At 38.5% G+C, this 144,179-nt stretch overlaps 1 pseudogene; it reads right to left on the reverse strand.

Annotated features, from left to right (window-relative positions):
* Positions 1–2,075: 2,075 nt before the first annotated feature.
* Positions 2,076–111,996, reverse strand: LOC124972267 (ribosomal RNA-processing protein 7 homolog A-like; annotated as a pseudogene).
* Positions 111,997–144,179: the final 32,183 nt, after the last annotated feature.

Raw genomic sequence — 144,179 nt, forward strand, 5'->3', positions numbered from 1 at the left:
TAAGTGTTCAACCATAGGGGAACTTGACTAACTGGTGTTTTCCATTTCTCCCTGCACTGATATTCTGAAGGGCATGAGATTCAGTTGCAAATGGGCTGATTCCCATCCCATTTTAAGATGAGATATTGATTATATCTCTGTGCTACAGAGACCTTTCTTGTCAGCAGGATCATTGTTGTTGTTTTAGATTTTTGCCTCTTTTTATAAGACATTGTTGCAGAGTAATTAAAACTTCACATAATAGTGCACACCTGGATTCCCAGTGGCTTAGGAGGCTGAGGCAGGAGGATCACAAGTTCAAAGCCAGCCTCAGCAACTTAGGGAGACCCTAAGCAACTCAGTGAGATGCTGTCTTAAAAACAAAACTAAAAAAAAAATAAATAAATAAATAAGATAATAGAAATCACTATCCAGACCTGAATCCTAGCTCTGCAGCTCCTCAGCTTTCTGTTTCTGAGCCTTACTTAGCTTTGCATTTATAAGATAATGATGATAACCCTGCAGGAAAAGTTGATATTTTTATATATTTTTTTGACAGAATCTTATAGTTGCTCCTGGACCAGGCACAATTCAGTGGCCCATCTACCAGGTAGTTCCACACTTGCCTCCACAAATTTCTAGTACCAGTCACACCAGGCTGCAGGGTGGGGGTGGGGTTTATACTGTGATCTCAACCCCTCCTTGGGTCCCTGGGAGTACCTGGCACTTTACAGTCTCTATCCATTCAGAAACACTTGAACCTGGGCCTCTTTACTCCCTCTTGGTGTCATCACAAAAGAGCAGTTCTCCTGTGGCTAACTGGCTGGTGGATAGGAGCTGAGGCAAGGCTTTCCTGGGTGGTGTTCACCCCCAGGTGGGAGCAAGTCTGAGACCTACTTATGTACCCACCTCCTCCTTTCTTCAAGGGGACCTCACCTACATGTCAAAATCAGCCTCAATGCTGACAGTGACCTTCCTCAGTTTCGTGCTAGAGCTTTGAGACTCTGGTGGCCCAGATCCCTGTGATGGCTTCCTATTCCCCAGGGTTTAACACCTCCAGGGTGCTATAAACAGTCTGAGGCCTGTAGAGGGATGCCCCAACTACTGGGAGACAACAGGCCATGGGAGAACTTCCTCTGTGCTTATCTGGTCACAGAGGAATAGTATGACTTCCCCTGGCCACACCTCACCACACACCCCCTTCTCTAGAAGTTTCATCTTGTGGAAATCCCAAGCAATCACTTTGTCCACGTGAATGAACCCCACCATGTAGCCCATATCATTAGCTCTTTTTTACAGAACTAACATAAGCCCAGCCCAGCTGTGGCTCAGGGGCTGTGCTACAGAGACCTCATGCTCACCAGACTAGCCAGCCTCCACCTGGACTCTGAACTCCCCAGCCCCTCAACAAGACCTAATGCGGTGGGATTGAACCTCACTGGTCCCAAAAGCCAAGATGGATGGCAGAGAATCCTGTGACAGAACTTGGACAAGGGGACAAGATTCTGACTTTAATACCTGTGACTTCAAGAAGAGTATCTAGATTTGTCTGTTATCTATCTAATAACTTGCAGTGAGCTGGCAGTGGCTGAAGGAAGCAGAGGCTAGGACAGACACTGCTGGGCCTGTGGTTCAGCAGCTTCTGGAGTCCTTCCCTACAGTCAGTCTGGATGGAAAATAAAACATTCTTGCCTTCTCACTGCAGTGGAAGCTGTCCATTGCTAGCAGGGGCTACTCCACTGAGAGAAAGGGGAGAAGGGAGCAGATGGTTAAGTGGTTTCCTGAGAGGAGTGTCTCCAAGCAGGAGAGGGAAGGAGTTCCTTCCTAAGGGCTAAATCCTCCTGCAGAGCAGGCCTTGCCAGTACTGGTCCCCAGAATACTGAAGCACAGAGACCCAAGGGTGACCCTGTCCTTTACTCTCAGGCCATGTGGACTCAGAGCTGTGACTGTTTCATGAAGCAGTCCCCTGGTCTGGTACCCGCTCCCAAAAGCATAGCCTTTCAAAGATCAGCTGCAGGCCCTGCTGGCCCATGTGTTCCTTCTGGTCCCCATTCCACTGTTACTGTCTGCTCTCCATGGGCCAAAGCTAGCACAACTTAGGGTTGGAGTTGGCCTTGGGTCCACATCAGTTCCTTCCTCTGCTTGTCCTCCTTGATCTTCTTGAGCAGTTGTGCTAGGTGTTCCATCTTGGTCTTTCAGTGGTGCCAGATGGAAAAGCTGAGCAGCTCCTGGCCAGAACGCTTCTGGTTCTCTCACTCTCCAGCATCTGCATGCTGCCTGCCTTAGTCCAAGGAAACACCCTCAACCTGCCCTCCTCATCAGAGACTCCCTCTTCCTCCTTGGCTTTAGCCTCTTCCTCTGCTATCTTCTGGTCAGTTTCTATGAATGTGTCCACTCAACCCTCAGGGCTTGAGATCAGGCACCAAATCTGCATAGTCACTGATTCACTTGTGAATGTCACCCTTTGCAGGGTGACTTTCTATAGATACCAGCAAAGGGTCATTCAGGATCAAGGCAGCCAACCCTCCACTGACTTCTGGAACACTATGTATGCTACCTGGAACTGGAACCCTAGAATGGACTTGCAATGAGGAAACTTTCTTTGGCTCCTTCCCATCACTTGGCAGGGTTCAGCTTCTTTTGCAACTGCACAAAATGGATGGGGCCACAGGGGACAGTAGGGTCAACAGGCACTCCTCTGTGTGGGAAGGGGGACACACTGAAGATAAAAAATGCTTCTGGAGGGGAGAGGAAGAATAGAAGTTCAGTGGATTAGACAAAGGGGAATGAAGGGAAGGGAGGGGGATAGGAATAGGAAAGACAGTGGAATGAATCTGACATTACTTTCCTATGTTCATATATGAGTATATCACAGTGAATCTCCACATTATGTACATTCACAAGACTGGGATCCTAATTAGAACAAGATATACTCCATTTTTGCATAAATATGTCAAAATAGAGTCTACTGTCATGTACAACTAAAAAGCACCAATTTTTAAAAGGATATGTTTCTGAGGCCAGGCTTTTTCCAACTCTATATCCTCTCACAGAGGTAGTAAGAAGCCTGCTGCTTTTCTGCAAACTTGATCAGAATGGCTGAGTAGCCCCAGGAGTTGGGGTACTCCCTTCCAGGTCCTGCTCTATGCCTTCCTCCTGTGCACCACCATCTTGCCCACAGAGTATTCTATTTTATGGATCTCTGGTCTGACAGTGATTATAAACAACTTGGACCAGAGAACATACTGCCTATATTTCCATAAAACTTCTCCAACTTCCATAACTCTGTCCTGCACACAGTAGAAATTTAATATTCAATGATTTTAGTGTAGCCAACCACCATCAGATGACACAATTCCAAGTAAGCAAAGAAATGAAAAATCTATGTGGCTTCCTTGTCTCTTCACTTTCACCTTTTCTGTGGAAGGAAGTAAGAAGAAATCTCAGTGAGTTTTGTAGCTGTTATTGGAAATGAATACTAACAAAATATTAAAATGTCTTATCATTGAAGAAAATGTAGTTTGCATCAGGATTATAAAGCTGAAGATGTGGTCATTTTTGCAACCTTAAAAATCACTGTATCTAGATTCTTATTAGGATTGAAATTTAAAAAATGATAGTGTGTATGGAAAGGTCCTTGGGTAGGAGCTCTACAGTAATCTCTTACTTTGAAAGATCAAATGGTCAAGGATTACTTTGAGTCAACACTGAATGAACAACCAAAGAACAAGAGGTTTGTATTTTTTCAGTTGGAGAAATCTACCCTTAGTAAATTCCATCAGAAGGTTCTGTCTCTATTGAGTGGTGATCTTTTACAAGTGCTTTAACAAGTTATGAAAACATGAATTCTTTTGCAGTGAGAAATACAGAGAATGGCTTCCTCCAGAATATGAAAACAAGGAAGATATAAACCATATTCTTAAAAATTAAATTTTAACATTAACACATAATGAACCTTCAACAAAGTTATATTGAGGGTTGAGAATTACCTCCAGATTATGGTCAGTATCTTCTCCCTTTCCACCTTGGCTCTTTGTCCCAGCCACAATGGCCTTCTGTCTATCCTATGTCAAACACAGATCTTCCATCCTTTATTTAAAGTATAAAACAGTATCTGATTAGAAAGACATACATGTCCTTCAGCGGAAAAACTTGATATCAGAAGAAGTCATTCTCTTAAAATCAATATATAATTCAATGAAATATGAATTATAATTTCAATGGAACTTTAAATATATATATTAAAGTACATATAAGTCTATAAATACCCAAGAAAATTATTAAAGAGATAAGATTATATGCAGGAGAGTTTATCCTAGATATTAAGCATACTACAAAACCACTATAGTTAGAAGACTATAGTGCTGGTACAGAGATGTACAAATAAAGCAGTGGAGTACAACAGAGATCCCAGAAATAGATTCTGACAAATATATATTAAAATATAACATAGAATAGAGGTCACATTTGAAATAAGTAGGAAAGGAATAGTTTGTTTGATAAATGCTATTGTCACATCTGTCTATATATATTGAAAAAAATGGAATCCCTAGCTCATACCACATTCCAAACTAAATTCCAGATTGATTAAAGACTTAAATTTTAAAAATAAATAATAAAATCCATATAATGAAAGCTTCCTGATGGGCGTTAATACCACTGATCTTGTCAGCAATCTCAAAACTCCTTTACAAAACCTCACTGTCCACATCACCATGGCCACAGGAGGACACACTGTCCATCCCCTTACAGTGCCAGTCATCTCTCAAACAGTTTGGTGAGTTAATTGCAGGGGTTGCTCTCAATACAAAGTAGTCCTTCACTGTTTCTGTGTTTTAATGACGGTATTTATCTGAAGCACCTTGCTTAGGAAGATTTTACTTTCCCAGAGAAGCGATGTCCTGGAAATTTTAAGGTAAGACAGACTCCACCAGTTCCTGATTCTGTTACTACAAAACATATGATATCCTCTTTCATTGTTTCTCAAGATGTAAAACAAAATTGTTAGACTGGAAAACTTTGTGCCCTTCCTCCAGAAGAGGAAAACTTACCAACATTTGCCCAGGAGGTTAGATTAGTCCTCCTTTTTCTCTTCCCCTCTTTGTTTTAACCAATATGATGTTAGTGCACATGACACAAGCAGAGGCTTAAGATTTGTTTACATGGTTGAGTGTGTCTTTGCCATTGCCATGAGCAGCATTCTTTTGAAAAACTGCTAACCCTGTAACTTAGGTCCCAAAATGAACCACAAGGAGAAATACTCCAGCCAACTCTCAGAACAAAAGGACAACTCTCCTAGCTGACCTATAGTTCCATGAGAAAAATAAATAGCAGTATGTCACTAAGACTTTGTGATTGTTACAAAGCTATTAGTTGTCAGCTAAATACAGTTATGATGTTTAAATTAATATGCACAGATTCCAGGTATGGGAAGAGAGGCTAGGAAATCCCATAGCAAACCCCATAGCAAATCTTTCTTTTATTTATGATTCAAAATTGGAAAAGACATGCTAGCTATTTATCTATTCAACCACAATGTACCCATCCCTACCATATGACTGCTGCTTTCAATGGTAAGCAATACAAATTTGCAAATTTTTATTGAAACTAGCCCAGTAAAGAATTCAGACAACAAGCAGGACATTTTAATCCAACATGGAGAGTGCTATTATTTAAGAAACACACAGTTCCACAGGAGGATACTTTGAGAAGCACGTACTTCCAGAAGTTCTAGGGAGCCTGGTAAGTCTGAATAAGAAGTCTGAGTTGAGACCTGCAAATGAAGAGCAGTTAAGAGGTTGGCAAAGCATATGTTCTGACTAAGGGTCAGCTTTGCAGGATCCAGAGATAAAGGAATGTATAGCACATTGGAAAATTTTAAAATATCATTTTGTCTGAAGAAAAGAAATAGTGGATTAGGAGAGAGAAATGAGGGAAGGAAAAAAGAAAATAGTCCCAAATATAATTATTGCTTCTTTTTTCCTCATTTTTTTTCTGTGAAGAGCAGAACATTATGCTTTTGGTACAGGAAGCACATTTTTTTGCATGACCTTTCTTGTTTGTGCAATCTCCCCCCAAATTTCTACTCAGGTATCAGAGAGTGCTGACCTACAGCAAGAGAATGTGAAATATAAGGATATTATGCAAATAATGTAAGCAAATATTGTCTCAAAGATAATTTTCTTCAAAAATAACAATATGTAATGAAGTTTGACATACTTGAGACCTTGTAATGCCTGATTCTTGAGGAATTTACAATGTGCTGGGGAATAGAGAAGAATAAGGTGTTTACCAATGAATCTAAGGTACTGAATTTTAAATTCCAATTTAAAACTTTAATTTTATATTTTATTTTATTTGGGGGGGTACCAGCAATTGAACTCAGGGGCACTCAACCACTGAACCACATTCCCCAGCCCTATTTTATATTTTATTTAGAGACAGGGTCTTGTAAGTTGCTTAGGGTCTTGCTTTTGCTGAGCCTGGCTTTGAACTTGAAATCCTCCTGCCTTAGCCTCCTGAGCCACTGGGGTTACAAGCACACAACCCCACACTCAGCTAAATTTTACATTTTAAATACCTACAGGCCCCCAGTTATTTTTGCTTCAGCCTCTTCCCACTTATGTAGAATCTTCCCTCCACCTATTTCAACCAGCCAAATTCAAATTCTCTTCCTACTTTCCAATCTCTACAAGCAATTTTATCTAGAAAATACCCGGCATTCATTCCTACTAAATTGGAATTAGCTGATAAGTCTTAAATGGCAAGCCCTCAAGGGACATGTATATTTCAATGGAGGGGTGAGGCACTAAACTAAAATATCATTTAGGCATCAACTGAAGGGTGACAGAATGGGATCTTCCTATTCTCATTTTATCTAAGCCTTTCTGAGAGGTAGAAGGAATCTATCCTTCATTCCTTTCAGATGTATAATTGAGTCTCATTATTTACAGTAGTGATAAGTCAGCTTGAATCCTTGAATTCTCTAGTAGTGAATACTGAAGGATTACTCCTAGGGAAAACAGAGTTATATTCCTGAAAGCTTTTGGTCACAACATTTTCATCAACTAATCAATACATGACCTTATTTTATGCATGTTTCTATTTGAAGACACCTTGCTTAATATATATTGCTGATTGGTTAACACTGAACTTCTGGCCAAAAGCACTATAACTTATGTTTGAATGAAACTTATCTAACACATGTATCGACTCTGTACCACACATCACAACCTTATTATGCTTACGAACGCTAGACAACACTTTGGTCCTACGCTTGGGAGCCACTCTTAACAGCAAAATCATCCACAACAAACACACAATTGTAAAAATATGACACTAAACCAGCCATGAAAAGGACACTTGTTTATAGTCTACGAGCTGAAACAGGAAGGCTGAGTGTCACCATGTTCAACCTCAGCTGGGAGTGTATGCGTGGGTGGCTATAATTGTTCAGCCTGCCTGTGAATAGCTGAGAAAGCACGTTAGGTATTGATTTGGGGTGACAAATACATTCATGTTATTTATTTATTTATTTATTTATTTATTTATTTATTTATTTATTATTCAGGGGAAAGTACTGGTGATTAAACCCAGGGGCACTTAACCACTGAGCCACATCTCCAGCCCCTTTTACTTATTTTTTTTTTAATTTTGAGACAGGGTCTCACTAAGTTGCTTGAGGCCTCACTAAGTTGCTGAGGCTGGCTTTAAACTTGTGAATCCTCCTGACTCAGCTTCCTGAGTCATTGGGATTATAGGCGTGTATCACTGCGCCCAGCACAAATACATTTTAGAACTAGGTAAGTTTGCAAATATCGAATTTACAGATAATGAGGACTGAATACATAAGCACAACATATTGTTCACCTCTCTGTCTCATCCGTGGTTTACACAGTGAGTCAACACTCTCCAGGAATCACATAGAGCTGTCTCTGCTTCTACTAGCATGTACTGGTATTCCCTGCATCCCAGATCCTGCTAGAACATCTTGAGTAGATGCCAGTAATATAACATATTGGTCACTTTTGGAGATTGCTTGCATTTTGTTATTGTGTAAGAGTGTGTATACCCACATAAATAAGGTCTTATAGATCCATTTTACATATCAATGTGCATTCCCAAGATGCTTAAATGAATACAGCTTATTATTCAAGGGCTTGAATGTATCTTGTTCTTTATATACAGTGCTATTTTCAATCTCTTTTAGAGATGAATGACTTCTCCCCCAAGTGTAAGGCAATACCTCTTTATTCAGTCAGTATGTGCTTCAGAAATGCTGTCAAATATTGTGCTGGCTTCTTCTATTATCAACTTTTTGCGCCAGGAACTAAATTTCCAGAGTCCACTTTCCTGTATGGTTCTGAGTTAAAGTAGGCAAAATTAAGGTTGTACAAAATTTGGGAGGTGGAAGGGAAGCAGCACCATCATGCTCTGAAGGTCATAGTTGGTTAGAGGTGGTGTGACATCCATGCAGAAGTGTCAGTCACTTCCAGCTGACCCTCATTCTCCTCATCTCCACATCCAGCACTCTAGCTCCTGTTCACAAACAAAAAAACCCAGGCCCACCACCAGATACATCTCTGCAGACTTACAGAGGCAATGGCCACAAGGAGCCAACAACTTCCCATGAGAACTCTACTAGCTCCCCTTTGTGGTCTGACTGCAGCCACTGATCCTGCCAGGACCCAGGGTTCCCTTGGAAGCTCTGCCTTATTCACCAATGCCAGGGCTGCTAAGTGACCTTCTCCTGACCCTTCAGCACCCACCTCCCATTGCTTCCCCAGCTCCTTCTTCATTGATAAGATCTAATTCTCATAATAAATTTCTTCTTCCATAATTGGCATAGCGGCTCTGGTGTCATGACTCATACACAATTATTAGCTTCTGATTTCTCCTTTCAATGTCAGGCCTTACAAAGCATGTAACAGACATTCCTGTGGACAAACTAAGATACAGAGCTGGAAAAAGATCTTTGCTGCTTGCAGAGTGGTGTTACGAAACCTCATGTCCTCTAAAGAATCACCCTGAAACCAGCTCAATGCCTTCATGCTGTGATTCCTGCTTACTATGCCTTGTAAACAGACATTCCTTGTGTTTGCATTATACCTTACAACCTACAAAGTACATGTTGTAGGAACCATCAGTATAGGAAGGACCTGGAATCGGTTTCCCCAACCTGTAGATGAAGAACCTAAAAAAGGTTAAGGTCATGGAGCAGACTCAAGACTCAAACTCAAGCCTTCCAACAGACTCCATTTCACTCGGGAGACTCAAACATAAAATTGAATGTAAAATACTGAAGTAGGCACCTGATGTCAATGGCTAATACCTTGACAGCAACAAATTTTCAGTACGACAGGTTCTCCCTTGGTGATCTAATTTATACCCTACCATTAGCCATCTCCATTAAAAAGAAAAATTACAGGCACTTTCAGAAGGGCAAGTAGAACGAAATCAGGTCTCAGAGAATTTTATGGGGCTAGAAAAGACTTAAGTAATAATCTAACATAGTAGACTCCCTTTAAAAATAAGGAGAGTCTAGTCTAAGACAGCCTTGCTTCTCAAAGTATGGCCCCCAGATCAGGAACATCAGCATCCCCTGATAGTTTGTTAGAAATACAGTCTCAGGTCCTAGTGAATCAGAATTTCCAGGGGTGGGACTCAGTAATCTGTGTTTTAACAAGTCTTCCATGTGATTCTTTCAGAATCACCAAAGGTTGAGATCCACTGAGCTCAGTGATATATCCAAGTTCTCATAATTAATTTGCAATAAATCTAGCTCCAAGTTCAACACTTTTTCCATTATACCAAATTGCTAGAAAAATACCAACATTTTCTCTAACTGTTCATTCACCATTTCTTTAGGCAGGTCATAATTGAAAGTATTTATTTTGTATTGTGCCAAGATTATAACAAACAAGACTTTAATAATTTTTAGAAAATGTTTTGTCTTATAAAATCCTTTAGATGTTGATTTAAAAATAAACTGTAAGGAATTATCTCCTACAATATTAACCTATAGTTTTCTCTTTTTTTCCTACTGACTTGTTCTCAACTTATTTCTTTGGCACTGAGAAGTAGTTAAGTTTTGGTCTCTACCTTGATAAGACAAAATAAAAACAATTACCATATTGAATAATCTTAATGTTTCTGAACACAAATCCTAAGTTATTCTGCTAATCCATCTCCATAGCAAGCCTAAATTCCCAACAGCAAAAGAGCTGGACTTAGTTTATTTAAGTAACTAGCTCAATCTTCTCCAAAGTTATCCTACACAAACCCAGGACAACATCTCTCCTAGAATTTCAGACATTTCAAGAAGGCTCTTTAGGTGCTATTATTGCAAACTGTTTCAGGTGAGTGACTCTGTTCAGGTTTTTATGCTATTGCAGAGAAGGTCCACCTGCTAGGACATAGTAAAGGGAAGAGGGAGTTGTAAAATGTGCCACTGGATTGGCTTTTATTTTGAAATCTGCAGATTGTTCCTGTTGACAGTTGCTATAAAGACAACTATTAGAACAAAATTCTGTCTGCCTATAGTTGCCCTAGTGTCAGAACAAAAGACATGGTCAAAGAGTTCTTTCCAATGAGAAGTCCTATATGCCATGTGTCTCACCAGATAACTGTTCTCTGGGGACCCTTCTCTGGAGAAAAATACTTCACAAATAATATCATGAGAATACACAGAACAGGTGACAATGGCTCAAATTGAAAACAAACTTTGAAGACTCTCTCAGTGCATTTTCTTCCATCATCTTCTATTGTTTCAATGTTTGTGTCTCCCCAAAATCCATACACTGAAACTTAATCTCCAATGTTGAATTATTTAAAAGGTGGTATATAAGGGAGATGATTACTCTGTGAGGGCAGAGCCCTTATGAATGGGGTTAGTGCCCCTAAAAATGAGGTTCAGAGAGCTTGTTTGCTCCTTCTGCCATATAAGGACACAGTCAGAAGGCACCATCTTTGAAGCAGATAACAAAGATGGCTCCTTGATCTTGGACTTACCAGCTTCCAGCACGATGAGAAATAAACTTCAATTATTTATAAATTACCCAGTTAAAGATATTTTGTTATAGCAACTCAAACATACTAAGATACTCATCCCCACAGAATATCAGGGAATCATTAAATTTTAAACATTTCCATCTATTATTCATGTCTTTCTTTCAGACATCAAAGGTAGGATTTCAGCATAAACTGATTCAGTCACTTTTTCCCAAAGACTCCATAAAGCAAAACAATTTCTGTTCCCTCTCCACAATTTTTTATGGATGATTTTAAACTTTGAAAGTTTTCCAAAACAATTAGCAGTAGAATAAATACTTCTGTCAAACAAAATCTTATGGTTGAATAAACACAGCAAACAAAAATTATAAGCTAAATTTAGAAGCAGTAAAGCATATAAAAAATAAATCCTGAAACAACATCTATGTAAATTCCCATGTGAAATAGTTAAAGAAATATTCCACTAATTAGTTTTCCAACCTTGGGTAAGATAGTTATCTCCACTGGGGACAATAATATACCAACCTTACCTTTAATATTCATTATAATACAATAATAATGATTTTTGAAGTGTTCTAAAATGTAGTACAGATGTTCTGTTTACTTTTTGGCTTGTTGTCATTAGCTCAGAGAGCCATGATATTATCATTTATGTTACTTCAAAATTAAACTAGAATGTACCCATTTTCTTTGGAAGAATTAGGCCATCTCATGACACTGCAAACTATTCTTTTTTTTTTTTTTAATCTTTTTTGCTGTCAGCAAAATTGAATTTATTTCAAAAGTCATATTATTGTATTTCCACACAAGAGGATCATAGATTAATTTCTTTCACTCTATAACTAGTACTAATAAAAACATGTGGGTGCCATTTTTATCTCTTTTCATTTCACACTTATATGGAGAATCCAAAAAGATCCAAAGAGTGAACATATCATTCCTTATGAAAATGGAAAACATGATTGTAACCTTCCATGTGGTTCATGCAGCTAGTGAGTCCTCAATCTTTGGCAAGGATCTTTGGGTTATGCAAACTTGTTTTGCTCATTTGCTAGAAACCACAAGCATTGATTCATTTTGATTTTGAGTTAGAGTTAGAAGGAAGTGACCATTTCATGTAATCCTCTCATTTTAACATTGCAGGAACTGAGGGTCAAAAAAATAATAAGACTTGCCAAAAGTTACACAGCTACTTAGTGGCAGAGCCCAACTCAAGTAATCCTAAAATCCACAAGGGAAAAACCCCTTGGCAAAAGACTCTACAATTCGTCTTCTAAATTCAGCCATTCATTTTTATTCATGGCTCTTCTTCAAGTTTCATTTCAGCAATGAGAAACTTCACTTTTATTTTTAAGTTTTTGCTTAGCACTCATTTCACTGTTTATGACTTATCTGCCTATGGCTTAGGTGAGGATACTTTGCCACTGCTTGTCTAATGAATGGCAGCTCATCAGAATAAAACTCCATTTTTCTCTCTCTCTTTTTAGCAATCAATTCTTTAAATCTTCCAGAAAAATTTGGGGTCAGTTGTTAAGAGCAGATGTTTCAGGGTCAGAGAAGCCTAGACTGAAATCTCAGTTCTGTTCTTGACTTGATGATAGGATAATTCTTAAAGCTGTTGACTAAAGTTCCCTCAACATTTCCCGGTACTTCTTGACATTTTCCCTACTCAAATAGATAAATTTTGGTCAAAGGGGAAGAGATAATATAGCCAAAGAGCAAATAAAAGCTTTTGAATTGTAGAAATTTAGGTGTTGGGGCCACAGAGCCCTAGGCAGCCTTGAGAGATAGATAGCATGATAATTTAATAGTGAGATGAAAAATACTCCTAGCATCTCAAAAACCTGATGTTAAGTGGATAAAAAGCCAGAGGCAAGAGTATATACTCCACGATTCCATTGATGTGAAACTCCAAATCAGACCAAAACTGATAAATAAATACTGATAAAAATTTAAAAAATGACTGGGGCATGAAGGCATTTTCTAAGGTGACAGAAATGTTCTACATCCTAATACGGATGTGACTTAAACAACTGTAAATATTGGTCAGAACTTGAACTGTATACTTAAAATCTGTGGATTTTAATGTATGTAAATTATACCTCAATAAACAATTTTTACAGGAGACTGAAGTCAGAGGATTGCAAGTTCGAGGTCAGCCTCAGCAACTTGGTGAGTCCCTGTCTCAAAACAAAAATTTTTTTTTCTTCTCTTAAAGGGTTAGGGATGTAACTCAGTTGTAGAATGCCCCTGGGTTCTATCCCTGGTACCAAAGGAAAAAAAATTTTTTAAAAATAAAAAATGCCTCGAGACATGGATAAAGAAAGAATCAGGAAGCAAATGCAGCTTAGATGCTGGGCATGGTTGTGTCCTCCATAAGGAGGAAATGTAATGTTCTCAGCCCAGTTGTGACAGGGCAAGGGATAGGTTGCCAAGAGACCAAAGAAGATACCAGAGATGGGACAAGTGACATGAGGCTTGTTGAGAAATGCTTACAGGAAGAACCAGTGGTGATGGACTGGACAGGTGCTTCACCAGATTGTCCAGTGGTAACAGGTTGGACAGGTGCACTTTCATTTCAGGTGGTGCTTTGCTATAAAATAATACCTCCATTCTCCCATGACACTTTGTCCAGTGGAAGATGGCTGTGAGAACACTTCCCTCTCCATGGTGTTCTGCTCCACACCATTTACCACAGGGAGGAGTTTATAAGTTAGTTTGCAGAAGCAGCATCAGCTGTCGTACTATATGGCCAGCACCTAAAAGAATTTGGCATGCATGCAAAAAAGTAGCTTTCTATGGATAACACTAACTTGCCTTTATTCCCAGCATACCTGAGAGAAAGCCAGTGACCTTTGAGATAATATTATCTGGACATTCTGGCCCAGACTTGCTCTCATTGTTCCCTTAACTTGGCTAGGCTATTGGGAACAGAGGGACACTTCAGGGACACAGTGTTTAACTGTTCTCCTTTTCTCCAAGGAGAACACAGGGAACTTCTCTAAGTCTTGCACCTTTCCCTCCCTGAGGGATAATTGGAGGAAGTGGGAGGATGGAAACCACAAGACAGTTTTGGGGGGATCTAAGAAAAAAAGGGGACCTTGCCCTCCTTTCCCAGGCAAAACTGCATGTAATGGCAAGAGTCCAGAGCAAAAAAGGCTGCATGAGATGTCTGCACAGTGCTGCAAGGACAACGGAACATTTCCTTTGCAACTAAGAGCAGCTGAGACATAGCATTGAGATCTTGTCCCTTACTATGAAGTAGGGACAGGACATCCTACATGCAGCAGCCTGCATGGACCAATAACTGAAGACCAAGGAGACACAGCAGATCTCAGCAGATCTAGCAGGAATACATGATGACATGAAGGCCATATTCCCTTCTCATGAGTGCCTTCACTACCATGGAGCACCCTCCTCTGCTAAAAAAGATGCCACCTCGAGAAAAGGGAGAATCTCCAAAGTAACTGAGATTACATTTTTCACCACCACTAGAATCTGAAGCTCATAATACAAACAAAGATGTCAGTATAAAATAAAGTTGCATTTCATACACACTTTAGTTATTGAACTAGAATATGTCATCCCTATTCAAGTCATGTGATTATAGACAGGTAGCAACCTCATTTGGAAGATAGCAACAGTACTGACTGAGAAAAAAAGTGGACTTTGCCTTCCTTTCCCAGGCAAAACCCAATGGCAAGAACCCAGAACCCAGCTCTACTTTGCAAAGTGTTGTGAGGAGTTGAGCTACAACATGCAAGTGTCTGACACATAGCCATTTGTATATGCCTAATGATATTCTAGAAAAAATCCCCAGGCATTATTTGACATAACCAGAAACTCTTTTTGCTGAACTGTTTTTCTACTTTTTTTTTCATATGCTAAGGATGAAACCCAGGGCCTCATGCATGCTAGGAGAGTGCACTATCACTGAGCTACACCCCCAGCCCTACCTTCTACATATGTAGACATACCATATCTGATAGTAGGGCAAGGGCTGAGTTTCCTAGAATGAAAATAAACTAAGACACTCTTTTTTTTTTTTTTTTGTGGTGCTGGGGATCGAACCCAGGGCCTTGTGCTTACAAGGCAAGCACTCTACCGACTGAGCTATCTCCCCAGCCCCCGACACTCATTATTAATTCATCTATCCAATGTGTTGCACATTGACATGCAAACCATAGCATGGAAGTCCTTGGGAAGGATGGAGAGCATAAGTGGGATAAAGATGACCATGATGTGGATCCACAGAAAGCAACACCACCACCACCCACCCACCCAGTTTTTCACTTTAAGAGGCAGAAAATATCAGAAGAAATACAGAATACCACAATTCTAGCCTAAGCAATGACTGCCTGTGGTTTTATCAAGTGGTTTGATTCTGTTCTAGATTAATCTAAAATACATGAGAAAAATGAGCCCCATGATCTGGCACAGTCCAACCACCCACCCAGGTCCAGGGATGAATCAGAGATGACTTTATTACTCATGGTATAGATTCTTCACCACTAGCCACACATTAGAATTATTCCAATTTTGAAAAATACTATTGCCTGGGGCTCAGCTCAGTAGGTTTCAATTTAATTAGTCTGAGGTGTCATGGGCATCAGAATTGTTTTAAAAGGCTCCCTTGATGCTCTCATTGTAAAGCCAGGGTCGACCTACTTCAGGCTACATCCACACACCCAAAGACTCAGAATTTCTTCCCATCCCATAACAAATAGCATTCACAGAGCAACTTCAGACTGGGGAAAATTCATACTCCTTGATATTAATTTAATGGCCCATAATTGATGCAATGTTATAATTATAACAAGAAAGAATGTGATCTTCACTGACATATCAGAAAGCACTTGCCCTTGTTTTAGAGAGGAGAGGTCTAAGGCAAAGAGAATAGGAGAAGCTTGACTCATTCAGCTCAGTGAGTGAGTTACCGTGACTCAAACCTAGACATTTACTAATGGGATGAGTTTAAGTGCAAACTGGACTACCAGAAGCTAGAGATTATTTCTGACTTCCTGTAAGCCATTCAGTAAAACTCCCTCATATTGCCTTTTAGCCTTCCTCACCTTTGTTCATTGTTCATCTTCCCTGTGAGCTATAAGCTTCGTTAGGAGAAGAAGGAAGAGGACATCTGTCTTGTTCTATGAAAAAATGAAAGCCTTGATCTTTATTTAAAATATAATTCCAGCTGGGGACAGTGGCGCACACCTGTAATCCCAGTAACTCGGGGGGCTGAGGAAGGAGGATTGCGGGTTCAAAACCAGCCTCAGCAACTTAGCGAGGCCTTAAGCAACTTAGCCAGATCCTGTCTCAAAATTAAAAAAATAAAAAGAGCTAGAGATGTGGCTCAGTGGTTAAGTGCCCCTGGGTTCAATCCCTGGTACCAAAATAATAATAATAATAATAATTCCAAACTCAAATCCATCATATTATAAAGGATGAGTCTATTTTATTTTATTTTATTTTATTTTATTTCCTGGTGGTACCAGGGATGGAACCCAGGGTCCTGAAGAACAGTAATACTGGGAGTAAAGTTAAAAGACTAATGACTAATGTTAGGCTTGTTGATTCCATATAAAGAACAAGGGCAAAAAGTAAATGAGCAGCTACTGTTTCACTGTCAGTTGGAGGGGATAGAAACAGCAACACGATGAATGAATGCTGAGCTGTGTTCCGACTGACATTTCAATATTATGCAATTAGGCACTTCTCAGGGGAAAGAAACAAATTTTAATTGGTGTCTTAAATTTTGAAGATAACCTGTGCCTCTGAGTGGAGGATCAGTGTGTTCCCAGTGGTAGATTACATAGAATTTGATCAAACCTCCAAACAAGTCTTATTTCCAAATTCCTGTCTTCTGCATCTTGAGAGAGAGAAACACACATCCTGATAGACATGGCACATTTCTTATCACCTGCTTCACTGAGAGTGGATATTTCATAACATTGTATATGAACAGCAGAATCAATAGCTCTGGGTAAAGTTAGTACTAAGGGGATTCTTCATGACACTCAAAATTATTTTAATTGAATCTCCAAAGTCTGTGGAAAAGAAATCTAAGCTGGCAGACACTGTGGGTAAATTCTCAACTCTGGTCCTTTCTAAGTGCCAAGCTGCCAGCATGATTGATTAGGGTAGATGGTGGGAGGGAAAGTTCAGCACTAATACTTTACTTGCCCTCAACAAAACCACTGCAGAATTTCCAGAACCAGATAGAAGGAACATAAGATACGTATCTTTGCCACTAGCTGAGGGAAAATATACTGGGATTTTTTGTTGTTGTTGTTGTTGTTTGCTTGTTTTACCAGAAAAAGTACAAGTGGAACATATACTACATAGAGAATATGGAAGACTCAATATTATTAAGATCTCAATTGATCCCCAATTAATCAATATAATATTAATTAAAATTTCATCAATCATTTTCATAGAAATTGATGAGATGATTCTAAAATTTCTTTTTTCCTACATTCTTTATTGGTGCATTATAGTTGTACATGGGATTTGTTGTTACATATTTGTACATGCATATGATATACAATATAAAAATATAATTTGGCCAATGTGACTCCATAGCACTTTCTCCTGATTCTACAATTTCTAACGAAATGCATAGGATCTCAGACAAATAATGTTGAAAAGGAGCAAAATCGGAGGCCTTTCATTATGTAATTCTAAGTTATAAAAGTTATAAACTGTTATATAAAGTTATAACAGTCAAAAAACTACATTTACTTAAGCATAGACACACAAACCAATGGAACAAAATAGAGAAAATGACCCATGCCTGTGTCAGTTGACTTTGAACCAATATGCCAAGGCAATTCAAGGAGGAAAGGAAAGACTTTCAAAAAATGGTGATAGAATAACCTGACATTCAATTGGAAAACATAAACCTTGACCCTTGCCTCATGTCAGACACAAAAGTAACTCAAATGAATTATAGACCTAAATGTAAAAGCTAGAACTGTATGGTTCCTAGGAGAAAACATTTGCCAGCTCAAGGTAAGCAAAGGTTTCTTAATAAAATATTTAAAAAACACAGACTGTAATAATAAACAATCAGTAAATTACACTTCATTTCAAAAAATTGGGGGGTCTGAAGATTAAACCCAGGGATGCTTAACCACTGAGCCATATGCCCTTTCTATTTTGGAGACAGGGTCTCATGAAGTTGTTTAGGGCCTCACTAAGTTGCTCAGGCTAGTCTCAAACTTGCAATCCCTTGCCAAGTTGCTGGAATTACAGGTGTGCACCACCACATCCTATAACATCATTGAAATTTAAGTGATTTGCTCTCTAAAATAAAACATAGGAAAAAATTAAAATATTTAGAATATGTGTGTCTTACTAAGGACTTATAAACAGCATATAAATATTATATAAAGTATCTTTGGGGGTATTTGGATATGGACTATGTATTCGATTATATCTGTTTCTCAACCATATTCTCTATGTCTATTTATGTACCATATGTATATCTGTGCTTTAAACGTAAAAAGAATAAGGTTTTTTTACATGCATCCCAAAGAAAACAATGTTCATTTGTCAATGCAAGGATTATATATTTTTTTTTTAATTTTGCAAAATGGCAATCAAATCCAGTGATTGGTATATAAGGTAATATTGTTCTCTCAACTTTTCTGGGCACTTAAGGTTTCCATACTACAAAGTAAAATTCAAAGAAAGGACATGACTAGAGATAGCTTTGTGATGGGGAATGACATAGTTTAAAAAATTACTCTTTGTATTCCTCTGTGTGGTTGACATTTCAGATATGAATCAGATATCATTTATAGAAAAACGATGTTAATGTTTTAAAATATAATAATACATTTTAAGCAAACTAAGAATAGAAATTGATTTATTTTGATAATATATTTCTGCAAAAAGATAAACCTACAGAAACACATTTAATGGCAAAATGTTCAAAGTATTTCCTTTACTATCAGAAAAAACAGGATCTATCCTTATCACTTCTTTGATGTTATACTGGAGGTACTTAGCCAACATTGGAAGGCAAGGCAAAAAATTCAAAGATCCATGGGTTTAGAAAACTACTATTATTCAAAAACAATTTAAAATAATGTACAGGTTAATAATAGGATTAATGTTATTCTATTGAATATCCACTTGAGAAAATTCTTCAGCATTATCTACTAAAAACTAAAACACATAATATACCATCATCGATTTATTCTATTTTTAGAAATATAACCTAGAAAAGTCTTGTACATGTGCACTGAAGACAGTTGTGATCATAAAAATAGAGCCATGTTTGTATTAGCAATAAATAAAGGAATGAAGAAATCAATCCAAACATCTATCAGCAGTAGATTGGATACGTAAATCATAGTATGTATGTACATAAAATAGAATGCTATTCAATAGTGAGATAAATGCTCAGTCTCCTGTCTACAGACTCTAATCCTGATCCTAGACAATGTCATATTAGTGCTTGTGACAGGTCACAGAGAGGATCAAGCAAGAAGAAGAAACTGACCAACAGAACCCCAAACCTTGGAGCAAGTCAGGAAGCATACTCTGATGACAACCTCACAGACAAAAGACTACACATTTTTATTTCCCTGGGTCAACAGTGTCTCACTTTTCTAGTGTTTGAATTTATCACTATAAAATGAGTCCTAAAGAAGAAGCTTTCACATTCAATTTTGTATCAAATGCACAAAGTGTAGAGTTAGATTAAATCTCTTCTTAGTGCCCTGAGTCTTTTGATCAAAATAGAAGTGGTTCTTTTCTTCTTTCTTTGTGATACATAATAGCATATATCTTATGTTAGAATTGAAGCCAATTTTTCAATAATAATTTTTCTTTCCATTCAACCTAAATAAAAGCTCACCGTTTCAACCTTTATGGACACTGGTTCGTGTGAGGGTCACAAGCCTTCTAAAAGATTACAATCTGTTAGCATCTTCTACTTAGCCTTGACATTATTATACACCACCACACGTTTCCTTGTTTATAACATTGTGAACATTCCTCATTTAACCTAATATACTTCCCCCTGGAAGCTAAAGTTAAGACCCAGAACATCATCAAAACACCTCAAAGACACTTCTTTTTTTGATCTTAGAAAATTGGGTTGTTCTTTTATTCTTCCACATGCAACCTCTAACATGGCTTCCCTGAGTTGAAAGCAGATCACAGGCCAGCAGAAGTGACTTCACACTTACCTTTCAAGTCAATGCATGTTAGTCACCCTGGGCTGCCAAAATCAAATATCACAAAGTTGATGACTTAAACAATAGACATTTATTGGCTCATAGTTTTAGAGACTTCTTAGTCCAAGATTAAGGTGCTGGCAAATGTAGGATCTAGTAAGGGCTCTTTTATAGACTTGTAGACTCCTCATTGTGTCCTCACAAGGGAATAAGAGAGAAAGAGAGAAAGAGAGAGAGAGAGAGAGACAAAGAGAGAGAAAGAGAGAGAGAGAGAGAGACAGAGAGACAGAGAGAGAGAGACACAGAGAGAGAGAGAGAGAGGAGAAGGAGAGATAGTGTTCTGGTGTCCCCTCTTACAAAGACACTAATCCTTTGGTAGAGTGCTTGTCTAGCATGCACAAGGCCCTGGGTTCAATCCCCAGCACCACCAAAAAATATCACTAATCCTATAGGATCAGGACTGCATGTTTATGACCTCATTTAACTATAATTGCTTCCTTATTCCAAATACAGTTCCACTGACTTTTAGGGCTTCAACAATTTTGAGTGGGGGACACAATTCAGTCCATGTCACAGTGCATCTTAAAATATCTGTACTGAAGGGTCAGGATAGTTTTCTTCACTTTGTTAAGTCTCATTCTGTGGTAAACCAATACTTGTATACAAATCTAACAGAAATGCCTCCCTAGAATAATGAACTGGGGTAAAACCTAAAAACATACAAGATACAAGACTGAATTTCCCTTTTATTATTAGACTCAATAAACAAAAATCATTATGTAAGTGACTTTTTAAAAATATTTTTATTATAGTAAGATGCATATAACATAAAATTTTCCCTTCTAACCATTTCTATATGTATAATTCATTAGAAGTATGTTCATAATATTGTACAGTCCTAACTACTGTCCATTTCCAGAACTTTTCACCATCCCAAACAGGAACTCTGGACCCATTACACAATAACTTTATTCCTCCCTCCCCTACCAGTCCTTCATAATCAACATTCAACTTTCTGTCTCTGAATTTGCCTATTCTAGGTAGGTCCTACAGTATTTGTCTACTTATTCCTGGGTTCATTCATATTGTAGCTTTTTTTAAGTGAAAACATAATATATTTATTAAATACTAATGTTCAGTGAAATAAATTTCTTAATAAATTACATTTAATAAAGTTAATTTAGCTGTCTATTATTTTCTAACAAAACAATACTAAATGCTATTCAGTAATATATTTAAATTTATCTTTTGATTTTTTACAGACTGCATTTTGATTCATTATACACATGGGGTACATAATTTCATTTCTATGGATGTACACGATGTAGATTCATATCGTTCGTGTAATCATACATGTACATAGGGTAATGATGTCTGTCTCATTCCACCCTTTTTTATACCCTCCTCCCTCTCATTTCCTTCTACATATTCTAAAGTTCCCCCATGCTTCTCTCCCTACCCACCCCCGAACCACATTATATATCATTCTCCACTTATCAGGGAAAACATTCAGCCTTTGGTTTTTTGGGGATTGGCTTATTTCACTTTGCATGATAGTCTCCAATTCCATCCAGTTATTTGCAAATGCCATAATATTATTATTCTTTATGGCTGAATAATATTCCATTGTGCATATGTACCACAGTTTCTTTATCCATTCATCTATTAAAGGGCATCTAGGTTGGTTCCACAATCTAGTTATTGTGAACTGAGCTGCTATAAACATTGATGTAGCTGTGTTACTATAGTATGCTTATTTTAAGTCCTTTGGGTATAAACCAAGGAGTGAGATAACTGGGTCAAAAGGTGGATCCATTCCAAATTTTCTAAGGATTCTTCACATTGTTTTCCAGAGTGGCTTCAAAAATTTGCAACTCCACCAGCAATGTAAAAGTGTGCCTTTTCCCCCACATCCATGCCAACATCTATTATTGTGTTCTTGATAATAGCCATTCTAATTGGAGTAAGATGAAATCTTAGAGTTGTTCTAATTTGCATTTCTCTAATTACTAGAGATGTTGAACACTTTTTCATGTATTTATTAATTGCCTGTGATCTTCTTCTGTAAAGTTTTTGTCCAGTTTCTTGGCCCATTTATTGATTGGGTTCTTTGTATTTTTGGTGTAAAGTTTTGTAAGTTCTTTATAAATATTGGAGATAAGTGCTCTATCTGAAGTGCGTGTGGAAAAGATTTTCTCCCACTCTATAGGCTCTCTCTTCACATTCTTGATTGTATCCTTTGCTGAGAAAAAGCTTTTTAGTTTGAGTCCATCCCATTTATTGATTCTTGCTTTGATTTCTTGTGCTTTGGGTGTCTCGTTGAGGAAGTCTGATCCTAAGTCAACATGATGAAGATTCAGGCCTACTTTGTCTTCTATTAGTTGCAGGGTCTCTGATCTAATTCCTATGTCCTTGATCCATTTTGAGTTGAGTTTTGTGCAGGGTGAGAGATAGAAGTTTAATTTCATTTTACTGCATATGGATTTCCAGTTTTGCCAGCACCATTTGTTGAAGAGACTATTTTTTCTCCATTGTGTTTTTGGCTCCTTTGTCTAGTATGAGATGACTGTATTTATGTGGTTTTGTCTCTGTGTCTTCTATTCTGTACCATTGGTCTGCCTGTGTATTTTGGTGCCAATACCATGCGGTTTTTGTTACTATTGCTCTGTAGTATAGTTCAATGTCTGGTATTGTTTTACCACCTGTTTCACTTTTTCTACTAAGGATTTTTTAGCTATTCGAGATCTCTTGTTCTTCCAGATGAAGTTCATGATTGCTTTATCTATTTCTATGAGGAATGTCATTGGGATTTTAATTGGAATTGCGTTGAATCTGTATAGCACCTTTGGTAGAATGGCCATTTTGACAATGTTAATTCTGCCTATCCAAGAACATGGGAGATCTTTCCATCTTCTAAGGTTTTCTTCAATTTCTTTCTTTAATGTTCTGTAGTTTTTATTGTAGAGGTCTTTCACCTCTTTTGTTAGATTAATTCCCAAGTATTTGTTTTTTTGAGGCTATTGTGAATGGAGTGGTTTTCCTATTTCTCTTTCAGAGGATTCATCACTTATGAATAGAAATGCATTAGATTTATGCATATTGATTGTATATCTTGCTACTTTGTTGAATTCATTTATTAGTTCTAGTTTTCTTTTTTCTTTATCTTTTTTTTTTTTTTTTTTTTTTTTTTGCGGTGCTGGGGTTTGAACCCATGGCCTTGTGCTTACAAGACAAGACCTCTACCAACTGAGCTATCTCCCCAGCCCCTGTTCTAGAAGTTTTCTAGTGGAGTTTTTTTGGATCTTCTAAATATAGGATCATGTCATCAGCAAATAGTGACAGCTTTAGTTCTTCTTTTCCTATTTGTATCCCTTTAATTTCTTTGGTCTAATTGCTCTGGCAAGTGTTTAAAGGACAATGTTGAATAGCAGTGGTGAAAGAGGGTATCCCTGCTTGTTCCAGTTTTTAGAGGGAATGCTTTCAGTTTTTCTTCATTAAGAATGATGTTAGCCATGGGCTTAGAATAGATGGCCTTTACAATGTTGAGGTATGATCCTATTATCTTTTTTTTTCTAGTATTTTAAGCATGAAGGGGTGTTATATTTTATCAAATACTTTCTCAACATCTATTGAAATAATCATGTGATTCTTAACTTTAAGTCTATTGATATGATGAATTACACTTATTGATTTCTGGATGTTGAACGAACCTTGCATCCCTGGGATAAACACCACTTGATCATGGTGCACTATCTTTTTAATATATTTTTGTATGTGATTTTCCAGTATTTTGTTAAGGATTTTTGCATCTATGTTCATCAGGGATATTGGTCTAAAGTTTTCTTTCCTTGATGTGTCTTTGTCTGGTTTTGGTATCAGAGTGATACTAGCCTCATGGAATGAATTTGGAAGGGTTTCCTCCTTTTCTATTTCCTGAGATACTTTGAGGACTATTGGTATCAGTTCTTCTTTAAAGGTCTTGTAGAATTTGACTGAGAATCCATCTGGTCCTGGGCTTTTATTGGTTAGTAGGCTTTTGATGGCTTCTTCTATTTTGGTGCTTGAAATCGATCTGCTTAGATTGTGTACGTCTTCCTGATTCAGTTTGGGAGGATCATATATCTCTAAAAATTCATCAATGTCTTTGATATTTTCTATTTTGTTGGAGTATAGATTTTCAAAGTAGCTTCTAATTATGTTATGCATTTCAATAGTGTCTGTCATGATCTTTCCTTTTTCATCATGAATTCTAGTAATTTGAGTTGTCTCTCTCCTTATCTTCTTTAGTGTGGCTAGGGGTTTATCAATTTTGTTTACTTTTTCAAAGAACCAAATTTTTGTTTCATCAATTTTTGAATTGTTTCTCTTGTTTCAATTTCATTGATTTCAGCTCTGATTTTAATTATTTCCTATCTTCTACTATTTTTGGTGTTGATCTGTTCTTCTTTTCCTAGGGCTTTGAGATGTAATGTTAGGTCATTTAGTTGTTGACTTTTTTTTTAATGTATGAGCTCAATGCAATAAACTTTTCTCTTAGTGCTGCTTTCATAGTGTCCCAGAGATTTTGATATGTTGTGTCATTGTTCTCATTTACCTCTAAGAATGTTTTTATTTCTTCCCTGATGTCTTCTGTTATCATTGCATCATTCAATAGCATATAATTTAGTCTCCAGGTGTATGAGTAGTTTTTGTTTGTTATTTTATCATTCATTTCTAATTGCATTCTATTATGGTCTAATAGGATACAGGGTAGGATCTCTATTTTTTTTTTTTTTTGTATTTACTAATGGTTTCCTTGTGGCATAGCATATGGTCTATTTTGGAGAAGGATACATGAGCTGCTGAGAAGAAAGTATATTCACTCGATGATGGATGAAATACTCTGTAAATATTCATTAAGTCTATAGCATTGATTGTATTATTTAGTTCTACAGTTTCTTTGTTCAGTTTTTGTTTGGAGGATCTATCCAGTGGTGAGAGAGGTGTGTTAAAGTCCCCCACTATTAATGTGTTTTGGTCTATTTGATTCTTAAAATTGAGAAGGGTTTGTTTGATATACGTAGATGCTCCATTGTTTGGGGCATAAATATTTAAAATTATTATATCTTGCTGTTTTATACTTCCCTTAAGCAGTATGAAATATCCTTCTTTATCCCTTCTGACTAACTTAGGTTTGAAGTCCACTTTATCTGATATGAGGATAGCGACCCCTGCTTTTTTACTGGGTCCATGTGCATGGTATGTTTTTCCCCATGCTTTCACCTTTAGTCTGTGGATGTCTTTTTCTATGAGATGAGTCTCTCGAAGGTAGCATATTGTTGGGTCCTTCTTTTTAATCCAATCTGCTAGTCTATGTCTTTTGATTATTGAGTTTAGGCCATTGACAATCAGGGTTATTATTGTGATATGATTTGCATTCCTGGACATTTTGGCTTATTTTTGATTTTTTACTTGTCCTTTGATTGGCTTTTCCTTTAGGGTAGTTCCTCCCTTTGCTGTATTGGATTGTTGCTTTTCACTTCCTCCTCATGAAATATTCCGCTGAGAAATTTCTGTAGGGCAGGCTTTCTATTTGCAAATTCTTTTAATTTTTATTTATAGTGGAAAGATTTTATTTCATCATCAAATCTGAAGGTTAGTTTTTCTGGGTATAGGATACTTGGTTGGCATCCATGTTCTTTCAGAGCTTGAAATATACCATTCCAGGCCCTTTTGCTTTTAGAGTCTGGGTTGAGAAACCTGTTGATATCCATATTGGTTTCCCCTTATATGTAATCTGACACTTTTCTCTCACAGCCTTTAAAATCCTATCTTTATCTTGTATGTGAGGTATTTTCATTGTAATGTGTCTTGGTGTGTATCTGTTGTAATTCTGTGGACCTGGTGTTCTGTAAACCTCTTGTATTTGATTTTCCATTTCATTTTTCAGGTTTGGGAAATTTTCTGATCTTATTTCATTGAACAGGTTGTTCATGCCTTTGGTTTGTATCTCTGTGCCTTCCTCAATCCCATTAATTCTTAAATTTGGTCTTTTCATGACATTCCATAATTCTTGGAGGTTCCATTCATGATTTCTTAAAATCTTCTCAGTTGTTCAACTTTTTTTTCAAGATTAAATATTTTGTCTGCATTGTCTGAGATTCTGTCTTCCAAGAGATCTATTCTGTTGGTGATGCTTTCTATTGGTTTTCTAACTTGGTTTATCGTTTCTTTCATTTTAAGTATTTCTGTTTGGTTTCTTTTTCAGAATCTTTATCTCTTTCTTGAAGTGTCCTTTTGCTTCCTGCATTTGCTCTTGTAACTGTCTACTGGAATGGTCATGCATTGCCTGCGTTTGCTCTCTTATCTCATCTTTTGCTTCATGGATCATTGTGAGTATGCAGGTTCTAAACTCTTTTTCTGTCATTTCTACTGCCATGCTGTCATTGGATTCTATCACAATAGCATCTTGGTTTGTTAGGGACACTTTCTTCCCCTGTTTTTTCATATTGTTTCTATATATTCCCCTCTAGCAGTGAAGACCAGAGATACTGAAGTTCCCCCCTTGCAGGCTTATTGTGACCCTGCGGTTTTCCACTACCTCTCCTTTGAAGGGGAGATCAATACCAGTATTACCCAATACAGAGAAAATGCAGCCCTGAACCAGATAGCCCCTATAAAGACCTAACATTATTGTAAAGAACAGGATCAGTTCAATTACCTTACAGTATTTCTAGTTGTGAACAAGAGGATGGGGAAGGGTGTAGGATGTAAGTGAGTAAATAGAGGTACCTGTCAAAAGGCCTCCAGTCTCCTTTAGGTGTCTCAGGAAGGGAGCCACCCTTCTGATGATGATGACCATGCTCTCATGAATAATTCAAAATCCCTGTACCAGCCTCCAAAGAAACTGGGGAGCCCCCCCCCCGTGAGGGTGCACTGAGTCAGCACAGAGGCAAGTGCAGTGTCCCTCAGCAGTAGGGTGGCAGGCAGGCAAGCTCAACTACTGGCCTCCGTCCTCAGTGTGGGGTGGGCTGGGGGGCTCAGCGACAGGTCTGACCTTGGTGTGGGGGGCAGGCTCAGCCATGGCATCTGACCTTGGTGTGTGGGGGATGGGTGGGCTCATGTTGTAGCTTTTTAAATGCTTCTAAGATACTCACTTCCCATCTCTGTTCTTATTTGAGGGTAGTGTTACCTTACAGTTTTTGGGCCAATATAATCCACAGATTACTTTGAGACCACACTTTGAGTGCTGTTCATATAAGTTATTACATAACCAGAAAAATACTTTATTAGACATTATCCCCCATTTAAAATCTGGGAAGGACTGGACTTCACCAAAAAATAAAGAGTCATTCATTTAGTAGGCAAGGCCATGCTTTCAGTGTAAAAAGAGAATCTCTTCTTGTAGTTACTTGCATGAATGTATGGACTGTGGAACATGGCCCAGATCATGAGGTGATGGTCAGAAAAGTAGTGTTGATTAAAAAACACTAAAATTTTGGCGCAAGGAAAGCAGAAACCTCTCACCACAGGCAGTTATGATTTTGTCCTCGTTATAACAAAATCTTGAAGCTGCTGCCTATTGATTTGAGTTCCATCATCAAATGGACAAAATTCAAAATATATCCCATCAGCCTTCCAAATTGCCTTGAGGATCACTTCCAGAAGGTTCAGAATGGTGACCTGAGCCCACATCTGTCTCCTCCTCTTCTTAAGAGCCCCTCAGTCCTCCAGAATGGACAATTTCCAATCATTTTTTAGCCCACAATAATTCTTTCTTTCCTCCCTCTTGCTGGTCTCAGAAATATTTGCTTCTCTCCTGTTCCATCATTTCACTTCACACTAACCAAGTGACACTTTCCAGGGGTTGGGGTTGTGGCTCAGTGGTAGATCACTTTCCTAGCACATGTGAGGCCCTGGGTTTGATCTTCAGTACCACATATAAATAAATAAAAATGAGGTTCATTGAGAACTAAAAAATATTTTTAAAAAAACAAAGTGACACTTTCTGGTCTTCAAAAAATATTGAAGCAAGTAAATACTAGGACTTATTTGAAAAAATACAAGCAAAATGGAAAACATGGCTAATAAGTACATGTTCATACTGCAATAAATCATCTTGCCATATTCTCCCCTGATACTGACTTAGATCCAGTGGAGAACTTATAGGGAGGAAGAGAATGTGCCTTCTCAGAGTCTGTGCCTTCCCCTTCTTAACTGAATTCTGGAGACCTCAGATCCTGGAATTTCCTGCCCAGAGGCTTCCAACTGCTTCCAGAACCAGAGTAAGCAAGCTTCCCTAAAGACTCCCCAGCTACTGTACACTTTGCTAGGTTCAAGGGGTTGCCAAAGAATTGCTCTGAACTGGGTTACAGGGGGCTTTAAAATGTGAGCTGGACTCTCCACACATGTGCTTGGGAGTCTTCGCACAGTGTGGGACAGATCCTGAAGTGGGAAGAGCAAAAAACCACTATACTGCCCAAGTGAGGTATGGAGCCCGAGGAAAGCAAGAAGCCAAATGAAATCTGGCCTTCTGGATCATGCTGAAGGTATATCTGTCAAGTTCATGGGAAAGAAAGCACTTTACTTAACAGTTTGTTAGCTTGACTTACAGATTTTAAATTTTTAGACATATGCTACATAGGAATCCATTGTACTCTTGCTTCAGACACCACAAGTTAGCAGGATCCCATCTCCCTTAAACATCATCTCTCCTCCCCCCAATGACGACAGTTCACTTCCTCTGTCCTCTCCTTGTTTTCACCAATATGACAGGGAATGGACCAAGAAGACACAAAGTTCTGTGTTCTAAAGTCTCCTGAAATATATTTTCTCTCTATGTAACTATGTTACCAATTTGATACAGAATTAGAGCATCTATTTCCTCTTATTTTCAAGTTAGGAATTTGTTGACATTCTGAATTCATTTTATTTTTGAATATGTAAAATATCCACATGTTTTAAAAGTAGAAACTATATAAAAAGATTTATTCAGAAAAGTCTTGCTTTCTCCCTCCATTCTCTTCCCTTCCACTTCCCACTCCCTACAGGCAGCCATTTTAATAAGATTTTATTTATCCTTCCAGCATGCCTTTCTGCAAATAGAAGGAAATATGTAGTTGTGTTCTCATCTTTCACCTTGTTGCACAAATACATCCTATTGCAGCACAATTCTGCATCTTGTGCTTTGTCACAACAAAATAGCCTAAATCTACTCTACATCAGTGTCTTTCCCTGTCCATTTTTATAGCTGCATAGAACTCCATGATATGAACATACCATGGGTTATTTTTGCTAGTCCTATATCATACATGATTGGATTTCCCCCATTCTTTCACTATTATAAATAATTCTACTAGCAATAACTTTGTGCTTCTATCATTTCATAAGCATGCAATAATATCTTTTAGATAGATTCCTAGAGGAGGATTATTGAGTCAAACAGTAAATGCAATTGTAATTTCATGAAAGGTTATAAAATGCCTTCCTGTAGAAGTTATAGTTTGACTTTCCCACTAGCAATATTATGGGGCTTGTTTTCTCTCAGCCTTGTCTACAAAGGTTACTGTTAAGCTTTGACATAGTTGTCCATCTGATAGGTGAGCAATGGTTTCTCATGTATTTTAGTTTGCCTTTCAATTATTATTTGATAAACTTGGTCATCTTTTTAGATATTTAAAGCCCTATTTACATGTATTTTGCTGTATTGCTCATTTTTCTGTTTTGATCTTGGTCTTTTTCATATAGGTTTTCCAAAAGATATTAACCTTTGTTTTGTAATATAAATTGCAAAACTTTTTCCATTTCTTTCATATGTCATTTTTAAATCGTATTTTTAGCCATGCAAAAGTTTGGGTCTTTTAAAATATAGTCTAATATATAATCTAATTTTTTCTTATGTGACCTTTGGATTTTGAGTAATAATTAGAAAGACTTTTGTTACTTTAGGGTTCTAAAGGAATTCACTCATGTTTTTTTCTATTCTTTCTTTCTTTATTTTTTAAAATAATGGTAGAACTTTGAGCCAGGCATGATGGCATGCCCCTGCAATTTCAGCGACTCAGGAGGCTGATGCAGGAGGATCAAAAGTTCAAAACCAGCCTCAGCAATTTAATGAGGCCCTAAGCAACTTAGCAAGACCCTGTATCAAAATTTAAAAATAACAAAAAAGGACTGGGAGTGTTGGTCAGTGGTTAAGCACCCCTAGGTTCAAACACCAGTACCAAAAAAAAAAAAAGATGGTAGAATTTTGATCCATTTGGAGAAATTTTTGGTGTGTGGCACTGATATCAATATGGAGGGTTTTTCATCATGGTTGCCTGTACTTTGCTTAGATTTTCTATTTTAAGTATTGATGCACAAGGTCTTGACCATCCTGAGCATTTTCTCATTCTCATTAGTTACCTACAATTAACTTTGCCCATCAACTAGTCCAAAATATCCTCATGAATATTCATTTGCCACTACTTAGCTCCATTACTTCCCCCAGAGACCCCAGGTATCTCAGTTTTCCCAGGTACAACCCTTCTGTAGGTGGCCTGGTACCTGCCTTATGACACCAACAGAGCACTGAAAGTCCTACGTTTCCAAGGATAAGGGTTTTGGTCCTTGGTGTTATTTCTATTGCATATGGATATGTTTGGGGCCTGGAAACTATTTAGGGGTGTTTTGGGGTAAAAAAAATAGTAAGGCGAGGCTGCAAAATGAATAGGGTAAGCACATGATGGTGTGTTACAATTTTCCTCACTGTCCTCCTCCAACTTTCTTCTGGCCTCTCTTTTGTCTTGGCATCGTTGAATGAGGGTGATTAATCTTTCTCATCATTTGAAGGTTTTTTAAGAATTTTGAAATGTAAGTCTGACTTTTGAAGTTTTCATAGCAGACTTTTCTCTAGGGAATGTACATGAGCTGTTTCCCTAACAAAGAAAGTGTTTGCTCTCCTTGAAAATTCTTTTCGTACTGAATAATGTAGCTGTCAGTCCTGGAGTTAGTTTCTTAAAAACCTATTGCCACAAACTGTTACTTCCTGATTCTGCCTACAATCCAAGTTGTTTACTCATTAACCAGTTAGTTATATATAAACTTTGTTTGTGTGCTTTTCACTCAAGGTCAATTACCCCACAAGATCAGTCTAAATGGTCAAAAGTCAAGTTTCCTTTACCATTGTCTAGGATTTTGCCTATTTTCCTGATCTTTAATCTGATATTCTCTTTTAAATGTGGAAACTCATCATGAAATGGACAAACCTTTCCCTTGGACTGATCTTCATTTAATTAATCAAAAATGCATTGATTTTTGAAAATGATTTTTGAAATTTTAATTAGGGAGATGGACATTTGTATTGTACTTCCAGAAGGGAAGTTTTCAAAGTAGTTTTCAAAGAACTAGTGTGGGAAACCATTCCCCAGATATTCTCACTGATCATAAAATTGCTGTGCTATTCCAATGCTTTATTGCCCTGAGATATCCAAACCCTGTAGCCTAAAAACTCCTTGAGCAACAAGCACCATGTTTAATTTTGAATATGCCCTTAGGCCACAGCATGAGGAAATGTATTGCATCAACTAAAGACTTTGATAATTATAATTTGGGGATATTATTTTTCATTTCCAATGTTTCAATTAATAAATCAAAGACAACTAAATGTAGACAAATTGGTCACTACAATTATATATATATACATATATATACATATATATGTATAGATATGTACAAAATAGAAAAATGAACTAAGCCTACACATAAGTTCTGTCTTTATGAAACATGAGCAATTCATTGAAAATACTGTCTTGGTTTGGATTGTCCCTCAGAAGCAGACCAATAATCAAGGATTCTCTTATAAAGAGTTTATTTGATGGACCATCCTAGGAAATACCAGTAGTGGCATGAATACATGAAGAAAAAAAGATAGAAGTCAATAAAGTATGTTATCAAACCAGTATCACTGTGGACAACTACAACTAATCCCACTAAATTCTAGAAGACAGTACAGATTATGCTTCAAAGTTGCCCCAAGTACTTCTAGAAGCATAAGCTCTCTGGTACTTCCTTCTTCCTGTTCCATGACTGAACCAAGGATGAAGGTCAAGAGGAAACAGAAGCAGTAGCAGCAACAATGTTATCCCCTAAGTTATAGTGATAGAGTGCAGGACAAAAGAAATCCAGACTTTTTAAATGCACTACTGGGAGTCTGTAAAGGAGTTCCTGAAGAAATAATTTGCAATAATTAAAGGAGGAGATAGGGGAGAAAGAGACAGAGATGAAAATCAAAAGAAGTAACCAAAGGTTTCCACTAAAGTAGTATATTGAGCCATTAAACATTCATGACCTCCCCTGTCTCTTTGTAATTACTCTAGGATTTTCAAATAAAGAAATATAACTTCTTTAATATGATCCCCCAAATTTCAATTACCATGTTGATAAATAGGAATCAATGGATGAATAGGATATATCCCCTGCCTTATTTGAAGCATTAAATTTTTTCCTTCTCAAAACCCATTTAAGTTTTAGGGGTTTTTCCCTGAAATGATTCATACTTGGGGATTTTAACTATCCACCTTTATTGTAAACTTCAGGTTTGATGAGGGGTAGGTGTTAGGGAAAGACTAAAGTCATCCCAAAGATAAAGAGGCTGATGTAGCTGCAAATCATCTCATGGGAAAATGAATGACTAAAAATGTTTGGCTTGGAAAAGAAGAATGAATGGGAAAGCTGCTTCAAATCACATCTAAATCTGAAGTGGAGGTAAAAGCGATCTATTCCATTTTCCTCCCCTGCATCCATCAGAAGTCATTATATAGGGGTAAGAGAGCATGAGGAGAGGGATGGGGAGGAAAGAAGAGGTTAGGTGACCAAGCATTAGAATTAGAGGAGAAGTTCCTACTAACTCAAGGGAAAAATTTGTGATGAAGACCAGAGGTCCTAGTGGTGTGTGTATGGGTGGGGGCAGGGGTCATCTTAATAGGAGAGAAGCAGAGAGGAACCAGAGCTTAAAACTAGGACAAATGCTGGAAGGAACAGGAAAGCATAGCCACCTGACACTCCTCTATTCCCCAGATATGCCCTGTACTTTCTTTCTTTGCCTACATAGCAAATTGTAACTCTTTTTACAGGTTTACTTAAAATGCTACCCACTTCATGGGGTTGGTGGTAATCTTCCCTCCTCCGTGCTTCCCTCTTGCCTCTTTGATAATTTTTAGGACATTTTACTTTACTTCTCCTACAAAGACACACACATATGTGCACACATGCATGCACACAATGAACTCTCTGAGAATGAAGTCTGCCTTGATCATTCTTTCATTCTCCCAATTTCTAGTGCCATGATGCATGTGGTAATTCATCACCACATTCTCTGAACTACAAAGCACTTTCTCTACACCTTCTTTGGGATACTTTCCTAATATAAAACCAATAATAATAGCAATCATAGTAGCTCCTACTTACTGAGCACTTGCTATGAACCAAAACTAACCCAGTCACAAACCTCTTTTGTCTCTCCTTCTCATCTAGAAAACAAGGATAATGAACGTAGGAAAGCTGTGTTCAATTTATTCTACTATCTTCCTATGCTCATATATGAATACACGACCAGTGAAACTCCACATCATGTATAGCCATAAGACTGGGATCCTAATTAGAATAAGTTAAACTGCATGTATGTATAATAGGTCAAAATGCACTCTACTGTCATGTGTATCTAAAAACAATAAAAGTTTTAAACAAATAATTATATCTATTTCATGGGCATGTTATCATGGTCACACTAAGTGATGCAAATTAGAAACTAAGCATTGAGGCTGACAACCATCAAACTCTTGATAAGCTTTTAACCACATTGTCTATTTTAACTAAGCGAAGAAAATCCTCACTATTATTAGGTGAGAAGAGGTCCTGCGGGCTGAAGGAGAAATGAAATCTAGGGGATTCCTCTCCATCCCTCTCCTCATGCTCTCTCACCCCTATATAATTGTCTTACTTTTCTATCTCCTATTTTCTCTATTCTTTCTACTAAGAAAAGAGTCCATCTTCTGAGTGTACTACCTTTTGTTTAATGTTCATGTATTTTGGGTTTTCCTGTGATCTTTCTGTTATTAATTTCTCATTTAATTCCATTGTGATCTGAGAGCAGATGTTTTATGATTTCTATTTTTAACTTGTTAAATTGTGTTTTATATCCCAGAACATGGTGTATCTTGGTAAATATTCCACATGAAATTGAGAAGAATGTATACCCCGCTGTTGCTAGATGAAGTAGTCTATATGGGTCAAGTATATCCTGTTGGTCAGTGATGTTGTTGAGTTCAACTATGTCCTTACTGATTATCCACTTGTGGAACCTGTCCATTTCTGACAGAGAAGGGTTAAAATCTCCCATTAAATTCTCCTTACAGTTCGATTAGTTTTTGCCTGACATATTTTCATGCTGTGTTTTTATGTTCATACATGATACGAATTGTTACATATTCTTGAAGAATTGACCCCTTTATAATATATAATGCTCCCCTTTATTCCTGATAACTTTCCTTGCTTTGAAGTCTGTTTTGTCTAAAATTAATAAGTTAATCCTGCTTTCTTTTGATTAGTGTTAACATGGTATATATTTCTCCATTCATTTAAATCTCTATGTGTCTTTATATTTTAAATGGGTTTCTTATAGATAATATGTGTATAATATTGAGTCTTGCTTTTTGATCCACTCTGGCATTCTCTTTTAATTGGTGCATTTAAACCACTGACATTCACATTGATTATTAAAATAGTTGGATGAATATCTACCATATTGGTTACTATTTTCTAAGTGTTACTCTTGTTCTTTTTTTCCTATTTTTGTTTTCCACTCATTTTCTGCCTTTTGGAGTTTTAACTGAGCATTTTATTTTATTTTATTTTATTTTATTTGTACCTGGGGTTGAGCCTAGGGGTGTTCCACCACTGAGCCATATCCCCAGCCTTTTTTATTTTTTATTTTGAGCCAGGATCTTGCTATGTTGCCTAGAGTCTTGCTAAATTGCTGAGCCTGGCTGTGAACTTGTGATTCTCAGCCTCCTGAGTCACTGGCATTACAGGTGTGCACCACCACACCTGGCTTAATTTAGCATTTTATATAATTCCATTTTCTCTTCTTTCTGAGCATATCATTTATATTACCTTTTATAGTGGTTGCCCTAGAATTTACAATATACATTTACAATGAATCCAAGTACATTTTTCAAACAATGTTATCTACACTCCTTCACCGGTAATGAAATATCTTATAATAACAAAATAATCCTAATTCCTCCCTCCTGTCATTTGTATCATTGCTGTCATCCATTTCACTTATGTGTAAGCATACATAAGCATGCATGCATGTTATATGTGATATGTATATAAGATACATACATACAGACACATAATTGGATACCTTGTTGCTATTAGTGTTTTAAACAAATTGTTATCATTAGATTAATTAAAAATAAGAAAAATAACAATTTTCTAAATTTTATTCCTTCTTCAAAGCTCTTCCTTTCATTACATATATCCAAGTTCGTGACCTATATTATTTTCTTCTCTTAAAATTTTCTTTTAACATATCTATGGGTAACACATTTTCTCACTTTTTGTTCGTCTGAGGCAGTGTTATTTATTCTTCATTTTTAAAGGATAATTTCACAGAGTACACACTCCTTGGTTGCTGGGTTGTTGTTTTTTTTTTTTTTCTCAACACTTTAAAATATTTCACTTCACTTTAATTCTTGCTTGCATGATTTCTGAGAAGTTGGATATCATTCTTATTTTTGTTCCACTATATGCAAAACTGTCTTTTTCCCTATGAATTTGTTCAGAAAATTTTCTTTGATTTTCCATAATTTGAAAATGATATGTCCAGGTTTTTGTTTGTTGGTGTTTGGGGGATTTTGTTGTGGTTTGCTTTACTTTGATTTGTTTGATGTTTATCCTGCTTGGTGTTCTCTGGGCTTCCTGAATCTATAGTTCTATGTCTGACATTAATTTGGGGATTTTCTGTCATTATACTTAATTTCAAATATTTCTTCCATTTTTCTCTCTATATTCACCTTCTGGTATTTCCATGACATGAACATTACATCTTTTGTAGGTGTCCCACCATTTTTGGATATTCTGTTCTGGTTTTTTGTTTTGTTTTGTTTTGTTTTGTTTTGTTTTGTTTTTCCGGTCTTTGTTCTCTTTGTTTTTCAGTTTGGGCAGTTTCTATTAATATATCATCAGTTCACAGACTCTCTCCTCAGTGGTGTTTAGTCTAGTTAACCCATCAAAGGCATTCTTCATTTCTGTTAGAGTGGTTTTGATCTCTTACATTTCCTTTTGTTTCTTTCTTAGGATTTTTGTCTCTCTGTTACACTACTGATCTATATTCTTGCATGCTGTCTACTTTATCCATTAGATCCTTAGAATAATAACCATAGTTGTTTTGAATTCTTGGTTTGATATTTCTAGCATCCTTGCCATGTCTGGTTCTATGTTTCTATCACTTCAAACTATGTCTTTTGCCTTTTAGTATGCCTTGCAATTTTTTTTCTTGATAGACAAACATGGTGTGCTAGGTATAAAGAATGCCTGTAAATGGACCTTTAGTAACATATTAGTAAGGTTCGTGCAGGAGGTGTGGGGCCCATGGTCTTTTAATGAACCTATGTTTCTGGACTATGAATTTCACACTTGCTTCTCTCTCCTCAGTGGGACAAGATGGAAGATGGCTAGAGTAGACTGAAGTTAGGTATTTCCCATATCTCAGGTCAGTTAGGTTCTAATGAAAACCTCAGAAGTTAGGGTCTGGTTAAGTAGTTTTTCCTGAGGTCAAACTATGTTAGGAAAAATGGAATGATCTTAGCATAATTCAAAATGGTTCTCTTCTTCTTCCTATTCCAGAAGCATGAGGGAATTTTTCTTCAATATTTACTATAAAAAACCTGGTCAAACTCCTGGAAGTAAACCTCACAAAAGCATGACTCTTCCATGACTGGGTTCCCCTGGACTTTTTAACTCTCTGTTACATCCACACCTAGTTTCCAGCAATTGACTAATTATAGTTCAAGTTTTTCTACTCTGGCACTGGTTCCTATGGAGTTTTCTGCTCTGGTAAGTTGTGATACTCTTTATCTGCCTGTCTCTCCAACTTTGGAGACGACCGTTAGCCCTGTGACTTCTCTTCTCTTGCAGGTCTAAGAAAAAGGAGAGTTGTTGATTTTTCAATTTTGTCAATTTTGTACTTGTTGTGGATTAGAGTGGTGACTTCCAAATCCCTCCCACGCAGAACCAGAAATTGGAATGGCACTAGCTTTTTAACTGGTCATTTGCTTATTTGTTACTTACTTTGATCACAATTTAGCTGAGGGCTCATGCTATGCACTGCATATTTATGTCCCCTTGAAATTCATATGTGGAAACTCTAACCCATATTGTAACAGTATTTGAAGATGGGGCCTTTGGTCGATGACTAGGCCTTGATCTGATGGAATTAGAGCCTTGCAGGGAAAGATGTCAGGGAACTTGTTCTCATATTCATATTTTCCCTTGCTCCCTCCCTCCCTCTCTCTCTCTCTCTCTCTCCTACATAAGGACACAGCAAGAAGGCAACTTCGGTAAACCAGGAGGAGAGCCTCCACCAGAACCCAATTATTCTGGCACCCTCAGACTTCCAGTCACAGAACTGTGAGAAAACAAATGTCTTTTGTTTTTTTTTTTTTTTTGGAAGTATTGCATTTTATTTTTTATTTTTTTTTATTGTAAACAAATGGGATACATGTTTTTTCTCTGTTTGTACATGGCGTAAAGGCATACCATTTGTGTAATCATAAATTTACATAGGGTAATGTTGTTTGATTCATTCTGCCATTTTTTCCCCTCCCCCCTTCCCTCCCACCCTTCCCCTCCATCTATACAGTCCTTCCTTCCTCCATTCCTGCCTCCTCCCTAAACCCAACTCAAACCCCAACACTAACCCTTCCCACCCCCCATTATGTGTCATCATCCACTTATTAGCGATATCATTTGTCCTTTGGTTTAAGCAAGCAGTCTATGGTTTTTGTTATGACTACCTGAGAAAATTAAGACAGTATTCATCAAGGAAATGTTGTTCACTAGGCTTTTGCATGAGGAAAAGACAATTTGTTCAACAACCACTTGCTAAGCATATTAATATCAAGCACTATGCTAAGTGCTGGGGATACGGTGGTAAACAAGACAGCATCCTGCCTTCACAGATATTTCAGTGTGAAAGGGGAGATCATTTAACCATTAAGGATAAGAGGTTCATCACATACTCTATCACACACACACACAGGGAGATGGAGACAGGGAGAAACAGAGAAACAAGATGCAAGAAAGCCCTCCACTAAGTGAAATTTGGACCAAATAACTTTGGAATCTCTTTAAATTGTCCAAGAATCTAGATGTTGTTTTGCCTGAGCCACAGCTCAGGGGCCTAGTATGAAGTCCTTCAGGAGGTCTGGAAGCCTGGAACATTTGGGGGCAAAGTTTAACTGACTAAGCATCTTTCCTTGGCTCTCGCAAGGGACTGACCACCTACCTCTAATGACTTAATGAAGCTCAGAGTGAAACAGAAAAATCTATCTCTGGTTATGCTTATTTTTCCAGGTTCTGCTTCCATAAACTTACTATGCATCTTTCATTAGATTACATTTCTCATATCTTACAGCCTGCATGAAGTTTTATGTCTTTAAAGTGTTTCCTTTGTAATTGCTCAGCCCATCAGAGCCAGAGATCAATGGTTAGTAGGTAATTGGTACTGAATCACATGATCCACTGGGATAATGTGGATGATGTACCTTGCAGCCTGAAAATGCCAAAGGCCCAGATGGTGTATACTTAAAATGGCAGGAATCATGGAAAAGACAATTTCTTGTGGTATAATATAACTTGAAAATAAATCATCTGTCCGTGTAAACATAGACCAGTTTGTAGAGAGCAGGCTGTGCTTTGCTGAGTTACTCCATTACATACAGAACAGCAGTTTTCAGGCTGTGCCTAAACCATTGTTACTCCATTTTGTAAAGCAGTGGTGTGCCATAAGCTGTTCCATTTTGGTTTTAAGTACTGAGGTGAAATAACTCCATACCTTGTGTGTACAAGTAAGCAAAAACCATCTACCTGGCACAACCATGAGGCATAAACATAAATAAATTAATTGTGCTAATAACAATAGCCACCTGTGAACTTATCATATTAATCAGAAGCACCAGGATGCATGGGTATATCAAACTCATATCAGAAAACACAGGCCCACGAACTTATTGAGCACACCAGACCCCTAACTTGAAACCTATAAAAGGAGGGGTACCCCCGAGCCTGGACACAGCAGCACCAAGACCCCCATCACCTGGTCACTTGTCACAAGCCTTACCCAGTTGTTGCCACAGCAGCAAACCTCTGATCTCAGACTTTAGCAGGGTGGTTTCTCCTGCCCATGTTGACCATGTAAGTCCCACTCTAACCTGACACCGTGAAACTGCTTGTCCATCCTGACCTTGACCTAGAATAAGTTCCTGCACTTTGACATCTCTGTGCCCTAAACAAGTTCTTTGGCTGTTTTGTGATCTTATCTGATCACCTACAGTGATCCTTTGAGTTCACATCTGCTCTCTGCCTTTGTTCTCAATTCTGAACCCACCGGGGTTCAGAAAACCTTAACCCTTTCTTCACTCTTCTCTAACCTATAAATATAATTGTGTGAAGTGTGATGTTTGACTTGAGTGTGACAGATATTAGAAATTAAAATTGAAATAAATGAACCTGAGATAGCCCAGCTTATGACTACCAGATGATCCATAAGTATTCAGCAAACTACCACTGATGAAAGTGGTGTAGCCTGTGAATTTATTATCATTCAATAAATTATGACATTGAAAGACACAAATATGTTTTATCTATGTTAATGACAGCACCTTCATGACACAGTTTCTTCCTGAAATCATGAGAGTCCTCAAAAGACAAGAGTTACTGACCTCTGACTCCTGCAGAAAAGCTACACATATCAGTCCTCTGTTCAGATTACCCAGTGTCCTTCCTCGTGATGCAGAGAAGAAGCTATCATCTGGTCAATGACCTACGAGGACCCATTTGACATGTCTCATCCAGGTACTCCATGTTTTTCCCTTAGGCTCCTTCTTTTAAAGCATTCTTCCACCACATATCTGGGCAGCTCACACTCACATCTCCAGACCAGTGCTCATGTTAGTCAACTTTTTAATGCTGTGACCAAAATATGTGACACAAACAACTTGGAGAAGGAAAGGCTTATTTTGGCCCATGATTTCAGAAGTCTCAGGCCATAGTCAGTCATCTCCATTGCTCTGGGTTTGAGGGGAGGCAGAATATTAATGGTGGAAGAGTTTTTCAGAGGAAAACTGCTCTGTCATGCCATCCAGGAAGCAGAGAGAGCAACAAAGGAACTGGGAACAAGATATATCTGTGCAGGGCATGCCATCAGTGACCTCCTTCCTCCAACGAGGCCCCTCTTCCTGCAGTCTCCATCATGAGGTCAAATGCCTCACCATGTGAATAATTTTCCAAACACCACATCTCCTAACATTGCTGCACTGAGGACCAAGTCTTCAACACATAAGCCATGGGGACATTCCAGATCCAAACCATAATGGTGTTCAAATGTCTCCTTCTCAGAGAGGTATTCCTGGATATGGTTCATGCTCCCTGAAGGTTCATTGTAATTGAAAGCTTGGTCCACAGTGTGGCGATATTGGGAAGTTCTGTGGAACCTTTGGGAGGTAAGGGAGGTCCTTGGGCCATTTATTGTATTCCAATAAAACTTTATTCACAGAACAGGTGATAGACTAAATTTGACCCACCCCTGCACTAAAGAAAGAAAAGGAAAGAGCCCAGACTAAGCCCTAGAGAATATCTACCATGATAGAAGAAGACATAAATAAGTAAGATGGGCACTGTCCCCACCCCTGGGAGAGACAGGTTAACTCCATACACAGTGAGATATTTAAGTTAATTATTCACATTTCAGCATCAAGGAGATATTTAGTGAATATGCTCTTGCCAATTTACCTAGTTATCACTCATTTTTCTGGGTTTTTGTGATTACTTCATTTGGAAATATTTAATTTACTCTTCTATCCCTTGATAGTACACTTAATTGTGGGTGAGAAATTATGTAATTTTCAGAACATTTGAGTGGTGGAAGAGAAAGACAATGTGGCAGGAAGTGTCATGGCTTCCTTGCTTCTCCCACTGGAGGAATATGCCTTCAGGTCCAGCCTCAATCTTTCCAATAGAATGAACACAACAAAACTCACTTCTCTACAGTTGAGCAGAAAACACGAGATATAAGTCAAACTTATCTAGCCGTAGTCCAGGAAATTCACACTAAGAAAGCTACAGAAAATTGTGTAGGAGAGAAAAATCCACAACAGGTTTTCTGGCATGTATTCAATGGGTATTAAATGGATCAACCTCATTAGAAATCAACTGGCAATATAAGCTTCAGAAATTATGGGTAAATAGACTGATAATTTTCCACTAATTTTAATAAGAGATGTAAAATTAGAAAACAGGATCTCAGCAAAGACCCCCATGGGGAAAAATCAAATAGTGTAGGATTGAGTTTGGCTTACTATGGTCCTTGGACCAAGTCTGGCCCATTGCTTGTTTTGCAAGTTAGGTTGTATTGAAAAACAGTCACACCCCTCATGTCTCTATTATCTAAGGTTGCTTTCTCTTTACCATATCAGAGTGGAGCAGTTGTGACAGAGACACTAGTGCTCACAAAACCTATTATATTTACTACCTGGGCTTTTTCAGAAAAAGTTTCCTAGTCCCTGATATAGGACATTTAAAGAAAATCAATAGAATACTAACTACCCCCAACCAAAAAAAAAAAGAGAGAGAGAGAGAGAGAGATAGAAAAGTAAAGAACCAAGTAGGGACAATTCATATGTTTATTTATTTATTTTTATAAATGATCTTATGTAAACTATACAAACTTGTTCTGTCATTTTGGAATAAAAATAATTTCCAATTATTCCTTTTAAAGTTTTCATCAATTGTAGATTTTAAAAACCACCATCTGTTATAGACATACATGCAGGAGGTATGGATGAATGCTACCTAAGTATGGCAAGCAAGGTTAGTTTCTAAAACAAGAAACTAAGATTACCCTCCCTGATGCCTATAGAAGGGCTGCTTTAACCAAGACAATCTTAGCAAGTAGATGAAGCATGTTACAGAAGTACTAACCCACATTTGTACTTCCATTTAACTCTCTTTCTTCCATGATAAAAATCAAAAGATGTGCCTATTTCAGGAATTTGCTATTCATTAAAATGTTATTGCTTAGAAGGTGCTTTAGTTCAGAGTAACAAAATTAGATATAAAAAGATTTGCATGATATATCTTTATCACCAAGTAGGTCCATGTTCTCAATCCATAGTCATTCATTATATTCTGATATTTTCAATTATCACCCTATAGGTTTACTTATCCTGGTTAAATTGTAAGTTCCATAAAGGCTGAGACTGGGGCTCATATCTGCTTTCTTTCTTAGCATCTATCAAAAAGGATGAAATTGATTTGGTGAAGTTTTTGTTGCATAAATCCCAACTGTAAACATTTCTCAGGCATTGAACTATTTTATAACATATACACACACACAAATACACACCACACACACGTACACCACACACATACACATACACACACACCATACATAGCTTAACCCTAATTCTCAGAAATCTAGCCAAGGAAAAAGGCAAGGAGCCAGAAAATACTGGCAAAAACAATAAACCTAGGAGATTAGGCTATCCCAAGATGAGAGGGGAAAAGGATCAATTATTGCATGGGGATACAAGGGACAAAGTGTGAGAGATTGCTTAAGTATTTTTCATGTGTAAGGTAGCTAAGCTGGAGAGGACCAGCAGATCCCAAAGGTGAAGGGAGGCAGAATCAAACATAGCAAGCTTTGTAAGCAGAATAGAGAAGACAGGAGCTCCCATATTTTAAATGTCTAGTAGAAAAAGACAAATTAAGAAGGAAAAATGTTAATTGGGGCAGATAATGTAATGTTAATAGATAGTAGAGAAAGCAACCCTACTCAACCCAAAGCCATTTTCTTATTCTTCTCTAGTTGGAAGAATGATGCTTGCACTAGAGAGTACATCAGAGTTAAAAGTAAACTGGAGACAAACATGAATGAGAAGACTATGAGAAGATAATATTTGATTTTCTTTAGCTTGAACCAGTTATATCCCAGGGCTCTGGAAAAACTTGGACATGAGATTACATTGACTAAATCTGAAAAATCACAGAGTATATGAAAATGATAAAAGCATAAACATGCCAAGTGGTCCTAGTTCTTAAAAGGGTAAAGGAGAATTCTGTTTCTATAGATTAATGAGCAATTTGTAGAACAAGATGATAGAGCAGGTTATTGAAAGGACTATCTATAAGGACTAAAAGATTGAAGTGATGCACATGAGAGGGAAAGATTTGCTCATCAGGACCAGTAACATCTGACCATTTGATTCTCATTTCTCATGGGGACATGTAAGTGGTAGTAGATCAAGGAATATGATAGTCAGAGAGAACTGAAAATTAGCAAGGTAATTAACAAAGTCTGTAAAGGTATCCTTGGAGTTAGGTTGAATAAAAGTTGGATGAATTTTTAATGGTTGAACATCCTTATCTCATAGAATCTCATTGTTGGGTCAAGTCATCCTATGCAGAAGTTCCTAGTGGCTTCCAAAAGGCTCTACCCTTACCTCTGACTATTCAAACTAGTGATCATGGATATGGAAGAGAATATTGGTGGTATGCTGATTGTTACGGTTTAGATATAAGGTGTTCTCCAAAAGCTCATGTGAGACAATGCAAGAATTTTCACAGGTGAAATGATTAGATTATGAGAGTCATAACCTAATCAGTGGATTAATCCATTGATATGGGTTAACTGAGTGGTGGTAACTGTAGGCAGGTAGGGAGTGGCTGGAGGAGACAGATCACTGGAGGCATGACTTTGAGGTTTATATTTTGTCTCTGGTGAGCAGAGCTCTCTCTCTCTCTCTCTCTCTCTCTCTGTCTCTCTCTGCTTCCTGTTGCCATGTCCTGAGCTGCTTTCTTCTGCCACAATGATGTCGTTCCTCACCTCAGGTTCAGAGCTGTAGAGTCAGCCAACCATGGACTGAACCTCTGAAACTGTGAGCCAAAATACACTTGTTATCCTCAAAATTGTTCTTGTCAGGTTTTTTGGTCACAGTGACAAAAGCTAACTAACACACTCACCAAACATGTAAATAAAGGAAGTTGAATATAATAAGCAGTACACTTGGTGGCATAAGATGGATCCAAAGAAGCTTCAGAAGACTAGATTTTCAGCTGTTTCATCATATAGTCCCTATCTCTTTAACTTTTGCATTCCTCCTACCTACCTACTTAGGGCATGACACTAAGTCCCCAATGAATGTTTTATGAAAGAATGAATGAATAAGTGAGTGAATAAATGAATGATAAAAAAGTTCTAAGAGGATAAGGTGAGTTATGGAAACTGACAGTCAGTGGCCAAAATATTTTCTCTCCTTCTTATATAGAAATAGAGTTGTAGCTGTACACATGATTGTTCATCTGAACTATATTTTCCAGTCTCCCTTGCAGTTGGGTGTGGCTTTGTGACTGAGTTCTCATTCATTAAATATTGGCACACATGATGAGTTCTACTTTCAGGTATTTCTTGAGATGTCACAATAGCTCTTATATATTTCCTTTCCTTTTCCCACTGGCTGGAACTGGCACAGATGTGAAAGTGACCCAGGATCAAGAATGCAGATGAAGACATGCCCTAGGAGAATGACTGAGCTCTATGATGGAGAGGGCCATATGGTACAAAGTTTCTCTGCTATCTTGGACTGCTCACATCAGAACTGCCTTATGAAATATAAGCCACTATATGGTGGGTTTCTTTGTTATGTTTTCTCAGTCTTCATTTTAACGTGAGATTCAAGGTGAGGTTTTCCAGCTAATAAGCAGTGAAGCAAGGATAAATGTCATAAAGTGCCCTTTTGCTGAAAGAAAACCCTAATGACTGCACTAATAGAGAATAGGGGAATTCTAGTCCATGTATGAAAAGACTTAAGGATTTTTGGTTGACTAGAAGATTAATATAAGTCAATAGTATGCTGTAACTGGGGAAGGGAGTAAATACAGTTCTAGAATTGTGCCATGCTTGTCGAATGAGGACTGTGATGGCCACACTGAAGTCTTTCTGCCCTAGTCAGACCATAGATGGTACCCTTCAGTTCACAGTGTTTCTTCAACAACACTTCTCAAATACCTTATGAGAATTTTATTGTACCTTCATAGTCCATGAGTGCTAGCAAATTCAGCTAAAGTTTTTATTTCTGTCTGCATTTCTCAGGTGGACAATATCTAGGCCAGGCAATCTGAATGCTTCTAACAAAGTATAATCAGAGGAGATAAATCAGGATGGTGAACAAATTTAAAATTATATCCCATAAGGAGTATTTGTTGGACTTGAGTGGGAAGAGAATGGCTCACCACAATGAAGAGGAAACTCAGGGGGACAAAATAGTAGATGGCTGCAAATATTTGTGGAACTCTCATGAGGAAGAGGAATGAGATGTACTCTAAATGGTCCCTGATAATTCTGAACTTGAAGTGGCATGGGGAAGAAACAGTACTCCATGTAACTTTAATGTATAAAGTCTAGATTTTTTTAAAAAAATTAATAAGGGATGCCCATTTAGAGGACATTATATTAAGCAAAATGAAGCAGACTCGAAAGTCAAGGTTTATACATTTTCACTCTTATGTGGAAGCAAGAAAGAAAAAAGAAAAACAAGGTGTGGGTGGCCGGGGCAGGGTAATATCACGAAAACAGAAGTAGAGGAAGGAGACCAGGAAGAGGGAGTGTGGGAGGGACAGGAGAGATGCTGGGGAATGACATCGATCAAATTATATGATGTGCATGTGTGAATGTGTCACAATGAATCCTGCTATGTAATTATAATGGACCAATAAAAATTTAATTAAAAATAGATTTGCAGAGAAATTCTTGCTTTTATAGAGATTCACCTTAGTGTTCTTTAAATAGTAATTTGCTGTGCACATTTAAGATTTTTGATTTGCAAAACAACCTTACAGGAATACACCAAATCCCTTGGTTTCCTGGCATAGCACAGTCAGCGAGGATAATATGAGGTGAGTTTAATAAAGAAGCTATTGGAAAACGTGTGGGAGGCCATAGGGAAATCACAAGGAGTGGCAAAGTACTCTGAAGCTAGTAACAACAGGGAACCCAAGGGCCAAGGGGAAGGCAGTTGCTGGAACCTTCAGACACTGAGGGTTGAGAGTTGAGTGAAACTGGCTACTGATTGAGGGATGCAGCTTTGAATGACCCGATGACCCAACAGGAAGAAGTTGGCAGAGTAATCTTCTGAACCTTACAGAGTTCTCTTCCGGCAGTCTGCCCCAGCTTTCCATTGGTTGAGGCCAGTCAGAAACCCACAGGGCAGGAAGCACATTCATGGTATCCATGCAGGTCAGCATTTCTGTCCATAAAACAAAGCCGAAGGTGCAGAGGGTCCTGTTGCATGTCTTCACATTTTCTTCCATATCTGAGAAATACTTATGACAGAGCAGTTTCTAAAACAGGTAGTATGAATGGATCTACAATGAAAATGAAAACTCAGTGTGCTGCAAGTAAAGCTGGTGATTTTTCATCTCCCTCCATTCACATGTATGAATAATCTCTTCCTTCTTAAACACGCTTTATAGACTGATATGCTTCTAATAGGTACTAAACCTATGGTAAATCAAAAGAGGAAATTAAATCTTGTTCCTACAAAGAATGCCTATGACAATAAGATATAGATTTGATTTTCATGAAACATCAAATGATCCACTAGAAAAGTCTGAATAGATCAGAATTCAAAAACCAAATGTAGCTGCATAAAGTTAGATCCCTGGGGCGAGAGGAGATAAGACAGAGTAATACTCTTGGGTCTAAATATTTTGTTTGGGCTTTGAATTAGACAGATGTTCATTCATCCTCCTCATTTGCACAGAATGAGTGATACAGCTCATCGGCAATTTTTATTTCAACATGACTTCTTTCCATAAATATCTTCTCTCCATTAGAGTGCATGATTTTTAAAAAGGCCTTGGGCAGACTCACACCCTTTCTGCTGCTGCTGTTGCTCCCACAGCACTTTTTCTTCTCTTTCTTACAGCATTCATCATTTTGTATAGTAATTATTTAACATGTCTGACTCCCTTTGCAAGACTGTGAGCCCTCAACAGAAAGGATCATGCTTGATTCATCTTTGCCTCCCACGGTCCCAGGAGCACCTCTGTGAATACACACCCGATGAATACCTGCCAAATAAATTAATAATAAAGCAACCTTGCCTTCTGTCTTCGCTCCCTTGAGGGAAAGAATTCTCAAACTAAGAGAAAACACCATCTCTCCTGTGCATTCTCAGGAGAGTGAAGCTAGTGATTTGGGCTTTCTCTCTCTCTCTCTTTTTTTAAACTATTTTGTATTTTATTTGCATGTGTTATTTGAGGAAATATAAGATATGCTAAATTGAATCACTTAGAGTTAGGTTTAGTGATTATTTATTTATTTATCTATTAGTATTCGGGATTGAACCCAGGGGTGCTTCCCCACTGAGCCACATCCCCAGACCTTTTCATTTTTTTAATTTAGAGACAGGTCTTGCTAAGTTACTCAGGGCCTCACTAAGTTGCTGAGGCTGGCCTCAAACTTGCAATCCTCCTGCCTCAGCCTTACCAGCTACCAGGATTACAGGCATGTGCCACCACACTGTGATTACAATTGACAACCCAGAAGTTTAAAACGTGTAATACTACTGGTTTCGGTTAAGTACTGAGGAAGCAAACTGGTTGATGCTTACATCAGAAAATTCAGTTAACTGGCCTATCTAATTTCCCATCACTTAGTGACATATTATGGGTCTCTGAGTGTTCTATTAAACATGTTAGGTTGAGCTAAACTGACTCTTCATTTGCCTTCTGTATTAGTTCAGGAACTGGGTAGCTTAATACAACAGAAGTTTCTCTCTGACAGTGATAGAGTCTAGAAGGCTGAAATCAAGGAGTGATCAAGACAATACTTGCTCTGAGTGCACTAGGGAAAGTCACCAGCAATCTTTGGCCTTTCTTGGCTTGTAGATGCATCACTCCAATCTCTGCCTCTGTCATCTCATGGGGTTCCCCCTATGTGTCTCATCTCTATATTTTCTCCTCTTCCAATAAGGACATCAGTCAGATTGAATTAAGGGGTTATCCCACTCCACTATGAATCATCTCATATAATTATATCTGCAATGACACAATTTCCAAATAGAGTACAGGGAATTAGGATCTCAATATATCTTTGGGGGGATGCAATTCAACCCTCAACTCTTCCCATTGGTAGGTACCATAATTTAGTCCCAACAAACATCCATCCATCCATGGACAGAAGAAAAACATAATAATTTTTCATTTAATAATGAGTGGTTTATGGCAAGAGAAAGGTACGGCATTGGAACTGGTTCCATGCTTTCTGCATAGTGCAAGTTCTTCTGAGAGGAAGAAAAGGAAAGGGAAAGGGACAGAGAAGGAGACGTTTGGGATAAACATAAGACATTTCAATTTTATTTGTAAAAAAATTAAGGAAAATGTGCAAAATGTTAATATTTCTTGATTCTAAGTGTGCTGCATACTTATCACAAAATGTCACAAAATATGTAACCACATCTGTTTTTTGTTGTTGTTGTTGTTTGGTTGTTTATTTGTTTTGTTTTGCTTTGTTTGTACTGGGGATCAAAGCTAGGGGGTGCTTTACCACTGAGCCACATACCTAGCCCTTTTTACTTTATATTTTGAGACAAGGTCTTGCTAAATTGCTGAGACTGGTCTTGAACTTGCCATCCTCCTGCCTCAGCCTCCAGAGTGTGTGCCAGCTTCATTTTTTATTTTTAATTTTTTTTCAAAAATAAATACATAAATTGAAAACAAAAATTAAGATACTTGTTGAATAATACAGAACTGGGTACAAATGAGCTAGAAACCATTTCTTCCTCTTCCTACCTTGTAGGAAATCACATGAAGTTAATCCCAGCTCTGATTAGGATGACTTTGGTAACATTCCAGTAGCATTGTTTTCTAATCTAAATTAACTATAAAAAAAGATTATTCTATGACATGGAAAAAACACAGTTTTTAAAAAGTGAGTTGAGATGACCATATCCTACTCCCTCTAATGTTTTTGACCCTAGACTAGCAGTGGTTTTCACACTTGGACATGCATCTAGGTCACCCACAGGCCTCATTGAATAGGGATCACTGTGCCTTACCACTAACGTTTCTGGTCTGTGTATCTTTAGTTAGACCCAAGAATCTGCATTTCTAAGCTCTCAGGTGATGCCAATGCTGCTGGTCTTGGGACCTCTCTTTTTAAGAATCAGGAGGCTGAGGATCACAAGTTCAAAGCCAGCCTCAGCAACTTATAGAGGCCCTAAGCAACTTAGTGAGAACCTGTCTCAAAATAAAAGATTATAAGGGGTTGAGGAGGTGACTCAGCAGTTAAGCATCCCTGGGTTCAATCCATGGTATCAAAAGAAAAAGTAAAGAAAAGAAAAAAAAAAAGAATCACCAATCTAAAGAGAAATAAAAGAAGGAAAAAGCTTAAATGAAATCAAGGCTGATTTTAATGTGGACAATTTATAGCTGAAAAACCAAATTTTAAATCAGTGGTAGAGGTCTTTTACATAATTATTGTAGAAGAAAAATAATATTGATTTATCACAATGTTCTTTACTTGGGGTCAAATAGGACCAAGGGAAATAAAGAATCCTACACAAGATTAAGAATACCAAGTATTGGGTTTGTTTAATACAAATTCAATATATTCCTAGAAAGACGAGCATAACATGCAATACAAACAATAAAACAATGACTAGTGTCCTGGTCATCCATTTTGGTAACAAATTCAGAAAACTCCAATTTCTCATCTTGTAGCCTTGAGCCCCACTTCCTACCATAACTACTCCCACTTAATTCTACCTCATCCCCTGCCATTGACCCTGGATACCTGCCAGTCACGAGGTATCCTTACAACTCACGCCTGCCATCATTTCCAGATGTTCTCATATTTTGTGACTGGTTTCCCCAAATCCCCTACCATTATTCATATTGCTGCAATATACAAACTTTGATGATGTTTTCTGAAATGCATCTTGCTTTCAGAGATATTTCAAAGAGCCCAGTTTCACAATTGGTATTTTTGAAACTATTTGATGGGTAAACCATCTTCATAAAGTATGTTTAGGTTTTCCGTTGCAACCTAAAAGTCTTTGAAGGTGCCTTGCATAAAAATCTAAGGATTAAATAACAGAAGCCGACAATCACCTATCTTTAAAATGCCACCTTCACAAAGCTAATTTATCAGATGTCTCCAAAAGTTCTCCACAGGGAGCAAAGGAAAAACAATTCTGTCAAGTGGATCGTAGTTGTTGCTGCTTCCCCCATTCCCTATATAGCATCAAATATCACTAGAACACTAAACAAATTAAGCACTAGAAATGAGAAAGAAGTAGCAACTGCATTCATCAAAATTCCTCTGCTTCAAAAAAATAAGACTTCCCAAAAAGTCTTTTCACACCATAACCACTTGATTTCTCCTTTTCCCCTGCACATGGATTCTGGATGTTCACAGCACAACAGCATTCAACTAAAAATTACTATAGTTGAGCATTGTTCAAGATCATTTGGATAGCCCCAGGATCTAATTCAACAAAATAATTTCTCCATTAATTCAAAAACTTTCCCCTCTGATTATGGAAGGGAAGTTCAAGATTATCAGCCAAGAGCTATTATCCAACACCCCTGGGTTCCAAAACACTGCAGTTAACACATGGAAAGATAAAAGAAGGAAGTAGCAGTGGGATCTGAGTAAGCTTATTTTAAAAATGAGCTCACAATAGCTTACCAAAACATTGGCATAAGCAAATGAGAACCAATATTTCTACATAAGAAGTGTAGTAATTATATAGTATTAATCTCAATTGCCTGGAATGAGTTATTGTAGTTAATGCAGTTTTCTATTCCAAGGGAGACAAAGCAGAACGTTTTTTCTTCTTATTTTTCCAACATCATTGTTAGCACAAGGTTATAATGGGTCTTGGGGACTGGCTTACTCAACTCTGTTCCAACGTCCTTCTGTGCCTTCCTGGATTACAGAGACTTGAAAGCAACACATCAAACTCCCTTTCAGTTAGGATTGTAGATGAGATCTACATTCTACCTCACATGAATACTCCTCTAATACTTGAATTTAGAGCCAAATTAAGAGAGGTCAGGCAGGAGAAATCCATCTTGTGGGTGCAAATTATAGCTGAGGCAGTCTAGTTCCAATGCCAGCAGCAGAGGCTGGGGTTTCCTCACATAGCAGAGGTGGCTTTCCCACCACAGCAAAGGCAATGTGGCTCCTAAGCAAGCACTTTAGTAGTAGGCTTCAATTTCAGGATACAAAATCAACACTTAAAAATCACTTGTACTGATTTTAATTTCCCAAAAGGAAATTAAATATTGCTGAAAGAAATTTTAAAAGACACAAATAAATGAAAAGACATCCCATGTTCATAGATTGTAATGCTTAATATTGTTTAAATGTTCATACTACCCAATGTATTCTACAGACTTAATGCAGTCCATATCAAAATCCCAATGGCAATTTTATGCAAATAGAAAAAATGTTTAAGTTCAAATGGAACCTCAAAGGACCTTGAGTAGCCAAAGCATCTTGAGAAGGAAAAGCAAACCTGGAAGGTTTATACCTCCTAATTTCAAAACATATTACAAAGTGACAGTAATCAAAACAGTTGGTGCTAGCTTAAAGACAGAAATATAGACCAATGGAACAGAATAGAATGCCCAGAAATAAATCCATACATATGTGATCACCCTTCAATAAGGGTGTCAAGATACCCCAGGGGAAAAGGATAATCTCTTCAACAAATAATGTTGTGAGAACTAGAAGTCCAATACAAAAGCATGAAAATTAACCCTTATCTTATATTGTATTCAAAAATTAATTCAAAATTGATTAAACACCTTAAACTTAAGACCTAAAATCATAGGACTCCTAGAAGAAAACAAAGGAAGGAAGTTTCATGACATTAGAATGGGTAATAATCTCTTGGAAATGACACCAAAATGACAGACAAATGGGACTACATTAAAATTTGAAACATTTGTGCAGCAAATAATCCAAAGAGTGAAATGGCCACCTATGGAATGTGAGAAGATATTTGCAAACAATTTTTTGGATAAGGGGTTAATATCCAGAATATATAAAGTATATTCAACACCAAAAATATTTTAATAGGCAGCAAATCTGAGTAAGCATTTCTCCAAAGAAGATATACAAATGCCTAAAAATACATGAAAAATGTCCAATATCACTAATCAGGAAATGGCAAATCATAACCACAATGAGATATCACCTCCATCCATTAGGGTAGGCACTTTAAAAAAATTAAAATACATATTTGCAAGGTTGGGGAAAGTTGTAATCCTCATGTACTATTGGTGGGATTGTAAAATGGTACAGTTGCTATAGAAAACAAAATATTAAAAATAGAACTGTCATATGATTTAACAATACCATTCCTGGGTACATATCCAAAAGAACTGAAAACAGGATCTCAAAAGTATTTCCACATTCATGTCCATTACAGCATTGTCCACAGTAGTCAAGAGATGGGAGCAAACTAAATGTCCATCAACAGATGAATGGATAAATAAAATGTGGTATAGCTGGGCTAGGTGGCACACGTCTGTAATCCCAGCAACTTGGGAGGCTGAGGCAGGAGGATTGGAAGTTCAAAGCAAGCCTCAGTAACTCAGCAAGACCCTAAGCAACTTAGCAAGATCTGTCTAAAAATAAAAAATAAAATGGGCTGGGATGTATTAAGCACCTCTGGGTTAAATTCCCAGTGCCAAAAAGAAAAAGAAAGAAATAACTAAAGGAAAGGAAAGGAAAGGAAAGGAAAGGAAGGAAGGAAGGAAGGAAGGAAGGAAGGAAGGAAGGAAGGAAGGAAGGAAGGAAGGAAGGAAGGAAGGAGGAAGGAAGGAAGGAAGGAAGGAAGGAAGGAAGGAAGGAAGGAAGGAAGGAAGGAAAGAAAGAAAGAAGAAAGAAAGAAAGAAAGAAAGAAAGAAAGAAAGAAAGAAAGAAAGAAAGAAAGAAAGAAAGAAAGAAAGAAGAGAAAGAAAGGAAAGAAAGAAGAGAAAGAAAGAAAAGAAAAGAAAAAGAAAGTGTGGTATATACATTCAATTCAAACCTTCCATGTTTGGTTTTCATTCTGAGGATTGCTTTGGCTACTCAAGGTCCTTTGAGATTACATTTGAACTTGAATGTTTTTTTTTCTATTTGTATAAAATTGCCATTGGGATTTTGGTATGGGCTGCATTAATACTATTTAGCCAATATATGTAGAATAGTCCAGATTCTTCGCATGTTGAAGATCATAAGATGCCAAGAGTACACAAAGATGGCAGAATCATCATTTCCTGTATGGTCTGATTGTCACATATCTCTACCTGTTCCTCCAGCCCAACTCTTATACACTGTGGAAGACATTGCTAATGCTAGGGTGCTTTAGAAGATTCTTGGGTACTCTGTGACTCTCCATAAAATCCTCATGCTCTGGATTAAATTATTATGTGGACCCCTGCAGCCTACTGGTTGTATTAGGGTTCTGACTTTCCCATGTAATTGGTCCTCATCCATTTTATCAAACTATCCCAGTATTCCAATGGGCCACACTTCTGGGAAAGAAGCTCTGGCCCTGGTAATGATTTGACACTCTAATATGTCATTCACAGGGTATGGGTCTCTCCATTTATGGCTACAAGACCCCAAGGGCATAGTTCTCTCCATGGTCAAAGCAAGGATATTGGCAAGTCTGACATTCTGGATGGGAAGAAGGGGAACTGAGCAAAAGAGCTGGAAACTGCACATTATCAAATGACATTGAGGAGAACTTGATCACATAGACATGCCTGATCCTAAGAACAACTGGAAATAGAGATTCTAAGTGCCCTGGGGAAGAAAAGAATGGACTGGGGGAAAGCAATTGCCTTTTGCAGTTCCTGGCTTCATCTCTACATGAAATAGAGCAGTGAACGGGCACAGGCTCAACCATGCAAGCACATGGGTTGGAGCTTCACATGAATACTGGTGTCTTCATTTTAAAAGCACTTTCCCTGCCAAAAGTATTGACCTGTCATCATGTCATGTTTTCCCAATGGAGTTGCTGAGTGGGGACTTAGACTAGATAAAGTGGAATGTCCTAAAAAGATCTCAGGCATTTGTGGAAGGATCTTACTCAATAAACAAATATTAAAAATAAGCCCCTTCAGAGTATCTGGCCCAGAAAAGATGTTTTGGAAATTGTCAGGAGCATTTGATTACATGTCACCATTTCAATTTTAGCAAAGTCCTTTCTGGGTTTGGCTAAATAACTTTCTCCCTCCTGCTTTTCCTACTGCACTGATGTCTCAAAGTCAATCTCTACAGGAAGGACTTGTCAAATTTTACCAATCAAGTTCAAAATGTCCTTCTAAATGAATTTTTCTCTGGCTTTATGTTCTTCATTTATCACGTGCTTTGACGTCATTAAACCTAAGGCCATTTTACAGTCCCTCTTTTATTGAAAATGAATCACCCTTATTTATGACTAAGATATCCTTTGGGGAAAGTAGCAGGTTTACTTAAGTAAGGAACCAAGAAATGCAGTATCTCTCCTCAGTCTTTGTCAGTCCTTTCCCAAGGACAAAATATATCCCTCCAAGCAAGCACAAATGACTAAAATGTACTGCAACAGAGGAAAAGGAGAGATTGTTCAAAAATATAATCTTTGACTAAAAAAGATCGTAATCTTATTACAGACATAGATCAGGATAATCCAAACACCTGCACTTCGTATGAAGACTGGTCTAAACAGAAACTGGATTTAACTTCATTTATTTATTTATTTATTTATTTATTTATTTATTATCCAAGATTGAATCCAGGGGTGCTTAGTCACTGAACCACATCTCCAGTCCTTTCTATTTTTTTTTTTTATTTTGAGACAGGGTCCCCTAAGTTGCTGAGGTTGGCCTTGAACTTGCAATCCTCCTGCCTCAGTTTTCCCAGTCACTTACAGGCAAGTGCCACCACATCCTGCCTTGGAATTAACTCTACAATAGGTAGCCCAGTCTCTGCTGATTAAATATCTATGACAGCTAGCACCTTAAAATGGGTAAAATCTCATGAATGAAGAGGCTCCTATGTGATTATTTTCTAAAAACCACACAGCACTCTAGTTACTTTTATTAAAGAAGGAGATGAGTGGCTGGGGTTATGGCTCAGTGGTAGAGCACTTGCCTAGCATGTGTGAGGCACTGGGTTCAATCCTCAGCACCACATATAAATAAATGAATAAAATAAAGGTATTGCGTTCATCTACAACTAAAAAATATTTTTAAAAAAGAATGAGATGAATGCAAGTCGAAGAGTGGAACAAATGAAGTGGCCATCTACAAATATTTCTAAGGGATAAATCTTTTTTCAAAATATCAGATTTTTTTTTTTTTGGATTAGAAGGAAAGCATCATAAACATGGCAGAACCACCAATGCAATTTGCCTGGATCTCAGAAAGATATTTGGTAACTTTTGGCACAGTAATGTAATAAACAAAAAAATTTAAAAATCAATACTAACATCCACACATGAAAATTATCCTGGCTGGAGTTTGAGTTATATTATTTTAAAGGCAATGGTGTCAAATTGTGGTGGTAATTAAGACAGAAAGGAACTCATGCTATTCACATAGGGCAAGGCACACCATCAAATAAAATTCTGTTCTAAACAATAAAATTCTTTTATGGAAAACACATAGAGTTTCCTTTATAAGTTTAATCATATAATCTAAGCCCCATAATATTGTTAACTTTACTGTTTAGTCATTTCTCTTTCATGAAAGGAAATCACACTTACCTGTCAACTCTAATTGAAATCTCTTAAATTTTTCTTGGAAACTTGTTTGCAAAAGAAAAAGAAAAAAAAAAGCGATTCCCAGTCTACGGCAAAGAAGGCTTTTATGACCTGGTTTCAACATTAGCTTTCAGCATTAATGCCATCACACACCCTGTTCTTGCCTGTTCTTTAAGCTTCAATTATATAAGAACATCCATTATTTCCAGAATAGACCATTGCCCACCATTTCTCTTTATCATATGCAATTCCTTCTACCTAGAACATTTCCCTGCCTCTTCTATCTCCCTCACATCTTGTCTAGCAGCCTAGCAAAATCTTCTTATCCTGGCAGCATTAAGAACCAGTTCTGGGCCCAGCACAGTTGCACATGCCTATAATCCCAGTGGATTGTAAGTTTGAGGCCAACCTCAGTAATTGAGCAAGGCCCTAAGCAACTCAGAGAGAACCTATCTCAAAATAAAATGTAAAAAGGGCTGGGGATGTGACTCAGAGGTTAATCATCCCTTGGTTCAATCCTTGATACCAAAAAAAGGACCAGTTCCCCAAGGAGAGGGAAGAGGGGAACTGTAAGGGTAAGTACTGGGGACTTAATTGAAGCTAACTATATTATATTTCATGCATTCATAATTATGTCAAAGTAACTCATAATGTCATATATAATTATTATGAACCAATAAAATATTTTTAAAAATAAATTAAATAAGTAAAAAAAAAAAGAAACCAGTTTCCATGTCTCTTCTTTTATGAAACCATCCTTAATGATCCTGAGTGTGTTGCTTTTTAAGGGAACCTGAAAAAGGACATACCAGTCCAGTTGAGGGTGTCCTTTGGGAGATTGTTTGATTTAACTTGCTCTTTGGATCAAATCTATCCTTTCAGAGATTACCTGCCTTAACATTGGAATTTGACCTATTCCTTGAAATTGTAGAGAGTTTTTATAGGGTTTTGAGCAAAAGAATCACATAAGAGAGACAGTGTTTTAGGGCCATTATTCTGGCAGCAGGTGTCAAGATACACTCTGGTGGTGATGACGTTGGTACTTCTGGTAACATGCTACACTCTTACCAGCTATGCAGTACTCTTTAGCACCACAGAATCATAACAACTTCAAGGACTCAGAGTGAGAGTTCATTGTTTTATACAGTTATTTGTCACTTAACAAAAGGACACCATTCTGAGAAATGCACCATTAGGTGACCTCATCATTGTGCAAACATCATAGAGTGTACTTACACAAACCTAGATGATATTTAGGTCAATCACTCCTTGTGACCTCTTGATACAATCAAGGGACTCCAAGAACATTGAGATGCTGCCTGTATTAACACAGCATACTGTTTTACAGTAAACATATTCTTATAAGTACAAAAAGTACACTCTAAAATAATGATAGAAAGTATACCATTCAAGTATAACTTAGGTAATGTGAAACTACATAGTATGAAACCCAAATTATGCTACTAAATCATCTCCTAACTCAGTTCACTAGGTATATTGGAACTTCATTAGAGTGAGTTTGTCACCAGGACCACCTACGTATTTTGTGGGTCCTGGTGCAAGTAAAAATGTGGGACTCCTTTTGAAAAACCATTAAGAATTTTAAGACAGTGACAGCAGGATATGAAACCAAACATTAGGCCCTTCTGAGCACAGGGTCTGTGAAGCCACACAGGTTACGCACCAGGGAAGCCAGTGCAGCTTCTTGCTACTAAACTACATTGTTGCCACAGAAATGACCTGGGACCTCCAGGTTGAAAGCCAGCCCTGTGTATTTTCTGAGTTAAAAAAGATCAAAATTTAAAAGTGTTTTAGAAGGCTTTGGTTCATAGTCAGATGACCTGGAGAAGCCAACATATCAGTTCAAGCAGTCTTCTGGGAACCCATCTACAGCAGTGCATCTAGATAGGGATGTATTTATTTCAGACACCAAGAATCCTGGATTGTCCCTGTCATTATCTCAACAGCACAAAATTTAAATTGACAGTGTGAATAGGACTTGAGTAAACAGGTTGCTTCCAGAGGAGAGTGTTGCTGTTGCCGCTTCTTTTAACTTTCAGATGACAAAATAGCAGCATTACCAGGACCAGCAGATATAATAAACCAACCAAAATGATGTATCAGTTAGGACTTCTTAGCTATAAGCAACAGAAACCAACCCCAGATGACTTAAACACAAGGCAACTTACTGAATGATTCCTAATTAAAATAAAATACCCCCCTTTGACTCAAATAATTTTCCACTCCCAAATAGCTGAGCAACCATTAGTGACTATCCAAAACCCTCCGTACCTCAATGTTTCATCAATAGTTATCAATTAATTGAATATTAATTCAGAGTACTTTCAAGCATCATATGCACTAAAACCAAGCAAGCATCTTGTGTAACACCTGGCAAATAGGTGGCACTCAATAAATGTTAGTGTGCACCTCTCAGTGACTGACTGTACATTTTTCCTTGAGTCATAGATACTTGTGTATATGTACACAGAGGTAAAATTAAAAGATGCTGTACAATAGAACCATCTAGATCCTAGTCATATCCTTTCCATTCACTGACTATGTGGTCATGTCCTGTTTACCACTAAACCTCCACCACCCAGTGTGTATCACTTAGAGCAAGAATTCAGGGAACAGTTATTGAATGAATGAGGAAGTTAACCTCTCTGAGCTTTAGTTCTCTTAGCTGTATCAAGATGGCTCAAACCAAAAACATGCTAGCATTGCCTGACATGGTCTTTTACTGCATAGTTGCTGCTCCATAAATGTTAGTTTCCTTCCTTTCTCAAAACCTGGTATTGTCAATGAATAAAAAGAAAATGGCTCTGGAGTGTAATTCATTTCATACACTCACATTAAATCAATGAATGCTGTATTCAATTACATTTGAAGAGTTGTTTTTAAAATATAAATATATGGGCCACAGAGGAATCTATTTCAATTTTAACTGAAGATAATTGAAATACACATTTCCATAAGCAAGAAGAGCCAGACTGAAAACCCTTTCTTTGTTCCCCTTTCATTATTCCAAGAGGTGTCAAGTTATTGATGTGTGCTCAGAAAGTTATTTTGATGGACTTCAGAGGAATGAGAACAAAAAGACACTACTGAAATAAAGCGAATGTCCACTATTATTTCAGTTTCAAAACTAGAGTGAATAAAACTGAAAACTGCTTACTTCTGCAGGTTACTGAGGATTGGTCATCCTGAAAACAAATTTATACTTACTTTAAGATATAGTTGAAAAATAATATCACTGTAATAAGTTGAAATTCAATGTGTGCTCCTTTCCCTATAGGACCCAACTAGAGCAAGCAATTTTCTACCAATCTATGCTACTGTACAAATGCAGGCACATGAAAGAATAGCTTGAGGACACAGTTTGCTACACAATAAAAAATAAAAGCTGCTCTTTTCATTTAAAAATCCTTCGATTGCCTTTTGCTTCATTCCCTTCTATCTTACAGATGGTTTCTTTTCTTCTTTCTTGATTGTTTTCCATTCCACTGATGGAAGAGGAAACCAACTGCGTAATTCTTATGTCAGATCTATACCCCGTTGATGACACAGCTATCTTAATTTTCCAGTTATGGGGTTTAGCTACATGAGGCAAGAGTTCTATAGTTTCTGTCCTCTCTAAAGTAGACTGACAGAAATTGAGCCATAGTAAAACATCTGTGTTTGAGTCTGTGAATGTGTGTGTGTGTGTGTGTGTGTGTGTGTGTGTGTGTGTACAAAACACAGGAGAAGCCCTGGGATAATTTAAATAATTGTTTTTAACCAAAATGTCCTCTATAGATTGTCATTTCTAACTTTAGAAACAATATTAAAATGAAGATAAGAAAGTGATAAGGGTCGTGGGTTGACAATCAGAAAAGTTAGACTTTCAGTTCTCATTTCACTGCTACCTGGCTCTGTGCTTGTGAATTGGTAGTCAGCCTCCAAGATAGCATCCAATGATCTCTTCCTTCTGGCATTCGTGCCTTTATGGAGTTCCCTCTCACATTACATGAAGGTAGGTCTGGGTGATCAATAAAATATGGCAAATGTGATGCTATATGACTTCTGAAGCTAGATCATAAAAGACATTGTAGGGTCTCTCTCTCTCTCTCTCTCTCTCTCTCTCTCTCTTTCTCTCTCTCTCTCTCCCTCTTTCTCACTCTCAAAACACTAAAGAAAGAAATGGAAGATCTTAGAAGATGGAAATATCTCCCATGTTCTTGGATAGGCAGAATTAATAATGTCAAAATGGCCGTACTACCAAAAGTGTTATACAGATTTAATGCAATTCCTATCAAAATTCCAATGATATTCTTCATATAAATGGAAAAATCAGTCATGAAATTCATTTGGAAAAATAAGAGGCCCAGGATAGCCAAACCAATCCTTAGCAAGAAGAGTAAAGCAGGAGGCATCACACAATACCAGACCTTAAATTATGCTACAGAGCTATAGTAACAAAAATGGCATGGTACTGGCACCAAGATAAATGAAGACCAATGGAACAGAATAGAAGACACAGAAACAAATCCACATAAATACAGTCCTCATACTAGACAAATGTGCTATAAACATACATTGGAGAAAAGACAGCATCTTCAACAAATGGTGCTGGGAGAACTGGAAATTCATATGTAGTAGAATGAACTCAACCTGCACAAAATTCAACTCAAAGTAGATTAAGGACATAGCCATTAGACCAGAGACCCTGTGCCTACTAAAAGAAAATGTAGGCCCAAATTTCTATCATGTTGGTTTAGAACTGACTTCCTCAAAAAGACTCCTAAAGTACGGGATGGATTCAAACTAAAAATAATCAAAAACATGAATAACAAGCCTACAGAATGGGTGAAAATCTTTTCAACCTATACTGCAGATAGAGCATTGATCTCCAGGATATATAAAGAACTCAAAAAACTTAACACCAAAAAAACAAATAACTCAATCAATAAATGGGCAAAGGAACTGAATAGACACTTCACAGAAGAAATACAACTGGTCAACAAATATGTGGAAAAATGTTCACCATCTCTAGCAATTAGAGAAATGCAAATTAAAATTACACTGAGGTTTCATCTCACTCCCATCAGAATGATAACAATCAAGAATACAAGTAGCAATAAATGTTGGCGAGGATGTGGGGGGAAAGGTACACTCATACATGACTGGTGGGGTTGCAAATTGGTGCAGCCACTCTGGAAAGCAGTATGGAGATTCCTAACAAAATTTGGAATGGAACCACCATTTGACCCAGTTATCCCACTCCTCAGTTTATACAAAGGACTTAAAATCAGCATACTACAGTGACACAGCCACATCAGTGTTTATAGCAGCTAAATTCACAATAGCTAAACTATGGAACAAACCTAGAAACCCTTCAACAGATGAACAAATAAAGAAAAATGTGGTGTATATATACACAATGGAATATTACTCAGCTGTAAAGAAGAATGGAATTATGGCATTTGCTGGTAAATGGATAGAACTGGAGACTATCGTGCTAAGTGAAATAAGTCAATCCCCCAAAACCAAAGGTTGAATGTTCTCTCTGATATGCATATTCTAACACACAATAATGGGGAGGAGGACAGAAGTTCATTGGATTAGACAAAAGGGAATGAAGGGAAGGGAGGAAGGATGGGAACAGAAGAAACAGTAGAATGAATCAGACATTACTTCCCTATGTTTATATATGAATACACCACAGTGAATCTCAACATCATGACAACCACAAGAATGGAAAGTTATACTCTATGTATGTATAATGTACAATCTACTGTCATGTATATCTAAAAAGAATAAAATAAATAAATAAAAGCCCTATTTTTAAAAAAATAAATAGATAACTTCAGAAAGTTACCGGTGACCTTCAATCATTTATTTAGTGCCAGCAATATCTCAGAAAAAGTTCCCACAAGCAATTATTTGTGCCAACCCACATAACCATGAGAAGAAAAAAGCCAGAATTACTTATTAATTAGTAGAATTCTCAATCCTTTCAGTTTTTAAACTTAGAGAAAATATAGGAAATAAATCATAATTGTGTTTTCATCATAAATATTATTCTATAACAACCTCATAGTTTTTGAAAAATGTCCTCCTAACAATGTTTATGAGTTCCAGTGTGGCAAGTCAAGCAGCATTACATGAAAGAATTAAATTCTTGACAGATTAAAAAATATTGGAAAAACCCAAAAGAAATCTACCATGCTGACACCCTTCCATTTTCAGCATCTTGGAGATGTTCATCATAATTAATTCTTCATCATAATTAAAATAAAGTACCTGCAAAATCTGATGAGCATCCCAACACAGTTAAAATTTATCAACTTTTACCATGCTTAAGGGTCTATATTTCATAGGAGACCTAGACTTTTCTTACTGATATTTTTACAAAATAATAAAGACAAAATGTAATAAAGCATTCAAATAATGGTACAAGCACTACTATGCAACAAAGGAGATACTTTCAAATGGGCATACTGAGTGACAGTTAGCAACAATATGTGATGGCTTGAACTTCTCAATCATCAGCTGATGTACATAAGTTTCAATTTGGTTGAGGAAAGCAGTGTGAGGATTTCCTGATGAATAATGTATCCATATGTAGGATGCATAAAACTCAATTACAAAGGTCAGTGCAGCCTGAATGTAAAAGACTTCTGAACCTCCCAGGTGTAATGATAGCTAGCTCACGGTATATGGGTCTTGGTTTCCATTATCCCAGCACAACATCCATAGATGCACAGAAAATTTCATTTCACAGTAGTACCAGAAGCTGCGCAAAGCAATCAATGACTTGCCACCCTCTGGAAGAAATTCTAGTGGCTATAGGAGAGATGAGATTGACTGAGAAACTATCCACTTCCTAGTGTGTGGAAATAGGACAGAGTCACAGATGAAACAGGTGGGAATGGGTGTAACCGACCCCTAATATCCACCCTACCTCAAAGAAAATTAAGTAGTCACACCCACCTTTTCTGCAGCAGAGCAACTGAGGCACTTAGGCTTTAGACACCAGAAATTTGGCTAAGGGCTGTACCTACCTCCAGATTAGTATCTGAGTCAGAAATTGTGGCAATCCCCAGTTGGTCCATGAACATTACCAAGGGCACAGCATCACTTTGTTCATGGCAAAACTCAGTTCAGGCTAGATCACTTTCTGGTAAGCATGAACCAACAAGGTGTGTGTGGTGGGGTGGATTTTACATGGAAAGACCAAGAAAAAATAATTTGCAACTGATAGTGGGGAGACAGATGCAAGTGATGGGAACACGAGGTTAAGGGAATAATTCTATAAAATGGGTCCACCATGCTGACCCCCACATTCTTTCTTTTTCAAGAAGCCATTTATCTGCAGCCCTGCCTAGGCTAAATGGACAGGAGATGTCGCATTCCTCAGCAAACTACCTGTTATCCACAGAAGAAATTCAGGCCCAGAATAATGTCCATAAGAGGAACTCAAGTTACCCTGAAGGGGGAGAATTTTGTGACCCTTTTCATAGACTAGATCCTGAAAATCAGGGAGATAAGGATAATTCCTCCTAACGGTAAAATCTGTGAGACAGAATTTATGATTAAGAATCCAATTAGAACAGATCAACATGGGCCAAAGTGACCTAGAGTGGTCATGGCAGTAGGGACTTGACAGTCTGATGTCATCTTGCTGTCAGTCAAAAGTCAAGATGGACCTGGGAAGGACTCTCTGAAACTTCTCTGGGATCCCCGATAAAGCTGGAGAGCAGAAGAGACACACTATCCCTCTCCTCTCTGAGAGGACCCTCTCTCTCCCTTTTCCTATAACCTTCAATCAACTCTTGCCTATTATTCTTAGTGACATGTCTGAAATCAGAGTTTGAAAGGGGGGATCTTCACACTGCCTCAGTTTCCCCGAAGGCCCCAGCCCTATACCACAACTTAAAAACTGATCACATTGCATTATTTTTCAAATGCTGATGTTCTAGGTACTCTGCTTAGCACTTTACATTCTTGTTTCATTTAATTTTCAGTCACCTAATGAGATCATCATTATTGCTCCCTTTCTGGAGACAGGAAACTGAAGTGTGAGACCCTCCCAAAGTGTCATGGCTGCTTGGTGGCAAGGCTAAGACAGATAAGTGTGCTCCTAATCACAGTCCCAAGCTGCTTCCCAGGAGATCAGGGGCCTGTGCTTCAGAACTCCCATGACACATACAAACCCACCCCTCCCTTCAGAAGCAGGGGAATGGGGACATGTTAAAATGCAAATCCCAATTCAGTAAGTTTGAAGTAGAAGCTGAAAAATCTACATTTCTAGCAAGCTTCTGGGTGACATTGAGGTCGCTAATGCTCAGACCTCAGTTTGAGAAGCACAGGTTAAGGAAATATGTAACTGTGGGAAAACAGGAGGAAATTGGGCCCCCAACAAAAACATAGAAAATGTGAACTCCCTGAAGTAGCAAATGAAAGGTGAAATGGAAGCACAAAAGGTTGCCATGAAAACAGCAAACTGAGAAGAAGGCAAAGGTGACGAAGGAGCCAGGATCAATTAAAAAGAATCTAAGAAAGCTACAAACAAAAGCAGAAGTAAAGTACTCATTGAAGCTAACAGAAGACTGGAATCTGCACTGGAGAACCAACATATCCAAAATGTATAAGGTGAAGTTGCACCACACTTCAAAAAAGAAGGGAAAGAAGAAAAGAATAAAAAAGATAAAAAGAGAAGATCATAACTATGGGGATAAAGATGCAAGCTTCTGAAAATAGGCATTGCAGAGGGAGAACCAGGACAACTAGGGCAAACACTAAACTTGAAGATATGCTAGAAGAAAACATTCCTGCATTTAAGCTGTTAAAGCAAAACATTGATTCTGAGTAATTAAGAGTAAGACAGTCCCCTCAGCAGATACTTTTGGATTTTAGGGCCCACCTACGACTACAGAGGATGGTTCCTGGGCCCCCTGACCATTCTCTGCCTCAAGCACCTGTGTTCCTCTGACACAGAGGGACCTTGATCCCAAAGTTGTTCACTTAGAAAGCCAGATATAACACCACTGAGTTAAATCAACCAAGGAGAAACGGAAGTCAGTGGATAAATGCCTCAGTTTCCTCTTCATATACTGGGCCAATTCTGAAGTCTGTTCTACATTGTCTCCCAATATTCCCAATAGGATCAAGCCCCAGTTGTCCACCACTGTAATTCATATATTAATCCACCCTGTGTTGGCTTTTCTGTCTTCCTTGACTTACTTCCTTTCTCCCTGATTTGAGTATCCTGTGGTCAATCTTCCAATTATCTTATCTGTTTCTAAGTCTTTGTCTGAAGGTCTCCTTTTGGGGAAACACAAGAAAAGATATGTCCCAAATACATCAAAGTAAATTCCCTAATTATATTCAAAATTGGAGAGAAATTTGCATTTGGGAATTTTGAGACAGTTCACAAATGGGCAACACAAGCCTTCCCATATTCCATCCCTTTCACTACTTCTCCTTCAGGCTCCATTCTACATTGTTTATAATACCCAGAATGCCTTAGAGCATGATTCTTATTATTCCTTGTCTCCCCATCTTACCTATCAACTCCTGTGTCAGTCAGCTTTCCTATACTATAATAAAGACCTGAGATAATCAATTTATAAAGAGAAAAGGTTTATTTTGGTCCACAGTTTTGGTAGTTTCAGTCCACAATCAGTTGGTCCCCATTGTTTGGGGGGAGGCAACACATCATGGTAGGAGTACATGGCAGAGTAAAACCACTCACCTCATGACTGGGAAGCTACATTGAGGAAGAGAAGGGGGTTGAGGTCCCACTGTTGCCTTTGCAGGAACACCTTCAATGACCTAAAGACCTTGTGGTAGGCCCCCACCTCTTAAAAGCTCCACCATCTCCCAAAAGTACTACCTTGGAGAGTGAGCCTTTACAACATGAACCTTTGGAGGACTCTTAAGATCCAAACTGTAGCAGCTACTCATGAATGTGAACTGCACCTTAATGGCTTTGTATAATAACCATATAGCCCATTTTCTAGCACATAGATGGCTCCTGGTAACTTCGTTTAATGCAGGTTGGGTCCTAAAACCAGCTCTGCCATTGACCAGCTGTGTGACCCAGGACATATCATTAAACCATTCTGAGCCTTGGTTATTTCCATCTATAATATGACAAAACTGAACTTGATGTTCTCTAAGGTCAAATTACTATACAAGTTTAGTCAAGCAAAATTTCTTCCCATTGTCTGATATCTCAAGTTGTGTTAATGTAGCACAAAGCTGGCCACATTGTTAGGGAGGCAACCAAATCTTTGTGGACTGATCTATAACTATAGTATTTCCTTTTTATTTGTTTTTTGTTTGTTGTGGTACTGGAGCTTGAACTGAGGGTCTCACACACACTAGGCAAGCACTCTACTACTGAGGTACATCCCTAGCCCTTGTCTGGACTATGCTGTCCAATGTGATAGCCACTGGTCTCATGTGGCTGTTAAGCCCTTGAAATGTGCCTAGTCCAAAGTAAGGCACATGGAAAATACTCTCTAATTCTGCACATTTAATATAAAAAGAATGTAAAATATTTTGATAATTCTGTTATATTGAAAAGGTCATATTTGGGATATATTGATCTAAATAAAACACAATCAAAATTAATTTTACCTATTTCTTTTTACTTTTTTGAAGTAGCCATGAGAACATTTATTGTAAAAAAATTTAATGAACTCACATTCTACTTCTACTGGGCAGAGCTGACCTAGGAACAATGAAGGATAAAAAGATGAATGTCTTCGTCTTTGACCTTGAAGACTATTTCTGTATAGTAGAGACAGAAATGGAGAAAAGGTGTCGTGCCAAAAGTAACTAAGAGAGGGCAGAGCAGCTGTAAGACAGAATAGAGGGACACAGTGCTCAGGGGAGTGAATCGAGGGAAGGGAGGGAGAAATTCTGTGACTGGGTTTAACTGAAGGAGGGGAACCACACCACATCTGCTCCTCCACAGGGAACTGTCCTGCTGTGTTTTGTGAACTTTTTTCTCACCGAAATAGGTACATTATCACAATAGGATTTTGCTAACAGTTACAGAGGAACTAAGGAAAACCAAACCAATCTTGGTCTCAAAGATATTATTGTCCCTGAAAAGCTCTGAGAACAAGAGAAAATCTTGGTTTTATTTCCTGCCTGTGGTGTTAAAATCTATCCAGGGACAGGTTGATAGAAATTTCCCAAAATAAAGCATTATGGCTTGACTCTCCCCATGCCCCTCTAAAAAGACAAATTGTTCACAATGCAATCTCTTGAATTGGCTAAATGGTTTTTCAAATAAATATTTTGAGAGATGGGTCCCCCGGGTGCTTATAAATTTCTCCAGTCTCTTAATGAGTGTATTGGTGTGACTTCATGACAACTGGAGGGAAAATGAAGACCGAGATGCATGGCAGAGTTCACTGAGGTTGGTTAAATAGACACCTACTTTGTAATTCCAGTTTCACCGTAATATTGTGTGATTGCAAAGGACAACTAAAGGCAAGGAACAGAATTCTATCTTTAACAATCCAATATCTATTCTCCCTTTTTTCTTAGTAAGAAAAACTGCTATTGGGGGACAAGTCAATAAGCCTAGGTAAAAACTATATCCCCTAGCCTCTCTTGCAGATGGGATGATCACATGACCCAGCTCATGCCAATGAAGCACAGGTGGAAGTTGTCGACTGAAGGTCTCTAAGAGAGCTCCTTAAAGAAGACATCAGGACAGGCTCAGTTACAGTACCCTCCACCCTGTGGCCTCTGCCCTGCCCTTCTTCCTGCCAGCAAAACAAGCCCAGCACTCAATAGAAGCAGCTGATTGACCTGAAGAACATACAGAGGACAGCTGAGGAAAGATGGAGCCTGCAGCCCTGGTGTTGTTATGGAGCCATTAGTCCTAGGCTTTCCACAGATTAATTATTTTATGAAAAAGATTAAATAACTCTTTTTAAGTCACAAATTGAGGCTTTTTTGGAACTAAGTTGAATGGCTGCTTTGTATACCCAACTGATGTTCCCAGCTTGTTTATTTTCACCAAATGTGTAATGCTTTGATGATCTACCAACCTAACATTAATGGCAATGTTAGTGTCCATCACTACTGCTTAATGGAACATGTGAGGGCATAAAGAAAACATGTTCATTAAAAATGTATCCAGCCAGGTGCAGTGGCATTTACCTGTAATCCCAGTGACTAGGGAGGCTGAGGCAGGAGGATTCAAAGTTCAAGGCCAGCCTCAGCAACTTAGAGAGACCCTAAGCAACTTAGTGAGACCCTGTCTCAAAATTTAAAAAAAGGGCAGGGGATGTGACTCAGTGGCTAAGCACCCCTGGGTTCCATCCCTAGTACCCCCCCAAAAAATACACATAAACTTAAGAGCAAAATCAAACAAAATAAATGATGAGAACTTAGATCAAGTACATGATTTAATTTTGACATTTTAATGTTGTGTTTTGGGATATCCTGACATGGAAAAAGAACCTTGGGATGGTACTTTTATCATTAATTGGGTAAATTCATATGTTCTTCCCAAAATGGGTTAAGCCTGATAAAGCCTATAATTTTTCAGCATCTAAATTTGGTGACATTCAAAAGAATCATGAAAAAGAGATAACTTTTGGATGAGTTTTGTCTTGTGAAAATATTTGTTAAAGAAAGATACCTGGAGGCAAAATGATACTTCTTGTAAAAAATTATTGAGGCTTAAATACTTACACATTTTAATATACACAAAAAAGCAATAAGAATACCTCCCAGTTAGCAGAATTTATTCAGAATCTATAAAGAATAAATTTTCAATTAAAAATATGATCTAGAAAAAAAGAAGATGGCAATTCTTTGTAAGGTAATTTATAAATTAAATGCCAAAAGATAAAAAAGTATATATACATATATACTCATATACAATCTAGAGATAAATAATTGATTAAATGTATCAATAATTTCAAATTAACAACCATAATAGTGTCGCTTTAAAGTAAATTTTAACAAATTTTGTGGAAGAATAATTTAAAACAATAAAGTCATATGAAAATGTATTCTTCAGATAAATTTATGCCTGCCATATTAAAATCTATCCAGGGACAGATTATAGAGAAATACAGCTTAAAAACTAATCAAAATGTGTAAATATTTATAAAAATTATTGTTCTGCTTCTGTTATTTTTAATGTTGATTATCAATATCAAATGTTTTGATTTTGCTTTAATGTATATACATATATATTATTTTAATTTTTGAAAGATTTTAATTCTAACAAAATTATTTTTAGATCCATCAGTATAACAAAATCAAATTGCTGGCCAATAAATATTTCATTTATTTTAGGCCTTCCCCCTGTTTGGCTTTGAAAGTATCTTGGCTTCAACTACAAGTCACATGGCTAATCTAATTGTAATTGTGTGATTTATGTTTCCACCAGGCTAATATAATTGTATTAAAAGAACAGACACTTTGATGCCATCATAAGAGAAGCAGAACAGATGCTCAATTTTCCCTCAGTACAAAGATCTTTTCTTTTTGCTCTCTTTTGCCTGGTAGCTTTGGGGAACAGGTTCTGATGCTGTCCCAATGTTAATTATGTTTCTCATTCCTTCCCACCATGCTCCATTTAATAATGCCCAAGGAAGGTTCCTAACTCCTGAGTTCCTAAGGACTTTGCTTATGAGGGTTGCTAAGGATATTTGCCCTTGACTGCCCTAAAACTATGCAGCCTACAGTGTTCTTTTCACAAGCAGTCAAAACCAGTACAACCCACTCATCCTGATCATTTGGATTAATCCTCATACCAAAATCCAGTTCAAGAAAACCATTACTTATTCCCTTAAATTCCTCCTTTCTTTCTCTTCCTGCTCTCCACTCTTATCCCTTTTAATGACTTACCTACCACAGTAAGTAAACTAGCAACAAAGCCTTTGTGTCACTGAAATATAGATAGGGAAGTACCTTTAAATATCCAAAGGTTTTTGAACTGAGTTTTTTAAAGTCAGATCGGTTATTATTTTTTGTTCTTATTAAGGCCCCACTTCAGTTATTTCCCAGCACATGGGCAACTGCCACATAATAGCTTGGAAATGGACTGGCCCAGATCACTGTAATGGGAGGGGCCAGGCATGCCTTTGTACTTATAGCGTTTCTATTTTTACAGTTGTAATGATCATTTATGTGTTTCTGTTGCTTCTGTCCTAGAGTGTTTCCATTCTCTATCCTGTGTATCAGTGAAAGTAATGCTAGCTTCCCTGAAATCTCAGTGGTTTAAATAATCAAAATTGATCACCCTCTAAAATAATGTCCTCTAAATCAGGGTATTTGGGGAGTGTGTTGCATCTCTGGTCCACAGAGTATCCCGAGGACCTAAGCTAAGACTTTGCCACCTTAGAGGATCATGTGGATAGTTGTAATGTTTCAGGCCTGAAAGTGGCCCACATTGCTTCCATCTACATTCTACCAGTCATGGATCAGCCCTACCTACTGCCTAACTGCAATGGAAGCTGGGAAATGTAGTCCAGTTGTATGTCCGGGAAGGAAAAAAATATAGTGAATAGCCCAATAGTCTCCACCACAAACCAATTAGACATGATCACTGTAATCAATGAAACCTCAAAAGAGGCTGAATGAAAACTTCCTGAGAAACTAATCTGAAAGTATAAGCTCACTGCCAAATGCACACTGTGAGTGCTCCATAGATATTTCCAATTGCCTTTGATTGCTAGAGAAAATGGTAATTCTTCTTTAAAAAGTGGTAACATAACTTGCAGATTATGTTGAGAGATTGAAGAAGTTTGTCTCTAAAAAGAATGTGTGATTCAAATTGGCTCTTTATCTTACTCCTTTTAGGTATTTATTTGGCTGGCCTATATACCTTGATTTTCCATTAGAAAACAATTGGCAACCTTATGGCCCTACATTTCAGCCTTGCTGAACTTCTGGAACAAATCTAACACATAATTACATTGAGTCAAACACTGGTGCTTTTTTGAATTGCATATCTACATCTTCACAGCCAAATGGAGTTCTCTAACATAATTTTGAACTGCTTACTGCCACAGTGATAATTTAACAAAATCTATTTGTATTTTGCAAATTTCTTGCAAGCATAGTTATTCCTTTGCTATCTTTGCCAGTTTCCATTCTCATTTTACAAGTGAGGCATCATCAGACAGAGCTCAAAGTTTCTCAAAGGACCATTTTGAAGTCCTGCGCTGGCCAGCCTCCCCTGAATCTCTACCTCTGGTTTCATCACTTGTCTTGTTAACTGTATGTGAACATGTATTATAATTTACCTTCTAAGTGGTAAAAAGAATTGATAGCGGAGGAGGTTCAAGATGGCGGACTAGAGGGCGGCTGCATTTCATGTTGCTCCAGGACTCAAGATTCAAAAGAGGAGATAGTGACTTGGGACCAACTCAAAGCCGCCCGGGGAGTTTCTCCCATAGGGGAGGCGTCCCCGAAGGGGCAGTAGCCCTGGAACTCAGAGAACTTTGTGAAGTAGAGTGACTCGGCGGGTCGCCCCTCCCCCGCTGGAGCGGTAAAAACGGACAGCGAAGCGGAGCGAAAAATGGCGGATTGAAGTTTCCAGGACCGCGGGCAGATTCTCTAACCTAAGGAGACTCGTCTGCGAAGGGTGAGGCTCTCAAGCCCAGGAGGGAGGTCCGGGCCCCTGGGAACGTTGCCTGCAAAGGCTGCCCCTGCCCAGGCGGCAAGACACACCTCCCCTGCTGGAGCAGTGAACTCGGAAAGTGGGGATCTTTGCAAGGGAGGTTGTGCGACACACTGCTTGGTTTTGAAGCGATCTGCCAGGGCTCCAGCGGCTGCCAGAGAAAGAGTGGGGCGGCGAGTTGTTTGGATCCAGCAACCGCCTGAGCAACGGGGAGGGGGCTGCCCAGAGGAGGTGGAGGTACGCAGTGAGTGCCTTGGTCTCCAAGCGCCCACACCTGGAGGAAGAGACGAGCGACGGGTCACTGGGGCTTGGAGCATATGTACGAGGCTCCAAGTGACTGGTCAGAGGGCGGGTCGCATAGCCAGGCGATTAGGTGCATAGCAAGGTCCGGTCCAGGGACCTAGGCACCTTTTCTTGAATGAACTACACAGAGACAAACTGAGGGGCGAAGTGAAGGTTCCAGGACTTCAGGCAGCGTCTCTGAGAAGGGACAACCTAAGGAGACTCGTCTACGAAGGGTGAGGCTCCCAGGCCCAGGAGGTAGGTCTGGGCCCCTGGGAAGGCTGCCCTGCCCAGGCAGCAAGACACATCTACCCTCATTGGAACAGTGAGCTCGGAAAGTGGGAGACCTTGCAGAGGAGGCCGAGCAGCACACCGCTTGGTTTTTTGGTTTTTTGGACCAATCTGCCAGGGCTCCGGGGGCTGCCAGAGAAAGAGTTGGGTGGCGAACTATTTGGATTCAGCAACTGCCTGAACAACGGGGAGGGGGCTGTCCTGAGGAGGTGGAGGTGCGCAGTGAGTGGCTTGGTCTCCAAGCGCCCACACAGAACACCTGCCTGGAGGAAGAGACGAGTGACGGGTCACTGGGGCTTGGAGCATATGTACGAGGCTCCAAGTGACTCTTCAGAGGAGGGGTCGCATAGCCAAGTGATTAGGTGCAAAGCACGGTCCGAGCCGGGGATCTAAGCACCTTTTCTTGAAAGAGCTACACAGAGACCAGCTGAGGGGTGGAGCGAAGGTTCCAGGACTGTGGGCAGCTTCTCTGAGGAGGGGCCACCAAAGGAGACTCGTCTGCGAAGGGCAGGGCTCCCAAGCCCAGGAGGTAGGTCCAGGCCCCTGGAAACGCTGCTTGGGAAGGCTGCCCTGCACAGGCGGTAGTTGTGGACTGAGGAGAACCTCTAGGAGGGGAATGGACTAGTGAGACCTCCCCACCGGGTGGGTCTTCCCCGCAGAGTGAGGTTTTCCCACAAAGACAGTAAAACCAGAGACACAGGCCCAAACAGGCATTGCCTTAGCCCGCAGTCTAGCTCCCCTTTGGATGACCATTGGTCAACAAGTAGAGGCACCTCTGCCCTCTAGCAGGGAATATACCCCACCTGAAGACCACCACCCCTAGAGAGGCAGCTACCTAGGGGAACACCGAAGTATCAACTTCCTCTAAGACTTCAGGCTACTGAAGGATAAGAGGGGATACACTAGCAATCTTCAGGGACATTATAAGTCAATAGAGGAAATCTGCAACATCTCTGCAGTCCACTGATACCTGAACAATATGAGAAAACAAGGGAAGAAAATGCCTCAAACAAATCTGGATGTTATATCAATAAAATCCAATGACAGCATGGCAGAAGAAATGTCAGAAAGGGAGTTCAGAATGTACATAATCAACATGATAAAGGAAGCAAACGATGAAATGAAAGAGCAAATGCAGGCATTGAATGAACGCACCAATAGACAGTTAAAAGAGCAAATACAGGAAGCAAAAGACCATTTCAATAAAGAGTTAGAGATATTGAAAAAAAACCAAACAGAAATCCTTGAAATGAAGGAAACAATAAACCAAATTAAGAACTCCATAGAAAGCACAACCAATAGGATAGAACACCTGGAAGACAGAACCTCAGATATTGAAGACAAAATATTTAACCTCGAAAACAAAGTCGAACAAACAGAGAAGATGGTAAGAAATCATGAACAGAATCTCCAAGAACTATGGGATATCATGAAAAGGCCAAATTTGAGAATTATTGGGATTGAGGAAGGCTTAGAGAAACAAACCAAAGGAATGAACAACCTATTCAATGAGATAATTTCAGAAAATTTCCCAAATCTGAAGAATGAAATGGAAAATCAAGTTCAAGAGGCTTACAGGACTCCAAATACACAAAATTACAACAGACCCACACCAAGGCACATTATAATGAAAATACCTAACATACAAAATAAAGACAGAATCTTAAAGGCTGTGAGAGAAAAGAACCAAATTACATTCAGGGGGAAGCCAATACGGATATCAGCAGATTTTTCAATCCAGACCCTAAAAGCTAGAAGGGCCTGGAATAACATTTTTCAAGCCCTAAAAGAAAATGGATGCCAACCAAGAATCTTATACCCAGCAAAACTTACCTTCAGATTTGACAACGAAATAAAATCCTTCCATGATAAACAAAAGCTAAAAGAATATACAAAAAGAAAGCCAGCATTACAGAACATTCTCAGCAAAATATTCCATGAAGAAGAAATGAAAAACAAAGAAGCAAATCAGCAAAGGGAGGAGATATCCTAAAGGAACTCTCAAATAAAGAGGAACCAAGTCGTGTCAAAAATAAGCAAATAAATGAATAAAATGAGTCAAATGACCGGGAATACAAATCATATCTCAATAATTACCCTGAATATTAACGGCCTGAATTCATCAATCAAAAGACATAGACTGGCAGATTGGATAAAAAAGAAAGATCCAACAATATGTTGCCTGCAAGAGACTCATCTCTTAGAAAGAGATACCCAAAGACTAAAGGTGAAAGGATGGGAAAAAACTTACCATGCACATGGACCCAGCAAAAAAGCTGGGGTATCCATCCTCATTTCAGATAAAGTGGACTTCAAGCCAAAGTTAATCAGAAGGGATAAAGAAGGACATTTCATAATGCTTAAGGGAACCATAAATCAGCAAGACATAACAATCATAAATATCTATGCCCCAAACAGTGGCTCACCCATGTATGTCAAACAAATCCTTCTCAATCTCAGAAACCAAATAGACCACAATACAATAATACTAGGTGATTTTAACACGCCTCTCTCTCCACTGGACAGATCTTCCAAACAAAAATTGAATAAAGAAACCTTAGATCTCAATAACACAATCAATAATTTAGACTTAACAGACATTTATAGAATATACCATCCAACGAAGAGTGAATACACTTTCTTCTCAGCAGCACATGGATCCTTCTCTAAAATAGACCATATATTATGCCACAAAGCTAATGTTAGCAAATACAAGAAGATAGAGACACTTCCTTGTATTTTATCAGACCATAATGGATTGAAACTAGAAATAAATGAAAGAGCAAAAAACAGAAATTACTCCAACACCTGGAGATTAAACAATATGCTATTATATGAGGAATGGATAACAGAAGATATTAGGAAGGAAATTAAAAAATTCTTAGAGGTAAACGAGAACAAAGAAACATCGTATCAAAATCTCTGGGACACTATGAAAGCCGTACTTAGAGGAAGATTTATTTCATGGAGCGCATTTAATAAAAGAAGTAAAACTCAAAAATAAATGAACTAACACTACAGCTCAAAGCCCTAGAAAAAGAAGAACAGACCAACACCAAAAGTAGTAGAAGACAGGAAATAGTTAAACTCAGAGCTGAAATCAACGAAATTGAAATGAAAGAAACAATACAAAAAATTGACAAAATAAATAGTTGGTTCTTTGAAAAAATAAACAAAATTGATAAACCTTTAGCCACACTAACAAAGAGAAGACGAGAGAAAACCCAAATCACCAAAATTTGGAATGAACAAGGAAGTATCACAACAGACACGACTGAAATACAAAACATAATTAGAAGCTATTTTGAAAATCTATATTCCAACAAAATAGAAAATTTCGAAGATATCAACAAGTTTCTAGAGACCTATGAATTGCCTAAACTAAACGAGGAGGACATGCACAATTTAAATAGACCAATTTCAAGTAATGAAATAGAAGAAGTCATCAAAAGCCTACCAACAAAGAAAAGTCCAGGACCTGATGGTTTCTCAGCCGAGTTCTACAAAACCTTTAAAGAAGAGCTCATTCCAATACTTTTCAAAGTATTCCATGAAATAGAAGAGGAGGGAACCCTCCCAAACTCATTCTACGAAGCCAATATCACCCTGATACCTAAACCAGACAGAGACACATCGAGGAAAGAAAATTTCAGACCAATTTCCTTAATGAACATCGACGCAAAAATTCTCAACAAAATTTTAGCAAATCGCATACAAAAATGTATTAAAAAGATAGTGCATCATGATCAAGTGGGTTTCATCCCAGGGATGCAAGGTTGGTTCAACATCAGGAAATCAATAAATGTAATTCACCATATCAACAGACTTAAAGTCAAGAACCACATGATTATTTCAATAGATGCAGAAAAAGCATTTGATAAAATACAGCACCCCTTCATGCTCAAAACACTAGAAAAAATAGGGATAGTGGGAACGTTCCTTAACATTGTAAAGGCCATCTATGCTAAGCCCATGGCTAATATTATTCTTAATGGTGAAAAACTGAAAGCATTCCCCCTAAAATCTGGAACAAGGCAGGGATGCCCTCTCTCACCACTCCTATTCAATATCGTCCTTGAAACTCTAGCCAGAGCAATTAGACAGACCAAAGAAATTAAAGGGATACGAATTGGAAAAGAAGAACTCAAACTATCCCTATTTGCTGATGATATGATTATATACTTAGAGGAACCAGGAAATTCCACCAGAAAACTCTTAGAACTCATAAGTGAATTCAGTAAAGTAGCAGGATACAAGATCAATGCTCATAAATCCAATGCATTTTTATACATAAGTGATGAATCTTCAGAAAGAGAAGTTAGGAAAACTACTCCATTCACAATAGCCTCAAAAAAAATAAAATACTTGGGACTCAATCTCACAAAAGAGGTGAAAGACCTCTACAATGAGAACTACAGAACACTAAAGAAAGAAATTAAAGAACACCTTAGAAGATGGAAAGATCTCCCATGTTCCTGGATAGGCAGAATTAATATTGTCAAAATGGCCATACTACCAAAAGTGCTATACAGATTCAATGCAATTCCAATTAAAATCCCAATGATGTACCTTGCAGAAATAGAGCAAGCAATTATGAAATTCATCTGGAAGAATAAGAAACCCAGAATTGCTAAAGCAATCCTTCGCAGGAAAAATGAAGCAGGGGGTATTGCAATACCTGAACTTCAACTTTACTACAAAGCAATAGTAACAAAAACGGCATGGTATTGGTACCAAAATAGACAGGTAGATCAATGGTACAGAATAGAAGACACGGACACAAACCCAAACAAATATAATTTCCTCATACTAGACAAAGGGGCCAAAAATATGCAATGGAGAAAAGATAGCCTCTTCAACAAATGGTGCTGGGAGAATTGGAAATCCATATGCAACAAAATGAAAATAAACCCATATCTCTCACCGTGCACAAAACTAAACTCAAAATGGATTAAGGACCTCGGAATCAGACCAGAGACCCTGCATCTTATAGAAGAAAATGTAGGTCCAGATCTTCAACATGTCGGCTTAGGACCAGACTTTCTCAACAGGACTCCCATAGCACAAGAAATAAAAGTAAGAATCAACAACTGGGATAGATTCAAACTAAAAAGCTTTCTCTCAGCAAAGGAAACTATCAGCAATGTGAAGAAAGAGCCTACAGAGTGGGAGAAAATCTTTGCCAATCATACTTCAGATAGAGCACTAATCTCCAGAATCTATAAAGAACTCAAAAAACTCAACACCAAGACTACAAATAATCCAATCGACAAATGGTCTAAGGAAATGAACAGACACTTCACAGAAGAAGACCTACAAACAATCAACAAACATATGGAAAAATGTTCAACATCTCTAGTAATAAAAGAAATGCAAATCAAAACCACCCTAAGATTCCATCTCACCCCAATCAGAATGGCGATTATCAAGAACACAAGCAACAACAGGTGTTGGCGAGGATGTGGGGAAAAAGGTACACTCATACATTGCTGGTGGGGTTGCAAATTAGTGCAACCACTCTGGAAGGCAGTATGGAGATTCCTTAAAAAACTTGGAATGGAACTACCATTTGACCCAGCTATCCCACTCCTTGGCCTATACCCAAAGGACTTAAAGTCAGCATACTACAGAGATACAGCCACATCAATGTTCATTGCTGTTCAATTCACCATAGCCAGATTGTGGAACCAACCTAGATGCCCTTCAGTTGATGAATGGATAAAGAAACTGTGGCATATATATACAATGGAATATTACTCAGCCATAAAGAATGATAAAATTATGGCATTTGCAAGCAAATGGACGAAATTGGAGAATATCATGCTAAGTGAGATAAGCCAATCTCAAAAAACCAAAGGAAGAATGATCTCGCTGATAAGTGGATGATGATACATAATGGGGTGTGGGAGGGGTTAGTTTTAGGGTTAGAGTGAGGGTTAGGGAGGGGGGCAAGAATGGGGGAAGGAAGGACTGTATAGAGGGAAAAGAGGGATGGGAGGGGTGGGGGGAAGGGGAAAAAAATAACAGAATGAATCAACCAACATCACCCTATGTAAACGTATGATTACACAAATGGTATGCCTTTACTCTATGTACAAACAGTGAAAGAACATGTATCCCATTTGTTCACAATAAAAAATAAAAAAAAATAAAAAAAATAAAAAAAAAAAAAGAATTGATAGCATCTATTTGCATGAATTTCTTTTCTAGTAAATGATAATATTATCAATAAAGCATTCTTCCAGAATTATCTTCATAAAAGCTTTGAATGATGGCAAAGGAAACTCACATAATCCAAACTCTCCTTTAAAATTAATTTTTTACTTTTCTTGCTAAGGATTGCTTTAGCTATTCTGGGTCACTTATTTTTCCAAATGAATTTCATGATTTCTTTTCCTAGTTCTATGAAGAAGTCATTGGAATTTTAATTGGAATTTCACTGAATCTGTATAACACTTTTGGTAATATGATCATTTTGACAATATTAATTCTGCCTATCCAAGAGCATGGGATGTCTTTCCATCTTCCAAGATATTCTTCGATTTCTGTTTAGTGTTCTATAGTTTTCATTGTAGAGGTCTTTCACCTCTTTTGTTAGATTATTCCGAACTATTTTTTTTGAGGCTACTGTGAATGGGGTACTTTTCTTAATTTCTCTTTCAGTGGATTCATTACTGATGCATAGGAACATATTTGATTTGTGGATATTGATCCTATATCCTGCTACTTTGCTGAATTCATTTATGAGTTCTAGAAGTTTTTTGGTGGAATTTTTTGGATCTTCTAAATATAGAATCATGTCATCAGTAAGTAGTGATAGTTTGAGTTCTTCTTTACCTATTTGTATACCTTTAATTCCTTTCTTCTATCTCATTGCTCTGGCTAGAGTTTTAAGGATAATGTTGAATGAAAGTTGTGAAAGAGGGCATCCTTGTCTTGTTCCAGTTTTTAAAGGAAATGTTTTCAATTTTTCTCCATTTAGAATTATGTTGCCTTTAGGTTTAGCATACATGGCTTTTATGATGTTGAGGTATATTCATACTATCCCTAGTTTTTCTAGTGTTTAAACATGAAAGGGTGCTGTCTTTTTTTTATTACTATTATAAACAAATGGGATACATGTTGTTTCTCTGCCTGTACATGGAGTAAAGGCATACCATTTGTGTAATCATAAATTTACATAGGGTAATGTTGTTTGATTCATTCTGCCATTTTTTCCCTTCTCCCCCACCCCTCCCACCCCTCCCCTCCCTCTATACAGTCCTTCCTTCCTCCATTCCTGCCCCCCTCCCTAAACCCAACTCCAACCACAACACTAACCCCTCCCACCCCCCATTATGTGTCATCATCCACTTATTAGCGATATCATTCTTCCTTTGGTTTTTTGAGATTGGCTTATCTCACTTAGCATGATATTCTCCAGTTTCATCCATTTGCCTGAAAATGCCATAATTTTATCATTCTTTATGGCTGAGTAATATTCCATTGTATATATATACCACATTTTCTTTATCCATTCATCAATTGAAGGGCATCTAGGTTGGTTCCACAATCTGGCTATTGTGAACTGAGCAGCTATGAACATTGATGTGGCTGTATCTTTGTAATATGCTGATTTTAAGTCCTTTGGGTATAGGCCAAGGAGTGGGATAGCTGGGTCAAATGGTGGTTCCATTCCAAGTTTTCTAAGGACTCTCCATACTGCTTTCCAGAGTGGCTGCACTAATTTGCAACCCCACCAGCAATGTATGAGTGTACCTTTCTCCCCACATCCTCTCCAACACCTGTTGTTGCTTGTATTCTTGATAATCGCCATTCTAATTGGGGTGAGATGGAATCATAGGGTGGTTTTGATTTGCATTTCTCTTATTACTAGAGATGTTGAACATTTTTCCATATGTTTGTTGATTGCTTCTAGATCTTCTTCTGTGAAGTGTCTATTCATTTCCTTAGCCCATTTGTCGATTGGATTATTTGCATTCTTGGTGTAGAGTTTTTTGAGTTCTTTATAGATTCTGGAGATTAGCGCTCTATCTGAAGTATGATTGGCAAAGATTTTCTCCCACTCTGTAGGCTCTTTCTTTGCATTGCTGATAGTTTCCTTTGCTGAGAGAAAGCTTTTTAGTTTGAATCTATCCCAGTTATTAATTCTTGCTTTTATTTCTTGTGCTATGGGAGTCCTGTTGAGGAAGTCTGGTCCTAAGCCGACATGTTGAAGCTCTGGACCTACTTTTTCTTCTATAAGATGCAAGGTCTCTGGTCTGATTCCGAGATCCTGAATCCATTTTGAGTTTAGTTTGGTGCATGGTGAGAGATATGGGTTTAGTTTCATTCTGTTGCATATGGATTTCCAATTCTCCCAGCACCATTTGTTGAAGAGGCTATCTTTTCTCCATTGCATATTGTTGGAACCTTTGTCTAGTATGAGAAAATTGTATTTATTTGGGTTTGTGTCCGTGTCCTCTATTCTGTACCATTGATCCACCTTTCTATTTTGGTACCAATACCATGCTGTTTTTGTTACTATTGCTTTGTAGTAGAGTTGAAGATCTGGTATTGCGATACCCCCTGCTTCACTCTTTCTGCCAAGGATTGCTTTAGCTATTCTGGGTTTTTTATTCTTCCAGATGAATTTCATAATTGCTTGCTCTATTTCTGTAAGGTACATCATTGGGATTTTAATTGGAATTGCATTGAATCTGTATAGCACTTTTGGTAGTATGGCCATTTTGACAATATTAATTCTTCCTATCCAAGAACATGGGAGATCTTTCCATCTTCTAAGGTTTTCTTGAATTTCTTTCTTTAGTGTTCTGTAGTTCTCATTGTAGAGGTCTTTCACCTCTTTTGTGAGATTGATTCCCAAATACTTTATTTTTTTCGAAGCTATTGTGAATGGGGTAGTTTTCCTAATTTCTCTTTCTGAAGATTCATCGCTTATATATAAAAATGCCTTCGATTTATGTGCATTGATCTTATATCCTGCTACTTTACTGAATTCACTTATGAGATCTAAAAGTTTTCTGGTGGAATTTCCTGATTCCTCTAAGTATACAATCATATCATCAGCAAATAGGGATAGTTTGAGTTCTTCTTTTCCTATTTGTATCCCTTTAATTTCTTTGGTCTGTCTAATTGCTCTGGCTAGAGTTTCAAGGACGATATTGAAAAGAAGTGGTAAAAGAGGGCATCCCTGCCTTGTTCCAGTTTTTAGAGGGAATGCTTTCAGTTTTTCACCATTTAGAATGATATTAGCCATGGGCTTAGCGTAGATGGCCTTTACAATGTTAAGGAATGTTCCCACTATCCCTATTTTTTCTAGTGTTTTGAGCATGAAGGGGTGCTGTATTTTATCAAATGCTTTTTCTGCATCTATCGAAATAATCATGTGATTCTTGACTTTAAGTCTATTGATATGGTGAATGACATTTATTGATTTCCTGATGTTGAACCAACCTTGCATCCCTGGGATGAAACCCACTTGATCATGGTGCACTATCTTTTTAATATGTTTTTGAATGCGATTTGCTAAAATTTTGTTGAGAATTTTTGCATCGATGTTCATTAAAGATACTGGTCTGAAATTTTCGTTCCTCAATGTGTCTCTGTCTGGTTTAGGTATCAGGGTGATATTGGCTTCATAGAATGAGTTTGGGAGGGTTCCCTCCTCTTCTATTTTCTGGAATACTTTGAGAAGTATTGGAATGAGCTCTTCTTTAAAGGTTTTGTAGAACTCGGCTGAGAACCCATCTGGTCCTGGACTTTTCTTTGTTGGTAGGCTTTTGATGACTTCTTCTATTTCATTACTTGAAATTGGTCTATTTAGATTGTGTATGTCCTCCTCGTTCAGTTTAGGCAATTCATATGTCTCTAGAAACCTGTTGATGTCTTCAAAATTTTCTATTTTGTTGGAGTATAGATTTTCAAAATAGCTTCTAATTATGTTTTGTATTTCATTCGTGTCTGTTGTGATATTTCCTTGTTCATTCTGAATTTTAGTAATTTGGGTTTTCTCTCGTCTTCTCTTTGTTAGTGTGGCTAAAGGTTTATCAATTTTGTTTATTTTTTCGAAGAACCTACTATTTATTTTGTCAATTCTTTGTATTGTTTCTTTTGTTTCAATTTCGTTGATTTCAGCTCTCAGTTTGACTATTTCCTGTCTTCTACTACTTTTGGTGTTGGTCTGTTCTTTTTCTAGGGCTTTGAGCTGTAGTGTTAGGTCATTTATTTTTTGAGTTTTACTTCTTTTATTAAATGCACTCCATGAAATAAATCTTCCTCTAAGTACTGCTTTCATAGTGTCCCAGAGATTTTGATATGATGTTTCTTTGTTCTCGTTTACTTCTAAGAACTTTTTTATTTCCTTCCTAATATCTTCTGTTATCCATTCATCATATAATAGCATATTGTTTAATCTCCAGGTGTTGGAGTAGTTTCTGTTTTCTACTCTTTCATTTATTTCTAACTTCAATCCATTATGATCTGATAGAATACAAGGTAGTGTCTCTATCTTCTTGTATTTGCTGACATTAGCTTTGTGGCCTAATATATGGTCTATTTTAGAGAAGGATCCATGTGCTGCTGAGAAGAAAGTGTATTCGCTCTTGGTTGGATGGTATATTCTATAAATGTCTGTTAAGTCTAAATTATTGATTGTGTTATTGAGATCTATGGTTTCTTTGTTCAATTTTTGTTTGGAAGATCTGTCCAGTGGTGAGAGAGGCGTGTTAAAATCACCTAGTATTATTGTGTTATGGTCTATTTGGTTTCTAAAATTGAGAAGGATTTGTTTAACATACATGGATGAGCCACTGTTTGGGGCATAGATGTTTATGATTGTTATATCTTGCTGATTTATGCTTCCCTTAAGCAGTATGAAATGTCCTTCTTTATCCCTTCTGACTAACATTGGCTTGAAGTTCACTTTATCTGAAATGAGGATGGATACTCCAGCTTTTTTGCTGAGTCCATGTGCATGGTATGTTTTTCCCCATCCTTTCACCTTTAGTCTATGGGTATCTCTTTCTATGAGGTGAGTCTCATGCAGGCAACATATTGTTGGATCTTTCTTTTTAATCCAATCTGCCAGTCTATGTCTTTTGATTGATGAATTCAGGCCATTAACATTCAGGGTTATTATTGAGATATGATTTGTATTCCCAGTCATTTGGTTCATATTTAAAATTTTATTTATTTATTTATTTTTTGACACATCTTGGTTCCTCCTTTATTTGACAGTTCCTTTAGGGTAATTCCTCCCTTTGCTGATATGCTTCTTTGTTTTTTATCTCTTCCTCATGAAATATTTTGCTGAGAATGTTCTGTAATGCTGGCTTTCTTTTTTAAATTCTTTTAGCTTTTGTTTATCATGGAATGATTTTATTTCATCGTCAAATTTGAAGGTAAGTTTTGCTGGGTATAAGATTCTTGGTTGGCATCCATTTTCTTTCAGAGCTTGAAAAATGTTGTTCCAGGCCCTTCTAGCTTTTAGGGTCTGAATTGAAAAATCTGCTGGTATCCGTATTGGTTTCCCCCTGAATGTAATTTGGTTCTTTTCTCTCACAGCCTTTAAAATTCTGTCTTTATTTTGTATGTTAGGTATTTTCATTATAATGTGCCTTGGTGTGGGTCTGTTGTAATTTTGTGTATTTGGAGTCCTATAAGCCTCTTGGACTTGATTTTCCATTTCATTCTTCAGATTTGGGAAATTTTCTGATATTATTTCATTGAATAGATTGTTCATTCCTTTGGTTTGTTTCTCTAAGCCTTCCTCAATCCCAATGATTCTCAAATTTGGCCTTTTCATGATATCCCATAGTTCTTGGAGATTCTGTTCATGCTTTCTTACCATCTTCTCTGTTTGTTCAACTTTGTTTTCGAGGTTAAATATTTTGTCTTCAATATCTGAAGTTCTGTCTTCCAGCTGTTCTATCCTATTGGTTATGCTTTCTATGGAGTTCTTAATTTGGTTTATTATTTCCTTCATTTCAAGGATTTCTGTTTGGTTTTTTTTCAATATCTCTAACTCTTTATTGAAATGATCTTTTGCTTCCTGGATTTGCTCTGTTAACTGTCGATTGGTGCGATCATTCAATGCCTGCATTTGCTCTTTCATCTCATCGTTTGCTTCCCTAATCATTTTAATTATGTACATTCTGAACTCCCTTTCTGTCATTTCTTCTGCCATGCTGTCGTTGGATTTTATTGATGTAACATCTAGATTTGTTTGGGGCATTTTCTTCCCTTGTTTTCTCATATTGTTCAGGAATCAGTGGGTCATTAAGATATTTCAGATTTCCTCTATCGACTTATAATGTCCCGGAAGATTGCTAGTATATCCCCTCTTATCCTTCAGTAGCCTGAAGTCTTGGAGGAAGTTGATAATGCAGAGCTCCACGAAGAAGCTGCCTCTCTAGGGGTGGTGACCCTCAGGTGGTGCGTATTCCCTGCTAGTGGGCAGAGGTGCCTCCACTTGTTGACCAATGGTCATCCAACGGGGAACTAGGCTGTGGGCTGAGGCAAGTCCTGTTTGTGCCTGTGTCTCTGGTTCTACCGTCCCTGTGGGAAAACCTCCCCCGGCAGGGAAGACTCACTCAGTGGGGACGTCTCGCTGGTCAGTTCCCCTCCTAGAGGTTCCCCTCAATCTACAACTACCGCCTGGGCTGGGCTGTCTTCCTCTGCAACGTTCCCAGGGGCCCGGACCTACCTTCTGGGCCTGGGAGCCTCACCCTTTGCAGGCGAGTCTCCTTAGGCTGCCTCTCCCAGATAATCTGCCCGCAGTCCTGGAAACTTCGCTCCGCCCCTAGGCGTGTCTCTGTGCAGCTCTTCCAGCAAGAAGCCACCTAGCTCCTGGGACCCTGCTCTGCACCTAATCGCCTGGCTATGCAGCCCCTCCTCTGAGCCGCCACCTGGAGCCCCGTACAATAGCTCCGAGTCCCAGAGACCCACCACACACCTCCTCCTCCGGACAGCGGCCCAGTTTCAGACACAGTCACTAGGAGCCCAAGCAACTCACTTCGCGTCTCCTCCTCCCGCCAACCGCCCGTAGCTCTAGGCAGTCACTCCAAGTCCAAGTGACCCGCCCTGTTCCTCCTCCTCCTCCTCCTCGGGGTAGCCCCCCGGGTGTTCAGGAGCGGTGGCTCCGAGACCAAGTGACCCACCGCGCTCCTCCTCCAGGCAGGCCACCGGTGTTCAGGAGCGGTCGCTTTTAGTCCAATCAACTCACCACTCGCCTCCTCCTCTGGCAACCACCTGTGGCTCTGATGCAGTCACTCCTAGACCAAGCGACCCACCGCTCTCCTCCTCCAGGCAGGCCACTAGTGTTCGGGAGCGGTCGTTCTGAGTTCAAACAGCTCGCCACGCAGCTCCTCCTCTGGCAACTGCCTGTGGCTCTGATGCAGTCACTCCTAGGTCAAGCGACCCGCCGCGCTCCTCCACTTCCTCCGGGCAACCTCCCGGTGTTCAGGAGTGCTCGCTCTGAGTTCAAACAGTTCGCCACGCAGCTCCTCCTCTGGCAACCGCCTGTGGCTCTGATGCAGTCACTCCTAGACCAAGCAACCCGCCGCGCTTCTCCTCTTCCTCTGGGCAACCTCCCGGTGTTCAGGAGCGCTCGCTCTGAGTTCAAACAGCTCGCCACGCAGCTCCTCCTCAGGCAGTCGCCCGGAGCCCCAGTGGTTGCTCCGAGTCCAAGAGCTGTGCTGAGCCGCCTCCTCTACGATGATCCCAGTTATCCGTGTTTACCGCTCCAGTGGGTGGAGGGGCGTCTCGCCAAGCAACTCTACTTCACAAAGTTCCCTGTGTTCCGGGGCTACCGCCCCATCCAGGACGCCTCCCCAAAGGGAGAGACTCACCCAGCGGCTTTGAGTTGGTCTCAAGCCTCTCACTATCTCCTCTTTTGAATCCTGCATCCTGGAGCAATGTGAAATGCAGCCGCCCTCTAGTCCGCCATCTTGAAAACCTCGCTGTCTTTTGTCAAATGTTTTCTCTGCATCTACTGAGATAATCATGTGATTCTTGACTTTAAGTCTATTGATATGGTGAATTACATTTATTGATTTCCATATGTCGAACTAACCTTGCATCCCTGGGATGAACCCCACTTGATCATGATGCACTATCTTTTTAATATGTTTTTGTATGTGATTTGCCAGAATTTTATTGAGAATTTTTGCATCTATGTTCATTGGGGATATTGGTTTAAAGTTTTCTTTCGTTGAGAAAAGTTCGTGTGTTTTGACTCTAAAATGCACTTCTATAAATTGGTTCTAAGGAGATATATCAGATATGCTACCAAAAATTTGCAAGGAAAGTTACTCATCACTGTACTGTTCATAACAGTTTGTTGAATAAATGTTTTGAAACAATTTTTAAAAATCTGACCCAAAAAAAGCCACAAGTAAATAAAGTAAGATATATATACCTTACTTTATTTACTTATATATATATATATCACATTTGTTGTTGTTGTTGTTTGTGACTACTTAATGATACAGGGAAGGTGCTCATGACATAAAGTTAGATCACAATACCAGACCTCAAACTATACTACAGAGCTATAGTAATAAAAACAGCATGGTATTGGCACCAAAACAGAATCGTAAACCAATGTTACAAAATAGAAGACTTAGAGACAAACCCACATAAATACAGGTATCTCATAGTAGACAAAGGTGCCAGAAAACGTTCACTGGAGAAAAGATAGCCTATTCAACAGATGGTGCTGGGAAAAATGGAAAGTCACATGTAATGAAATAAAATTAAACCCTTATTTCTCACCCTACACAAAACCCAACTCACTGTGGATCAAAGACTTAGGCAAAGCTCATTAGTGATTGGAATACAAACACAAGTGCTGCATTTTGCTGTTATTTTGTTTTAACATATTCTTTTAATGCCAAATCACCTAAAACAAGACTCTAGGGTCCCAACTTGATGCTATTGTGCTATTTCTTTTATTCCTATTATATGAACACAAAGTTTTAGAATTCTAAAGGCCCTGAGAGATCATCTTCTCTGACCACTATATTTTATAAATGAGGAAAGTTAAGTTCAGAGAGATGAAGTGGTTTATCCAAGATTATAGAGGTAGTTGGGGGAAGAGCTGAGACTGGATTTCAGTTTGAGTTTTGCATTCCCAGGGGAGCACAACAGTGAAAACACACATTCTATAATACTAAGGAGAAAACCCTGGCAAACTTGGCTATTTGAAGTGCAAATTTGAGGTTGGAAACTAAAAAGTCAAGAAGTCTACTTGTAAGTTCTTTCTTTTCCTTCATTCTCACCAGGCTTCTTTTAAAGAAGAAGTTGGATATTATTCATGAAGATTTTCTTCCTTCTAACGTATTTAGGAAACTGAATCTGAGTTGAAAATTAGGAAAACAAAACACTTGAAAAAAAGAAATTCAAATCAGTACAGTTCCCTAAACACAGGTCAGCTGATATCTTTCTAAACAGTGCTTTTTACACTCATTAAAATATCTGTGTTAGTCAACTGTTTTTCTACTGTGATCAAAATACCCGACAAGAACAACTTAGAGGAGGAAAACTTTATTTTGGGATCCTGGTTCCAGAGATTCAATCCATGTTTGACTGACTCTATTGCTCTGGGCCCAGATAAGGCAGAACATCATGGCAGAAGGGCCTGGCAGAGGAAAGCTGCTCAGCTCATGGTAGCAGGGAAGAGCTATCAACAAGATATGGAATCCTCCAGAGCATGCCCCCAGTGACCTACTTTTTCGAGTCATGCCCTACCTGCTTATAGCTATGACCCAGTAATCCATTCAAATTACTAATCAATCAAATGGATCAACCCACTGATTAGGTTATAGGTGTTATAGTCTAAACATTTTACCTCTGAACATTCCTAGATTGTCTACTATTAGTTTTTCGAGGAAACACCCCATCCAAACCATAACAACCTCCCACTGTCTACAATTTAGGTGAAAGCAAATGAACAAAAGAAATCCAAATTTTCCATAAAAACATAGGAAAACTTTACTAAAGATCAAAAAGTACAAATTAAAATTTCAAGATGTTGTTTTTTAAAAAACCTGTACATGTACCACGAGTTTTTCTAAGGCTAATCCTCAATGCTTATAAGAATTGATAAGGTAGACACACTCATGCACCACCAACTAATGGGCCTAAATATTTGTACAAACATTCTGAAATCCTTTTTTCAAAAAAAAAATGCCAAGAGCCCTGAAATGTTCATGTCTTTTGACTCTAAAATGCACTTCTATAAATTGGTCCTAAGGAGATATATCAGATATGCTAGCAAAAATTTGCAAGTAAAGTTACTCATCACTGTACTGTTCATAACCATTTTTTAAATAAATGTTTTGAAACAATTTTTAAAAATCTGACCAAAAAAAGCCACAAGTAAATAAAGTAAGATATATATATATGTATGTATATATGTATATACACATATATATATATATGTGTGTGTATATATATATATATATATATATCACATTTGTTGTTGTTGTTGTTTGTGACTATTTAATGATACAGGGAAGGTGTTCATGACATAAAGTTAGATCAGAGATTCTCAGTCATGGACAATGGTCCCCACCAAAGGACATTTGGCAAAAATGTCTGGAGATAAATTTGGTTGCTATTGGCCTCTAATGGGTCAAGGTCAAGGATGCTCCTAAAAACCATACAAAGCACAGGACAATGCCCACCACAAGCAGTTTTGCAGCCCCAATGTCAATAGCACCATGGAAAACTCTGAATCAAGTGAATAAAACAGGGCAAAACATTAAGAATGCTGATTGTCCTCCATGAGGGAAAACCAAGGATATTTCTTGGTGATAAAATTGTGAATGCTGTTTATTTTCTTCTTTATACTTTGCTTTCCTAAATATTCTACCATAAGCATGTGTTATTTCAATAGTCCATTTCAAACATGTTGAAATAATCCTTCAAAATCTCTCTGCAGTCTCTTGCAATGCATCCAACTCCTCACCTCCACGCTCGGGATCTCATAGAATTTGGCCCTACCTGATCTGTGAAAACCTTTATCTTCCTTTTTTCTCATCAAGAACTCTCCACTCTAATTAGATCAAATTCTCCTGCATCCCTAAACACACCCTTGACCACCTCACAGGATTGCTGAGAGAATCCAATGAGATAAAATGTGCAGATGCATTTTATAACTGCCAAGCCAACAAATGTTCATTTTCACTCTGTTGCCATGCCCACCTTCTCTCCAGCTGAACTAAATTTACCCATGATTCAACTTCCATTTTTTTTTTGTACCAGGGATGGAACCCAGGGACACTTTACCACTGAACCTCATCCCCAGTCCTTTTTATTTTTTATTTTGAGACAGGCTCTTGCTAAGTTACTTAGGACCTCACTAAATTGCTCAGACTGGCTTTGAACTTGTGATTCCCCTGCCTCAGCCTCCTGAGCCACTGGGATTACATGCACATGCTACCATGCCTGGCCCATGATTCAACTCCTAACCCAGAATTTCTTTTTCTCTGAAGATTGTCTTGATAGCCACTCCCCCCAACTCCCAGGCTATTTTGGAAAGCAGTAAACACTATGACTTTGCCATCCTAATAGGAGAAAAGTTGAAGTTCAAGTGCAGTTTCCTTGGAATATTAGTTCTATAAGGCATTAAATCACTCAATCATGGTTGGAACCCAATACATCTGAACTGGGCAACTTGAGGAAAGTTTAACAATGAACTCTTCACAAAGATATGGGCACAGTGTAGAGAAACCACAGGAGATAGTACAGCGCCCCAAGCCTAATAACAGCAGGGAGCTGTTATCATCCGTAGGCCTAAATGGCAAAGAGGATGGGGTAGTTTTCTGAAACCAAGACCAAGAAGGAAAGAGTCATAGGGAAGGCTGGTGGTGTAGCTCGGTGGCAGAGTGCTTGCTTAACAGGTGCAAGACCTGGGTTCATCCCTGGCATCACAAAAAAAATCATCAAGAAAAGGTTCCAGAAGGGAACCATGACTTCTATCCCCAGATGCAGGCAACTGTAGATGACTCAGGAAATAAATTCCCTAACCAACCCAGAAGTTAAAGAGTGTATTAAGTCAGGGTTCTTCAGAGAAATAGAACCAATATTTTAAGAGATAAAGGTGGAAGAAAAGGGAGGAGAGAGAGACTTTAAGAAATTGGCTATCCATATAATAGACCAGCAGGCTGGAAACACTGGCAGAAGTTTATTGTTACATCTTGAGTTAGAATTTCTTCAGGAAACCTCAGTTTTTGTTCTTAAAGCTTACAAGTGATTGTATGTGTCCCATCTACATTATGGAGGGTAAAACAGATTGATTGCTTTACTTAAAGTAGACTGATTATAGATGTTAATCATATCTACAAAATACCATCACAGTGACATCCAGATTAGCATTTGATTAAGAAACTGGTTAATACAGTCTAGCCAAGTTCTTACATTAAACTAACCATGACTAAGGTCAAGGGAAACCTGTTGATGTGGTCCACACAGCTCTTCCTCCCTCACAAGGCACATAGCAGACCAGAGAGAATTGAGGGTGGAGCAAAGAGAAGACAAAAGCTAGTTGATAGAGTTGCCATAACTCTCGTGAGAAAAAGCATTCCATAGCAAAGAAATTTGAGAAACAATGGGTTAAACAAAGCTAAGTCAATAATTTTCCTGATAAAATGAAGAGGGGAAGCATTCCAAAGAGGAGAGATGGGATGTTCAAAGCTCTTGGGTTAATTGATGGGTATAAGTGTGCACTACAGGTGGGAAATATAAATGAGCTTATGCAGCTGGAGTAAGATGTCCAAGTGGAGTGGGGTGGGCAAGGGGGCTATTAAGTGGAGGAGCTTACAGGCTAAGGACTTTTAAGTATATGATTAGAAGTTTTAATTTTATTCAAGAGGTAATTGAGAGTTACTCAGGGTTCTTAGAAGGGGAGTATCCTAATTCAAATAATAGTTGAAGAAAGTATTCATGCTGCTATGTGTAGGATGCTTTGCAATAAAGTCAAAAAACAGTGAAGCCAGCAAGGAGGCAGGTAATGCATGGTGGACCCAAGATGGCCATTGATTATTATGAGATCAGTGTGGGAATCAAAAGCAAGCAGGAGAGCCAAGAAATGTTGCAGAGGAAGAAATGCTTAGTGGCAAGCTGAAAGTAGAAAGTAAGAGAGAATAATGATTCTAAAGTTGGGAAATAATTACAATGTTATTTCATCATAATTAAAGATCTAGGATGCTCATACAGTCCATCCAACTCCAATCAGCAACCAACTCTTTCATTTCAAACCAAAATTAGACAATGCTTTATGTGAGAGGTCGAAATGACACAAAACCCATCCATTCCATTGTGCCACTAGAGAGACACTTCTTACAACAATATAATAATTAGAAATAAAAATGGCAGAATTTTCTGGTGGGGTAATGGGGAAGCTCACAAAGGAAAAAATTCATAATGGGAAATAAGCAATGTCACTGAAGAAAACCATAGAAGGGTTGTGTTAATAGATGGAATAAATGGATGCCTTTAAATACACAACCAATGAGAAACTACACACTTCAGTATGCAAAGAATTGGGAACCAGAGAAGAAATACAATCTATATTTTTTTCCACAAAATGTTGGTCTCCTATCTTGGCAACTGAACCTTTCATGGAAACATATAGAGCTGTGTCCTATTCTCCATCACAGCCTCCAACTAGGACACAGTTGTAAAACCTCATTTCCTCCAACCATTCAACTTCTCATAGTGGACATAGCAGACCTTCTAACGCATATCATGGCCCAAAGGAATGGACACTGGCCTTGGAGTTGAATGACTCAGGCTCTGGCCTTACCACTTGACTCTAGCAAACCATTTCACCTCTCTGAATCTGCCTGTTTTCTCACTTCTAAAAATGGAGATAAGTTATCTTAGGGCAAAGTTAACAAGACTAAGTAAAATGATGGAAATGAGAACATTTTGTGGACTGGAAAATACCCAATCTATGGAGTTATTATTCGTGGAAACAGTCACTTCAAACTCCTTCTGCCCCACCTTGGGCAGAAAGGGCTCTAAGGAACCCTGTATTTGAGCAGGGTTAAGAGTTGTGGCAAGGAAACCCGCAGCCAACTCCATTCCTGAACTACAAACATGGGACTTTATAGGGTCCCAGAGGAGTGGGAGGAAAGTACCCATAGCCCAGAACTTGGCCTCCTTCCTCATCCCCTTGTGGTTACCATGGAAACCCCTAGGCATACTGTCAAGGATTCATTAAACCTGCCATTTTGACTGTAATAAAGATGGAAAATATGGCTTTAATATAGTTAGCTTTTCATTAATTGCTTTTATAGAAGAATTTTTTTGCCATTTAATGAAGAAGAAAGTAAACGGCAATAATTTTCCCAAAAGGTCAGAGAATGAGAACATATGGGTAATTCTCCTCTCTTGGAATGGTTTGGTCTTGCCTGATAAAATATCATCTCTCCTGTGTTAGAAGTTACTCTTTTCCCAAAAGATGTGACAGAAAATTAAAAACCACTGGCTGCAATAGCAGTTCCCTTTCCAGAGGGCTTGAGATTAATAAAGAATCATTAACCATGTCCTCCTGCCACATCAGTTCTTAGAGATTAGGAGGAATCCAAGACCCAGAAATTACTTATAATATCAAGGTAGTCTTGGTCAGCGAACCATGTTAGCAACTCCAAGGATTCTGTGAAATTGAGAGTGTATGCTTCAAAGACTACAGATGTGACATTGACACAATTATAGCTCACATTTATTGAGCACTTATAATATAGGCTAGGCACCATGCTAAACTCCTTCCCTGCATCAACTCATTGAACCCTCACAAAAAAATTTCATAAGCTAAGTGCTATTATCGACTTCATCCTACAAGAGAAATCAGAAAAACGGGGAGTTAATAAACAGGCAAGCCCAGAAAAAAGAATAAGGAGCAAAATCACCACATTGGTGTGCCTAAGAGTAACAAGAGTTCCAAGTGCTCAGCAACCTGTGAATATAAATTCAATCCAATTTTCATCAGAATCTCAAGCTTCTTGAGTTTAACTCATCCTATTCACTACAGGCCCTCCAAAAACTCTCCCTACCTCAAAGAACAGAAGTCTTCAAAGGATGCCTCTCCTATGCCCATGGACCAGCTTGTCAGCCAGTCACTATCTGGCATCTTCACAGTCTTTTCTCTCCCCTCCAACTCCTCCTCCCCCACTCCCCAACTCCCAGCCCCCCACCCCACACCATCCCCACCCCAGCCAATGTGCCTATTCACATAGCCACAAAGGGAGCCTCAGTAAACACCCTGGACCACATCCCCTCATAGTCCCAGAGTCACCAGTTTAAAAAATTCTACAGTGTTTCTGGGTGCCTCAGATGTGGCACTGACTATTGTCTTTTCCCAGTGATGCTCACTGTCACCTGGACCCTGAAGTAGCTCATCTGGGGTCTGTTTCTCCCCTTCCTCGCACAAGTTCAAAACCCGAACCTCTTTTCCTCCTTTTCCCTGGTCCTGGTCCTCTGACCTCAATCACAAAAGCAAATAACAAAAGAGAACATCAAGATCAGTTTATGCCAGAGTGTTTTCTGGAACATTTTCTGGAACACCTTTCATAATCTGAAATTCACATAATTCAAGATAATTTTCCCATAGGACTGACAAAGGAGAGTAGCAGGTAGTTCTATTTATCAGCTACCACAGCAAGAGAGAGAGAGTTTTCAATTCACTCAGATCCTCAGTTCACTGACTTTGAATATATGTAATTGTGGATTTTTTTTCTCATTTGCAGAGATTTACCATTGTTTCAAATCTTGTTTCAGAAATGAGACTTTGTTGGTATATTTATATGACATTGCTTGATATTTTTACATAATCCAAATTCACATAAGCTCAAATTTTTATGTGAATATTTCCACCTTCTCACTTTTCCCCCATTTCTAAAGAGGAAGGAAGTTTACTTGAGAGTTAAGCACCTTGTTTCTCCTGTGGTGTGTGGAGTTTGGATGATGAGATGATTCTCGGGGAAATAAAACCCAGATCACCCACCCCAGAGACCCAAACACATCATGCAGGGGAGATGCAGGATACTCTTGCTTTTAGAGGGGGCCCGCCACACATGAACAGCATAGGGATAGAAAAGAGGAAATGAACTAGAGTAACGCAGTGGAGAAGAGAGACTTCAGATGAAAGGAAAAGAGTCTTAGTTAAATGCTTGAGTAGAAATTCAAGGTCAAGAGACAGAACAGGCATGCATTTTGGTTTCAGAGAAGTTTTAAAAACTAAAGGGAAAGTGAGAAAACACTTTCTTTTTTCATGAACCACTTCTAAAAAGAGAGTTTTTAGAAGTCCCACTGTAGGACATACTAGAAAGATTGAGAATGATAATGATGTCTAAAAACGATGCTCTTTTAAGCTCTGTTAGTAATATGCTCTTCTGTCAGCAATTTTTTTTCCAGAGATTGAGTACAGATATAAATGGTTATCAATTATGTTTTCTGCCGCAATGCTATTTCATTCAGACCAAGCTCAGAGATCAAGCCATATATGCATTAGGGTTATACAAAGTAAAAAAGGACTTAGGAAAAAATTAGTTCTCAGTCATATCACACAATAGATACCTGGCAAGGCCACCAACTTCCGAATCAAATTTGAAGATGAACTGGGTCATATGCCACAAAAGTTGAGTATTCTCTAGAATCATACTCATGGCATGTTTAAGATAACCAGACCTATCCAAATACTCTGTGGATTTTTCAAAGTAAGTGCTAGAAGCAGATTTGAGTTTTCTGGACAGTTTTACATATCAATATATTCATATTATTTTTTATTTCCATTATTTTCTCCTTCAGATTACAAAGCCAAATTTTCTAGATATAGCTCTACACTATTGATGAATCTGTCACATTCTCCCTTTTATTTATTTATTTATTTATTTTTGATGCTTGGGATTAGAACCAGGGGTACTCTACCACCCAGCTACATCCCCAGTCCTTTTTTATTTTGAGACAGATCTAAGTTGTCAAAGGTCTCACTAAGTTCCTGAGGCTGGCCTTGAAATTGCAATCCTCCTTCCTGGGCCTCCTGATTCTCTGGGATTACAGGTATGTGCCACTGCACCTGGCCCATGCTCCCTTTTAAAATAGATGAAAATCATCTTATATGAATGCAGATATCAGCTTTTACTGTATAACCAACCACCCTGAAACCTAATGGCTTAAATGAACATTCTTTGGCTCATAATTCTGGAGATTGGCTGCTTGTTCTTCTAATCTGGGCCAGCTCAGTTGATGCCTGCTGGACCGAAACATACATCTGTGGTCAGTTGGCAAGCAGCCGGTAACTGGGTGATCTAAGGTAGTCTCATTCATATGTGTGGTAGTTGGCATGCTGAAGTCACAAGGCCGCATGTATTTCATCATCTAGTGGGATTGCCTGGTTTCTTTCATGTGCTGATCAGATGGTCCCAAGACAAAAAAATAAAATAAAATAAAAAGCAGAAGTCTCAAGGCCTAGGTTTGGAACTCAATGTCATGTCCACCATATTCCCAAGACCAGACTCCATTCATGGATAGAAAAATGGATTCTGTTGATAGAAAGAGCTGCAAAGTGTTGAGACTATTTTTACAGTCTGTTCTTCTGTTTAGAAATCACTGCCCTCTACCCCAGAGAAAATGACGCCTGCAGTTGAAGTTTCATGCACTCTTCCTCCCATTTACTATAGAGGAATTTGGGCAAGATCCATTTACTGGCTGCTTCTGAATTAAGAACAGTATTTTGGCAAAGCTCATATCAAGACCACAAATATAAAACCATTTACATGGTGTGAAGTGTTTGGTAGTGAATCTTCTAAATTCCACTACAGCTACCAGGGTTTCTGCTTTGCCTCCAGGGAGAATGATCTCTTTACACAGAGTCAGATGCAGAGAGCACTAGTTTTTAGGAGTGGATCCCTGTGCTTGAGCAATATAGGGATGGAGAAAAAAGAAGTGAATAAGGAAGTATCACAGAGGTGAGGGAAGAGTTTAGATGAAAAGGAAATGAGGATGTATTCTCATTTGCTGGCTAATCAAATGAGAATATTCACCTTTAGAATAAGATTCTTCAATAACATAGTGGATCAAATGCCATGTACATGAAAGATGTCAGGAGGACTGAATTCAGAGTTTAAAGACAGAAACAGTCATGATTCACCAGAGGAAACTGGAGTGGAAAGCAAGGGGACCATTTACCAGTTACAAAGCAATAGAACATTCTGGAAATTTGAGACAGCAACTACTAACAAATTCTAGGCATATGAAATGGTAATGGAGGACTTCATCACATCATGATTTTGTCTAGTTCTTTTTTCCTAGGCTGTCCTCTCCATCTCCAAACTCCCATCCTTGTTCCAGTTGATTAATCCCCACTTACAACTTGACAATTGATGACTTCTTTATCTTAATACCTTGTTAGTGCCTAACCCAGTGACCAACTCATATAGTCAGCAAGAATGAGTGATGGAAAGACCCAGACCTTTAAAATGTGTAAGTCAATTGATTCCCCTTTTCCCCTATGTCTGAATGACTAACTAAGTAATGTGGATCAATATCATTTCCGACTTTATCATTTCTTCTATAATTAACTTCCTATAAATAGTTGTCTTGGTCCATTTTATGTTGCTATACAGAATACCTGAGAATGGGTAATTTATAAAGAATAGAGGTTTGTTTCTTACAGTTCTGTAAGCTAGGAAGTCTAAAGTCAAGGACTTCTTATTGTGTCATCCCATGGTGGAAGAGCAAGAAAACAAGGGAAAAAATGAAAAGGGGAAAAGGGTCCACCTCATCCTTAATCAGGAACCCACTCCCACAATAACAAATCCACTCCTGTGATATTGGCATTAATTCTTTCATGAGGACCTAATCACCTCTTAAAGGTCTCATCTCTCAATGTTGTTGCATTAGGGATTAAATTTCCAACCACAACCAGGGTGCTCAATGATGGTTGCTGAATGGAAGGATAGGTATATAGGTATATAGATGAACACCAAGAGCAGGAAGGGACTCTAAGATGCAAATACAGCAGCAGTCATTTAGAAAACTAGAAAGAGACTGTTGAAGAGGAGAGGTGGGGAAGATGGAAATTTTCAGCCCTACTCTTCTGGTACTCACACAATAACAAAACTGGTACTTTCAGCCCCACAATGCCTGGGAAAATGTCTGGGTTTCTGTTCTTGGGTTTTTAACTATGACTAAGCTGGGCAATGTTTTGAAACATAAGATTCTTTTGAACAATATTTTGCAAAGCTCTCTGACTAGTCAGTGAATTCATTCCAAAATTTGTTTTTCATATTCAAATTTGTGTCACCCCAATCTTGATGACATTTTCATTCTGTAATAGAATAATATGACCATGTAGCTTACAGACATCTGTAGCTCATAGTTTCTTAAATACAGACTCGAGGTGTCAAAATTTTAAAAGATAACACTTGTAGGCATTATTTTATTACTGTCTATACAATATGACATTTTAAAAACACCATTCCACAACATAAACTGTGCCATCAAATGATAATTTAAATAAGTGAAGCATTGTTCTGCATTTTGTGTATTTAATTATGCAGCAGTACAAATCTGATTTTGGATTTAAAATCCACTTAATTTATTCTGAAATTGTATATTTCAGAAATAGTCACTCCAAAGTTATATCAAAGTAAGGAATTTAATAAAATTGACTTTTTAAAAATGCAAAGTCGGCCCATATCTGGTATCTTTCTTCTACAGACTCTGGCATTTGATAGTATATTTTATTATTTTATTTCAATTCCATATTCAAGGAAAGCTTTTGAAACCATTTTGATTACCCTGACAGCTGAAATGAAATTTTTACAAGGATAGCATATTTGGAGCCAAAGATCTGGTTGACACAATGAATGTGTAATGAAAATAATTTTACAGCAGCCCAGCCTCACATATTGGCTCCATTTAAAATTGATATCAGAGAAGGTTTTCTTTCTAAACACTTTTCCTCTAAAAGAAAACAATAGCTTTCAACTATTTCCATTGGCCTAAAACTTTGGAGCTTTTAACAGCTAGCAGAGTTCCAGAAACCTATTGCCCATCATGCTATCTTATAATTATTTTCAGAGATTTTGGAGAGGAAAGAAATTTGAGGAACTATATAATTAAGAAATTAGTCCATTTTCAGAAAAACAGAATACCTCTGTAAAGACTTAATAAATTGTGCTTGAAAATATGAAAATGCCCCCAATAAAATGTCCCCAATAAAAGCCTGCCTTCTCAAAATTGTGTTCTAATGTCATTGACACAGCAGTAGGTGCACATTCAAATTGGCAATCATATTCAAGACATATTATAGGCTTTTAATCTCCATTTATTTGGCTTTGTAGAAGGACAGAGGACAGGAAATAACACGCACACCATTTTTACTTCTTCAGAACACCTGGGACATGCAGAATCATGGTGCCTCAAAGATCTCTATACCCTAATTCTTCAGCACTATAGAAAAGAGGAATTAAGGTTGTAGATGGAATTATTGTAGACCTTAAAATAGGGAGATTATTCTAGATTATCAAGCTGGGCCTAACATAATCACAAGAGTCTTTCAAAGTGGAAGAGGGAGCCAGGAGAAGAGATCAGAGCAACGTAACATGAGGGCTCAATCCATCATTGGTGGCTTTAAAGATGGAAGAAAGGGCTACAAGTCAAAAAATGCACGCCGCCTCTAGAAGCTGTAACATGCAAGGGAGCATATTCTCCCCTAGAGTCTGCAAAAAGGGGCAGAGCCCTCATGACAGCCTTGATCATAGCTTGGTGACATCTGTGTCAGACTTCAGGTCCACAGACCAATAAAAAGTCATATATTTATGTTGTTTCAAACAACTAAGTTTGCGGTGATTTGTTACAGCAACGAGAGGAAACTACCATAATGCCAAACAGACACCAAGTGCACAGCTTCTTTTGTCCCGACAGTCATACAAGAAATGCAAGGCTACCACCAAATGACATCCAAGGTGTTAGGAGATCACCTTGATATAGAGAAGCCACAGTCAGAGCTTTCCAACAATCTCTTATATGGTTCCAATGACACAGGTCAAAACCTGCATGCTAGCCCCACTGTAGCTGCATTCCAAAAACAACTCCAAGAAGCAAGGCTTCACAGGTAACAGAGCAAGCCAGCGTTTCACATTTATTGATCCTTGCAGCTTCCAAAGAAAGAGAACTCTACAGTCATTCTCACAGGCAGGCCTAGATCAGTCCAGTGTTGAGCTTCATCTTTGTCCACTATTGTGATCCCAATGTCATAAGATATATGCACATTATAAACTTGAAGTATCTATCATTGTTTGAATCTTCTGTGCAAGAAGGGCCCCTTCCCCACCGAAGCCAAAGGCCAAGTACTTGCTATCCCTGGACCTAGACATCTAGGAAGGTCATGTCCATGAGTTAAACTCAGCCAAACATGATGTAAAAAAGGAAGTTTGGAATTTCTTCCAATACTGGTAGTCACTACAGCATTCAATACTCAGTGAGGGATCAATAGAAACCAAAAAGTACGGCTCATGTCATTTTCTGATGTTGCTCCTACCCATGGGACCACAGGATTTTTTACTTAGTTTCAGTTCATTCTCTGATCCTGCTCCAATTGCTTTGCCATTAGTCTCATGAGATACTTGAGATCCTACCAATCCATTCCTCTTCTGCTTAAGATAAAGTCAGTTAATCTCATGAACCCAAATTGGATCAGAAATGCTTACCAGGTGGGGGCTCCAGACAGCAGATCTTCTAGAATTAAGGGGAATCTAGGATTGATTCTATGACTTGGTTGGGATAAAAAACAGTGAGCATTTAGGAATGGAAATCTGACCCCCCCATAGCCCATTGGGAAAATAATGAGTCAAATGATCATTTATACACTACCTGTTTGAAAAGCAAGTTTTTAGGGCCCACATCAGCAGTACCACATACGACGGCATGAGACACCAATACTGAAGATCGATGTAACTAATCTTGGAAAGCTTAAAGAAAGAGAATAACACCCTCAAATTCCTAGTTCTTGACTGAAAGCAAAAACAAATTAGGGGTTTTTTATCACTGTACTAAAAAGAATTTCATTTTGTTTGTTTGTTTTGTTGTTGTTGTTGTAGCAGGAGTATAAAACCACTCAAAATGATGGGGAGTGCTAATTTATAACAGCAGTTTATTCATAGTCTCATCAAGATCCTTAAAAAACAAAAAAAGAGCAGACCCAGAGAATTGCAGTGATCTGAAGCGAGTGGATGTCAAGGATTCAGACACCCAAATCTCCAAACTCCAACGAACTTCCATTTACAGCTCAAGCCATCTTTCCACCATCTGATTAGGCAGTTCACACCTTATAAGAAGACTCTGTAACTCTTTCCTTGCTAGAGTTACCTTGAACAAGGAAGACTATATCAGTTCCCAGTCCCTGAGACCCATAATAAAGGGGAAATCAGAGGACCTTAAGGAAGCATCCTAAAATTATTTCACAAAAAATATACTAGAAATCTTCCTCCTATCATGTGCCAAAGAGACTTGTGAATATTTACCAAGGAAACAGTTTATTGGGCAAAAGGAAATATCTAGCCAAAAACTTGTAGGATCCTCACCCTATATTTCCCCTAGGAACAGTGCTTCAGTACTCACCAATTCAGTGTTCACAAATATATAGAACATAACTACCACAGATGAGAATCAACTACATTTAAATCACCAAGAATCATACAGGAAAGGTGCTGAAAAGAATGACAGGAAGACTGAAGATACTTTTTTTCCCAAGGAAGAAGAGTGACTCAGGACTCTAAAGATGACTGCAATAAGAAGCAGTAGAGGTAAGAAAGTTCATAGCATGAAATGAAAGTCTGGGGGAGAAAGAAATTTCTGGAAGAATCAATGAGGAGCAATTAAAGAACTGATGAGAGATATTATCAGAAATGTGAAATGCCAGGGCTGGGTTTCTGACAGAAATACTTTTTTGGTTTTTGACTGGTGCTCAACCTAACCATGGTATCTATCATCCCTTCCTCCTCCCTATGGTGGAGTCCTGATCCCTTTCCCTCCATACCACTATGGTAGCAGGTCAATCCTCTTTTGGATCTCCACACTTGGGAAAAGAAAAGAGCAGCTGCAGAGTACAGAAGCATTATTCTGTTTTACAACTCAATGGGTTATAAACTATAATCCATTTTCCTTTGTTATTCCTACATAAACACTTCTATTATGCCCATAGAGGAGAAAGATTACCTTTTGAGAGAAATTATTCATGAGGGAAAAAATTTGAATTTTGAACAAGACATTTAGGTGACCTATAGAGATGTATGAAAATAGGACTTCAATCTCTATTAGATGATTAATCCAAAAAGATGAAAACATCAAATTGCAATAGTAATCCTCAATTTCATTTAACCCTTGAGGGGCCTATTCTCTTGATTTCATCCAGTGACTCTCCAAGGAACAGAGAAATACATTTATACTTAAATATATGCACTCACATTTATACACATAAAGTTGTTTATTTACCTTTATGCTTTTTCTCCCAACAAACAATTCTAGATTTTACAGTAAGGTTTTCAGTTTCTAAAAAATTTTTAGAAGAAGACAAGTCTTCAGCCTGAAGAACTTAAGAATTAGTGCCCAATCTTGAAGTATGTTCAAAACTACTCACAAAACTATAAATTTTACTCTGCCCTATAACACACTAACTTGTAATGAGTTTTATTTAGTATTTTAGCAATTATGAGCTTATTGATTAGGAATTCACCAAAAGTTTAATATCCAACAAGTTCAGAAAAATACTCAGAGCTTGTTTTATTGTACTTATTGTGGGCTTATCATTCCATTCCTTTAAAAAATATTAAAGGGGAAATCAAATTATGTGCCAGTTTAACATGATCCTCCTACCTTTAGGAAAGGAAAAAATTTTAATAAATTGTCAGCACTAACCAGAAATGATTGAATATGCAATTTACCTAGTTTGATGGAGGAGATGAATTACAGGACAGTGGGGAGAAGTGTTTCATGGAGAAAAAAATGGACTAGTTCTTATAAGAATTATTTTAAAGGCATACTTGGAACTCCTGCTCAATTAAGTATAAGAAAGACTAATAGTGCCAAGGGCTGGCACAAGTAGAAGGTACAGGCACTTTTATACACAGCTGGCAGTAATATCAGGTAGATCCAACTTTCTGGAAGTCAATTTGGCAATATATATTAAGAGCCATAATAACAGATGGTCCATTGACCAAGGCTTAAACTCTTTTTAGAATTTATAAGAAAATAAATGAAGGATATAATAAAATTTGAATAGCACTGAATACTCTTATAAAAATTAGAGAAAATTGGAAAAAATGAAAATTCCTAACAATTAAGAATTATTTATAAATCATGCCTTCATTTTCCCAGCTTTGTCCCCTTCAGTCTATTCTCGATGCAGCAGTCAGCGTCATCCAGTTAAAGTTCAATGACTCATTGGTGCAATGACTTGTTGGTCATGTTACTTCTGTGATCATAATTCTCTGTTGGTTCCTTTTAGTGCTGGTGAAAGCCAAGTCTTTATTATACTATATTTCTCACAGTATAGAATTGGTCTTTAAGTGTCTCTTCCTTGAACAAGGATATGTCCTCCTGGTATTCTGTGGTGTCCACCTTAGACAGAGAAGAACCTAGATTTTATTTTTCAGTGCTGGGGATGGAACCCAGGGCCTAGCATGTCCTAGACAAGTGCTCTACTGCTGACTTACACCCCCAGCCCAAGAGCCTAGATTTTAAGCAACTCCCTTTTGAATGACATTCTATTTGATATGTAGCCCCGACAGACACTCCTGCACAATTTTTTACATTTTCTCCAAAACTGTGATTATATTTGAGATACTGAACAAAAAACTCTACTTTCCAATTACTATCAAGTGGCAATCATCTATCACCTGGACTGTTACAATGCTATTTACCCCATTTCTAGTCAGCATCCCCTGTGCTTTCTGATCTGTCTTCCATACTAACTACAAAGTAAGCACTTTTTAAAAATTATCATAATATTCCCATGCTTAAAACCCATCCACCTGGACTGGACATGGTGGCACACACCTGTTTCCCCAGCTACTCGAGAGGCTGAGGCAGGAGGATCAGAAGTTCAAGGCCAGTCTAGGCAACTTAGTGAGACCTTTTCTCAAATAAAAAATAAAAAGGGCTGTGGATATAGTTCAGTGGTAGAGTCCCCCTTAGTTCAATACCCAGTACCACAAGAAAATTAATTAATTAATTTAAGAAAACATTTCTTTACATATCAGTATCCAAATTCCTGATAGTCAAGGTTCTAGAACAGTACTGTACACATAAATATACTGTGAGTCACACAGTACTTTGAAATTTTATAGTAGCCACATTTTTTATTTTAAAAATTAGAATTAATCTTTTGAGGGGGATACTGGGGATTGAACTCAGAGGTGCTTAACCACTGAGTCACATCCCCAGCCTGTTTTTTATATTTTATTTTGAGCCAGGCTCTCACTAAGTTCTTTAGGGCCTCACTAAGTTGCTGAGACTGGCTTTGAACTTGTGATCCTCCTGCCTCAGCCTCCTGAGTCACTGGAATTACAGATGTGCACCACATCTGGCTGAGAATTAATTTTAATAATGTATTTAATTCTATATTTAATTTTAGTCAATATATCCAACATAGCATCATATCATTAGTAATTTAGTAAAGGAGATACTTTACACTCAATGTTTCATAATCTTTGAAACCTGCTATGCATTTTATTCTTATAACACATCTCAAATTGGATTAGCCAACTTTGATATGTTCCATAGCCTGGGGTCATTGTATTAGATAATGCAGTTCCACAAGGTTAGGACTATGCTATCTCTTCAGGCTTCTCCTAAGACCCATGCTATAGACATATTTAATCTTTGGGTCCTCAAAGTTACCATTCTCTTTCCTAGTTCTTTATACATATGAGTTTTCATGTAAGAAGTAATTTGAAAGAAGAAAAATAACCAAATTTTTCAGTGGGCAAAAGATTCAGACAGACATTTCACCAAAGAAGACATACAAATAGCTATAATAAGATGAGAAGATATTCAACAACATCGTCATTAGGAAAATGCACATCAAAACCAAAATGAAATAGCACTTCACAACCACTGAAACAGTTATAATTAAAAAAACAGACAATAACAAGTGTTGATAAGTATATGAAAAAATGGAAGTCCTCATGTATACCTTCTTTGGGAAACACTCTTGCAGATTCTCAAAATGTTAAACAGTCAGGACATAACCCAACAATTCCATCCTAGGTATCTACCAAAGAAAAATCAATGAAGATGTATGCCTACATAAGACATATGTTTTTACAAGACTTGTAGAAGCAACCCATTTTGTTTATCCATCAGTGGATAAACAAAATGTGATACAGTCATACAATGCAAAACCACTCAGCAATAAAAAGGAACAAAGTACTGATATCTGCTACAATATAGATAAACCTCAAAAACATTTGGCTAAGTGAAAGATACCAGACATAAGAGACCACTGGCATGAGCCCAGCTCTGCCAGTCACCACCCATATGACCTTAATGAGCTGCTATACTATTCTAAATGCAGATTCTGCTTCTGCAAAAGTCAGTCTTCTAACAACCACCCTTTCAAACTTACCAAGCAACCCTGCACATCAAGAGAGGTGGCTCTTTTTTTTTTTTTAAAGAGAGGTAGCTCTTTAAATGACTTTTATTTTTTAAAAAAGATATAAACTAGCAAGTGTTGGTGAAGATGTGGAAAAAAGGGAATCCTTGTGCATTTTTGGGGAGAATGGAAATTAAATACAGCCATTATGGGAAACATATGGAAATCTAAAATATAAAATTGCCAGTTGATCTAGCCTTCTCCCTTCAGAATATACAATCTACCAAAGAAATTGAAAACATATCAAAGGTATATCTGTACTCCCCTGTCCACTATAGTATTATTCACAATAGCCAAGATATGGAGTCAAACTAAGTGGCTGGATGGATTTTTTAAATGTGCTATATACATATACAATGAAGTAATATACAATGAAGTAATAATCAGCTTTGAAAAAGAAGGAACTTTTGTCATTTTCAACAACATGGATGAACCTGGAGGACATTAAGTGAAATAAAAAAATAAATACCAAAAAAACACACAAAAAAATAAATACCACACATTCTCACTTATATGTGGAATCTAAGAGTTGAACTCATAAAAGGAGAGAGTAGAGGAATGGTTACCAGATGCTGGGTGGGGGGAGTTGTTGGTCAAAGTGTACAAAATTTCAAACAGGAGAATTATGCTTAGATCTACTGCATAGCAGGGTGACTATAGTCAATAACAACATATTGTACATTTTGAAATAAATTTCAAATATTTCACCACAAAAGAATGATAAGTAAACCAGGTGATAGCTACATTAGCTTGGTGTAATTGTTCTGCACTGTATACATGTATCAAAGCACTTCATTGTACCTAATACATGTATACAATTATGATTTGTCAATTTAAAATAACATTAATTTTTAAAATTAAAGAACATGCTCTTTAATTAAAAATTATCCACATGTCCAGAGTTGCCAATTATTTTCTTTCTTGCTGGTCTTCTTTTGCAGGTTGTCCCTATTATGGTCTGGGTCTTAAATGTCCCCCAAAGCTCATGTGTTTAAGGCTTGGTTCTCAATGGAGTAGTGTTCAGAGGTAGGGAGCTTTAAGAGATGACTGGAACATACGGGCTCTAACCTCATCAAGGATTAATCCATTGATAGATTCAGAGCCTAATGGACTGTTTGGAGGCGGTAGAAACTTTGGGAGGTGGGCCTAGTTGAAGGGAGTAGGTCACTGGGAGCATACTTTCAAAAAGTATATTTTGTCCCCAGTCTTTCCTCCCCTCCACTCCCAATCCTTCCTGACTACCATGAGGTAAGTAGCTTTTTCCACCATGTACTCCCTACCATGATGCTTTGTCTCATTTCAGTCCCAGAAAAAATGGAGCCCAGTGATCATAGACTGAAACCTCTGAAACCATGAGCCAAAATAAGTTTTTCCTCCTTTAAGTTGATGTTCTCAGATACTTTGTTACAGTGATGAAAAGTTGGTTAACATAGAAAACTGGTATCAAAAAGTGGGGTCATTGCTGTGACTGTTCCTGACAATGTGATTCATAACCCTTTGGAACTGTTTTGTAGGAATTTGGAAGAGTTTAGGGGAACAGGCTAGAAAACAACCTAGAAAACTATGTGAACTGAAGTTTTTGAAGAAGCTGCTTCTATATTAAAAATCCTATGAACTGTTTGACCTTGACTGAGTAGGACATCATGGTTATGGAGAGATGAAATATTGTAGGTCAAGAACCAAAATTACCTTGGGCTACCTTAAACCCTTTGATAGCCATTTACCTTACCTTTTGTAGCTGGTCTAACATTCTTTTGTAAACTTCTCAGAATGTATCATTAAGTTTAGCAGATCTCTAGCCTCCACCAACACTAAAATTAAGAATGCAATAACTTCTGAAACCTATAGAAGAGATTTCTCCACCTTGCTCTAGCCCTTTAAGTTGATGTTCTCAGCTATTTTGTCAGAGCAATGAAAAGCTGGTTAACACAGAAAACTGGTATCAAAAAGTGGACTCATTGCTATGACTGTACCTGACAATGTGATTCCCAACAATGTAATTGGCAAATGTATTGATCTGTGACTCCCCCTCCCACCCCCACCCCATGACTGTAAAAGTTCACATAACCTCCTCCACAATGGAACGTGTCACTCAGGATAACTTGTATCCATGTTCCAGGACCATAGTACTCATATTTGACTCAGAACAAACTATTTTCTTATTTCTTTTAAAGTAGTTGTTGTTTCATGCCAATAGTTATAAGCAGAGCTTAATAAGCAGTTCTGTTGGGAACTCAAAAGACCAGAATGCTGGTAAGAAGGTGGAAAGTAAAGGTTGTGCTCATGAGACTTCAGATAGAAATGAGAACTCTATTGGGAATTAAACTACAGGTCATTCATGTTGCATTCTGGAAAAGAACTGGTCTACATTCTATTCCTGCCCTGAAACTTTTTGTGACACTGAAATTAATTGGATGAAGGAAATGTCAAAGCAGTCTAGAACTCAGGCAATAGCATGGGTATTGCTGACTGATTTTAGCCAGGTGTACAGTGAAAATTGGGAACAAGAGAAGAGTGGAAAGATTGAAGAATTTGCCATTTGGCCAGAAAAGGAGTACATATAAAGTTGCAGCCAAGGAAGAGTGTAGCTGCTAAGCAGATTAGAACTATTAAAAAGTAGCCATTTCCCAGCAGCTTGAGAGGCTGAGGCAGGAGGACAGGAGATCGAAGCCAGCCTAAGCAACTTAGCAAGGCTCTAAGCAACTTAGCGAGATCCTGTCTCAAAACAAAATATAAAAAAGGCTGGGGATGTGGCTCAGTGGTTAAGCGTCTGTGGGTTCAATCCTTAGCAAAGAGAGAGAGAGAGAGAGAGAGAGAGAGAGAGAGAGAGAGAGAGAGAGAGAGAGAAAGAGAGAGAGAAAGGGTAGCCATTTACTTTGCACTGGAATAACAGGAAAAGTGCTTTGAAAGTATCTTAAAAAAGAACAAGACCCCACCTGCAGGTTCAAAGGTGTAAAAGTGTAAACCTTTCATTTGAGAAGAGAGTTCCCAGGTGCCCTTTCCCCACAGAGCCACCTAGGATTCATTTCCCGGTGTTCAGCTTTCCTGGCACTCAGAGGCCACAATAGCCGTGGTTCAAGGGGGCCTGGATACTGCTCCCACTGAGGAAGATATTTTAGTCAGCTTTTGTGCACTGTTACCAAAATACCTGACAAGAACAATTTAGAGGAGGAAAAGTTTAGTTTGGCACATGGTATCAGAGGTCTCAGTCCAAAGACAACTGACTCCACAGCTCTAGGCCCAAGGTAGGGCAGTCCATCATGGGGGAAGGGTGTGGCAGAGGGAAGCTGCTCCCTCATGACAGCAAGGGGGAGGGGGAAGGAACCACAAGAAAGATGCATTCTTCCAGGGCACACCCCCAATGACATACCTCCTCCAGTCACACCCCACCTGCCTACAGCTACCATCCAGTCAGTCCATTCAAACTAAGATGGACTGATTAGGTTATATCTCTCATCATCTAATTTAATCTTTGAATATTTCTGCATTAACAGGAGTTTGGGGGAGATATCTCATATTCAAACCATAAGAGCAGGCTTTGGCATCATCCCCCTGGTGTTGGATTCTCAGGCATACAGAACGTAATAACAGTTGTAGGGTCATGGAAGTTTCCACTGAAATTTCAGAGGAAAGCCTGTGAGGCCAGGCAGTTTGTTATGGAGTCACAGTCCCTGCTGGCAGCCTCTGAGAGGGCAATGTGAGAGTGAAGCCAAAGCTGCGATGGAGAAGCCAGAATGTTCGAGATGGCAATGATGTGGAACACCTACCAAGGGAAGCTGCAGGCAGCAGACAGAGCCAGCTGGATAGAGTGGCTGTGTGGATACATCTGGCAGGGTTGTAGGTGTGGGGCTGACCAATCCCTTTGGTGCCTGTATCACATCAACTTGTGCTCTAGATGCCAGACATGAGCTACCGGATTTAATGTTTTCCCTGCTGAGTTTCAGTCTTTGGTCTGATCCTTCATTGATATTCTCCTATTCCTTCCTTTTGGAATGGGGATGTTTGCTCTGTGCCATTTTATCTTCAAAGTATGTAATTTTTTTTACAAGGGTTCACAACTAAGAGTTTGCCTTGAGTCTCAGGGTAGACTTTAGACTTGGACTTTTGAGCAATGCTGGAACTGTTGAAACTTTGGACACTCTTGGAGATGAACTAAAAGCATTTTGCATTGTGAGATGGATGTGAGAAACTTTGGGGCCCAGGGAATAATGTTATGGTTTGGAGCTTAAATTTCTGCCAAAAGTTTATATATTGAAGATTTGGTCTCCAACGCAGTAGTATTCAGAGGTGGGGCTTTTTTTTTTTTTTTTTTTTTTTTTTTTTTTTTTTTTTTTTTTGCGGTGCTGGAGATTGAACCCAGGGCCTCATGCTTGCAAGGCAAACATTCTACCAACTGAGCTATATCCCCAGCCTGAGGTGGGGCCTTTGATAATTGGAACATGTGGGCTCTGACGTCATCAATGGATTAACTCAGTGATGGACTCATACTTTAATGGGATTGGGGGAGCCTTTGTTATAAAAGTGAGCTCTTTCTCTCCCTCTGCTTCCTGGCTGCCATGAACATAGTAGCTTTCCTCTGCCACATGCCTCTGTGATGATATTCTCCCTCACCACAGGCTTCAAAGCACCTGGGCCAAACCACCACACACTGAAACCTCTGAAACCATGAGCCAAAAGAAATATTTCCTCCTTTAAATTGATTTTGTCAGCTATTTTGTCACAGCAATGGAACTGACGAACTCAGTCCCAAATGTTTCATTTAGTCCATTGGGGTCCACAAATTATCTCCCAGTTGCTATAGGAAAAGGAACTACTTGATCCTCTTCAATTCAACTGAAGAAATGTACACTCAGGAAAGTATATAAAAGGTTCCACTTGGCTAAGCACTTGATACATTTATTCCCTGCGTATCTTGGGAATGACCTTTCTCCAACAGCTGATCATAGTAGTTTTATTTAAAATAAAAGGTATTATTGCTAAAATTGGAGCAAAATCTAAGGGATGACCTTTGTTCTCTGCTTTCCTGTTGTTGTTGGTTTTTTTTTTTTCCATTTTCCACAAAGAATATATATTGCTTTTGCATTAGGGGAAAGTATTGTTCAAAAAGAAAAAAAACTTTTTTAATGCTTATTCTATCTTTTTAAATTCTGGTTTATTGGTGGACAACATTATTTCACACATACATCAAACAGGCCAAAAAAATAAACAGCAACTTCACAGACAAAGAAAAAAAAGAAAACTTTTATCTTTGGCCTTTTTAGCCATCTCATACAAACCAACTAATTATAGTACAGCTAAAGTCCATATACAAAAAAAGGTTACTGGAATTCTGGAAGTGATCATTTTTGTTGTTGTTGTTGTTGTTGCTTTTCTTAACAAGATTTTTTTCTTCTTTTTTGAGATTATAGTAAGCACAGTCACACGACAAGTAAAGTCAGAAGTAGTCCAGAGAACAATCAGAAGGCTGATCTGGTCATCTGAGATCATTAAAAACGCCTGACCCCTAAAAATAGGTGTAAAAATGTAAAATGTAAATAAAATGTAAACAAATTTTCCTTTTTTAAAAGTATTTTTAAGAAAAAAAGCAGCACCTTGGAAGTTTTGATTCTTTTTTTCCTTCCTTGTTGCAAATTCATGTTGTGGTTTTGGTTGGGTGGTGATGGGCAGTGCCATCTGCAGCTAGCACTGCCCGTGGTGGGCTCTCTCCTCCAAGGGGACCACATTTAGATTCTGAGATGAAAAGTAGTGAAGGAATCCGTCACAGCAACTTTTTTTTTTAGTTTAACCTTTCCTTTTTTGCCGCCTAGTCATCTCATCAATCTTCTGCTCCTTGATATCAATGTCATCATCCTTGTCATCTTCAGCTGTCTCAACCTCCTGACCTTCATCTCCACCCTCCTCCTTACCACCCTCTTCCTCTTCTTCATCTCCCTCATTGTCAGCCCACTGCTCCCCATTTTCCTCATTAACATTGCCATTAGCAGGGCGTCTCTTCCATCCTCTGCCTCCTCCACAACTTCCTTCTTCTCCTTTAAGTCCTTGGTGGTGATCTCGGAGCTAGCATCTGACAAGGTGGGACAGGCAGGTGATCGATGTAGTGAGTTGCCTAGCATGCACAAGGCCCTGGGTTCAAACTCCAGCACCAAAATCAATAAATAAATAGAGTTCAGGGACTCTGGTGATAAAGCTGCCAGAGTGCACAGTGGAGGTGGTTGCAGGGAGTGGGGGAGCTGGGTCAGGGAACCATACAAAGATGACTTTTCAGAGCAGCCAGTCCTGGTATTATTTTAGATCAACTATATATTGCTAGTACTTATTATAAACAAAATTGTGCATCTTTAATCCCCTCAGTGAAGGAGGTCCCATTATTATCCTTTTCTGTAGAAATAGAGACACAAAGATCAGGCAATCTAACTAAGTCATACTGCTGGTAAATGATGAAGCTGGAATTTGAACCAAGTACTCTGGCTTCTAAGTTCATGCTTTTCTCTAGTATTCTGAGGGCAGGGGATGGGGGAAGAATGTCAGAGACTAGTATTACTGTCTGGTATGGCTCTAAGGATCCAGTTACACAAGCATGTTCCCTTGGAAGCAAATTATCCTATTAGACTGTGAGGTCCTAAAGGCAAGAACCATATCTTATCCATCTGTGTTTCTGCTAGTTTTTGCTACCTAACAAACTTCCCTAAAACTCAGTGACCTAAGAACTACAACCATCTATGTCACTCACAGTTCTGTGGGTTGGCAATTTGGGTTAGGCCTCTCTTTTGCTGGTTTTCTGTTATACTTAGCTGAACCATGTCAGTTATCTGCTGGTCAGTGAACTTCTGGAAGTTAACTGTCAACTGGGGCAATAGTAAACCACCAGTCTCTCACCATTAACATGACAGCAATAGCAGGCTCCCAAGAGCCTCAAGAGTAAATTAACCAAAATGAGCAAAAGCTTTTCAGGTCTCTGCTTGTACCACATTTGCTATTGACCCATTGGTAAAAGTGAATCACATGGGTATACCTAGAATTACTATGGGAAGGGACCATTCAAAGGCATGATAAATAATTTATGGCTATGTTAGTAAACTTTATTACTGTAACAAAATGCTTGAGATAATCAACTTTAAAAAGAGAAAAGGTTTATTATTGGTTCACTGTTTTGGAGTTTTGGGTCTGATTGGTAGGTCCCATTGCTTTGAGGCCCATAGCAAGGCAGTACATTATAGTGGGAGTATGTGGTAGAGGAAACTCTCACTTCCTGGCAGGCAAGAAGCAAAAATAGAGAGAGGAAGAGACAGGGTCCCACTATCCCCTCCAAGGATATAACCCCCCAATGACCTAAATTCCTTCCAGTAGGCCCCACCTCTTAAACGTTCTGCCTCCCAATAGCATCACATTGGGGACCATGTTTTTAACACATGGGCCTTAAAAGGACACTTATCCAGGCCATAACAGTGGCTATTTATGCAAACTACCAGTGTCCCCATAACCAAATATGGAAATAAGCAAACTGGTAGATATGAAATAGGTGCTTTTTTGAACTGAATGCTGTCTCCCCTTTATGAAAAATCAAGATAAAAGTATAACAGGAGTCCTTTTCATGTAACAGGAGTGCACTTTATGATTTGAATATAAACTTTGCTGTTCAATCAGTGGTGACTTATTTTTGAACTGACATGATTTGATTTGGTTTGTTTTTTCTTTCCTCTTCTCCCTCTGCCCTTCCCTAACTGTTGGGAAAACAAGATTGACATTCTTCTTGTCCTAAGCTGAGTTATCTGTCCTTCCATTACTGCCCACGTGAACAAAGAAACTCCACACCTGGCAATGAGAAAATAGCTCTTTTTTTTGTGGTGCTGGGGATTGAACCCAGGGCCTTGTGCATGTGAGGCAAGCACTCTACCAACTGAGCTATCTCCCCAGCCCAGAAAAGAGCTCTCTTAAGGATAAAGTTGAACATTAATTACATATACTGATAATATCTGGAAAATAACCCTTGAATTTCCCTTTTTAAAGCCCTCTCTTCCCCCAGCAGTTAGTAGGGCAGTCTCCCTGAAGTGAGTCTATTAGCTTTCTCATTTGCTAGCAAAGCAATAAAACTTTTTCCCTTTTCTCAAAACTTTGTCCTCCCTATTGAATGAGCATAGAAAACAAGGATGGAACTTTCAGTACCAAGACCAATAATCTCTTCCCTCTCTTCATTAATATCACCATATCAAGTAGATAGAAGAGGCTGACTGATCCCTCCTCACAGAAGGATACCTCATTCTGGGTGATGGAGCCTGTCGCTTGACAGTCACTTCAGATGATGCAGGGTCATCTCAGCTTCTGGGGTGTGGAGTGTGTCCATAATGGTAGCTGCTCCTTAAAGCTCTTAGAATCCCAGGACTTGTTTTTATCAATGGTTCCACCAAGCTCCCAAAGGGACCTCCCCTGCTCCCCAGTTTCTGCCAGGTCCCTTAGTGATACCTTTACAGAGCAATCAAATTAGCAGCCCTGCTCGCCCTCTAGTGGTTTCTTAAGGCTGTGAAACCCTTTGAAGAAAAGTGTTTGAGGCCTTCTACAACTGCCCAGAAGAGACCATTGTGTGTGCTTTCGGGCAATGGTTTTTCAACAGGGGGTATTACATTTTCCCATTGGATATTTGGCAGTGTGCAGAGGTATTTTGAATTGTCACACTTTGGGAAGGATGCAGGCATTTAGTGGGTAAAGGTCAGAGATGTTGCTAAATGATCTCCAATGCACAGGACAACACCCCCCACCTGCCATGATGCAGTTATTCAGTCCAAAATGTCAATAGTGTCCCAGTTGTGAAACCCTGCCTTAGATTTAGTGTGAGCCCTCATTTGTCCTAAGGAAGCACCCTCAGGCCCATTCAAGGTTGCTAAATGGATAGATCACCCCCTGTAAGAAGATTCAATCTCTGGGCAACAACCCTAAATTCTCGACATGCAACTTAAATCTTAGGAACAGTTTCTGGGGCATCTCACAGTTCCCCAAGTCAGGCAGACAAACTAAACTCGAAAAGATGGCTTAGTTATATACGAGAGCAGTTTATTTTCTCTTCCTATTATCTATGCTCAATCCTGCTGACTCTGAGAGCAGTTTTCTCAGGAAAGAGGAGAGCTTAATAGTTTTTATTGTAAGCCAATTAATAGATTCAGGAAATAAAAATGGCTTCCAATGGAGAATTGCATTGTGGGACTGCTGTGTGAACCATCAGAACCCTTTGATGAAATGCACATTAGTTGCAGGAATAATCCAGTTTTAACAAAATGACACTTGTTCTACAGAGAAAGAGAATTTCTTAATGTCAGAGAAAACATCAAGAGTTGAGAGAATGAAAGCTATATAGGCATCAATTGTGATGGCAGCTGCCAGGTACAAAAAGCAACAAGAAATGAAAGCCTTAACTCAAGTCTTACCTTGGCTTTTAGTAATGCTAATTAGAGGAGAGTGGCTGACATTTCCCTATGAAAGATAAACTAAAATTCACCCAGGAAATTTACTTCTGAAATTTTCTCAGAAGAATTCAATAGTAAAGGTGTTTTTTATTAACCCTGGACTTTATTCCTTGCCTCTTCACTTTCTTATGCTTCTTTATGCTAGTAGTTAGGAAAACCCTCCCTCTTCATTGCTTAGAGTTCCTCAGCGAAGAGTGAAGCAAGGAGAGTGAGAAGAAATGGAAAGTCCATGGCTCCTGCCGTTCCTTGCTTTACTCTGAACACCCCATGCTCTCTGTCCTACATTTCCATCTCCTGTCTTTTCCTCCTGTTTTCCTGACCCATGCTTCTGCACCCCTGAGCCCCTGGGGGTAACAGATAAGCAATGGCAGGACCCCCAGGCATGGTAAGAAAATATGGTGAGCCTTGAGGAGAAAGGTGCATCCTCCCTCCACATCCCCATGTTTGCAGTGTGACTCAAAATAGGATTTGGAACCAAAGACCCTCTGCTCTGATCATTCTCATGATTCAGTTCTGGGACTTGGGCCTATTTAAGTGCTAGGTATGTTAGTTAGCCATGAACAGGTGGATAGAGAGAAAGTACAAGGAAGGACAGACATTAGGCCTATGCACCAAGAAGAATCCAGGAGTCATAAAACTGAAACAGTGGGGAACCTTATCTAAACAGACAAGCATTTGGGAATGAGAACTGGAATGTACCTTCTTCCCCAAGCCATAGAGAATTATAATCCCTTGAGGGAATTATTACTTAATATCCAGGGGACCCTAAGTGAAAGAGATAAGTATCAGAGAAGTGGGGTCTGTACATCAAGACTCTGCCCCCTAGCTACAACAAATTATAGTTCAAGGGGCACAATGGTTTCCAGACAATGTCGTCATCATCTCTTGCAACCAAGTTGCTGGAACCTGCCTTTATTACTGAAACTCTGTCATAACTGCCAAATAACTCTGTCAACCAGAATCTTGAGACCCTCACAAAGAAAGTTTGCTGAGGGCTATCCAAAGGACAATAAGCCAATTAAGGAGGATAGGGAAGTCGAGGCACAAACAAGGGATTCAGTTTCTTCAAAACTCCAACCCTGTCTGCACCACACCGCCCTCTCTTTGAGGCAGTCCGTGCTGTCCCTGTGCTGTAGGCAACCCTCGCTTCTTGCTCTATTAAATGTTTGCTTACTACTGTGTGTTTCACTTGAATTCTTCCCAGCAGTCACAAGAGCCAGTACCCAAGGCCTGCAGTGTCTGCCCTGGCTCAACCGGGCAGGCCCCCAGCCTTGTAACACAAGGAAGAGCCAGGAGTCTGTCCCTAGCCCTTGTCTTATGAACTCAGTTTCCTGTATGGACTCAGGTTCCTAAATTAGACTTGTGGTTTCAGTTATAATGTATAAATAGAAGATGGTACTTGGCATAAAATGTAATATCTCTTACAATGTGCGAGAAGCTGGGGAACAAAATCCCTGGTATATCAGGCTCTCAGTTTTCTTATCTGGATAAAATTGTGAGCTTCAAAGGAAAGTTGTTAAAAATAAAAATACATTCAAATACAAAGTAATTGGTAAACATCTGGCCTGTGTCCCACCATACTGGACCAAGAGGAAAGAAATAAGAATGGTCCCTGTGTCTGCCTTACAGATGGCAGTCTCTGTCCTCTCATCTCAAGCAGGATTGAGCAATCTTTCCATACACCAAAAAGAATCCATTTTCACCAAAGAATTAGTGAGAATTTACTGAATTTCCTGAGAAGATGAATAAGGAATATATATCGCTCATATGTCTCAAAAGATTTCCTCTAAGTATCTCTCCCTAAGTCTTTTCTCTGAGCTCTGCAATTCTTGGCTTATCTTTTCCCTCCAGCAGCGGACACCACACCTACCACATTTATGCCAAAGATTTTAGCCCTGTCCTAGCTTCTTTCTTCAGTCTTGTGATAGTGAGATCACAGTAGGGTGTAGTTAGCAATGAGCAGTGGAATGTAAACAAATAACATGGCAGGGTCTCAGGTTTTCTTTAAATTGTTTTGAAGCTAATGAATAATCTAGTAACTTTGGGAAAAATAACAGGTGCACTATCCCTGAGAATAAACATGTGCAAACAAAGAGAGCCAATTAAGAAATATGTCAAGGGCTGGGTGTAGCTCAGCAGCAAAGTGTTTGCCTTGCATTTTCAAAGCCCTGGTTCCATCCCCAGTTGCCCCCCACCAAAAAAAGAAATATGTCAAGAAGGAAACATAGATGGGGCTAACTTCTGACAAGGTCTACTGGGGTCACTGTAAAGTTAGGATTTATGGTCATAAGTTCTACAATGTATTTCAGAAGGAAAATTTCTTTAGCAGGAGTACTAAGGTAAAGTCTGCAGGGTCATTGACCTCAGCACCTGCATTAATAAAGGATTGACTTGTAGATGAAGCCCCCCTCAATAGGATAATCGCCAAGGCACTTGTGGAGGACCAGCTAGGGTCAAAAACTTCCCCACCCATTATCAAAAATACAAGCAACAATAGGTGTTGGCGAGGATGTGGGGAAAAAGGTACACTCATACATTGCTGGTGGGGTTGCAAATTAGTGCAGCCACTCTGGAAAGCAGTGTGGAGATTCCTCAGAAAGCTTGGAATGGAACCACCATTTGACCCAGCTATCCCACTCCTTGGCCTATACCTAAAAGACTTAAAATCAGCAAACTACAAAGATGCAGCCATATCAATGTTCATAGCTGCTCAATTCACAATAGCCAGACTGCAGAACCAACCTAGATGCCCTTCAATTGATGAATGGATAAAGAAACTGTGGTATATATATACAATGGAATATTACTCCACCATGAAGAATGATAAAATTATGGCATTTGCAGACAAATGGATAAAATTGGAGAATATCATGCTAAGTGAGATAAGCCAATCTCAAAAACCAAAGGAAGAATGATCTTGCTGATAAGTGGATGATGACACATAATGGGGGGGGGGGCAAGAATGGAGGAAGGAGGGACTGTATAGAGGGAAAAGAGGGGTGGGAAGGGTGGGGGGGAGGAAAAAATAACAGAATGAATCAAACACCATTACCTTATGTAAATTTATGATTACACAAATGGTATGCCTTTACGCCATGTACAAACAGAGAAACAACACGTATCCCATGTATCCCATTTGTTTACAATAAAAATAAATTAAAAAGAAAAATGAAAAAAAAAAGAAAAAAAAAAACTTCCCTGCCCAATGTGAAGTAGGAGTCAGTCACCTGATTGGTGAAGGGTGCAGAAGGTGGACCCCAGTTCTCCCAGCAAACCTCAAACAGTAATAAATATGGAAGAGCATTGTCTCCTTTGTCATTCTCTGCTAAGTGATGCCCCATTCTCTCTCCGAGAGTGCCCTCTGCTTTAGCCTTACTTTACTTTCACTCTCTTGCTTGGCTTTTCATGTCTAACTTTAAATTTTGTTTTATCAGGAAAGAACCAAAGCTTGGAGATTCAGCTCCCCACTCTCCTGTGACAATCACAAACTCCTGGAAGACAGGGGTTCAAGTTTTATACTTCAGTAGCACAATGAAAAGCACCTTTATCAAAATCTTCAATTCTATAAAGAAAATATGGTGCATAGACACAATGGAGTTTTACTCAGTCATAAAGAAGAATGAAATGATGGCATTTGCAGGAAAATGGATAGAGCTGGAGAACACAATGTTAAGCTAAATAAGCCAGACTCAGAAAGTCCAGGGTCATGTTTTTTCTCATATGTGGAAGCTTTTGAGAAAAAAAGGTGAGGGGGATCTAATGAAATTAGAAAGGAGATCTGGAGAGTACAGGAAAGGGATAGGGGTGGGGGAGGGAAAGGGGAGAGTATTAAATGAAAAATAACTAAATTATGTTATATCCATATATGAATGTGTCACAATGAATCCTACTATTATGCATAATTAGAACGCACCAATTAAAAAGAATAAAGAATATTCCATTCTCTCCTTAGTAGGCTGGGGAGGGTGATGACAAGAATGGGAGGTGCCCCCCCCAAAATGACTTATCCCCAGAAAAATGGCTTTTCCATACATAAGGAGCACTAAGTGTTGAGTGGGAGTACACGAGACTGGAGAAAGAAGGACAGGTTTATAATTTTCCACAGGGGGACAAAAAGGGAGAAATGGAAGAAATGGAGGATCCTAGAGGGAAGAGTGAGGTGGGTGGTATCTGGGCTGAGAGGAAAAACAAGAAAAGACATTTGAAAGGATTTTAGATATATGAGTGGGTCACACAACAAGGCTCTGGCATGGAGTGCAGATTGAAGGAAGGCTATAGGAGTGACAATCATTGCCCAAAATGCAAATGGCGATGGTCTTGATAAGTAAGTGTGGCAGCAAAGTGTATTCTGAAATAAGATGTTAAAATTTTTCATTTTTAATGTGACTGGATGGCAATTCATAAACGTCCTCCACCTCAGGATGACTCTGACCGTCCTCCAAATACCCTTTGTGTTTTTTTAAGGATCAGATCAATTTCCCTCCCCTCCATGAAGCCTTGTCAGAGTTTCCGGCTGCAATGGTACTTCCCTTCACAATTTCCAGATCTAATGTGTATTACTGAACTGCTCTCCTGGGGTTCTCCCTCTCCTGCCTTCCAGTTACTTCTATTATTATGGAAGCAATCCTTAAATACAAGTTTCATCATGTCACACCTCTGCTCAAAAAATTTGACTGACTCCTCTCTGCCAACAGGACTTTAAAAATTGAAGGAAATCAGTCATTTATCATGAAAAATGTATTCTGCAGATATTGGCTCAGTACCTCCCTATATAAGCATTTTCCCAGAACTTGAGTGAATGTGGCAAGCTGTCATATTTCATTCCTTTTTTACACTATTTCACAGTTTATAATCCTGGTCGGTTCATGCCAATTCAATACAGCCCCCCAAAATCCAGAGTCATAGGGGACAAAACTTAAGGCTATATATTAATGTTGTTCATTAACCTAGTATAAGCTAAAAAGCAAACGTATCGTTCATGGAAGTATGCAAATGTTATTTAAAGGACTCTAAACTCCTTTGGAAGAAATCGTTTTGAAACTTCCATTGTTGGACCATTGAAAGTATCATTTAATACTCCCAAACCTGTTGACCTAATCTAGTCATACACTCCTTATCACAGAATTTTCCCTATCACAGAATTAAAGTTTATCCTAACATCAGGTGAATAGTCAAAGGTCTGGGCCAAAATTACAACTGAACTGATAAAACCAATATTTTCAATCCTGACTACATCTCAGAATCCCTAGTGCCCGCTCCAGGACAAATTCATTCAGATCTCTGGGAGCAGGACTGGATGTCAGCATTCAGTTTTAAAGTGTGGCCAGAGTTGGGAACCACTGTGTTAAAAGGGTGGCATGCCTCTTGTTGTCACATGCCTGGGCCAGGCAGCAGTTCCTCAGGGGGCTGGCAAGAGCAAGAAAGGATACTGGCTTCAGAGAGTGCAAGCACCACACAGAAGACAGAGGTGCGAGCAAGACATCTGCATCCACAGCAGGAAAGCACAGCATAGTCTCCCTGAGGGACCAGTCACGCTTCCAGAGTGAGACAGACACAGAGAATCTTCCTTCTATCAAAAGAATCACAGAGCAGCTTGGGAATTGGTTAAACTTTCTGACAACACTATGTTGCTCTAGAAAAAAATCTATATGATCTGTAATTCTGCAGGGAAGTCCTGCTGTCCTCTGACCTAATTTAAACCATTATTAAATTACTTCTCAATTGATGTTGAAAACAGAAAAGACTTCACTGAATGGCCATGTCTTAACGTTGGTTTTTCTATGCCATCCACTCCTGACTTTGGTTCTGGGACCAAGCTCCCAGCCTGTATTTTCAGGAAGATTCTGGGCAAAGAGCAATGAACAAACACAATCCTAAATGATGAAATTGAAACCATTTTTCTGTTAGCTTTAGCTTCATATGATATAGGTAGCATTAGGAGAGAGGTCAAATATGTCTTAATTCATCTATTTTAATTGTGCAACAGAAAATCTCTATAACATTTAAATAGTTTTTACATTGTCTAGATATTTCTAAAACTTCAATTCAGTTGGTAACAAAGTACAGCAGATCCTTTACCTTCTTGTGGGATATGAATCCTCAAAATGACAAATATCATACCAAATATAATATGCTTAAGAAGAAAAAACAAAACTTCATGACCCTCTTTGTCCCTAAAACTCCAAGTCCCAAGACCTTCAATCTCTTGTTTCATATTCCTAATACCTTAACCTTGAGTCCATCCTGAGGCCAAGCAACATCATATCCCTCTGATTCTCTTGTCCTCTAATTTAACACCATTCCCCCAAACTGGTGAAACGTCCTGTCCTGCTCTTTTTAGGAGTACGTAACTGGGCATTTGAAATAGGGGTGCACTGTACTTCATGGGGCCACTTTGTCACCTCCACTGTCTCATTGTGTCAATCTCTTGCCACCACAGAGCACTCTATATTTGTATAGACACACATATATACACACATACATGTATATATGCATGTATACAGTCAGTGCTCAATATCTGTGGCTTTTGAGTATGCAGATTGAACTAACATCATATTGAAAATACTTTTAAAAATTAAGTCTGTAGGGCTGGGGAGATAGCTCAGTTGGTAGCATGCTTGCCTCGCATGCTCAAGGCCCTGGGTTCAATCCCCAGCACTACAAAAAACAAAAAAAATTAAGCCTGTACTGAAAATGTATAGAATTTTTCCTTTTCATTATTCCCTAAAAAAATAACAATTATTTACAGAGCTTTAACATTATGTTATGTATTACATGTAATGTAGAGAGCATTTAAAGGACAAAAGAAGATATATGTAGTTTAGATGCTAATACTATACTATTTTCATAAGGAATTGAGCATCTGTATATTTTGTTATCTGCAGGAAGTCCTTGAAGCAATCCCTGGAGGATACCCAGAGACAAGTGTATAGATATGCGTGTATATATGTATGTGTATCATTGTGATCAGTAAAAGAAAAGAGAGGCTCATTCCTCCCACAGTTTTCTCGTTACTGCTACCCATACTAGTACAGTTGTGACAAAGACTTGGAAGGAACAGGCATATACACACAAACAAAACATCTCACTCCAGCACCATTTATCAACCAACCAGCCAGTAGGCTATGAAATCCCAAGGCCCCAAAACACATAATTCAAATTCTTATGGCCCCAAACACTAGGTGGCCAATTCTCATTATATGGAATGTTTAGGGTGGCACTGTACATGAAACAGGTCCCCAAAACCCAAAGCAGAAGCCAAGCTTCTCTCCGCCTCCTCACTGACACACCTCATCCACACTCTCTGGGATTCTCCAGCCAGGAGCCCCAGAACTACTGGATCAAACTATAAACTTCTGATATTGTTAGCTTAGAAATGAGTGGTGGGATTAGAGGAATGCCAAGGAGTGAGCCCAGATCCAAGAAGAATAAGGTACTTTACTAGACTCAAAGACACTAAAAGCTAAAAGAGTTTTCTGTGGCTCATAATGACCTTGAACAAGAGGTTATCCAACCTTCTAAAGTAGCCCATTCTATAGAATGACCATTTCAATCATCAAACACATGAAAATAAGTCTCTAGAGAATGGATCTTAGTCTGTGTTGTTCACTGACCTGTCTCAAGTGCCTAGGACCAGGTAGAGAGTAGTTGCTCAAAAATGATTTTTCAAATGAATGAGAACCTCCCATGGCTTCCCAAGATGGTTCTATTTCTCCTTGGAAAAATTCAAAAGAAACCTGATTTTCCTCAGTATGACAGCCCAACAAATATTTTTAAACCACTATCATGTTTACACATCCACAACCCTCACCACAAGTTTCTTGTTTTCCGAGTTTAACATTCCTGGTTCATTCAATCCTTTCTTATAAGGTAGATTTCCAGTCCCCTCAACAAAGATTTATTATGTGGCTGTTGTTGCAGTCACCAGCGTGCAGGGATAGGACTCTCAAAGACTTCTGGAGGTGATATCTACTCCATTCATCAGAGTCCAGTTCTGTCATCCACCTACATTGTTCTAATTTGTCCACTGAGACAGTTTTGAAAGACTTTGGTAATGGCTAGAAGCAATTCAGATGAACTGTGTTTTAGTCAGGGTTTTCTAGAAAGACAGAACCAATAGGATATTTATATAGATATATGGGGGAATTTATTAGGGAAATTGGCTCATGCGATTATGGCCGCTGAGAAATCCCACAACACATTGTCTGTAGCATGGTTTAGTTCAAGTCTGAAGGTATCAGAACCAGGGAATCCAATGGTGTAACTCTCAGTTTGAGACTGAAAGTCTGGTTACTAGGGGAAAGACTATTAGTGCAATTCTTGGCATCCAACAGACTATAAGACTGGAATTTTGATGTCCAAGGCAGGAGATGTGTCCTGACTCTCATCGGGAGATACCAAGTTTCTGTCTGTATTTATTGTCTTAGGTACACAGACAGTTGGACGGTGCCCACCCACACTAAGGGCAGGTTGTCCCAATCTAGTTCACTCAGACCTCCATGTTAATCTCCCCTGGGAACACCCTCACTGACACACTCAAAATAATGATTTTCTGGGTTTCTGAGTATTTATTCGGTTTTGCATCACTGTGACAAATACGTGAGAAAACAACATCATTACCCTATGTAAACGTAAAAAAAATAAAAAAAATAAATTAATAAAAAAAACAAAAAAAACAAATAAACCTGGTTGGATAAAAATAAAAAAAAAAAAAAAAAGAAAACAACTTAAAGGAGAAAATATTTATTTTGGCTCATGGTTTCAGAAATTTGAGTCCATACTCAGTCAGTTCTATTGCTTTGGGCCTGAGAAAGCTGTTCAATTTTGGCAACTGGGAAGCAGACAGAGGAAGAGACCAGGAACAAGATATAACCGTAAAGGTCACCCCCCACACCATGGGGCCTACTTCCAACAACCATGCCCCACCTGCCTACAGTTAACACTCAGTGGTTCATTCAAATTATTAATCCATCAAATGGATTAATCCAATGATGAGATTAGAGCCCTCATGGTCCAATCATTTCCTAAAAAGAGCTTCCTCTGGACATTGCGTCATTGGCCTCAATACATGAGCTTATGGTAGACATTTCAAATTCAAACCATAACAGTATTACTTAAAATAGTCAAGTTGACACCTATAAAAAAACATTATAGAAGGTGGCTACTATTTTGACCCAATAATGCTATATGACTATCTTATCCAAAGGAGAAGGAGGAGAGAAAGGCAGAAAGAAAATAATGCAGGAAGGATGGACGGAGGGAGGGAGGGAAAAAGGATGAGCAATAAAAGGTGGAAAGATCCAAATATTAAAAACAACAAATGCAAAAAGTACCAAAGAATCATGATTTGATGCTTTGAGGGGGGAAAGAAATGAGGTTAACCTGGCACTACTTCATGACTTTATGCAATATTTCTCAACCTTACCTTCACACTGGAATCACTTAGGGACTCGCTAAAAAAGGTGGACTCCTGGAGCCCCACCCCCAAAGATTATGATTTAATTGGTCTGAGATGTAGGCTGAGAATCAGGGTTTTTCAAGTTTCCCCCAGGTGGTTCTAATGTATAGCCAGGACTGAGCCACTGCATTCATGCAAATTTCTGGGAATCAACATATCTTTTTTAAGGGTCCAGAGTCCTCCTCCTCTTCTTCCTCCTCTTCCTCCTTGTCTTCCTACTCCCACCCATTTTTGAAAACAAGTTTTATTGGAACATAACTGTGCTTGCTCATGTATATGTTGTCTGTGGCTGCTTCTGAGCTTTAGTAGCAACATGGAAGTGTCATGATGGAGCCTAAAATAGTATGTTTTTGGCCTCTTAGAGAAAAAGTTTGCTGACCTCTGATTTGCAATCAATATCAAATTCACTGGTCTACAGTTTGGGAAATTCATGGCCTCCCTCTTAAAAACTTGAGGCACCATTGAGCTTGGTTGTTTTTACTGGTTGGATCTTCCCACATACTGTTCTCCTGGACCCTGTCCTATTTCCCATTATCACTTAAGAAAGCCTGGTAATATTTTTGCAATATGACCTATTACCATGCTAAACAGGAGAAATAATATTTTATTCTGCTGTATGAATATACATAATAGAAAACTTTTCAAGGTTGCCTACAATGGCATCTAATAATTGTCACATACCTAAGATTATTGACCAGAATGAGTGTTTTATGTGTTTGAATATTTCCTATCTGAGCATTCCATATATTGCATACAATCGAGCTTCCCACCATTCTCTGAACCTGCAAGCTATTACAACCTAAGATTATCACATATAACATGCAAGGTTTGATATATAATCTATTTAATACATGCTATATTGTATATAATATGTAATATATGTCTCTGAGGCAGATGTCAGTGCTGTTGCTCTGTCTTTTGGGCATTTGGGAATTTCACTCTGTAGTTGTTTCTAATGCTTATGATCAATGATCCATGGAAAATGAACTCTAAAATAAACCTGTATTTCTCTGAACTTTTAGACATGAAGAATATATGGAAAGACATTTGCAAAAGGTATCCACCCCCAATTGCCTTGCCCTAGATTTTTCTCTCATTGCACAATAATCTGAATTTCTGAGATCATTCAGCATGATCTACTGCAAGTGTATTAGATGCACATGGATTATACATGGCCTGAGTATTTATAATTTTGTGTCATTCATATGCATAGCCCTCCATTCCAGGTGAATTATTATTAGTGATATTTTTCTCTATTGCCTGCACAGTTAATGCAGGCTTTCTTAGAGATTCATTTTTCCATGGGATGTTGATAAGCCCCAGAAATCTCTGCAGCCAGAGAAACTGCATCAGAGAGTGGACCTGCTTCAATCACAGACTTGCTTCGGTTCTAATAGCTTGCAGTTTCAGAGGACAGCACCAAGAGAGGCTGCTGGAAGCCCTCAGATATTAAGTGTGTAATCATGCCTCCCACATGAAAATCAGTCTCATTTCAGTCAATAGCTCTGTGAAGAAAATAGAATCATTAACTGGAATAGTAAAATCCGAGAAAGCATTTAATGCATTTACTGTATGAAATGCTTTCACCATTAGAAAGCCCTTTGATTGAGGGGAAGGAAATTGCTGAGAATTTCCAAAGACTAAATGCTTTTCAGAGCTACTACTAAAACTTTTACTAGTTTGATTTCAATCACAAGTAATGAATGACTAGAGTATACCTCAATATAACACATGCACAATTTATTCATGTATATTTTAACGAGAAGATATAGGAGCTAGTTCTGATTACCTTAAAGTCACAAATATTCAAAATACTCAACTGCACAAGAGTCTGATCCTGGAGTTGCCAAGAAAGTTTCTCTCTGCCCCACCTCAGCTGGTGTCCCACTGTCATCTCATTATCTGGTGGTGTCTGGCCTTGTTTCCTGTTCCCTTGAGTTGTAACAGGCAATGTCATTGTCAATTTCTGGAAATCCACTTCAAATCATCACAAAGGACTATTAGTGTGGAGTGGGTATTTCTTGTAATCAAATTATTTGCAAAAGCAATCTATCTGTGGTGGGTCTGTGATATTTTTCTCTCAGCCACAATATTTAACTAAACAGAAGATTTCACGTCCACATGTAACATAACAAAGTTTAGTACATCAAGTCATGAAAAAAATGTTGTTCTGATTCCATACCAGAGTAGGGAAAATCATCCTCTGCTCTTTCTTTTATCCAATGTGCCTTAATCCAGCAAACAGTGGTAGAGGGGGATTTGACCCTGGCCTGCCATTCACATCCCAGTTACCAATGATAGAGGTGGAATCTGACTCCAGCCTGCCTGTGGTGCCAAAACCCATATTATTGGCTATTCACAATGTCTCAGATTATATTTTTGGTTTTTGGGTTTTTGTTGTTGTTGTTGTTGTTGTGTGTATGGTACTGCGGATTGAACCCAGGGGTGCTCTACCACTAAACTACATCTCCAGCCCTTTTTATTTTTTGATTTTAAGATAGGGTCTCACTAAATTGCCCAGGCTAGCCTTGAACTCCTACCTCATCCTCCCTAGTAGCTGGGTTACAAGCATGCATCACCATGCCAGGTGAGATTATATCTTAAATATACCAAGGCTGTTTGCTAATTAAAATAAGACTTGGGTCAATCTTTTATTAAGGCAAGGAATCACCTGATACTCTATTGGTCAAATCCAAAGTTAAATAGGGTTACCACATGACCCAGCAATTCCAGTCCTAGGTATATATCCAAGAGAAATTAAAATATAGATTCACACAAACACTTGTACATGAATGTTCATAGCAGCGTTATTCAACCAAAATGTGGAAACAACCCAAATGCTCATCAGTTGGTAAATAAACAAAATGTGTTATTTCCATTTAATGGAATATTATTCAGTCATGAAAGGAATTCTCATATATCCCACTGATAGGGAACAGACAGACTTGGGAACATGAAGTTAATAGAATAATTCTGCAAACTGGGCTCACTGTTCTGACCCCCACATGCTTTCTTTTTTAAAAAATCAACTTACCTGTGGTCCTGACTAACTTAAGCTGACAGAATATGTTACATTCCTCAGCAAATGACCTGTTATCTGCAGGAGAAATGCAGGCCAAAAATGCCGATAAGAACCAAGTTACCCTGAAGTAGGGGTGAGATTTTATGACCCTACACAGACCAGATCCCAGAACTCAGGGAGATAAGGATAATCCCCCCAACTATAAAATCTGTAAGAACAGGTTCCAGTTAGAAGCAATCAGCAAGGGACAAAGTGACAGAGTTGTTATGGTAGTGGGGACTCTGATGTCATCCTGCTATCAGTTAAAAGTCAAGAAGTGGCCAGGTGCAGTGACTCACACCTGAAATCCCAGCAGCTAGGGAGGCTGAGGCAAGAGGATCGTGAGTTCAAAGCCAGCCTCAGCAAAAGTAAGGCACTAAGCAACTCAGTGAGACCCTGTCTCTAAATAAAATACAAAATAGGGCTGGGGATGTGGCTCAGTGGTTGAGTGTCCCTGAGTTCAATCCGTGGTACCAAAAAAAAAAAAAAGTCAAGGAACTTTCCTTCAATCAACTCACACCTGTTACTCTGAACTATATGTCTGAAATCTTTCTGGCATGATTGCAAGAATCAGAGTTTGAAGAGGGGAGCTGGTCTCTGCATGCTTCAGTTTCCTGGGAGGCCCCAACTCTGTAACACTATGACATAGATGAACCTTGAAAATAGTATGCTAAGTGAAAGACGCTTACACGAAAAAGTTTGTAAGGCTACATTTCTATGAACAGTCCAGAAAAGACAAATCTATAGAGATAAAAAGTGAATTTATGGTTATCAGGAGCTACAGGGATGGAAGACAGGAAATGAGGAGTGAATGTTAATGGATATACAGTTTCTTTGGAGGGGTGATGAAAATCTTTTGGATTACATTATGGTGATAATTGTGCATCCTTGTGAATATAGTGGAAAACATAGAATTATAAATTTTGAAAGAGTAAATGTTATGGTATGTGAATGGCATCTTAAATTTTAAAAACAGGGAGGAAGGAAGAGAGGAAGCCCACTAAGGGACAATATCAAGGAAGAAAGAGAGTAGGATTGGAAGGAGGGCTCCTCAATGCTGGCATGCAGCCCTTGCTAGAGAGGGTGTAGCTACAGCCCCTTGGATGGCAAAGAAGTTTGACAGCTATTCTGGGATTGCCCTGGACTAGAGCTGGTCTGTACACTGAGATACATAACCAGAGCAGTGGGTCAGAGTGACAAGCAGGTGACCAGTGGGCCAAGGCTTATGGGAAGGAAACTGCTCATTGTGCTGGACTGATGAAATTCACTAAGAAGCTTCCTTGGGAGATGCTATTGAATTTCCTGGGAAAGTGGCAAGGGCATTGACTGACCTCTCCAGAAAGTCACAAGGGCACCACCTGCAGGAAGTGCAGCCAAACTCCTGAGGAAGCCTGCTGTGACACCCATGGAAAGCGATCACCGAGCCCACCACAGTTGGTACCTGCAAAACTGACCATGAAGCTACCTCTGAGAGTGCTACTGAAACTCACCAGGGTGAGCTCCATGGGGCATCCCACATGCCCAGCCCAGTGCCATCAGAGCCAGACAAGCAAAGCAGATCGAGAGCAGGAAGGGACAGCCTTCCTCCTCCAGAGCCTCCCCAGCTCCCTCCACCAACAAAGCTTAACATCATGCAGGTGGGCAAGGGGGAAACCTTCCAGCATTCAACCAAGACAGCAAAGAGCAGATTTGGAGCTAAGAAACAAGAGATCAATAATGGGCACATGTATTAACATTTGTTTTAAATAAGAAAAGTGTATATGCACGTTTACAAGACCCTGGGTTCAATCCCCAGTACCCCGGGGCAGGAGACAGACCCTTTCCTGCTAGCATCAGAGAGAGGGTGATGAAGAAGAGTTTGTGTTCGAATACTTTTGGATAACAATGTAACATAACACCCTCATAATGCACATTGTTAGCAGTGCTAACACATCCTATGGAAAGGAACCTTATTCAACTGTGTCCAAAGTAGTGCTTTTAAAACTCACTTGTTCACAGATCTCCTGATAGTTAATGTCCCCATTTTAGCTGAGAAACTGCTCTCTATGTGGTGTGGTGAGACTGGCACACAATAGCAGGAACAAGAGAGAAAACTCAGTGGTTGGAGAGCAGCTTGTGCGCCTTCGCTGAATCACACAGAGCCCGTCTGCTGTTTAAGGGATTCCTCTGGAACAGAACGCACACAAATGGAGTCATCTGGCTGGGCTCCCTCGTGGCATTCCATCATTTTATTTACTGCACACAAACCATAAGCTCTATACACACTGTGGAAATACAGTTTATTTAGGTAACTAAAAATATCACCCAAATGGCATTTGGCCATTGCTACATTTCCTAACTCCTCCTGTGGGCCAAAACCCTGCTCTAAATTACCCCATGGATGGTATAATGGAAAGAGGATGAGATTTTAAAACTGGAATTGATGATAGTAGTGTCAGTGGCTTTGGGATGCCATAATCCTGCCTGGCCACTCCATTTTTTCCTTTGGGGATTCCTAAGGGAATTAGAAGCACAAAAAATAACAGGTAAGAATCAAAACAATAGTTTATTATCTGCCCTGGTAGAGGTAAAATGCAGCCAAAAAAAGCAGAACCTCAGGTAGGCTGTGTGGGGAGAGAGCCCTACATTCATCCAGTCTTGGATTTAAATCCCAGTTCATCCCATTTCTTGGCAATCAGCCTCCAGATCCAACTGCTCGTGTACAAAACAACACATCAATATATCCATGTTAGTCATTGAAAGCAAGGCTATTAATAGCAAAAGAATGGAAACAACCCAAGGATCCATCAGAAGGGGACTGATTGAATGAACATGCAAAGGAAAACTATGTAGCCGTAAAAAGAGAATGAGAAAGATCTCCATCTAGTAGTATCAAGAGAATGCCAGGAAGGCTGGGGAGATAGCTCAGTTTGCCTCCCAAGCACAAGGCCCTGAGTTTGATCCCCAGCACCGCAAAAAAAAAAAAAAAAAAAGAATGCCAGGAAATACTAAGTAAAAAAAATCAAAGCAAACAGCAGTGTCTATCCCATACTCTTTTTGTGTAAAAAGGAGGAAGAATAAGGAAATGTCCTCATATTTGCTTGTATTTGGAAAAATAGACCAAACTGACAAGAGGTTACTGTGGCAGGCAAGGAAGGACCAGGCAGATGGGAGTAAGTAGAAGCAAACTTATCAATCTGCACTTTCAAACTATCTTTTGTTTTTGAACCATGTAAATGTATTATTTCCAGTTTGAAAAAAGAAAAGCCTGCCACTTGCTGGCTATGGGGTCCTAGCCAAGTTCTTTAACATCTGAACCTCAGGTCGCTGCATATGTAAAATATCAGCAATGCTATGTAGCTTGCACAGCTGCTGTGTCGAATGCAATACATTGCTCTGTAATGGTGAGTTCTTTACTGAACCCATCCCAAGCCTACAATTGTGTCTTTGACAATTGGAGACGATTTTCAGGAGCAATGGCATATACAGAGGCTCCTAACACAATTATCAGATTTTTTTGGTGTATATTTTGGAGAATGCATACATGCCTCTCTAAATCTTGGGGCTTTTTAAAATTAATAAATAATAAATAAAAACAATATTTTTCTGTATTTAAAACAATACATTTCTATATACCACACATACTCATGATCTTCATTAATCATTTTTTAAATTTTTTATTTTTACAGACTGCATTTTGATTCATTGTACACAAATGGGGTACATCATTTCATTTCTATGGTTGTACATGATGTAGATTCATACCATTCATGTAATCATACATGTACATAGGGTAATGATGTCTGTCTCATTACACCATTTTCCATACCCCCCTCCCTCTCATTTCCCTCTACATAGTCTAAAGTTCCCCCATTCTTCTCTCACGTCCTATCCCCCCAGTCCCATCATATATCATCACCCACTTATCAAGGAAAACATTCAGCCTTTGGTTTTTTGGGATTGGTTTATCTCACTTAGCATGATATTCTCCAATTTCATCCATTTATCTGCAAATGCCATAATATTATTATTCTTTATGGCTGAGTAATATTCCATTATGTATATATACCACAGTTTCTTTATCCATTCATCTGTTGAAGGGCATCTATTGGTTCCACAATCTAGCTATTGTGAGTTGAGCTGCTATAAACATTGATGTGGCTGCATCACTGTAGTATGCTAATTTTAAGTCCTTTGGGTATAAACTGAGGAGTGAGATAACAGGGTCAGAAGGTGGGTCCATTCCAAGTTTTCTGAGAATTCTCCACACTGCTTTCCAGAGTGGCAGCACCAATTTGCAATTTCACCAGCAATGTAAAAGTGTGCTTTTTCCCCCACATCCACACCAACATCTATTATTGTTTGTGTTCTTGATAATAGCCATTCTAATTGGAGTAAGGTGAAATCTTAGAGTTTTTTTAATTTGCATTTCTCTAATTACTAGAGATGTTGAACACTTTTTCATATACTTATTAATTGCACTTCAGATAGAGCACCAATCTCCAAAATTTATTAAGAACTTACAAAATTTTACACCAAAAATACAAAGAACCCAATCAATAAATGGGCCAAGGAACTGGACAGACACTTTATGGAAGAAGATATACAGGCAATTAATAAATATATGAAAAAGTGCTCATTAATCTTATACTCAATCTTTGTAATATAATCTTTAGAAGTTTGATTTTCTAAATCCCAGTGACTGGGAGGCTGAGGCAGGAGGATCACAAGTTCGCAGCCAGCCTCAGCAACTTAGTGAGTCCCTAAGCATCTCAGTGAGACTCTGTCTCTAAATGAAATATAAAAAAGAGCCAGGGATATGGCTCAGTGGTTAAGCATCCCTGGGTTCAATCCCTGGTATCAAAAAAAAAAGTATGGTTTTCCAGCCCTAATACATTTTTGGTGTTTTGATATAATAATTAATATTTTAAAGAGGATTCAAATACATAAAATATTTGTTCTAACAAAATGTTGATATTTTCTTACACCTCAAAAAGAAAACTGTCATAAATTTCATACCAACTGAAGTGTGCATTTAAACAAACATTTTATAATCCTTTTTGAACAATAAATATAATTGGCATCAGGTACTTGTTTCAATGGCTGTTGTCTGCTAAAAATGACAAACTTGAAATAAGATTTCATGGTAGTTTTTAAAAATTATGTCCACAAAGCTTTTTTAAAAATTTTTTCAAGTTGTAGGTGAAAAAATACCTTTATTTAATTAATTTATTTATTTTTATATAGTGCTGAGGATCAAACCCAGTGCCTCACACTTACTAGGCAAGCACTGTACCACTGAGTTATAGCCCCAGCCCTACAAAGCCTTTTTTATGACTCCCTTCAAGATATAACCCTCCTCATGAGTATGGACTAGACTTGGTGACTCAGTTCTAACAAAGAGAATATGATAGGGTAGAGTTCAGTGGTAGAGCACTTGCCTAGCATGCACAAGGCCCTGGGTTCCTTTCCAAAAACCACAAAATAAATTGATTAATTAAATGTGGCAAAAGTGATTGTGATCAACGCAATTGTAAGGAATGTCACAAGATGGGATTGTGACTTCCATCTTGGTCACTCTACCTCTGGTCCTTTCTTAAATCACTTGCTCTAAGACAAGCCAGTGGCTAACTATGAGTTGGCCTATGGAGAGAACCATGCAGTAAGTTACTGAGGAAGGCCTCTGGCCAATAGCCATGTGAATGTAAGGCTTCCTGACAATAGTCATGTGAGTAGTCATCTTGGAACAAATCCTCCAACCCCAGTCAAGCCTTCATATGACTCTGTCCCCAGCAGACAATTGGCCAAAACCTCATGAAAGACTAAATCAGAACCACTCCTAAAGCCTGACCCTCAGAAATTATGAAATAATAACTTATTGGTTTTGTAAGCTATGAAACTTGGGGGGTGATTTGTTACACAGCAATAGATAACTAATGCAGATTTTCAAGATGTAATTCTAAGTAAATTATTCTGAACTGGGATTCCATCCCATTTTTCCATACATAAACAAAAATAACTCCAAATAAAATACTCTAGTCATGATATCTGGTGAAACCAGTATTAAGATCTCTAAATTCCATCAAATCACAACTATATGCCTTGCATTTATTCCTTCCTTCTTTCATTCATTCAACAAACACTATCAAGCACTCAGTACCAGGCAATGTCCCAGAAATTTGCTTGCTGCCTGGATTCAGCAACAAGCAAGGCAGACTAAAGTCTGCCCTTATGGCACTTACATACTATTGAAGTCAGGAGGAAGAGATAAGGCAAGGCAGACAGGGAAATGGGCTCCCAGGCAACTTCCAGAATAGCAGAGTACAAACAGCATCTGCAGGTTTTTACTGAGAAACTTGCAAAAAGTTTATTTTCAAATTGGGATATACATGACCTGGAGTCCACAGAGTTTCCAAAGAAGGAAAAGCACTTGATCAATATTTTGATTGGACTAAAACCTACATGAATGCCTCATAGATGCTGAGCACCTTAACCAAGATTGGGCTGGGAGCTGCCTTCCTTAAACCTATAGATCTATATGAAGTCCTAGACAATAGCCATTCAGCAGCAACCCTCTCAGGTCCCTTTAGAGCTATGAGAGCTTTGCTTTGCTTGGCTTGGTTTTAATAAATTCTCATACTTTGCTTTCACCTTCTGAAGTCTGTGAATCTCATTGTTTGAATTCATTAGACAAAGAACACACCCAACTCTGTGTTACACTAGTGAAGAAAGAACAAACAGCAATGCAAAGTATGCTATGGAGTAAGAAGAACTAAGGAGGTCAAACAAAACAGTGACTCAGATCATTCAAACCTCATTACTGGTTCTCAAAATAGGGCAGTTTCCCTCCTTGTGGTCATTCAAATCCATCTTGTGGCTCCACTTCTCAGGGGCTCTGTAGATGAGAAAAGAGAAGGCTTCTCAAACACCTCCAGCCATGAGTGACAGACACATCACATCCACTCACAAGCCAATGAAATGTTACGTGGCCCCCCTGCCCTGCAAATTGATCTAGAAAATGTAACCTCCAACAATATCTCTACACTAGGATCCTAGGTGGGCAGTGACTTTTCTCTGCTACACTCATATTGATTTAATCTTTCTCTGCCTGTTCTACTGCTGGGTCAGACTTAAGCTCCAGCGAGGTCATGCCAAGAACAAACGTTTCCCACTTTGAGATTGAAAATCCCATCACAAAAATTTCATTCCTTTTTCTGAGTCATTTCCTGTGTTTTATTTAGCACCTCAGACAAAAATGCCGTCACCTGTAGGGGTGGCATATGGAATTCTCAATCCCTGGAGAAACTTATCCGATTTTCTTTTTCCTTCCCTGAGATAAGAAGTACCAGCTTACCTGGCAATTGAAGGAGCTTTAATGTAGGAATAAAAGGGAGGTAGAGCAGGCATGTGCCAATAACCATACCTAGCTTTGCTCAGGGTGAGTGGTTGGGTTCTCCATCACAAACTTGAAATTACTCCAAGCATCATCCTAACTACTTCTCCATAGCTACTCTTGCAAGTCAAGGGAACACTTTACAAATGCATATTAGCCACACACAGTCCTTCTCCAAGAGAAAAGAATGGCTCTGGTTAATTGTACATGCAGCTAAATGTCAGGAGTAATCACTGAGATGAGAGCAGCTCATCAAAGCAAGTCTGCAAAGAGAAGTCTATTTAAAAGCTAAATGGGGTTTTGAAAGGCAGACCCTGAAAAGGGCGATTTCTGGGCCGATTTGATTTTAATGCAAAGACCTACTCTTTCCTCTCACTCACTACGATTATTTTATACAAATTACATTGCATCAATCCCTTGGGAAATACAGGTGCGAGCTACATTTCCACTTCCTAGGGTTCAAAATGACTTTGGAGGGGCTGAATTGGAATTTTTTCAATCTTCTTTAAACATTCAAATGCTCTGGAGGCAACAGATGCAAATGCAGAGACACGCTGCCTCAAACATCAACCTGTAACCTCCTGTGCTGAAGAAATTTGTTCACCCAAAACAGTTTAGCAACTTCAACTTGGAAAGGCAAATCATCAGCATATTTCTTAGTGAGTTAATTAGTTAAACCACAAGGGAAAAAAAACCACCCTGGGCTTTTATTAGCAATCACATCTGTTCCATTTCTGTCTTTGAAACTGAATATGTCACAATACTGAACATCATGGCCGCTTTAATGTGCAGCATTGAAACACGTGTTGATCATGGTGTTTCTGTCTGTGACGTTAGAATTGAACAATTTGAGGACAATATTGTCATCTCAATCATGCTCTTTAAAGCCATTTGAGGTTTCCTTTCTGGAAACCAGTTTGCAGCTTGGTAAGGACTATGTTTACTATTGACAAAACCTTCAAAAGAAGATATATCTAAAGAATGAGACTGTCTTTCAGTGGCTCCAGAACCATCTGTGAAGGTATATTAGCCGCTATAACAACATGCCACAAACCTGGTAGCTATACAAAATAGAAATTTATTTTCTTCCTGTTCTCTCCAGAAGATACAAAAATTTGTAAGTCTAAAATCTAGGTGTTGACAGTGCTCATGATCCCTCCACAACCCCTATCGGGAGGATCCTTCCAGACCTCTTTGAGCTTCTGGTAGCCCCAGGACTTCCTTGGTTTGGGGAAGCATCACTCCAGTCTCTGCTCCCATCTTCACATGGCCTCTTCCCTGTGTGTCTTCTGTCTTCAAGCAGCACTGTCATCTCTTCTTATAAATACATCAGGACACAGGGTGTAGCTCAGTAGTAGAACATGTGCTTAGTATGAGCAAGGCCCTGGGTCCAGTCTCCAGAACCAAAAAAATTAAACACATCAGTCATATTGGATTAGTGTGTACCCTGATGCCCTCATTTCAACTTGATTACATCTTCAAAGATTTTATTTCCAAAAAAGGTCACAGGTACTGTGGGGTTAGGACTTCAACCTATCTTTGGGGGCCTCCAATTCAATCCATAATAGAAAATAACCCAGAGAAAGTTTCCAAAACATTACTGCAATGATCCTAAAGCCTACAAAGCCAAGACAGCTTTAAAAAGTATCATTTACTGAGGTTGGAGTCAGAATTCAAACAGAAGCCCACATAACATTGAATCTAATCAGATGGAAGGTAAAAAAATATATACCATCAGCCTAGCGCAAAAGGTCCTACCCAAAACTCCAAAGCCTGGGGACTACTGTTACCTCAGATAGGCTAAAGGATCCTAGGCTTACCCCAGGTCAGCCCTATTGTCTGAGGGTCTAAAATGACAAAATAGATCTCAGGGGAAAGGAAACAGGGGAAGTCTAAGATACCTGGGCAGTGTTCAGGTGACTGGATCTACCCCAAATCCATCAGGTAAAGCTCCTCAAGGAACCTGGAGAAGGCACTTGATAGATCCAAGATTTCTAAGATTCTAGATATTTCCCCAAACTATACCACACACATAGAGGGGAAAGAGGGAATGTGTGAAATTATGTGGGGAACCCCCATTTGATAACTTTATATGAAAGCAGTCACTCTCCCTCTGGCTTCCTGGTTTGAAAACAGGACCCCCTTTCTCTAGGTAGATAGATAAATAGATAGAGATAGATAGATAGATAGATAGATAGATAGATAGATAGATAGATGAGATAGAGATAGATACAGATACATAGATATCACACATGCACACACAATTACAATTTCTCGGCCCAAAGAGGTTGTGAGGACTCCAGTCAAAATGGCAATTATCAAAAATACAAGCAACAATAAATGTTGACAATGATGTGAGGAAAAAGGTACACTCATACATTGCTGGTGGAACTGCAAATTGGTCCAATCACTCTGGAAAGCAGTATGGAGATTTCTCAGAAAACTTGGAATGGAACCACCATTTGAACCAGCTGACCACTCCTCAGGACTGAAAATCAGCATACTATATTGACGCAGCCACATCAATGTTTATAGCAGCTCAGTTCACAATAGCTAGATTGTGGAACCAACCTAGATGCCCTTCAACAGATGAATGGATAAAGAAACTGTGGTATATATACACAATGGAATATTACTCAACCATAAAGAAGAATAAAATCATGGCATTTGCAGGTAAATGGATAGAGTGAAGACTATCATGTTAAGTGAAATAAGCCAAGCCCAAAAAACAAGAGACTGGATGATTTCTCTGATATGCAGTTGCTAACTCACAATAAGGGGGTTGGGGCTAGGGAAGAATAGAGATACTGTGAATTAGGCAGAGGGGAGAGGAGAGGTATAGAGGTAAGAATGATAGTAGAATGAATCAGATATTATTACTCTATGTGCATATATGATTACATGACCTGTGTGACTCTACATCATGTACAACCAGAAGAATAAGAAGTTATACTCCATCTATGTATGATGTTCAAAATGCATTCTACTTTCATGTATAACTAATTAGAACAAATAAAACATAAACTTATAAAAGAGGTTGTGAGAGGTTCTGTGGCCCCAACCTAAGGGAGTCCCAAGATTGACATGCAAAGGCCCACCTCCTCCCCTTGCTTAGCCATGTGAACTTGGACAAGACACTTCACTTCTCTCCTTCAATTTCCTCATGTGTGAAGTAAGAATAATGGATCCTTACATCTATCCAACACACATCATACAGGTTACTCTCAGGATTAGACATGAGAGCGCCAACTGGACATGTGACATTCATTGATAAGATCTCTTGCTTCTGTCCTTGTCCCATCCCCTGGGTTTTATGGATCACAACATATCGTTACTGTATTTAAGGAGACAGTACTTCCTCTAAGGAGTTAGGATTTTAGAATGACTTGCCTTCTAGGCCTAAGAAATTCAATCATATGATGATTATAATAATAGCATCAATTAATTAGCATTTCATGCAAACACTGAAATAATGATTTAAAACTAAGGGCAGGTCTTGTTTGGTGGAGAGGGTAGTGATTTATGTGATATAAAGGCAGAAATACTGGGAAAATCCTGATGGTTACAGTTCATTCTGACAGATTTTTTTCCTTTGGGGTTAAGCATTGCCCATAGTTAAGTAGCTACTCAGCCATGAATGGGTGAGCAGGGAAAAACAATGAAAGACCACTGAAAGTCACAGGGAGCCTTTTCTGACAGACAAGCACCTGGAAGATGGGGGCTTAGTATGTTAAACTGACTCCCCCCTGCCTTAATTAAGAAAAACTACATTTCAGGACCAGATAGTCATTATTTCTTGTAACCAGGTCTCCAAGACCCTCCCTCATCACCAAAACTATGGCACAACTCTCAATCACCCTGACAGCTAAACACCAAGACCCTCACAACACTTGCTGCAGACTACTCAAAAAGTAATGAACCGATTAAGGGTTCAGGAAATTGAGATGAAAACAGGGGACTCAATTTTCTTAAAAATCCCTACTCTATGAGCACCACACCATCCTCTCTTGGAGGTGGTCCATACAGTTCCTAGGCTGTCAGTCAAAAGTCAGAAGGCAGACTTGGGTGGGACTCTGAAAACTTCTCTGTGACTCCCAATAAAACTGGAGGAGAGAAGGGGCATGCTGTCCCTAACTCTTCTTCCCTCTGAGAGGAATCACTCTCTCCCTTGAGTGGGTTCTACCCCTTTCCCTATCCCTTCTAATAAACTCATACCTGTTACTTTGAGTGATATGTCTGGAATTTTTGACTTGATCACAAGAACAGGAGTTTGAAGGGGAGTCATCATGCTGACTCAGTTTCCTGGAAGGCCCCAACCCTGTAACACCACTTTAAAAGCCAATAATCTTGAAAAGAATACTGCATAATTTACTAACATGTCAGTATGAATGTGTTCCTGTCAGTATGAACATGTTCCTCAGATAATGTACTTTCCTGACAGGAGGTGACAAGCCCAAAAGACCTTGTAGCTGGGAAGGGGTGTGAGTTATGGGAGAAGACATGACTTAGGAAGCAGAAAGCAGGATGGGAGGTTTGTTAGATGATGGATCAAAGGAAAAATGAAAACCCTCTCAAGGATAATTCCTATTAAACTCACACTTCCCAACCTCACAACCTGGTCCAGTCTCAGGGCAAATTATACATATAGAGATATAACTGCCTATATAGACAGTCATATATCACTTAATGACAGGGATGTATTCTGAGAACTATATCATTACTTGATTTTGTTGTGCAAACAACACAGTGTATGTATGCAAACCAAGACATCTACAATTTCACTGGGTCATATAATTTTATGGGACCACCATCAAATATTCAGTCCATCATCGACAGAAACACTGTTATGTGATATATGATGTGTACACACACATGCATCTCCTAGCATACAGACATGAAAGGAAAAATGAAAAATAAGATGCAAATAGATAACCCCTAAAAAGTGGCATCACAATGTAAGCAATTTAGACAGGATTTTCAGGCAGTTCATCATATCTCACAAAGAATTTGAGAAAACCTCTTAAACTATATCCGAAGGAAAATCTTTCCAATTATAATTAACTCACAAACTGAAAGAACACAAAAAGTTCTCCAGCTTTGTTACTGAAAATGGACCTTCTTTAGGTGCCACAGGTCATGTCCTCTTCTCTCATTGCAAATTACTTCAGGACAATCAGAAAAAACTAATCTGCATCTGATTACATTTCTAAAAGAAAGAAAGAAATGGCATGGCAACTTGCCAGAAGCCCTTTACAAAATTGTATTAGTAAGCTTTTTATCACTACAGTGAAATACTTGAGGTAATTAACATTATAAAGAAAAGAGGTTTATTTAGCTGATGGTTTTAGAGGCTGAAAGTCCAAATGACATAGCACAGGCTCTGACAAAGGCCCTATGGTGAGGAGTAGGAACATATACTGGGAAAAGATCATGAAAAAAGGCAGGAAGCAGACAGAGAGGCAGAGCCAGGCTTATTCCTTTTACAGCAACCCTCTTTCAAGAACTCCTTAATCTCTTTTGATGGAAGGGCCCCAGGTGACTCTAGCACCTCCATTAGGTCCCACCTCTTAAAGGTTCCACAGCCTCTCCTACTACCATCACCCTGGGGACCAAGTCTCCAATCATATGGACCCTGGGGGACCCCTAAACCATATTAAAACTGTAATAAGAATAGTTTCTCTTCAACACGGAAAATGAGGAGAAAAGTTACTGGCATATGGTAGACATTAACTTAGACAATGAAGCTCATTCACGTGCCTGAGGGTCTCCTGGGGACTGGTTCTCTTTTCTAGGGGGTTAACTTCAGTTGGTTGATTTAGGTTAGCCTTAGGCAAGTTAATGAGGCTCTGTTTCATGTGTCTTCCATTCTCCAACAGGCTATCCTGGGCATATTTTAATGGCAAATTCAGAGGTATATGAGGAAACAAGTGAAAACATGCAGGGCCTCCTGTGGCCTTGACCTTCTCTATTGGCCAAAGCACATGAGTGAGTTCAGACTGAAGGGATAAGGAAATACACTCTGCTCATTTAGTGAGATGAACTGCAAAATCACATGGCAAAAGTTGTGGACCTAAGGACACATGGAGAATGTTTACAATTGGTCTATCATAGATTTTAGTCATATGGCTAAGGATATCACAAGCCATATATATCTTTTAGGAGTATTAGAAGAGTGTTCTGATCAGCCTAATCTTCCATCAGGCTAAGAGCACCTATGAACGAGATTATGTCTTAATCACTTTTTTATACCCAGAGTCTTGTGGAGAACCTGGATCAGAGCAGATGGCTAATAAATGAATGTGAAGCTGTGAAAGGAAGATAGACCACCACAAGCAGCCAGGAAAAGGGACTCAGAGAAGAGGAGGAAGAAGAGAGGATTGGGAAATCGAGTTTCTGACTCCAACTGATCCTAGCCACAAGGATGGTTCCTTAATAGCCCCTATACATGAAAAAACACAAAAGATCCTCTGGTGCCAACAGAACTTCACTCCCACCCTTATGCTAATAAAGTCTTAGAAATCAAAAAGAAATCACATTTCTTCAGATTTGCTGAAGAAGACAAAATAGAGTTGATTGGACTTTCTGAAACCTATACTTATATATCATCCCACCAATGACCTATAAGAACAGATCAAGCCCATAAAAACTCCTAGACAACAGACCTGCCCCTCTTCAGGAGGTCTTTTTCTTTAATTACTCCAGCAAATTCTGTTATTTTGCTCTCATCCTTGTGTCTATGGATTCCATTCACAAATTCACAAAACAAATAACCCACCCATCCATGCTCTGTGTAACAAAGCAAATGATTCAGGGAAACACAATCAAAAGAATGAGACAGAAAGATAGACTAGAAGAATAATATTTATAAAAGGCATACCTGATAAAGGACTATTATCCAAAATACACAAAGAACACTTAAAAACCAGCAACATGAAAATGAACAACCTAATTAAAACTAGGCAAAAGATACAAACAGAACTCACCAAAGAAGATATGCAGATGTCAAATAGGCATGTGAAAGATATTCCACATTATATATCCTTAGGAAAATGCAAGCTAAATCAGCAATGAGACTCCACTGCACACTTACTAAAAGGGCAAAAATCAAAAAACTGACAACAGCAAATGCTGGAGAGGATGTGGAGATACAGGAACTCTCATTCATTGGTGGTAGAAATACAAAAAGGTAAAGATGACTTGGAAGACAATCTGGTGGTTTCTTAGAAAAATTAATATACTAACATACTCTTCCCATATGCTCCAGCAATTATTCTCTCTTGGTATTAACCCAAGAGAGTTGAAAATTCATGTCCACACAAAAACCTTCATAAGGATGTTTATATAAGCTTTATTCATATCTGCCAAAACTTGGAAGCAACCAAGATGTCTTTCAATAAGTGAATAAATTTTAAAAAACTGTGCGAGATAATGAAATACTATTCAATACTAAAAAGAAATGAGCTATCAGGTCATGAAAATATAAGTAGAAAACTTAGTAATATATATTACTAAGTAAAAGAATTCAATCTGAAGAGATTGTAAAATGTATGGTTCCAAATATATGACATTCTGGAAGAGGCAAAACAATCTGTATAGTGAAAGAATCAATGGTCTTCAGGGGTTGTGGGGAGGGAGGGAGAGAGAGATAAATAAGCAGACAGGATTTTTAGGGCAGTGAACGGATTCTGTATGATACTGTCATGGTGCATGCATCTCATTATACATTTGCCCAAATCCATAGAAAATACAACACCAAAAAATGAACCACAATAGAAACTATGGACTTTGGATGACAATAAAGGATTAATGTAGGTTCATCAATTGTAAAAAATGCACAACTCTGGGTATGAGGTATGAAGGGAGGCAGTGGGGTAGAGGGGAAACCTCTATACACTCGGTTTTGCTATAAATATAAAAGTGCTCTAAAAAACAAAGTTCAACACACCCACACAATCATATACCACAAGTGCTTATTCAGCCTTTTCTATGATCCTCCTTTTTAGGAGACATAAATACCAATTACCTAATTACACATGGTTTGTTAGATCTGACACCAAAAGCACAGCAACAAAAAATAAGTAAATATGGAAGTTCATATTTTTGTCTTTTTTTTTTTCAATACTGGGGATTGAATCCAGGGCCTTTTGCATGCTAAGCACATGCTCTACCACTGGGTTATACCCCCCAATCCCCCAAAATAAATACATTTGACTTCACCAAAATTAAACATTTTGTGCTATAAATATTACCATTAAGAAAGTCAAAGGACAAACTACAGAATGGGAGAATATTTTGTATAAATCATGTACATAGTAAGGGACTGGTATCTAGAATATGTAAAGAACTCTTAAAACTCAGCTTAAAGATATGCTCATCAAAGAACAGGCGAAAGATTTGAATACACATTACTACAAAGATGTAAGAGTGAAATGCTGTAAAATAATGATGGTGATTATTAATAATATTACTTTTATGTTAAAATTTTATTAAAATCTTCCAAATAATAAGGAATGAAATTGACAGCAAAACTGACTGTTAAGAGATATTTATAAGGAAAACCTTATCATTCTTATCCCCACTAATATAATGCAATTTTAGTGATTACAATTGTGGTAGGGACTTTCTCAGAACAAAGGAAAGATAACATGGCACCATCGGTATCAATGTGCTCATTCCACAACTCTGTTGCAACTCTATACTGTAGAAATTGAATGCCCAATCAGAATGTGTATTACCTTACATGGGAGAAAAAGAATAAGCATGTATAAAAGAACTAACAAGTATATAAGGCAACACCTCCTGTGGTCTGGGCTCAACCTTTGGATGCAAATCTTCTGGGCCAGCGCAGGCACTAGTACTGCTTCCTGCTGAATGCCCACATACCCTGTTCTCTCAGGGCAAGAATCCTACAATATAATATATATGCGTATTTCTAATTTTTGCAAAATTAGAAATATATATATTTTTTCAGTGTCCCCTCAATCATAACATTAAAAAAGTAAGCTTTAAGAATTGTATTTAACTTTTTATTATTCAAACAATGCCTCAAAAACATCACAGATATCAAAAATAGTGGGGGACTTCCTGGATCATTTATGAAAGAAAGTCTGCTCCTGTAGAGCTAAGTGAGAAAACTGAACCTTGAGGCTTCTGTGGTCCTTTGTGTCCTCATCAACAACACACAACACTTGCCTCAACTCCACAGCCAGTCTGGGCCAGAGGAACAGACCCTGGAATTTGGAGTCCAGGGCACACTGAAAGTGGGATCTTGGGGTGAAAGTGGGACCATAGTCAGACCTTCCTGCTTTTTCCTCCCCTATACCTCTACCCAACCACTGGGAACTCCCTGATCTGAGCCAGGGCATGAGGGGAAACACATCCCAAGTATCAAAACAAGCTTGGAGCAGCTAACTTTCAGGTATAGTCATCTATTTAAATTTTGGGACATGTTAAAACATTTGAAACAAAATGTGTCGCTGTAATTTCTTCTTAGCTATTTTTAATCCTTTTTGGACTAAAAGAGGTGTTTAAATGGATAACTTTTTTTTAAAAATCTTTTACCTTTACACTTATTTTTTTATAAAGTGTTGGAAATGGCAATGCCAAAAAGTTCAACTTTTCTTATACACTTCATTGATTATGAGTTCCACTGCACAGCAGGCATCTGCTAATTAATATTTGTTAATCTCCATAGCAGAGTGAACAGACCCAGGATTGCTTTTG

This window comes from Sciurus carolinensis, chromosome X (assembly GCF_902686445.1).
Source record: "Sciurus carolinensis chromosome X, mSciCar1.2, whole genome shotgun sequence".
NCBI lineage: Eukaryota > Metazoa > Chordata > Mammalia > Rodentia > Sciuridae > Sciurus > Sciurus carolinensis.